This window comes from Anoplopoma fimbria, chromosome 1, assembly GCF_027596085.1.
Source record: "Anoplopoma fimbria isolate UVic2021 breed Golden Eagle Sablefish chromosome 1, Afim_UVic_2022, whole genome shotgun sequence".
NCBI lineage: Eukaryota > Metazoa > Chordata > Actinopteri > Perciformes > Anoplopomatidae > Anoplopoma > Anoplopoma fimbria.
In genome coordinates, this window is record NC_072449.1 from 25,658,858 (window position 1) to 25,780,914 (window position 122,057).

At 40.4% G+C, this 122,057-nt stretch overlaps 6 protein-coding genes across 7 annotated transcripts in view; 4 read left to right on the plus strand and 2 right to left on the minus strand.

Moving 5' to 3' along the window:
- The window catches only part of gbe1b (glucan (1,4-alpha-), branching enzyme 1b), a 75,700-nt gene extending 51,513 nt beyond the window's left edge, over nt 1–24,187 (plus strand). Inside the window, exons 13-16 of the mRNA XM_054598341.1 lie at nt 2,403–2,587; nt 6,411–6,541; nt 13,802–13,919; nt 22,744–24,187. Coding sequence (XP_054454316.1) covers nt 2,403–2,587; nt 6,411–6,541; nt 13,802–13,919; nt 22,744–22,806 — 497 coding nt within the window. The 3' untranslated portion in view covers nt 22,807–24,187. The remainder of the gene's footprint in view (nt 1–2,402; nt 2,588–6,410; nt 6,542–13,801; nt 13,920–22,743) is intronic.
- A 5,619-nt stretch (nt 24,188–29,806) lies between these two features.
- Nucleotides 29,807–41,588, plus strand: LOC129098119 (high affinity cationic amino acid transporter 1-like). 2 transcript variants are annotated; one of them, XM_054607129.1, is made up of 12 exons: nt 29,807–29,919; nt 34,815–35,222; nt 35,308–35,466; nt 35,575–35,746; nt 35,845–35,978; nt 36,060–36,282; nt 36,692–36,831; nt 37,557–37,659; nt 38,583–38,788; nt 38,896–39,047; nt 39,394–39,502; nt 39,609–41,588. In XM_054607129.1, the coding sequence occupies exons 2-12, from the start codon at nt 34,853–34,855 to the stop codon at nt 39,770–39,772; spliced, it is 1,932 nt and encodes a 643-aa protein (XP_054463104.1). In that variant the 5' UTR covers nt 29,807–29,919; nt 34,815–34,852; the 3' UTR covers nt 39,773–41,588. The 2 variants fall into 2 exon arrangements, with proteins under 2 accessions (XP_054463104.1, XP_054463175.1); XM_054607200.1 differs by lacking the exon at nt 29,807–29,919 and adding an exon at nt 32,001–32,066.
- Nucleotides 41,589–47,100: 5,512 nt separating this feature from the next.
- On the plus strand, nt 47,101–66,142 carry mtus2b (microtubule associated tumor suppressor candidate 2b). Its single transcript, XM_054606446.1, is given in 14 exon segments — nt 47,101–48,975; nt 49,041–49,266; nt 50,288–50,503; nt 55,415–55,561; nt 57,148–57,252; nt 58,368–58,564; nt 63,339–63,405; nt 63,808–64,022; nt 64,108–64,213; nt 64,300–64,373; nt 64,462–64,560; nt 64,686–64,805; nt 65,038–65,135; nt 65,935–66,142. Coding segments are annotated over 14 exon segments (3,753 nt in total).
- A 2,513-nt stretch (nt 66,143–68,655) lies between these two features.
- On the minus strand, nt 68,656–73,884 carry stoml3a (stomatin (EPB72)-like 3a). Its single transcript, XM_054606457.1, has 7 exons — nt 73,836–73,884; nt 73,071–73,174; nt 72,472–72,544; nt 69,769–69,851; nt 69,433–69,636; nt 68,939–69,073; nt 68,656–68,847 (listed from the first exon to the last, which is right to left on the minus strand). The coding sequence occupies exons 1-7, from the start codon at nt 73,882–73,884 to the stop codon at nt 68,656–68,658; spliced, it is 840 nt and encodes a 279-aa protein (XP_054462432.1).
- Nucleotides 73,885–74,666: 782 nt separating this feature from the next.
- On the minus strand, nt 74,667–81,101 carry slc25a15a (solute carrier family 25 member 15a). The gene is made up of 6 exons (XM_054600937.1): nt 80,807–81,101; nt 79,914–80,172; nt 78,099–78,239; nt 77,832–78,007; nt 77,568–77,726; nt 74,667–75,434 (listed from the first exon to the last, which is right to left on the minus strand). The coding sequence occupies exons 1-6, from the start codon at nt 80,859–80,861 to the stop codon at nt 75,313–75,315; spliced, it is 912 nt and encodes a 303-aa protein (XP_054456912.1). The 5' UTR covers nt 80,862–81,101; the 3' UTR covers nt 74,667–75,312.
- Nucleotides 81,102–82,317: 1,216 nt separating this feature from the next.
- On the plus strand, nt 82,318–107,632 carry foxo1a (forkhead box O1 a). Its single transcript, XM_054602292.1, has 3 exons — nt 82,318–83,158; nt 102,856–103,047; nt 103,391–107,632. Exons 1-3 carry the CDS (start codon nt 82,535–82,537, stop codon nt 104,576–104,578), a joined length of 2,004 nt encoding a protein of 667 aa, XP_054458267.1. The 5' UTR covers nt 82,318–82,534; the 3' UTR covers nt 104,579–107,632.
- The last annotated feature ends 14,425 nt before the right edge of the window (nt 107,633–122,057 follow it).

The window sequence follows — 122,057 nt, forward strand, 5'->3', positions numbered from 1 at the left end:
ACACAGTACACTATGCTGTATTTTCAGGAAAATAAGTTCTCACTTCAAGCCACAGCAATGTGCTGTTTCTTCAATGTGGTTTTCCTTGCTCAAAGGAATTTTTGTTATAACTTCCACTTCAAAAATGAATGGCCACAAATGTTATAATTCTGGTGATCCTTTGACCTTCTCTCTTGCGCTATGGTAAGGCCAACCTTTAAATGGTCAAGAAACTCAAAAACAAATTTTGTTTTTGCTGACCTTATGACCTATGCTGATGCACCATCATTACAGAACTTTTCATCCCACAGCCACACAGTTTGCTGTTCTTAAGAATTTTCTCAGGATTTCATTCAAACTTATTTGCAACCTCATATCTCGTTAAATTTAGATATGGTGTTATTGATTTATTAAGAAAAGTAGCATTCATGTTTAAAGGCACTGTGTTGATGTGGGGCCACCGTGATGATCGTGAGCTCAGTGTGATTAAAGAAAGAAAGAAAAAAGAACAAATGTTAAACTTTGTCAGTTGAAATTCGAGTTGATTATACAACAAATTAGCTCCAGTGACACAGTCTACAGTTTCACTTTGATTTGCTTAATGAATGCTGTATTGGCTATTAAAAGTAAAGATTTCACAGTTAAGCATATTTATAGTTACCAACTGTGACAGCCACGCAGGGCTTTTTTAGTAATGGCAATAAAGTTAAAATCGTGCAAGATGCGGTCAGGAAACTTTACAGATGTGTAGTTCACCTCAAAGTCAAGGTCAAGTTTGAAGACCTGCAAGGACACCGGAAGTAAGGGGGCAGGAACTGGGAAGGGGCCATTTGCCCTCCCACTTTATGCCCTTGGCTCAATTTGGAGTTGCAGCTGTTATGATCGCATCACAAGATGGTTGCCAGGGTTTTTTATATGTATGTTGTGTGTGTTTGTGTCTTTGTTTGCTTGATGAGGTTATTTGCATGTGAAATATCAATACAGGAATTTCAGATGCACCAAGAATCTGAGTTTACACATTCTTCTTGTTGGAGTGCAGGAAATAAAATCTTCCTTTGACTGCCAGTGTTATAAGTCTGAGATGTAATTTTCTCCTTTACATTTCAAGTTCAGATGTGTAGGAGGCTTGTTATTCATGCAGATGTCACAAGAAAAGGCTCTCTCTCTCTCTCTTTCTCTCTTTTTCTCTCTCTCTCTCTTTTTGTCCTTTCTCTCCTTCCCTCACTGTGTTTGTCTTTGCTGCCCTAATTCTTAGGCAAGTGCTGCAGTGGGCTTGTTCTGTTGGCAGTCCATGCCTTATTGTTTGCTACTTCTTTAACACCTACATAATGTATTTCATTAGAATCTGCTGTCAGCCCCTGTCTGTTCCACTTCATCCCATCACTCTGATTTTTATTTTTTCTTGAGGAGGTGGGGGCTCTTGGCACCACAAACAACTAGCCTGTATTCTTCTTCTACTTCTTCTTCTTCTTCTTCTTCTTCTTCTTCTTCTTGTCATGCATCTTACTCTGTCTCTTGTCTGTGCATTTCTTCCTTTGCCAGGAATTCAATTATCCTGGCTGTTGTTTTATGATGTTGTGCTGACATCTGATGACGGATTCATTATCTCATCTCCGGGCTTGACAGCATTGTAGCAACAAGAGCGCTGTTTCCTACACTTCGTCAGTATGTTCAGCTTTGCATCTGGACTGTGAGACTCTTCATGGATGCTGTTAGTCTGAAGTTTTTTATTCTAGACCTTGCTGGCTTTCCCTCTCAATTAAAAAGATGTTAAGGAAAATGAACAATCTTCCTGAGTAGTTAGATGAAAAGTGCAGTAGTTCTGGTTGTTGTGATGCTGCAGAATAATTCAGAAATTAAGTTAATGCTTTAATAAATGTGAATTAATCAACTGTGTGATGCAGCGAGATCTCCAGGAGAATTTCCTCTCTTTTTTTAAGCTTATTTGTGTCAGATAAATGAGAAGTTCTGCGTTATGGAGAAATAATACATAAATATATCCTGGTGAATTATTTTTGCATAAATTTGTTGAAGAAGTGAGACTCATGAAAGCTTTGGGATTTATTTGCAATGTTTTCACTTGTGTTGGCGTGTTTTTATTTTTATTTCAAGTTTTATTCATGAAAGGGCACGGCCCCGGGTGACAGGAAGGTTGGCACAGTGTAGATGGTGAAAACGTTGCAGGAGCATTGTGGTTCTGTTTTAATATGGAAAGTACTAACCTCTGCTGGGGTTATACGAAGGTCGCAGACTGTCGCTGACTCTGGTCGCTTTGATCTGTCTTCTTTTGTCTTGTTAAAAAATTGCACAAAACCTGAAAAAGAACCTCACATAGCGGCACGTTACAGTATGCTAATTCACAGAGACTCTGTGCCTTTTTCCTTCATTATGTTCGTTCTTTAATAATGCACTCTGTGTTGCAGGGAATGAGTTTGGCCATCCTGAGTGGCTGGATTTCCCTAGAGAGGGGAACAATCAGAGTTACCACTATGCCCGGCGGCAGTTTAACCTATTGGAGATGGATCAGCTGCGCTACTTTCAGCTCTACGCCTTTGACCGGGACATGAACCGTGCAGAAGACAAGTACGGCTGGCTGGCTGCCCCACCTGTAAGGACATCACACGCTCACTGTACAGTAGGCATTGTGCAGACACTCTCAATGACAAAATCACATGACAATATAATGTCACAGCACCATTCTTTAGTAACATACAGAATATTTATTAACATCCAGTGTACAAGCATATTGGGCATTAATGATTTAGCTGTTTAATCAAAGATGTGTTTCAAGAATGAATGTATTTCCAAAGCCACCCCCTTTAAACACCTTTACAGTTTTCTTCTTTACACATTGGAGTAGTCAGGCAGGTGGTGATAAATGCACCATAAGGAGAGTTCATTTTGAAGATGTCCTGTTTCTCTGACTGCTGTCAAGGTGAACAGAAATAGATTTCACTCTCATCCTGCAGCCTCTCTCTTTGCCTACATTTGAAGCCCACGAGAGAGTAAAAATTATGTTTTTCTCTTCGGGGGCCGGTAGCAAAGTAATGGGATAATGCAAATGGAGAGTGTGGCTAAATTGACAGGGATTAGAAGGGAGTCTGTGTAATTGATTCAAAAATACCCTCCCTCACATTCCCAGGAATCAGTCGTCAGATTAGAGCTACTTCACCTTGCTGCGTTACACTCTGGCCTGGGTATTTCTCCTTGACAGACAGACAGACAAATGCAGCAGAGGAGAACATGTATCAGAGGGCATAATTAGAGACATGTCTGGTTCACAAGTATAATTTCTGTATATTGGTCTATCAATCAGAAGTCTGTTTAAACTTGGTGGAACCTCTTACACCCTTTACAACCGGATGAAACGGAGCGTTGGAGGTGAGGCAAAGGAAAAGCAGAGCCTAGCTGATTTCTGAGCTCCTTTGTGGGGGGGAATGGGAGGGAATGCTGATCCCAAAGGATTCTACTGGCAGGGAGGATGCATACATTTGGCACCAGTGCTGACCTGCTACACATTGGTGCTGTTTTTCTTGGCTTTTCCTGTGCCTTCAATATGTGAAACCATGTAGTAGATGACAGCTCTACAATTATTATTCAAGACATCGTCTAATTTTGTTCTTTCTTTTGATTTATTACCTCAAATCATGTGTAAAAGTATTCTCTTAGATTATATAATAACAGCCTTAAGGTTGTCATTATGCGTAAAGCTCTGGGCAGCAGGGTAACAGGTGGACCATTCATAACCAGGACAATTCCTGAATATTGGGCTTTATTACAGATACATTGAACTTAATCTTTTAAAGTGTCCTTGAGCAAAACACCAAATTTCGGCAGAAGATGAATCTTATGAAAAGCCAGAGTGGATGTGCACGTAATTATATATCTTTTTTTTTTTTGCTTTTAACATGAAATAATGTTTTTGGTCACACGTGAGATAAAGTTCTGTTTTAATATTAAGCTGCAAAATGATTATTCTGTGATCATTAAAAAGTTTTTTACAGAATGTTATCAAGATTTTTAACAAAGATTTTTTTGCCTCTAAATTGAGAAAAAAAAATCGTAAAAGAAGAAAAAAATATTCAAAAGCTGTCACATCCACTGATTCTTTTTTTTTTTTTTTTCTTTTTACAATTTAAGAAATTTTGAACCAAATACTAGCATTGTATCTGCTGTTCAATGTACACAATTGGACTGGGGCCTTTAATTAAGTCCAAGTTAGTTCCAAGACCAGGTCTATGTGGAGTCAAGTCTGAATCAAGGCACATGGAGGCCTACTCCAAAACCTTTTAAAAGGGGTCAGCCCTGTATCTAATGATGAGCAGACACTACACAGACAGAGCATGACCCCTTAAATTGTCTGTGCGACTGGTGTTAAAAAGAGCGGAAGACTAAAAGTGACAAGAGGGAAGAGGTGGAGTCAAAGTAGACACATGAATCAAAATAGCCATTATGTAAAACCTAAACCAGACTGAAGCCATAGATAATAAATCAGTGTCTGTAGCTGACCCTGCGCTCCGGTCTCAGACAGTTCTCGGAAGCAGCGTAGACAAAAATGGCTTATTCAGGGATTGATGCAATATCACCAAAAGACTTTGTAGAACATCACTCACACATAATGGCAATAACTTCTCCGAGTTTCTGCTGTAATAACTAGATGAGACTGAATCCTCTGTACAGCTTTTCAATGACATTGCCAAGGTAATCATGCTTAGAGGGAATAGTCTATAGCTGGGTTCAATATATCTCTGTGGTGGGAGCTTCCAAGGGCGTTTTGTAGTTTAAATGAGAAGCAGAAGAGGATCTGCCAGCAACTCTTCCTGTTGTCCCAGGTGCAAGTGAACTGAGTGCAAAAAGGAAACATGCAGGGACTCTGTCTAAAAGTGTGATTTGTGCACTCCTCTTTGAAGAAGTGCAGCTGTGAGCTTCAAAAGGCCAAACTCTGGACATGAGCTGAAGCTCCAGTTAGCGCAGAGATAGCATCACTTGAGGTGATCCTCTGTGATGAAATGTAAATAAACCAGTACACACGAGCAAGCAGACGGTGGCATCCGGAGTAGTCTGTGTTCTACTTATTCCAGCATTACTTAACTGGGATTCAAATCATTACAGTTTTCCATAAGAAGATTTTAATTTACTGGTTATGCAACTTTAATCTATCTTATTTTGTCGTGGTAAAAGTAGGCTGTGTATCCCAACGTTCCGATTTTCGTTTGCATTTAAAAGATCATCTTCTAAATTAATGTCATTGGATATTACTCTATATTATTCGGTCACATAGCATTCCCTAGTACATAAAACATTATTCTTCACCTCATATTTAGCAGAGGGTGACGTCTTTATATGTATTTCCAATGTATCTTGTCTCCGCCGATACAAAACAAAGATTTGCCAAGGCTTAAACCAACGTTAAAATACAATTTACAAAAAAACAAACAATAACCTGCAGCTGGCTTTACTTATGTTCCAGTTGATAAAAGCAGCGATGAGGAGGGTCACAGTTTGTGGAAATTATGCATTTGAATGATAGTTTTATTGCTGACGTCACAAAGGGGTCTACTGCTCTCATTGTCTGGCTGAGTCTCTTTCAAAAGTGTTGATTCTGGTCAGATTGCTGCTGCTTGCAGAGACAGAAACAGAAACTTAACACACTCTTAGGCTTAATGTGGAAACTATGTAAGGGAGGTGTTTTTCTTGCCGCACACAAATTATAGGTTAGATAATAATTTGTATTTTTCCAACAACAGATTCTGAATATAATCACAATAATTTTATGATCACCGCCAAGTCTGTTGATTGCATTTATATTTATTTATTTATAAGTGAGAATAAGTCCACTGTACTTGTTCATCGGGTCGCAACGTGAACAATAAAGGTTATGTTTCTTTTCCTGCGTTAAAGCGGTTACAGGCAGCCAGAGAAGCTTGGCATTGCTCCAAATGTGTGGACTTCTCCCGTAGACTTAGTAAAAGACTTTCTCCTCACTCCTTAACCTCCATCCTCTCTGCCGGTCCAGTTGCAGGGGTGCTTATCTTCTTGTTCAGCCGTGAATATGCTGCCCTGAAAATTGGCTTGGCGACCAAGACACTAAAAATAGGGGCTTGGATGACATTGATAATCTCTGCTAATGACACATTAACAGTAGCTCGCTCCACAGGAGATTGGTGGCTTTATCATGTGCAGCTGTCTAATGCTGACAGCGTGTGCCTCGCACTATCCTGGGCCGATGCGTTCTGCTGATGAGTGCCACCTGAAATGTGATGTGGGAATGTTGCTCAGCCTATTTAGAAATGTGTAGTCCACTGATATAATGTGCCCCATTATAACTCTCTAAATCCAAGATGAGAAAGGTAATGACTATTCATGAGGAAATATTTTATTAGCTTTTTTTCCCTCTCTCACCCACTGTCTCTCTCCTTTTTCCCCTCCAGGCCTTTGTCAGCGCCAAGCATGAAGAGGACAAGGTCATTGTGTTTGACAGGGGACACGTGGTCTTTATCTTTAACTTCCACACAAGTAAGAGCTTCCAGGACTACAGGGTGGCTGCAGAAGCTCCAGGAAGGTATCCTTTAAGGTCTCATCTGTCACGTCAATGCATGTTCCTCTCAAATCTTTAGATATCGGCTTTCCTCTGTCGAGCCACAGTGCACACTCGCACTGCTTCTCAGAGTAATGATGTCATTGTTACCTACTTCTTTCAAACAACAACATGACTAATCTTTTGGGCTTCACAAAACCACTAAATGTAGATATTTCAGCAGAGGCAGTGCATGTTTGTTAAAAGGAGACATAAATGGAAAGATGAAAATGACATGATCCATGTGCACATTCACACTTTTTGGGAAGGCATATGTGGGTGCAGCACTTTGGGCCAGAGTGAGATAAGACTTTTGGTACATTCATGGTCCTCAGTGGATACATCTTATCAACTCTGGTTATCTTGTAACCTTTCATCTATCGCCACCAAGAAGTCCCAATTTCCGCTTGTCCGACACTTCATGACAGTATTGTCTAAAACGGTATCCACATTCTCATCAGATCAGCTGGACTTGCCAACAATACAGTGTCATTAGTATAGATTTAAAGCAATATTCTGTTTTTTTTTATATTTCTTATTCTTGTTCTAACAACAAACCCCATGAATAGACCAAAACAAATAGCTCATTAGTCCGTCTTTAAATACTTTCCTACTTTCACTGCCCATTTGTGTCGACTGAAAATATTAATCTTGAAAAACAGGCAATGAATATATAGTTGTTTGTTTTAAAGGATAAATTATTTTCTATAAAGGAATTTCCTCTTTAGTTTTTAACATATGTCGCATTGGTTGGGGACTATTTTCAGCTGCGGATCTGGAGCGCCAACCCTGTCACAGTAGCCATGTTCATGGAAAGTGGATCAGGGATCTAAACAGTGTCAGTCTTAAGTACATGTGATTTATAAAGACCTGTGATTTTAATGTCAGTATTCTCTGAGGCTAATACTTTTGTGATGTAATATTAGCAGTCGCTGTTGGGAGTAATATATATCAGTTGTTTATGGTGTTGTTGTTATGCTATTACAGAGAAATAAAAGCAGAGCCCAGTGATTCAGAAAGCGCTCTCTTTAGCAGTATTTGGCTGTCTGTCTTCCCAGCGAGCAGCACAGAGGAATTTAATGAGTTCCACAGTTGTGATTACAGCAGGCTTAATGATCAGGGATGTGAAGGGGGACTGTAAGCTGACAGATTTGTATTTATTATAACGGACATCACTCTCTTCTGGGGAAGCCACCGCCAACAGTTTGCCACACGGATACGAAGCCGTGTTGCTTTTTCAACTATGCCTTAAATAAGGTAATGGCGAGCCAAAACGCTGACAGAGTTTGTTAGTTTTCTCTGGATGCCTGCCGTTCAAATCACTGCACATGAGCAATTAAATCTTAAAATGATGATGATTCGATTGTTTGATGACAAGGCTGTTAAACAGCAGTTGTTCCTCTGATTTCTGCATTTGTTTTTTGTTTCTTTAAGATAGATACGGTGATGCATTAGAATAAAATAATACAACACTATCAAAATGTAATAAATTATATTATTAACAAGCAGTATGTCTTATTAAGCTTCAAATCTTTTAAAGGATTAAGGGAAAAGAATCTCATTGCATTTTGCCTGGTTATTACATTATCAGGCAATTATTATTTTATATACTGTTACACAGATATCTAAGTTATAATGTCATAGACAGCCTGTGTAGCATGATTTTAACACTGGATGAAAAACAATACAAGAATCTCTGTTGCAAGTGTTAATCAACAAGTTAAAAGATAAAGACAAAAAACATGAGCCAGAACAATAATCAAGTTTATTTGATTAGAAAACAACAAAAGTATCCCCTAATCCCTTAATGTCAAGCGTTAATTATTAGCTTGTTTGATGTGCAGTAATTGTCCTCTCTGCCTCGCGTGCTCGGCTCTGCCTTGATGGGGTGAATCTCGGGCACACCGCTAATAGCCGTACTGCACAGTGTCTGTAACACCGTTTTTGAGGGTTTATTTTCATTTAGATGGAACCACATCTTTTCCTCCTGGTGCTTCTTTTGATGTCTAAGGAGCGGCCTCAGACACCGGGTGGGTTGAGAGGAAATGCAAATAAATGTGAGGGCAAAGCTCTGGCTGTCATTATACAGCGAGGCAGTAAACACATAAAGGCAAATGTGCTGTGTGTGTGAGGAAGGTAAATGTGCCGCGCGTATGAGGAGATGCAGATCCTCCGATGGGAATGTGTGCAGAGGATCCAATTAGGAGAGAAGACAGATGAAAGTGCCACTCAGAGGCAGAGGAGGTAAACAAGACAAGCTCAAAGAGTCCAAAAGTGGTTTTTCATTACACTCAGCTGTCATATACTTAAACTTTCTTCTACCTGTGAGGGTCAGGGATGTCACAGAGGAGCCCCACACCATGCTGTATCTGGAAATGATGGCTGGATGCAGCTGACCAGTCTGTGAACCACTGAAAATGGATCCAATACAGGGGGTTATTTCAACCCAGTCTCACTCCCGACTCCTGACCAGCGCCCTTCTGCGTCTGATACCACCGCACGTGGCTTTCATCTAACGCCGGCGTAAACTCATCCAATTCATGATTAGACGGTCAGAGCAACTGCAAACTATAGAGAGGTGGGAGGGGAGGTGGAGGTGTCAAACAAATACCGGACCTTTGTCCAGGATACTGCTGTTTGTGTCTAATGCAAAACTAAAAGTAAACGTCGTCATTTTGTCACGTCAGTCGTGAGTCCCGTGACTGCCTGCTGGTCTTGATGGATCTCAAGCTGGTTTCTCTATTTGCTTGTTATATCTTTTTAATAGTTAATTTACTTCTACGAATGTTGCCTTGTTGCAGAAATGTTTGAAAATGTATCTAGTTCTGCATAATACTTCTGTATTAATTATACAGAAATAATAGTTGACAATATTATGATGAAAATAACTATTTATGCTTCGATGCAGTTCAGATGTGTTACAGCTAAATAGCTGCTGCTTTTAGTGTCTGCGGTACAATGTAAAACTGAGAGTCTGCTTCCTTAACTTTGAGATAAATAACAACTCAGCTGCAATATAGTCATCATCCCTGAGTACCGGGCCTTAGTTGGATTCACAGTGACTCTTTGGCCTCTTCATATTTTTAGACAAGCCTCTCTTTTGCTTCTCATTGTCCTCTTCTGAATGTGTTTTTATGTCTTTCCACAAGAAACGAGAGAGAAAGTGAAGCCCAAAATGTTGGCCATTAAAATGCAGTCAACGTGAGCTTTTCGACAGGCACTCAAACCATCAGTGTTTTTTTTTATTTTTATTATTTTCTCTCCACTCGTGGTGGACACATTCTTCAGGCACTGGGCTTTATCTGGCTGGTTAGAGTATTTGAAATCCCAGTTGGATCCCGTCATGAAAGCTGTACCTGTCAGGGCAGATTGGTCTTTGATTTACACTGTGCCAATAGGCAGTTGAGATTGTGTCAGGTCATCATTCTCTTTTTCTGTCTGAGCCGTTCCTTGAATGCCGTTTGGAATAATTCAACTACAGGTGCTGTGACACTAACAAACTAGAATAAAATACACCCAGTTGTGCACGGGTGACAATCATTTACTCTGATATTATCTAGAATGTTCCAGATAAGGTTTCTGAAAATGGAAAATATGCATCTTTTTTTTTTTTTTTTACCACAGCGTGCTGTAAGATACATCAAGATGGATTGCTTAAACAAAGTTGCATTACTTTTCTCTGCGGATAGATAGCATCCACAAACATCCTCATCAATCCGGAGGCTTAATCTGAAATCCAAATGTTGTCGTGTTCAAAGGCCGTAGACAAATAGAGGAGCTGCGTTTATTTCAGGCAGTACAGGGAAATTATAGTTTATCATAACTTGAATATTTTTTGTGTAGATTTGTATATGTATATTTTTCGAAAGTGTTCTTGCCACATCAACTAATATTATAGTTCAACAGTTCAGACAGACAAACACACAAAGGACTCCAGCTGGTTTTTAATCAGTTGTCAAAATGATTGGCACCCCCTCCAATCAATAAAATCCCTCACCTGAAACTAAATACAAAAAACACCCCTAATTTTACCAAAATGTTGGTAATCTACACGACAAGTGTGGTCGGTCAAAGTTCATCTAAGATATCGGTGTTTAAACTGTGATGGATGTTAACAACGGACTATTAATTCATCGTTTAACTTCTTTACACTTAGTTTTATCTTCCAAATAAATTGGACTAACCCAAAGGTTTATGTAAACATGTCTGATCAGTTATTGCTTGTGCTTCTTGCTTCGTTTGGCAATATTGTAATCATCCATTAGTTTGACCACAGACAGGTTTTATAGTAGAGTATGAAATACTTTACTTATTATGACACCTGAGCCATCTAGATGAATAATGTTTTTGGTTATTATTTTTCTGTAAAAATGCATTTAAGGATGCTCATCTCTTTTTATAAAATGCATGACAATGGTCGGTCTAGATCTCCAAAAACGTGTTTCATAACTAATCAACGCATAAGCAATAACATAACAAAGTTATGCTGAAGGCTGTTAAACAGCACTTTTAGGTGTCATCCTCTTTATGCAAAGTGACAGACATTTTCCACATTTTAAAATAGAAAATAGTCTTCAAGGGTTCTCACTTTACATCAGTTTATATAAGTTTCGGCCAAAGGCCGGGATAAGTCAAGTCTGAGGGGGCAAGACGTGACGTTTAGAGTGCTTGCCAGGTCATGCCACGTTCTTCAGATGTGCATAGACATTCCGCTCAGCTCTTGTTCACCCACACCAGGTTGCTATTACTTTCATAAAGCCAGAGAAAAACGACAAGCTGATGGAGAAACTAAGTGGTGGCTCGGTCTGCAATCATGGTCATGGCCAGATTGTTTTCAGGTCATCGATGGCTCTAATCATCAAGCTTTGCACTGCCATCTTTTCTTTCTGCTCATTGGGCAAAATTGATTGTGTTCTTAAATCATTCCCCTTTATTCACAAAGGCTTTATTGATTACAATACTTTACAGCTGCACTGCAAGCTGTTGTTGCCGCCATCTGTAGCCACTAACAAAGACGTAATCGCTCAAAGCTTCCAACTACCAATTTGTGCTGGTTCTCGCTTCTTTGCAGAGAAGTTTGCCAAGGAACTCTGAATTACTGTAACTATGCCTAATTTCCAGAGCGATCTGTGTCACTGACATGCACTCTCACAGTGCACATGCAATCCACATGACTGGAAATGTACAACAAGCTGTGTGAAGGAGCTCTTCGTTGTTACTTGCCCTCCAAATCAGTTATTGGAAAATATTTACAGTGCACAAATGTATCCAATGCACTGTTAGAATTGGTTAATGTCAATGTTTTTATTGTTTGTATTAGGAGGATTAACCTTTCAAATCACATACATGCTCAGTTTCCCAGTAGCCTTATAACCCCTGGGAGAATATTTCCATACGCGTCTGATATATATCGTACAGCCGTCGGAGCAGAATGAGTTTGTTCTGTCAATAAAACACCGGAGCCGTAGAGATGTGGAGGAGGGGGGTCTTCTCCTCGGGAGAAACAATGCACAGAGCAGCACTTCTTTTTGAATCATCACTATCAAAGCAGGCAGCAAAAGCGGAATTTTCCTTGCTCTGGGGCAGAATAAGGCAGTGTTTGAGGATCGCACTCGAGCTCCACAACATCGCCTATGGGGAGATTAGGTGATTATTCAGCCAGCCAATTAGGGAACTGTTTACATGTCTGCTCATCTCTCCTGGTGTTTGTTACAGTACCATTCCTTAGAGCTCCTGTCCCTTAGAGACAGGAGTAAATAATGCACTGGGCAGATGTTCATGGGTATTACATTATACATGGGCATAAGGGTGTACATGTGGGCTACTAAGAACTAGAGGAAAACTGCCTGGAGAGTAGTTTCAGTTAAGAATATATGTTTATGTACATACTTGTCAAAGTGCACTTGCATTTTAAATCGGGCTCTTAAAATGTCTTCCATATTGACTCTGACATTAATAACGACCTTGTAACTGACTCCGACATCCATCTTCTCCTTTTTTTGCCAAGGAACTGTGCTGATGTCAAGCAGTTTAAGAAAGGAGGAGGGTTTTTATTTGTTTCTTCAGAGAGACTTTTGGAGCTCTTTCCTAACAATTTAGATATCACACAAGTTGTCAATATTTTCTCCATTTCCTGCACTTTTGTGCAAAGGTGAATGTATGCTGAAGCCCTCACTGTAGCATATAGCAGGATTTACACTTTATGTTTCATGCAATGTCTTTCCATCTTGGTTTCTCCTCAAGAAAACACATATTTTATGAGACTGCTTTAACATTATTATGGAACCTGCCATCAGTCAGCTCTTCGGTGTCTGAGCATCCTTCTTTAGAACCATTGCGGATGGCAAGGAGAATTCGCTTGCCCTTATGCCCTTCACCCCACCCACTCCAACACACATACACACATTTTATGATACATAATCAAAGGCTGCTTACAGCCTTATTATTATATTGTTACTCAGTGCAGCGAATAACCACCACCCTCTCTGAAATGTTTAATTGTTTACAGCTTTGACTCACAGTGAATTCTTCAAGCTTTTTCTACAGTGTGTAAAGACATATACAGTATATTCCACATACAACTTATGGTATTTATATAGGAAAATAGGAGAGATTGTTGATGCAGTTTGTAGGTTCAGTATCAGACCTAAATGCAGAGATACCTTCTAAAACCACCTCCAAAAATATCAACCCCAACACTTTGTCTTTTACATGTTATTTTGTACTTGATTTAGGTCCACTTGTAGTGATTTGCTCTCAGTTTGACATGAATGAGTTATTTTTCTTAATCGGTGTCAAAAAAGCTTAATTATACCACCGTGATTCAAAAAAATTAAACATGAGAAAGTTCTAGATGAGTGGATAGTTTTTCGAGACTGTGTATTTGTTGTCAGTCATATGGATCACCTTTTTGATTAAATCATTATTTATGCAGTGAAGTGGATAAATTAGACAGGCAGGCAGGATGACTGAGCCATGGCTGAATCACTTTTGTATTTATGTTCATTTCAGGCAGCGTTCTCTTTGTCTGTTAGGGCTCCGCTCTGTCACTTTGTAGGGCTGCGAAGGGGAGATGAATGCTGATGGATGCGAGGATTTCAATGAATATAAACCAGCTGAGCACTGCTAAACCAAGTCTGAACACCAAAAGCACTGGTGATAAAACCTGCTCCTGTGCTTCTTACGTCTTAGATCTTATAATCTAGTTTCCCACTGCTATTGCGCCTTAACGTCAATCTTTGTCAGATACAAAATCAAGCTGGATTCAGATGAGGATCAGTATGGAGGTCACGGACGGCTGGACCACAACACGGAGTTCTTCACAGAGCCGCAGCCCTTCAACGGTCGCCCCAACTCCATGAAGGTAATTCTTTTTTGACTCAACAAAGGTCATCTTTTGTTGAACGTCAGCGAGTCCTAACTATGGAGGGTACTCCAATCATAAGTCCTGGGCCACTTTTACGCTGTATCACCATCCCACTCTGCATGCTAATTCTAAACATGGTTGGAGGATGTTGTGCATTCACATTGACAAAGTGACAAAATTAAGTGTGCTCAAAAATGTCAGTATGCATACTAAATGATTTTGGAGTGTGCTGTTGATGGACACCATTGTCCCGCAATGCAGTGCACATACGTAATGGAGGAGCAGCTCGCGGCTAAAAACATCAAAAGCAGCCGTGGGTGGTGATGAGACAGCTCCAGAAGTATCAAGGAAAATACAAAGTGTGGGGATTAAAACTTTAGACAAACTTTTTTCTTTCTTTTTTTTTAGCTTTGTTGTGTCCAAATGTATTTTGCCTGTAGCATTACCAAGACACATGTCATTACAAAATGTGCAAAAGCTGCATTAATTTCTTTGTGTACTAACTGCCTGAATACATATATTGTTTTTGCATACTGTTAAGATTTCTGGGAAAGCTTTGATCTTGCATACTTTTTTAAATTTCAGACATTTTGACTTGTCAGGTGTCACTAAAAAAAAAAAGATTGATGATTTCCTTTTGTCAGAACATATTTAGACTTAACGTAGCAGTGAAGGCACATGATGTGACCAATAGCCTTAGCGATGACTCCGTTTCATTAGAGTGCCAGATACACACCTCATTATAAAGGTGTGTATCTGGAGGAGTAATATTAATATCAACTAGTCAATTCACATTCAGATGAATCATTGAAATCACCACTGGTCAACACCAGAATATCATTTTTGAGGACTCCCACAATGTAAACATTAATAAACATGAGATGGTTACTCTGTGCTGACCTTCATATCCTGATATATGAAATGATAAATTGTATCTTGCAGACATGGCTTTAATTTCTGAGGCGTCATATAAACAACGCTCTGTTGAAACAGAGGCTTTACATTGTAGCCATAATGAGACTGTGAATGTATTCTTCCTATCAGTAAAGAAATCTCTAGTTAGTTCACATTATTATATTTTCTCTGCAGCACTAGTAACAACTGTTGGCACATGTTGCCATTTCCATTAATCAGCTGGATATTGATTGTTTTACAGCGGTTTAGTGTTTTCCTTTATGCAGGGAAAGAGGTGTACACTCAACCTGCTTGTAGCAATTACAAAGTATGATGAAATAGCTGTCAGCGTATTAATGTTTTGTTCTTTTATGTTTTGTGTTTGATTTCACGAATCAATTTAATTAGCTTGAAATGGAGTTTGTAGTGAGACGATCCTTTCGAGCCAATCTAATGAGGTTTAAGTGTTGTCATGAAAGAGGGCTGCCTGTTCTGGCAAAAAGCCACCATCTCCCTGGTCTGGGCCTCTCAGCTTAACCGCTTCTCTATAATTTAGTATCTTCCTCATTAATATGATTAGCTTTTAATGCAGAATCCAGAAAATGATCAAATATGCCTGCATCAGGCTCGATATGTCTATCAGGGGATGGTACCCATTGTTTGTGAATATCATATTGGGCTTGTATGCATTTTACTCATGCTGGCAGTATCCTGGAGTCATTGAGCGTTGTGTGAATCTGATATCTACTGCTCTTTCAGATTCCCCTGCAAACAATGTGCATTATTCATGGTGTTAGAACTTACCTCTCTATGTGCAGGCCTCTTAAACTCACACGGCATCACGGAGGGGAGAATAATATCTGGGAGAATGAACCACTGGGCTTCCATCATGGAGCCTGCTTTAGGCTAATAGCATGAAATAGGTCGGTCCTTGAAATATAGAAAGGAGCACTGCTATGCATTTTAAGCAGAGTGCTTCAGGATCTTCCTCATGTTTGCCTCCTTTTTCTTTTTTTTATTGATGTAATTTTTGCTCGATCAAAACGCTGAAAGGCAATAGAATGTTTATGAATAAGGTCAGGGATGGATTAGTGAGGATCAGCACTGATACCCCAACACTCCAACTGTAACTCGGCTGATTGCGCGTGTTATATCTTATGTTAATGAATGCAATTAATGCGTGAGTACAGTGATGTCTGTGAAGTGGTCTGCACAGTCATCATCTCGCTCTGTGCTTTTCCGTTTGTTTAGTCATATAATAAATATCTGGAGGCAGTGCACTTCAGCTGTTTCAGTGGCTACCAGAGTTGACATATCACCTGATAAGGTGTTTGTTTATCTGAACTCAACTTGAACCTCCTCAGATCAATACCGAGAGTGTTGCAGTTAATGGACGGAGGATATTGCTCCACATGTATATTAAGAGTTGGACGGAGCACTTTAATGCATCAAAAATGTGTTTGGAAAAACTCTCACTGCCATTTAGAGCATAATTTCAGCACTATTTAACCTTTAAAAGCCTCTTCCTCCCTCACACAGACAGTTATCCTCCGTCGTATTAGCTTAGGTTTCGTCAGATGAGGACTCAAATTCCAAATTCTCTTAAATCTCTTATTAATTCAAACACCACTGCTTCAGCCACGTCCCTCTTGGCCAAAATGTGAAGTTTAGTTAACAAGTCATCTGCTAATGTTGGCACCATCATGGATTAATGGGGAATGAAAGGGGAGTGAGAGGACCGGGGCCGTCAGGGAGTCGGCAGGGTGGGGACCCTTCTGCACACACTGTATCTCCCTTACGGGCTCCCTCGGAGAGATTGCACCGGGAGACTGTAGTCTTGCATAAGGATGCTACTTCTTCTCCTCCTCCTCCCCCTCACACCTACCTGGTTATGACGAGAATAATCAGATAAGAGCCTCTGCGGGGGCTGCGGAAAGGTGCCCACATCGTCCATGTTTTATTTAACAACTGTTGCTTTCAAAGTCTGCGCAAACTTCTCGTCTCCTGTCTTTTTAATGGGTCTGACAATTCTCCAGCTTTCTCGTTACTGAGCGATAATAAACTCTCATATCTCCTTAGTCCTCAGACTGAGGATGCACATAATTGGATGAAGCCAGCAGAGTCGAGAGCATCCCGGTGGCTCGGCGGCTGCGGCGAACATCATGTAACAGTAACGCCCTGTGTTTACAAATGCGGTCCTGGACTGTTGGTGTGTGACATCTCTTCAGCTCTTTCAGTCATCTCTTTCTCTCCATTATAAAATAAATCAATAAAGAGAAAGAAATCCTGCACTTCCTCAAAACAAACAAACAAACAAACAAAATGGAAGCTGTAAGAAGGGACAGAGATGGTTTACAGGTTCTACGGTGAAAACAGAGGAATGCTGCATATTGAAGTGTTGAAAGGCTATGTCAGTTTTTAGTTTTAAAAATAATATTTCACTGGAAATAAAATGTAATGTTTACATGACAGTATATGCTGTGTCTGATACATGGCTTGCTAAAATTAAAAATGTTTTATTCCCAGTTAAAAAGTATGAAAAAGGTTCACAAGTTGTAATAACGGCTTTATTGTGAGTGAATAAATCAATTAAGCTATTAGTTAGGACTTATACATTATTTGATAAAAGGTACTTGATAAGGAAGTGTTACCAAAAGATGTGATGATTAATAAGTGACAAATTATTCACATTTGACATTTATTTGCTCTTTGCTATTAATTGAGTGAGTGCTGTAAGTTGTTTAAAGTACCATCTATACCTAAAATGAATAAGAACTGAATCTGAGCGCACCAACAGAACTAAAATTAAACTCAACTCTTCAACACTCAACAGCTTTCATTTGGCTGCTTGTGGAAAACTGATATCCAGAAACTGTGATATCTTGCGTCCCCAACATCAATGTGATGTGAAAAAAGTAGGCGCCTGTCCATCAGATCTGTGGGTAATACTCTGGCATGAACAGCATGCTCACATGTTTCATTATAATAAACTTTGTTTGTCCTTGCACACCTGATATATAAGCTAATTTGCATTTAAAGTAAATATTTGTATATGTTTATATTCATGAATTAGATCCAACAGGCACTATGCAGATTCTGTCAATCTGCAGAGTGCCTGTTGGATCTTATTCTGAGTGACTGAGAAAGGTCCTATATTATTTAGGGGCTAATAATTGACAATAATGATATATGAAATGGCAATGAGAGAACAATTTGACAATGTGAAATAGGTCTCTTATGGAGATGGACCTACAGAGAACTATCACCCAAATCCTCGGCTTTACGGAGCTTTAGAAAGAGTTTAGGCTCATTAATGGGTCTGTGTCCTTCCAGTCACTGTTTTTACTCACTCTCACTGCTCTTTCACGCCATTGTTTTTTGTTTTTTTAAGTATAAGGTGTGTAAGTAGTTTTATTTCATATATATGGTTGTATGAATAGAGTGAATGTTTAAACAGCTTGCCATGAAGCTGAATAAAAAAGATGAAAAATATGCTCTTCTCTCTATGCAAATAAAAAAAATGTAGCTAAGCCTTCATCTGGGTGAACTGACAGCTTGATATACTCAGCAGGGCATTTCATGAGAATCTCACACATCAAGGACTACTGCTACTGCTATTACAGTTTATTCATTTAGCAAGACAAAAACTTAGTGTAGTCAGGGACAACAACTCTCCATGTGAGAAAATGGGTTTTTAGGTTTAACCTCTTCTGGTAATTGTCACATTTACAGTTTTGTTTGAGTGTTATAATGTCAAAAACATAACGCTAAGAAACACTGATGAATAATTAGGCGCTTTAGAACCTTTTGATAAACTTTGCATGCATCAAAGGGCTTGTCTCCTTTAGTTTCACAAAAAGGAAAGAAAAGGAAGGCGAGGGAAACGTAGCAGGCTTGTAGCAAATCATCAAAAGACGTACATTTCCATCAGAAACATCTAAGGCCTGGTGTTAAAGTGTGAACTTACAGAGTAAAACTGTGACAGGATGTTGAGGACCTGTACATACAAATATGCAGTACTACTAAATCCTCTTACACATACTGTTATACTGTATGAAACACGCACACATGCACTGTACACAGGTACTTTAATTTACAGTATGTAAAAAAGATCATGTCATCCTGACATTAGTTTTGATGTTTATCTATTTTGTGTCATTTTGTGTACTAAAAACACAATTTAAAAGTTTTTCCTGGAAACTGAAGACTTTTGCATGGTCAAACAAATAAGGAAAACTCTGCAAAGAAGCAAAATGGCGCCACCGCCCCGCCCTGGGTTCTTAATGGTAGCTTAATGTTGGGTGATTATTCCTATTAGTTGTGGTAGCGTAATATTAGATTAAATATTGATCAGTGAATGTGGTGATCCTTAATAAGTGAGTAATGGATCCAAACAGAGACATGTCTGGAGACTTTTAAGATCACAGATAGTAAGTCTGTGCTCTCTCCAGCAGCCCGGGTCAGGATACAGAGACCTGCTGGATGATATATTTCTGTGAAGCACCTCATGAATCCTTTATCAGCGTGTTTGAACATTGATCATATCGAGTATTAGCCCGAAGGCTGGACTCTGCTCTTGAAGTGAGAAGAAAATCCAAATTCTCACGAGTGTGATCCGAGATGACACGAGAACATCCGTAAGAAAAAAAAAAACAAGTTGGAAAAAAATGGACAAACAGCCTAGTCTAACTTTCTACTAATTCAGTACATGTATTTCAAAAACGGCTGTACTTCCTCTTTATCTTATTTTATTTTTTTACAACACTATTAACAGTTGGAACAAATTGTCAGATTTGCGAAGGTTCTGTTGTACAGTAATTGCTGATGTATCTGGCTGCTGTTAGTAACTGCTGTTGTTAGATCTGAAATGTGGTTTACGTGAGTCTGCGGGTGAAGTGATAAACACCTACTCCAAATGACTCATCAGAAAGCAGCAGAGGCTTTATGGAAATATTCAGACAAATGCAGTCAGATGCTTGAAGACCAGGGTTGCTTGTTGTGCATCACCTTCTAAAAACGTTGGCAGCAGAATGTGTGCTACACTGATGAGGATTGTGTCACATTAATATTGGGCGACTGGATGTGTGAGCTGAATAACATCATAACACTGTAGGTTAACCACTAATGTGAAGTCATTAGCGCTGAGAGCAACCGTGGGTCTCTAATATGAAAACACATCATAAATAACTGGTATTTGTAACTGAAAGTTGTCTTCACTTATGGATGAATTATGAGGCAGTGGGCCGTTGGTCATGTAAAGGGTCCCCCACCCCACCTCCATATAGGAGCAGAGAGACATCTACACAACTGTGTCATTCTGGAGTCATTCTCTTATCGTTTTGTGTCTCACAATGGTCATTGTGGGTCTCTTTGTGGTCGTTTTGCTTTCTTTATGGTCATTCTACATCACTTTGTGGTTGCTTTGTGTCTCTTGGTGGTAGTTTTGTGTGTGTTTTGTGGTCGTTTTTTGTCTCTTTGTGGTAGTTTTGTGTGTCGTTTTGGTGGTTTTATGTGTCTTTGTGTCCATTTTGTGTCTCTTTGTGGTTGTTTTACATCTCTTTGCTGTTGTTTTTCCCTTTGTGGTCATTTTACATCTCTTTGTGTTAGTTTTGTGTCACTTTGTGGTTGTTCTGTGTGAATTAGTAGTAATTTGTGTTTCTTTATGGTCCATTTGCTTCTCTTTGTAGTTATTTTTTGTGTTTTTTATATTTCTGAGTCTCTTTGTGGTCATTTTGTGTTTCTTTGTGGTCGTTTTGCTTCTCTTTGTGGTAAATTTTTGTTTCTTTGTGGTAGTTTTGTGTTTCTGTTGGGTCTATGCTGTACAGAAAAAGTTACAAAGGCTTGCTTAAAATCGCAATACTAGAAAATGATGATTTGACATCAAGAAAAAATGTAACAAACTTGATGTTCACTGTGATGGATGCACAGCTCAAACAAGTTTCAGGGTGCTGCAAACAGATTTTAATATTGTATGGAAATAAATGCAAACAAATTGAATTCTGGAGCAGAGAGAAAAATACAACAAAATGTCTAAGACACAGCAGAATAGTTTGCAAAATGGTTCGCTGAAGTATGAAGCCATATGATTGTAGCAAATGGGTAAAAAAATGACAAAACAACCAGTATAGCCATTTAACCATTAAACACAAAGAAGCTTTACTTAAATTTAATAATCTAGTATATTTTCATCTGTGGTCAGATCTGTCTCCTCGGCTTTATTCCCATAGTTTTGTTTTAGCTCAGCTCCATATAAGATGAGCTGATAAAAATGGTTCTGACTAAAATGTAGCATAATGGCAGATATTTGATCACTTTCTGAACTGTGTCTAGTCTAAATTACAAGTGTTAATGGGAAACAAGATGTAGTTTGTAACTAATTTATAACACCTTCATGTTTTGAGGAGTTACATGTTAATTAGAATTTCTTCTGCTAATTGCGTTGCTGACATCTGGAACTATCTGCTGCTCTTTGTTCACAGATTGATTTAGAATTTGTCACTATTGCTATCTATTTGGTGGAAATAAAAGCTGTTGACATATTCCAGGTTAGGCGCAGTGGTAGCTTTTGTCTAAACAGGTGCAATGATTTATTCTGCCTTCCCTTCTCTCTGCGGTGCTTCTGCATGGAGACTCTCCCACTGTGACTGTTTAATTAGTCACCAATGTCTGTGTCAGTGTTTCAGTGCCGAGCTGCTCGACTCCCTCGGTGACAAACTGTTGCCAAAGAAACACATCCGCAGCGAGCTCAGATCCACTGATGCCGAGGGGCGGCTTGAAGAGTTCAGGGGGTGATTGAATTGTTTACAGTTCTGCGCTCTTTTTCAGTTTTCTGTTGGGAGATATAGCATCATTTATGTCTGCTTGGCTTTTCCTTTGGCATAAATCTGAAATGACTAATGGTACACGGTGGTTCCTTGCCTCCAAACGGCACTGTGAATATCAAAAGGATTGATCAAAGACTTTATTAGCTACACCTCTCCAAAATAACACCCTTACAAAGATTTCTTTGTACTGTGTATATATAAGGAATCTGACATTTCCAGGCTCGGTTCCTTCTTTTTTTTCTTCACGGTGTGCTTAGTTTTTGCTGACATGTTTTTTCTTCAGTCCACCAAAACCCGGGAGATGCTCATAGCTCAGCTTATGCCCACTGGCAGATTGTATCTTCACAGGATTGCAAGTTTACAGTTGATGCACAGCCAACATATAGAGACGATGAAACAAAATCTAATAGCATTGATTGGAGAGTTCAAAATTAAAAAGTATGATTAGTTTTTTCTTTTTTGCCCCACACTTAATGCAAGATTGCTTGTTTGAGGATTGCTCACTAGAACGCACAAGCTTTGAGCGCGATGAAATGTTAATGAATTTGAGACAGATTAAATCACTGATCAAGAAATTTGAAGCACCAACTACGCCAGGATGCACATTCCCCATATCTCAAAGCTGAAAATGGAATTCTAGAGAACCAGCTCAGACACAACTTTAAGCTGCAGATCTACTGACTCCAGTGCCACCCAGAGGTCTGAATGTTGCTGCAACTCCGTCACACTTTGATTATACCTCTCTAACCTCGGCAATCCTCTTCAAACATGGCAGTGGTGTTGTCTACTGTCTGCTCTGAAGAGTTACTTTTCTGCTCAGATCTGAATATCCCTCTCAATACAAGCCCAATTCTCTTAACTGTTCCCCGAGTTTTTCTCTTCCCTTTCATGTGGCCGTCATGTCGACCTTTATTGTGAGAAGCAATCACGCCTGGTTATTAAGGCACCACCAAGTGCCTCTGTGTCTGACTTCTAAAAAAGGATAAACGTGGAGATTCAATAATTTCCCAAATTGGTGATCTTGTTAGCATCATTAATCTTCAATTGTCAACTCACTTTTCTCCCTACTTGCTTCCCTCCCTTTGTCTCTCTTTCTCTCTCAGGTCTACATCCCCTGCAGAACAGCTATTGTCCTGGCCAACGAGGAGATAGATTACTGTTATTAGAGGATGATTGTCTCCACAGAGACCAGGATTGAGAATGGATTCCAACCTCAAACTGAGTGTTAACAATCACCTTCATCTTAAAGTGTCAACCTTGTACACCACCCAAATCCACTTTTTGTGTTTGTGTTAGTCTTTTTTCTCAATAAGGAAAAAAAAAAGCATTGTGAGCCTTTGTGCTTTCAAAACTCCATCTGCAACCATAGATGCTGTGTAACCCCATTTACTACAGATTGGTCCATTTGAGAAGCGTCCAACCTAACCAGCAGCTACATGCTAAAACTTAAAACCCTGCCGAGTCCTTCCACAACTACCCAGCAGCCATTTGTAGGCTCTGTTGAATTTGGCGTGCCATCTGAAACACATGACCGGCGACGCTGACAAAGGGAAGTAATTCACCAAGCATTCAAACATGATGAAAGCTCAGAGAATAAAAAAAAAAATTTTGGAATGTTATGTATGTTGATATACAATTTACTTAGTTTGATTATTTTGGATCTAAATACAGATACAATTATGGCGTCAAAGACACAAGGAGAATTTGCAGTATTACCATTTACATTGAAATTCAAAACGTCCAGGTATTTAATCACAGGTGATCCATCTTTCTTAATTTGCATTTTGGGACCTTGTACGTATAAAAATATTGCAATTTGCACAAAGTAATAAGCTGCTTTGAATTATTATACCTTTAATGGGTATCTAAAACAGATGTGTTGTAATATTTGAATTTATACAGCTATTGGGAGCATTTATGTGGTTATTTATGGCCCTGTTATTAAGCCAGTAATTTGCAGCTAAAGCAAAGTGATAAGATCATCTAATTGAGATTGTTCACAGTGTGTTGCATAATGCACAAGTAAGGTTTTTAGCTGAATTACGCTGTTTTTTCTTCCACTTAACAAAAAGTAATGCATGGTTTTCCCCCACAGTAGATCCCATTAGAGTAGTTTATGCCGTGTATTTCACTAAATTCTTCGCAGTCTACTGAAATAAGTTTTTACTGACGATGAACAAATCATTTTGTGTGGGTTTTACTAGTGTGATTCACACACCCGACTACTTTAAGATACCATGATTCATGTGCACCATGTTCATTAGATGCTGCAGCACTCCTTTAGGATCATTGCAGAAAACACAGACCGAGCCTAAATTCACGCAGAACGACATGTGCCTCTCCCAATTAGCTCAGACGTTTGTGGCTTTTGTCTCGACACACTTATGATTGAACATCTCAAAGAACGGCTGCAACGCTCATCCTGTGTTCCCCAAAGCTGTTATGTGTGGAGGTTATCAATGAACTAAAACTGATTATAGGGGACTGTTTTTCTTTTTGGACTGCTGACATCAACCCACCATGTCATTAAAATGGTCTTTCATGCCAGAGGATTCATCTTTTGAAATTGTGTTTCGCAAACGACTGTGATAATTCATCTGTCTCCAGCCTTTATGTTCTCACGTTTTTTAAATCCCCTGTTGTAAATTTGAATGGATGTCTATTGGACAACTTTCAGCATTCACTGCACGTTTTATCAAAGCAATACTGTTATAAGTGAAACAAGAGCTGATTTTGAGCATCCCAGATAAAAGCTAACACTTTGATTTACTGCCATGGATACTGTAATGCTGTGATCCACACCTACTGCATTAGAACAGATTCTCAGCCATTTAAGCCGTGTATTGTAGCATATGGCAGGTTTTGATCTGCCTCCCCTGCAACTGAAGAAAACAAATTCATATTCAGGACCATCCTCCTGTGTTTAGCCAAAAGGATCATGAAGATGTCATTCCTTTTTGTGTAACACTCAAATATGCCTTTCTCTCCCCCCCCCCCCTAAAAGCACGGAGTGGATCACTGCATACATTTCAAGCAACGAGGTTGCGATTGATGTGGAGTGTTTAATCATCCCTCATCTGACCCAATGTCATTGTCGTTTTACCACCGCCAACATGAATTGTCTGCATTTGTTCTCAAAAGTAAAATTGATGTCTGATACACAGTAACTATTGCTGCATATTTCTTTCATTATTACTAATGATAATAAATCAGCGCTGTCGGGCCACAAGACAAATGTGGATGAACTAGATGTGCAATCTGACTACTGATTCTGTCCCATCACACACCTCTGTGCTTATTCGAGGAGGAGAGTACTGGACCAGACTTTAATAAGGAAAGCCCTGAAGTGTTTAGGACGACAAAAGTAAGACCCTACCTTGCACTCTGCACTCCAGAACACAAAGTTTCAGTTTCCATTTGGTGACCAGGGAAGCTGTGAAATGTTGTTATGGGACTATACAAAGCAACCGCCTCAGTGGTTCCCACAACATGATGTAAGGGGGATGAAAGACAACTCATCAGACCATAATACTTCCATTTCCTTGGCATCCTCACTTTGTGCGTCTTTGTTCACTGGCATCGATAAAAAGCAGCTTCTTAATAGCAGCTGCACCATGAAAAAACGTTTGGAAAGAGTTCCGTAGTCATTTTTGAGGCTGTTTTTTGTAATATTCTTGATTTTTTTCAATATTTTATGTTTTTCTTATTCTTGGTTTTTCTGTTTGACATGACATGTCTCATGCAACCTTTTAGTCTCTTCACTCTTCACTCAAGCACAATCTAGCACAATATAATGAAGTTCAAACCAATTACCATGCAGATTTGTTCACAGTAAAAATAACACAAAACGTGTCCTTGAGGGTTAAATCAACACCTTTCTGAAACGGATGCAGCAAACCGAACTGCCATCTTCACAGTATTAGATGTTGCGCTGGTTTTTACTGGGGTTGAGTGCAACTCCTGTAGATGGGACTGCCCTGAGATCTCCAGGCCATGTATGATGTACTATAGCCTACCTGAAGAGATTTTATAAGTAACCCTGAAAGCACAGAACGTATTCTGTGATGTAACAGTTTGTATTTCTTATGGGCTCACAAGCATAGAGATGCCCGAGGGGAAGATCCTGGAAAATGCAATATTGTCAAAGTCAGAATAGGTGCTCTGACATGCACAAAGAAGATGTTTTCAGAGTCTGACCCAGGAGAATGCACAAGTCAGGTAGGGATTTCACCATGCAGCCTGCTGCAGCTTTAATACAAAATGCCTGGGATAATATTCTATTGTCACTTGAGTTTTCCAGGTAAGTGCTGGCTGGACAAAGAGTTAAGAAATTAAAAATGTTGAAGGTTCTCTATGCGACATTCAGATCATTAATCTAGCAGCAAGCAACTATTTGATGTAATAGAGTAATGTAACTGAGGAGAGAATGTGCCTTCAAATGCATGTTAGTGAACTTAAGCGATATAGTACAGCTGATATCGCCATCACAGCCACGATATGGTCAGCTACGCGTAGCACCCACCCTCCTCAGGTAAACACTGTTAGCTCTGTCAGCACCATTGCCACTGTTTGTACTATTAGAGCTGTTAATACTGTTAGCAAATAGCTGCCAGCTTAACGGTTACCATTTGGTAAGAGCCATGGGGAGGCCCTAGATAACTACTGAATTTCTAATTGATCACCTTTAATGACATTAATAAGTGAACTGTTACTTTGGTCATGTAGCAGGTTATCTGCTGGTACATTAGGAAAACAACCAATAAATAATTCCGGGGAACACACCGCAGAGGAATATTTAGTGTTATAGTTTAAAGTCTAGTGTAAAGCAATAACATTCAACTGGCAAATGTCATTAAATACCATGATAAACATGGGTCTACGCTGTGTACGGTGTCTGATGTTTTTCCTTTCTTTCTGAGAGGAAACCAGTACCTGAAAAACCTTTTCAACAGCATGTACCTCAAGAGAATTTTTGCAAGGCAAGTAAGGTTTGAGCATAAATATTGGAGAGTTAAACTTTATTTAACCCTTAATGAGTCCATTTTACAATATATTATTAATGTTGAGAACTGTTACAAGATTTTTGCTCTCATTCATTTTAGCATATTTTAGGCTACTGTAGTGAAAGCTGCAAATGGGGACGGTTGCAACAAGGCTTATTCTCCCGATTAGAAACATGCTATAGTGATGACGCTAATACTGCACATGCTCAGTTAGACCCTATGAAAGTAATTTTATTCATAAGCTCTATTATTCGACAATAACAGTTTTTCAATAAATATGACTCAATAAATAATACTATAATATTGTATAAAGAAAAAATACAATAATATCATTGTAAAACACCATGCTTACACAATACTATGTTCATTGAGAAAAAAAAGCAAAGTTCATTGGTGAAACATATCTCTAACATGTTGCAGCCATCCCTGATTGTGTTGCAACATTCAACATCTGACTTCTTTCATCCAATCTCATATTGTGAAAAATATGTCCTATGTTATCATCATATGTAAATTTGATAAATAGGAATTTGGAGAACTGTCCCCAGTGTACCTAAAATTCAGATTAAACATAAAAGTGCTTATTCTTTTCTCTTGTGAATATGTGGAAACGCCAGGGAAAGAACATCTTCATCGTTGTGTATGAAGAGAGATAGTGGCTTCCAGGAACAATCATCTCCTGCAGGTTTGAATGCCTGGGGCACACAGTATGGAACCTGGTGCTTTTTAGAAGAGCTTGTTGTATTTTTGTAGGATGGTAAAACACTATCCTCCATAACTCTAGCTTCATGTATAATCAAAGGCTTCATTTCTTTGGTCGGTTCGTGAGACGTTTAGATTGGACAAATCGTAGGAGCCTTGAGAATCAGATCGTTGTAGTGTTAGTCCCATGTTAGGCACATGAAAAGGGTGCAATAAAAGTGCTTATGAGGTATGGGCTGCAACATTTTTCAAACATACATCACAACCCAGAGGATACAAGATGTAAATTTGTAAGTTTTGGGTTGACACATTTTGTTCCTTTAATGATTTACCATTATAATGGAGACAGAGAGCTAAGCATCCTTTTTACTAAAAAATAAAAGCAGGACGTCATTCAGTACTAACTACAAATCTGATAGTATTCACCTAATCCTCAAATATTCTTCTAACAATCAAGATTAAATGAAAAAGATGTGTAATTAAAAATGTTCCCAAGTTTTGACTGAATTTCCTATCCAGGTATCCAGAGAGAACATATCTCTGCCAATTTTATATGACACAAGAAAATGTGTTTCACAAGGTTCATACAAGCATGACATGAAACGTATTCATGAAAAGTGTTTTTTTGTTTAGAAACCTTAAAATCCAATCCATCCCAAGGTTGAAGAACATACAATGCCAGCATTTTTTTCTGGCGACTAGGTTGTTTTTTATCCAGATGGTAAGAAGAATTATTGAGGATTTATAATTCATTTTTCCTAAAAAAGGATGCTTAACTGTGACTCCAATGTAAATGTTATAGCCTACATCAGAGCCACAAACTAGGACTAGTTTAGGGGATTTTGTAGCGTCTGTTTTTCCTTTTGACTGATTGCTAAAAGCAAAACCAGATGTGTGACCAAGAAATCTCTTTATTGAAAGCATGACAATGAAATTGATATCAGTCTTATCATTGGAGTATTAGTATCAAACACTTTGGACGGAGGAATCATTTTCCCTCCTGGGTCAAGCTGATTCAATTCTTTGCTTTTATTGTGATTGATATGATTGTGAAGGTCACTGATGCCTTACTGGAGCACTCTGGCATCAAGGAGAGGAGTTGGGACTCTGCAGCGAGAAGAGTGTGCTGATATTCTCTCCGTCACTGCAGTCAGTATTTCATCTTTATGCAACACTGGCAGCGACTGGTTCCAATGGAGATCATTGGGACACAAAGTGCCATTTGTTTTCTATTGTAAAAGGTAATTAAATGCATTCTCCTTGTATCTCGTGTCTATTCAGTCCTCATTAAACAGCTTGAATGGAAACCATCAGTACTCGAGCTCCTGAGAACCAGAGCTGGGAAACACTAGCAGAAACTGCATTAATACAGAACCCTGAATTAAGTTCACGGGGTGGGGAAGGATTCACCAGAAAAGTACAGATACTGTATCTGAAAGGAGTATAAGGCAGCGATATCTGGTGAGGGGGTGCGTGCATGTATTTCTCATGAAGTACTTCCTTCTCTGAGTCCCAGTGGACCTGCATTACCTAGGAATCACCTTAGAGCACTGACTTCCATTTATCAAGGCCATCCACAATTGGTCCAAAGGGTGAGCGCCAGTCAACCATAAATCTAGAAATGTCAGATTAAGGCAACGTCTACAGCACTTCTCTCACCAATTACCTCTTAGTAAGCTTTGATGCATATAGTAGTTATCGTCAAAGCAAATAAGGGAATCATGAAGCAGCCAATATCTTACTGATCTGAACAACCTCTTCAGCTAGTTTCAGCAGGGCCTGAACCTTACTGATGTGGTTGGGAGGAACCTCTCCATCCCAGGCCGAATGGAGCTTAGTCATGACTGGGGTGGCCTCCTTTTTTGCAGTCGGAAAGGTTCCCCTTGCATTGATAATCCCAAATCCTGGTGTAGATTTTGGGGGCTTCGTATCAAGAATGGGGTTGAAATAAGAGGATCACGACATGGTGCCCGCTCCACAGCAACACAGCAGGAAACTCAAGAGAGCGGAGCGGAAAAGCTCTGTTTCCCCACTGAGAGTGTTTGCAACTTCACGAGCAATATCCATAATCATCCTGCGTTGATGCCACTGTTTGTGTGCAGCCATGAAAGGGAAGGAGGGCCAGCAGGGAAAGATGCCAACATATTCATACTGATATAGGGGCCAAATTTAAGATGAAGACAGGAATAAAAGGTATGTTGCCGTTTCTGATCACCATCCAGGGAGCCTCAGAGAGAACCACAGGAAGACCTGCTGGCATTCGCTTGTGAGGAGCGCTCTCTGGTGGATACCTTTGGTGCCTGCAAATGGGAACAATTGGCATCTCGTATTTGGTTTATGTTCGGGTGGAGCTTTGGTCAGCTGGGCGGACCTCCCAAAATCGGCGTGTGTGTGTGTGTATGTATGTATGTGTGTGTGTGTGTGTGTGTGTGTGTGTGTGCATGTGAGTCCTGACCAACAAACCAGCAGTCGGAAGTGTGTCCGGCTGATGAGAGCGTTTAGCGCCTCTTTTGTCCGGAGTTGAGTCGCCCAAACTGAAAGAGGCAGAAGCGGTTTGGCTACTTCTCAAAGAAGGTAGGACGTTTTTAAGACATGCACTTTTACACTTACTTTTTTAAGTAAAAGTAAAAGTTGCTGTCTTTCGAACAAGTGTCTCATTTATTCGGTTGCAATTGTATGTAAAAGGGAAAAAAAAAAGGACAAAAGCAAAAGCGTGGTTACTTCTCAGCAATGCATGTCCTGCAGGAATCCACACGGAAGCACATGGACATGGGCCGAGGAGAGGAGCAAAGAATCCGGCTGATGCAATACAAAGGACTCAGAGCAGCTCCTGCACTGTGCTGGTCTCTTCATATTGTACAAGCAGACTTGAAAGTGGCCAAGATATTTACTGGTGATACAAAGTATAGAAGAGAAGTAGTTTTGTGTGGATGTTTTTTTCTGAGGAGAAACATTGCCTTTTATAGTGAGTGTCACTTTCACCAGTAGTGTGGGTGAACCCCCCAGCACTGTAAATGAATGGAAATTAGTGCACATTTTCCATCAGTGTTCATCAAATTATCCATGGTCTAATAACAATTTTGACCTTTTTTTTTTTTTTTTTGAGAATATGTTGCTAGACCAGTTGTATAGCGGGTAGATAATTAGGACTTTGAGAATATGTTGCTAGACCAGTTGTATTTTTGGACTACAAAAATTGAGCATTAATCCTGCAGAGTTAAAAAACAAACTAAATCAAATGAATGCTCAGAATTCATTTGAATTCATTGTTGATTGTAATTGTTTTGGTTAACAGAACTGGCACATGTACAAGAGTTATGGCTGTAATCATTCCTCCTGTCCACACTGGCTGGAGAGAGCTCCCTTTCTAATGTGATGGAATGGAAGAGACTGAGACTAAATCTACTTCTGACATGGATGAATGCCTTTCAAAGTTCACCCAAAGCTGATAAAAGGCTTGAGAAATCTGAGTTTGTCATATCAAATTGGCATCTTTCATGATGTTCCCTCTTTTTGTTACTGTAGCTAAGCAATTAATCACTTTCTGTGGAAACAAAAATAGGAAATTCTTCAATAAAAAAAGCCAGTTTAATAATCCTTTGGGGGAAAAAAAAAATAAAGATGCTTAAACACAATCAATATTCTGTATTTCTTTCAACTTATTCTGTCTGGTCTCCTGTATTAGACTAAGAAACACAATTGAAAACATACAAATACTGTGATATCCACACAGCTGATATTTGAGTCTTTTATAAAATTTCACAAAAGTATCTCCATTACTGCATCCAGTCAGTCTGTCCATCCGTCAGTCTGAGTCTGGTTTTGTCTCTGCTGCACTTTCCTAAATAAAAAAAAACCCATATGGTATGAAATAGAGTAGGGACAGCATATATGACTGATACTGACTAGGTATGTGAAGCCTTAAGCAGCTGCCATCAAGCCAAATCATTTGTTTCTCTTCATTGTGGAGTTACAGTGTCCTGTCCAGTTTGGCTTTAAAACTCTTAAAGTATAAATAAATAAACATCTATTATGTTCCTTATTGTATGAAACGAGTCCGTGGGAAAGTTCTAGAAGAAATTTAAATACTGGTATTGTTCCTGACATGTCAGTCAATTAGTTCTATTGCTTTAAATATATTACAGTTTTATTTTAAATACACAGTGATCACCTGCTTAATAAATGTGAATTTATCATTTTTTTTTTAATTATTTGTGGCACAGTGCCAGCTAGTGGTCAGACACATATCTAAGATTGACAACTCTTCCTAGAAATCATGGGGCACCTTAACTATTAACTGAAATATAATCTGTAAAATACGAGTCGCACATGTTTTGGGTATGTAAGTTATTGCGTAGATTCTGTATTTGGTGTCACTGTGACATTTCTGCATAAAGTCACAAACCCACGTGCAGGGCGGGGACAGAATATAAACATTGAATCAGTGTGAAGTCTGCAAGGTCACGTCCGCTGAGCTCTAACGGGGGTGGGGGGGACGGACTATGATGTTGATGTGTGGTTTACTTTCAGGTATTTAACTGTTAAGCAATTGAGATCTTCAGGATTCAGTGATTATGTATCTGCTGTATCATGAAGGGGATACTTTTAGTTTTCAGTCAGTTTTTTCAGTTCATTTATTTTCTTCTGTTTTCTAACACAAGGTCAAGAACAAACGTCTCGTGTGTGCTCAAGACCCACTTTGAGTCTTCACGTCTGTGAAGGTATGAACATATCAGCAAAACTCAGAAACTAGTAAAAACCTGTTGTTCCTTTCCTCCTAATGGCTGGCTCTTGTTGTAACATTCTGTTTTTCGTTGCTTTAATGCTACAAGGTCAGTGTGGCCCCAGAGATGTCACTAAGGCCTAATTCCCTGGAAAGGAAAGTTTGTTTGGCTTGTGTAAGCGGTCTGTTTTATGATCGCTCTCACATGGCACTTTGTTTGCTCCATCCCCAGTTACACCACAAGGGCAGGTGGGCTTTTTGTAGTGCTGCTAAATCCACTTCACGTGCCAAGTGAGACATCAGCAGGCTCTAAATTGGCTCTGTGCTGCCGCCGTCTTTTAAGCTCACACAGGGAAAATTGTAATTAAAGACACTCAGCAGCTTTTATCAAATTCATGTTAGGAAAAATGTCAGGTTGCACACTCAAATCCTTAGATAATGTTTATTTCCCAAATGCAGGTGGTTCTGCAGGTGTTTGTCTTACAAGTGTACAGGTCCAGTATAAGTGCCTGACTGAAAACAAATTAACTCTATTCTAAGAATGTACTGCTATCTAAAACATTCATTTAAATGCAGAAAATCAATGGAAAATTTATAATACTATATTTCCAAAAATCTTTGCGTGTAAACAATGTCACAGCTAACAAAAGACATTTGAAGGAGCTAAAGTATTCAGCCTCAAGTCAAATAGTGACGAGCATGTGACTGCCTGCTATTCCAAATTCACCCCCGGGCCCCTGAGCATCACACGCAGGTATTGAGCCGACGATTGGCTGAGAAGAGGGCAGGGTTGTGCCCTGCCCACCCTCCCTTTTTTTAGCCCAGCCACTGCATGTCATATCTTGTGCATGCCACAGTACGCCTCTGCAGTGAGTTCTGAACCACCGGCCATTCCCGCCTCCTTTAGCCCACGCTGCGATGTCACAAATGTTCTTTCATGTCCTACACATTGTCGTAAGAAGTACACAGTTTAGAGATGCACCTTTGTCCTTTGGGTTTCCTTTCTGGCTTCAGTTTTATGTACATTCACCAGGGTTGTTTCTGCCTCATGTTGGTCTAATCAAAGTGTTAGGAATGTCAGGCTCAAACTGTTCATGTCATCATAACCTAGACAGACAAAACAAACCTGTTCCACAGCCGCTATTATCACAATTAGTCATTTTTGTTTCCTTTCGGACAAATTTTCTGCTTACTCCCATATGTAGTGGAAATACCTTTGTGTGTGTCTGCATATTCACAGAGCTAGTGATTGATATGATCTTATTTGATTGAATTTCCTTTCCTTCCTTTCTTAAACAGATATTTATTTGGTGAAAAATTACTGTTTTTCTGTTGAAAGAAGTTAAGAGTATTTATTGTGTTCATGACTTCACTGTAGAGCCTGACAGAGACTGTCGGCCTTGCACAAGGGGGGGGTGGCAGGCATCACAGCTGGTGTCTTTAGCTCGGGGGCAATGTGAAGTGAGTCCTGTTCTATTTGTAAACTGGACACCTGAATGGTTTGTGCACTAAGAGGCGTGCCACGTGTCACGTGTCACACCAGCTCTTGTTAACGTCTCTCTCAGCTCTGTTCAACCTCAGCTGACTGGAAATTAAGTCTACAGCTACACTTACTATAGTGAGTGGTTGAGTGGATTTATAAGCTGAAAGAAGAAAAACTGTAGCAGTGAAGACAGCAGATCCTGTTTTGTGTTGCGTGGGAAAGTGAGTACTTGTGTGCATTGTTAGTCAGATCTGTCTCTGAAGCGCTGTTTTAGAAGAGGCTTTGAAATTGGATCTCAGATTGTCAGGATTATGCCCTGCACAATATTTAAAATATATTGTGCACATTGTAATTGTTCGGCAGATAATGTTGTTACGAAACATCTGGCCTTATTCTGTTTTGTCATTATATAATGAACGGTGAGATTAAAGATATCCATTACTATTGTCTTTGTCACTTTGATATTGTATTATTTTATACTCGCGTCATTTTTAAAGCAGTATGAAGGACAACAAAATAAGAATGAGCAGCACTTGGGATCTTAGTATTTTTAAGCAATTTGACAGTTTATTAAACAACAATTTTATTTTTGAAATGTAGTACTTTAATAGTATGCTTAGTACAAGCTTTTAGTATGTACTGTTCTGTACTTTGATTTTGTTTGGTGCATTGTGTTGTTGTGAATGACAGGTGAATGTGTTGTAGTCATTGGTATGATGGACTCAAACTCAGCTGTGTGTGAAAGTACATTTCCTGTGTATCCTGATGCAGGTTTTTCAAACAGCTTGTAGTATAATGTGTGACTCATGTTGACATGAATGAAGGGCCTGAAGTCACATTTTTGCTGCAAGGACTGCAAGCTTAGATTGGATTGATGCCCATCACCATGCAAACTACTGTAAACCAATAGTAATGCTCTATTTATATTGTGACTCTGTTCAAATCCTCACTGCGTATATTCTCCATTCCTGAACAGAAAATGCAAGTAGATTGAGCAGAGGGATTGGAATGTGTCTTTACTGAAAAAGAAAATGCACAAAAAAGCTTTTGATCCCAAAACAAAATAAATTCAGATGTATTTATCAATTCTTTGTTATCATTAGTTTAATCAACTAAGCTTTTATTTCTTAAACATCAAATCAAAGTTAGAAGCAAAAGGAGCAGTTGAGATCTGGGGTTGGAAAAGGCCTTTTTTTCCCTTTGTCTGATTAAATGCATAGTAATCTCAATGCTCAAGTCATTCCTGTCTTGTTTTGTCGACAGCTACATTATTTCCTGTAGAGCTTTGGGTGCCAGCCAGGATGATTCTGGCAAGATTAAAGTGCATTGGGAAGCAGCTCCTGCGGGTGAAGGTTGTCGACTGTAATGCTGAGGACTCCCGCTTGTCTCGATGCCTCAACACATTTGACCTGGTGGCCCTGGGCGTCGGCAGTACGCTGGGTGCCGGAGTCTACGTCCTCGCCGGCGCCGTAGCGCGGGACAGCGCTGGACCTGCCATCGTCCTCTCCTTCCTCATAGCCGCCTTCGCCTCGGTCCTGGCTGGTCTGTGCTATGCCGAGTTCGGAGCCCGCGTCCCCAAAACTGGCTCGGCTTACCTCTACAGCTATGTGACAGTTGGGGAACTGTGGGCCTTTATCACAGGCTGGAACCTCATCCTCTCTTATGTCATTGGTGAGACACTGTGAATAAGGAAGGAAAACATTTGGCTGCTACACCCCATATTGTTCAGTTTACATGAACACTTTCCTCCACACAGGAACTTCAAGTGTGGCCCGAGCATGGAGCGCAACCTTCGATGAGCTGATCGGAAGACACATTGAGGAATTCTGCAGACGTCACATGACCATGAATGCCCCGGGCATCCTGGCAGAGTATCCAGACATATTTGCCGTCTTCATAATAATCGCTCTGACAGGTGAGGAGCAACACTGATGTATGTCTGTAAAAAAATGTTATCTCATTTTTCCTTTTGCCATCATAGGCTTTCTTCTATTACATTGTCTTTTCTTTTCACTGCTTGCAGGACTGCTTATATTTGGAGTGAAGGAGTCAGCCTTTGTGAATAAAGTGTTCACCTGCGTCAATGTGCTGGTGCTGGTGTTCATGATCATCTCTGGCTTGGTCAAAGGAAACCTAAAAAACTGGAAATTGAACCCACAGGAAATCCTCAATGCCAGCAGCAACTATAGCCTCAAGTGGGTGATATGAACAGCTTACTACCTAAAACACAAAGTGGCTAATGATAAACCTGTGTATTGTGCTTGAAATAAGCCTTTTTTTGTTTTACTTCCAGTATGTCTTATTCCCCACCCTCAGAAGAAAGACTTGGTGAAGGCGGCTTCATGCCTTTTGGCATGAGTGGAGTCCTCTCTGGCGCCGCCACCTGTTTTTATGCATTTATAGGCTTTGACTGCATTGCCACCACAGGTGAGAGGGAATACATTACATTTATAAGCACCACTCTTTGACCCCTATCCTCTCACATCTCCAGCTATGTTTCCTCCACAGGAGAAGAAGTGAAGAATCCTCAGAGGGCCATTCCCATGGGGATTGTTGCCTCGCTCCTCATTTGCTTAGTGGCGTACTTCGGTGTGTCCGCGGCCCTCACTTTGATGATGCCTTACTACATGCTGGATAAGAACAGCCCTCTGCCAGTGGCCTTCACGTATGTGGGCTGGCAGGGAGCCACTTATGCAGTGGCCATTGGATCTCTATGTGCCTTGTCGACCAGGTAAGAAGATTTCCTACTGCCTCTTTGCATGAGAGGTTGTATAGGACTTACAAATGTTTACATGCTTATTTAGGATTTAATAATTCATTTCCAGTGCCCTAAATATGGAATTTAATATATTCTAGTTTATTTTATTCAGTACTTGAGGGGAAACTTGTTGTAATATTATTTTATTTATTTGGAGCTGATCCATTGAGAGTGAATTTTGTGATTATTTCTTTAACTGACATTAGTTTACTCGTCCTTGATGCATCTTGGGTTGTTTTCATGGTTGGTTTAGTCCCAGTTATGGGAAATCCTAATGCTACAGCAAACAACATTTTAGACAGGGGAGTGCTTCCCATGTTACATTTTCTAACTGTGTGCATTCACTTGCACGGCATGCTTTTTTCTCTCTCTCCCTCACTAGTTTACTAGGCTCCATGTTCCCAATGCCAAGAGTAATCTGGGCCATGGCAGAAGATGGCCTGCTCTTCAAATGCTTGGCCAAAATCAGCCCACGAACCAAAACCCCTCTAATAGCTACAGTAACATCAGGTGTTGTGGCAGGTGAGGTCATGACCTAAACCTACTAACTGGGTGGGGGTCCCTATCACCCTATAACCCTAAAAGACGCGCTTGGCACACGAGGCCTCAACACAAACGCCTCGGCCAAAAGCCAAGATGGCGCTTCAGCACAAATGTCCTGCAAATGTAATATTTCTTCTTCAATTATTGCCACGTGCAAAGCTGGCACAGTTCATCCTAAGTAAAGCATCCTGTGCTATTTATCAGGATGTCTGGCTGAGAATGGCTGCAGTTGAGGCCTTGTGTGAAACCAGACTTCCTAAACGTAAACTTTAAGTTAAAAAATGTCTGCCTCCTTCTTCCTTCATCCTTGACTTAGTCTCCTCGGCTCCATGTTTCCACTCCCACGCATTATCTTTGCTATGGCTCGCGATGGTCTGCTCTTCTCGTTTCTGGCGCGTGTCAGTGAGAGGAAGACGCCGACCATCTCCACCTTGTTTGCAGGGCTTATGTCTGGTAGGTAGCTGACATAAGGCCCAAAGCAACAGTGACATATTGAGGAAGGAGGATGTTGGCCATTATCAGTTTATTATTAGTTTATAATTGAATGGAGCTCTACAGTAATAGTTTGAAAATGTGTATGAATTCTGTAAAAATACAATATCTGCATTATATTGTGGTCGATGTGCATTTTTTTCACTGTTGGGATTAGTTTGAAGAATCTATCATGTTGACGTTGTGTGTTTTTTCTCCTGTGTGTCCTGCAGCTGTGATGGCTTTCCTGTTTGACTTGAAGGACCTGGTTGACCTCATGTCCATTGGCACTCTGCTGGCCTATACTCTGGTGGCTGCCTGTGTGCTGGTCCTCAGGTAGTCCTCATCTCTCAGTTTACATATCCAGTCTAAACTAGTCGGAAAGCTAGAGGATTACCAGGCTGAATCACTCCATATTTGTACGTCCTCTCACTGATAACGGAATCCCCTGTCAGAGGCTCAGTCAGAGCAGATGTGTGTAGAAATGTTCAAAGGTGCAAGATACGAGCATTTCTATAGCCTCTCAGAGGCTGCAAACATGGCGACAGCTGAGCTTGTGGCTGGAAGCTAACGGTGCTAACAGTGCAAACTATGGCAACGGTGTTGAACTGGGAGGTGGGCGCTGTTATCAGCTGGAACCGCCGTATGAGCGCAGTGCAGAGCGGCGGTCGTGAGCTAGCCATTGAGGCACACTCACATGCGCTAACATGCACTAAAAGCACTCCCAGCCATCATGCTATTTTAACAAAGCAAAGAGAAGCTTGGATAATGACACAAACCGAAGAGGGTGCCACTTCATTATCTGCTTAGGTGTACATAACAAATAGCGGTTAGCTGCCACATTAATGCTCTGAATCCCGTATATAATGCACCTTTTAAAGATGCTCACATTTTCCGTTTCCCTTGGATACTGGAAGACTCTCCTAAGCTGCCTCGTAATGTAAAACATGTTGTCTTCAAATATTAATTCAATTTTAAACAATTTGCAGACGCCTACCTTGCTAAAGCTGACCTTTCAGCTATACTGTATTGTACGCATTTCATGTATTTAAGCCTATTGTATTACAGTCATGAATAATCCTTTGTAGCATATTCATTAGAGGGAAATATCAGCTAAACCCCTCATAATGAAGGTGATGCTGTATGTTTTTATACTTTGTTAGGATTTTCTAAATTGTCCTCAGCCTTAGTGAACAGCAGTTTTGTGAGTCCCTTAGTTTTCTTAGCCTGGTTTTGACCGTCTGTTTTGCCATCTGAAGGTACCAGCCTGAACAGCCGAGTGTGGCCTATGAGATGGCCAACACTCAGGATGAACCTGAAATGGCTGAGTCTTATAACGAGGGGAGCATCGACATCCTACCACAACCAGAGGATCGCTTCACCGTCAGGAATCTACTTTTCCCTTCTAACACAGAGCCGTCCGCTCTCTCTGGGTTTGCCGTCAACATCTGCACCAGCATAATCGGTGAGACGCACACACAAAGCCAAGGAAAAACCGGAAGAAAGTGGGGGGAATAATTCACCTGGTTACTGATACAGCACATCATCTTACCGTTTTATATTCCCCTCCAGGTGTTTTGGTGTGCGTCTTCAGTATTGTTGCTGTCCATGGACGTCTGGCAACCTGGTCAATCGCTGTCCTCGTTATTCTCCTGGTGGCCTGTTTGATCGTCATCTTCATTGTGGGGAGACAGCCGCAGAGCAAGACCAAGCTTGCCTTCAAGGTAGACTGTGTTCTTTCACCAGTTTTCTCACACCATTTCATAGTGACATTGTAGGTTGTGTATAATACTCTGCTTTTATTGTTTGTTTTATTGCTTTGTGTTTATTTCTCTCTTATTCTTGTTCAGCACGTCGGTCAACTGTGGATGTTTTTAAATGTTCTATACAAATATAGTTGGACAAATACAGTTTGACACGCCAATCTCAAAAAAAAATCCTACTGTTTACTAGAAGATTTAATTTGTAAAGCCTTGTTTAAAAGCAAGCTGTTACATACAGTGGACAAAGCAAGCATCACCAAGGAAACAAAAGGTTGTGAAGTTAAACGCGCACACTTTCTTCTCCCAGGTTCCCCTGCTGCCCTTTGTCCCAGTCATCAGTATGTTCATCAACGTCTATCTGATGATGCAGCTCGACAAAGGAACATGGATGCGCTTTGCCATCTGGATGCTTATAGGTATTTAGGAATTTTGGCCGTACAATGCCAAATATGATCTGTTGCTGTGCTTGTGTTTTGAAAATGACTTCATGTGTTTGCCACAATGTTTCTACACCATTTGCAGGTTTCTTTATCTACTTCGGCTATGGTATTCGCAACAGTGCCGAGGCAGCGTTGAACAGATCAAACACCCACACGCCAGCCTGCACAATAAATGGAGAGCCCATGGCCACAGAGAAGGAAGCCTTTCTACACAACACACAAAGCGCCACAGGAGACGACGACTAAGATTCCTGAGGAAACTTGAGGTTCACTACTAGTTATTTTCTTCTTCCAGACAAATGTTTTTTTATCAAAGTGAAAAAGCTAATAAGATGTGAAGACTAAGTAAAACATCTGAATTTTTCTGTAATAACACATTCGAAACTTGCCTTTTTGAGGGTTCAGCATTTGTTACTACTAGCTTGAAATCAACATCTTCATGTTCTATTTACAGAAAAGCCATTATGAATTACAAAAGCTTTCTAATGAAAATGAATGAGGCTTATCTTTTTTCTTTTTTTTAAAGAAAAAGTCCCCACAGGGACCCCACAGGGACCGCCAAAAATAACACAAAATGAAAGTTCCTTGTAGGAACCTAAATTGAGAATCAGCAAATAATTATTTTTAAACTTGGCTGAGAATTTCACTGTATCTTGAGTGCTTTTTTTTGTGTTGCAAGTTCAATAGTAAAACTTGTACGTCGGAATTTTAACTCCAGAGAAAATGTGCTGTACAAAAGCGCAACTCTGTTGGCCTACCTGGGTTTTTCATTAACGATATAACTCATCGTGGTGCTCTGAATAATCTGGTACAGTACGTTTTGATCAGTATATCTCAGTGTGACAGTGTTTTCCTTCTACAGTTGAATAATGTTTTCCTCATTGCAAACATTAAGATCAAATACAACAGTGTTGTCTCCATCAGGGAACTTTTTTTTAACTAGCCAAAGAAGAGTAAAGCTGCTAATGTGGAATGATTAATTAATCACGACAGAGGATGTATTTAAAGTGCCTATTTGCCAAGTGAATGTAACCCCTTTGAGAGGTCTGATATGGTCCTATCAACAACTAGAATTGTGAAATATAAATGAATTGTCTGTATATAACGTACACTTTGGAGTTTGAAAAGCGTATATTTATGATGTATAAGAGAAAATTCTACCTTAGCGGAGCATTTTCACTTTTTAGTTCACATACACCTGAACGGGCTGAAGTACAATCAGTTGGTGATATTGAACACCGTCCGGTTTCCATAGTGATATTCATACTGTAAATTCTGAATCAAACTGCACCAACAGTTATGTTTACCTCAAGCAGTAATATATCTGAGAGTGCCTTTGTCATTCAGATGATATTTAATGATTATGGAAATGAAAGCTGGTTGTAAGTGAGAACGCAGCATTTTTGTTTGTTAACTAAAGACTGGAAATGCAACAAGGTGAAAAATGTCCCTTTTTTAAATGAGCACTATGATGAAATGTTTTCCTTTTTTTGCTATTTATGGTCCATTGAGAGAAACTATTGTTGCCAGAATTTCACAATTTATTTTGATTGTGGGTCAAAAACAATGTTGCAATTCATTGACAGAGTTGCTTTAGATTCTTTAACCATAGCAATGAAATAGCGTGCAAGTTTAATATATATATATATCACAAACTTCCCTTGTCCGTCCGCCATAGCTTTAATCTGTCTTTTGTTGCAGGCATAATGTAAGAGAATAACTGTTACAAACTGTGCCATTGTGGCTGTTCACAATAAATAGATGTAATATATTTGTTTAAAAGCACAACGACTTCAGCAATCATTCATTAGGTCAGGATCATCTCCCTTTTGAGTTGGATGTAACAGTTTCACTTGAGGCCTCATCTAAACAAATCACAAAAAGTGCATTGAACTGTCCTTGACACTGTTTGTTATAAACATTTGCATGCTGCACTATTTTAGAACGTTATGAAGCTTGAAAGAGAGATTGAGATTGTATAGTACTGCTAAGTTATAAAGGTGTTTACAGTGTATCAGAGTGGTGAAGGTCAGCTGTTCAGCATGTGTTGTCTTGATAGTGGTTGCGGTTTGTAAAGTTACTGCTGTAAATAAATGTAGCTGAAAGTTAAACACAGACTGTCTCTATTTTTCTTTAGCTAATTGTGGTAAGGTTTTTTTCTGTTTCTTTACACTCTTTATGCATTCTGAATTTTGTATTAATACAGTACCAGTCAAAGGTTTGGACACACCTTCTCATTCAACTACTTTGAAGAATCTAAAATATAAAACATATTCTGGTTTGTTGAGCATTTGTTTGTTTACCACATAATTCCATATGTGTTCCTTCATAGTTTGGATGTCTTCAATATTAATCTACAATGTAGAAAAAAATAAGAAACAAAGAAAAACCATTGAATGAGAAGGGTGTGTCCAAACGTTTGACTGGTACTGTAGATTTCGTTTGGATTGATTAAAAATATTAGATAATTTAGTAGCCGACTATTCGTTTGATTATGTGTAAATAATTAATAATTTAATATGAATTAATAATGTAAATAATTAACGATAAATTAAATAAATTTAACACATGTCCTGTTAATTTAATTAATCGTTGTTATTATTATGGACTTTTTTATTTAAAGTCTTGCACTTGCAAAAATATAATCCACTTTGTAATAATGATGATACAAAGAAAGCTCTTATCTATAAACGAGTTAAACTTGGAAACATTGGAACACTATACTTTATTAATGTTTTGCTTACACTGCCTGATTATCCTGCAAGTTTCTATATGCAGCTTTAAATATTTGATGATGGGGAGGAGTAAATGGATGCTCTGACCTGCAGGGGGCGATGAGAGCCTGCGTTGTCATGGGCGATGAGTCTCCTCTCCTCCCTGTTTCCCTGCCATGGTGCAGACTGTGTCCTGGACGCGTCCCTCCGGCTTCTTCTTCTCTTCACTGTCGAGCTCCTCTCCAGCGGATGACCTGCATCTAAACGGTAAACTCACCGTTTCGGCGGCTGTTTTTTCTGTCTCTCTCCCTCTCGATCTCAATCTCAACCTCAGATCAGCTGCAGTGATAATAGGATTTATTGACACTGCTGCATCTGCTGGAGAGACTGCGGATGATCCTGTTGGTGGAGGTGTTTGTAGCAGCGGTATGTTCATCTCATTACTCGATCGTGACCAGGAGCGCAATTATAATAGCTGTTGCATACATTTAAGATGGAAAAAGGTAACCTGGCCTTAGGGAGGGCTCACCTTAATCTATGTGTGTGCATGTTCGTGTGTTTAGATTATTCTTTCACCTTTATCTCATTTATGTTTTGTGTCTGTCCTAAAAGCACCAAATCCTCCTCCTGCCTTCCTGTTTGCATATCGTGTGTGTGTGTAGAATTTATATTTGAAAGCTGTGAAATGAGGATAAAGGCAGCATGTGCTGAATAAATAAACATAAGTCATGACATCAGTGAAGTGACAGATGTCTGCTGGTGTGGTTTGAGGGACCACAGTTATCCAGAATACCAGATTATTTTTGTTTCATTATGTAAGATGTGACCGAGGCCTCAAACTCACTATATTGGTGATTATGTTTAACATGAACGGTGTTGATGTTACTGTACATATCTGTCCATTTATTCAGAAATAATTGACATTTATTTGCATGTCACATTAATGCTTTTCCGGCATGTATGTTGCTTCGGCACCTAGTATGTCCTCACTTGGCACACACTTTTTTTTTTACTGTGTCAATGTGCTTAAGTCACAGCAACAGAAGATCTTATTTAAGCGTTGGTTGGTTACACAAAGAAATCAGGGCCACTGAAGCGTTAAAATGGGAGGGAGACTGGTGTCAATATTTCATGAGGATTCCGGTTTAAACATCAAGTTCAAGTCTGGTGGACCAATGCAGGCCTCGATCTGTGCCCTGCTTCAGAGATGTAAGTGCTAACACTGAAGGAGCACCTGTTTTACTGAGAAAATGAAGTGGTTTGAGCGTACACTATCACTAGCACTCGCCCAAGGATGCACTGATTTCATAAGAGGCCCCCGGTGAAGGTCTCGCCATCATGCTGCATATTAGGAGGAAGGTGGCGACGGGGTGAGTTGCTGAACAATTGGGGGATGGGGGAAACATGCTCAGGGAAGCATGTTGTTGGTACGAGCATAAAATTACTCAATTGCTGTCCCCGTTGCAGCCGTGAGCGGAAAACAAGGAAGGAGCCTTAGAGCCTAACACAGTGACAGCCTGCATATACAGTATAGCAGTATGGGCTATGTATGTGGAAATGGAATATGGGGGTAAAGGGAGTGGAGAATATCAATTCAGTCAGCAAGTCTAGCAGCATCGCACTCTTTCTGTAACGCTCAGCTCCCCAGAGAGTTTTGAAGGGAAAGAGGTTGAAATGAATTAAAAGGTTTAATTATCTCTGTAATGCTTTAATTTCAACCAGCACAGGAGACTGTGAAGCAGAAAATTATGAAATCCACAGTATGAAAAATGTGAACATAACTAGGGCAGGCAAGGTACAAAAAAAACCCCCAACTGATTCCTTAAAGTGAGCAAGAATGTATTTTTGGGTTCTGGGAGGTGTTAATGTTACATGTTTGCATTAGTCATTGAGTGAGCCATATCCATCATGTCGCCCCTGTTCTGATGAGTGTCATATAATGTACAGTACTGTTATGTCTGCACTGCGTTGAGTTGTCGTTGGAAATCAATTAAAGGAAACTGACTGCAGCAGAAACAATCCTGTTACTGCAGCTTTTCTCTTCAAACAACACTTCATCTATCCAATTTGTCAGTTCTTGTCAGGCAACATGCTACATGTGACAATCTTAACCACAGCTTCACTGGTTGTTTGGTTACCCAGAGGGAGTTTGTGGCTTTTATGTGGTTGAATAGCAGTAAAGTAACAGTGTGGTACCGACCTGACAGGGAGGAGGGGGGAGAGGCAGGTATAAGGGAATCTGATTCATTGGTTTCTGCATTGCAGGTGCTGAGACGGCATTTAGTGTAGTGTGTTTGCCTGTACGTCAAACACTGCTGTCTGCAAGCCCTCTTACAGTTTTATTTTTAAGTGTCCTCCCAGAAATATAAAAGTTTGAAGAAAATTTAATATTTTGTCAACAATGGGTATTACGTTCCTTGTTCGAAACATGCAGCAAAGTCTATTATAAAACAACAGCTTTATTTTCATAAGAAGGGAAATGAGATGCTATTTCCTGCTGTGTACGTGAATTTGTTTGGACATTCAGTGAACAAAGAGACGAGGTGGAGCAGTGGTCAGTCAGGTTTCATGCTAACCTGCTGATGATTCTAACAAGGACAAACGGAAAACTCAGTTTAACTCTGCTTTAGCCCCCAAGGTGTGCGTTTCCATTTGCATTCATGACATCCCTTTTAGAGACAAAATATTTTTCATTCGGTCTGTGACTTGAAATGAGAAGCAAAACACAAAAACTATCAATTTTTAACAGTTATGACTACATAATGGAAAAACATGATAATAAAATGGTGTTTTATTAAAAAAACATTAACTGATGTAACCTAGCTGAGCTTGGCAATCAGAGATGAACAATGGCAAATTCAGGCGAGGTTTGAACTTAATGTGCAGGTGCTTTTTGAGAAAGATCACAGACATCCTTTATTATGTGCTTTTGGCTAAAGACATAAATTGAAACAGCAGAGATGGATCACCACTTGGTTTTTCCAATTTATAGTATAGTCCTAATTAGAGACTCAAAACTATCAAAACTAGTGAACACACCTGCTTGCTGCTTATAATCATTAGGGTTGTTATAGCAATTATTAGACACAGCTCTTATGATCAGTACTGACTGTGAGGAGCCACAATGTGGTATATATTATCATGGTAGGGCAAGTCATTCCCACATGGTACTGACGTATCTTTCCACACTTTGAGTTCCACATCAGTGTCATTTTGTGTGTGACAAGTTCCTCATGACCAAAGTGAGAAGTCACATAATCACCAGTGGCACCAGTTCAGACATGACCTGTCACATATATTCTTCCATGTAAACACTGTAAATGTGTAGCCTTTCATAGCTAATGTGGGAGCAAACAGACTTACCTGCTACCTGTTCGCCCCACAGCACAGCATGCTGTCATTAGGCAACAACCACACAGCTCCTCTGCAAGAGAAAACAAAAAAATGCTTCTTTTCTTGTCAAGCAGTGACATGTTGTTGTTGGATGTTTACTACATGTTCTGGGATTTGTAACATTTCAGGTATTTACAGAAGTTTTTCAGCAGAAAAGGGAACAATAAGCAACAACTGATGCAGGAGGAAAATGCTTTAGGGATTGTAGAAAATAACAGTTGACGGATATAGTAAATTATCTTAACACAGTTGCTTGAGACAATTCACAGTTTTAAGAAGACAATCTCAAAAAACTACACTGAAAGGCTGATTGATGAGCTGAAGCATGACACATCATGTCTGTTAGTAACAGACACAGGTAGGGACAGCAGTAGTGTCCACTTATGCTCATTTTTTTTCCAATAGAAGCTGTTCAATGCAGTTCAGTGGTGCTGCAAAGATAATTAGTCAAATATAATTAGCTTAGTTAATTCTAGTTAGAATCAATGCAGTAGTTATAATGTCATAATGTAAGTAGAATTTCTTTTTTTACCTCAGAGGTCGACGGTCTCCTGTTGGAAATCTTTTCTCCTCTCTGGCCCTTTTTAATAAATTATGTTGTTCTTAAAATACCAACCTTCCTGGTATTATCCGTCAATCACAATATTAATGAACGCCACAGAAGGATTCACAAATAAATTGAAATTCTCTCTCCACAAATTGTTTTCAAAGCACACAAAGATAGTTATTGTTGTATATAAAAGTAAAAACAATTCCACATACTGTATAACATAATAAACTTTACAGTTCACACAAAAACATCCTGTTTTAAATAAATATATTAGAAATCCACCATAATCCAATATATGTCCTTACAAGTATTTGCAATTTTCATCAAAAATATTTAGATGTTGTTACATTTATATACAAACTGTTAAACCTGCCTTTACAAACTTCATTGCATATGTTTGTGTTTTTTTTTTTTAAAGAATCCAATCAACATTGACACTGCACGCCAAGGCACTGATTCCTTATGACAGCTTTAGCTAATGTCAAATATGCTCTGTGCCAATTAAAACCCGGCATGTTGCTAAAGGAGAGGTTAAATCCAAATGCACATCTTTGTTTTGATAATTTTTTCTTTACAGATGTATCACTCCTAAGTCAAATGTTTGGACCACTTCGCTAAATCTATCTGTCTGACTAGTTTCTGGGAGATTCCTTTCTATGTCATCTCTTGTTTGTTGATATTCTAATTTGTCATCTTTTTTTAATACAGGATAAGGACCCCAGATGTCATGAAGATTCATCCTCCTAATTAGACATGATATTAGACATTCTGATTAGTGGCATACTTGAAAGGAATGTGAAAAATAAATTCTAGGCTCCTGCTGTGCCACTAGAGACTTTGACGGGTAGAAAGACTTTTTTGTAATTGATGCCATGGGTGATTGAGGGTGCTCAAGAAAACTCAGAGCTATTTCCAAAATGAGTGAGCAAGGAGAGCCTTTTGGTGACGGGGAATCAAGGAATAACAACCAGCAAGGTGGCGTGGTAGCTGACGGGGATGCCAACGCCAATGAAATCCAGACAGAGGATGGCGGGATGGCGGGCGATACTGGCACTCTGGCTGGGCTCACGACTGAAACGGCACAACAGGACAAAGTCATCATCTGGGGTACAGACTCCCAGTGTGACGACCCCGATCTGGCTGAGTTTGAGATGCTGGAGTGTCAGGAGCTGGAGGCGTACCTGGTTGAGGATGGAGAGGACTTTGTGGGGCTTGCAGACCGGAAAGTGCATCCAGAACGGCTTTCATCATGCAGCAAAGCTACAGTAGAACAAGTAAAGGATAATAAGAGCAGGAAAGAGAGAAAGGCTCTTCTTCATGGCGCCAGTGAGCAGGAATCCACTGTCTCTCATGTCTCTGAGGGCAGGGAGCCGTCCAGGACTGAGTTAAGCTCAGAAACCGATGTCTTTGTAACCTGTCTGTCCACCTTTTCAAACATGGACACTTCTATGGACACTGCTTGCAGGACGCAGACTACAGAATCCTGGCACATGGCCTCTGGTCCTTACTCAACCATCTCAGAAGACTTGACTCTCATCTCCCAGAATGGCAACACCATGACTGAGACAGGCAACGCCTCTGATAGAGCTGATCATCCTTCCCTGTCCTCTGGAAAAAGCACAATACACAGGGAAGATGTGGACATGAATTTGAATTCGACAGTGCACTCAGAGGATGTGGTTGCACAAGTGGACAATGGAGTTTATTCGTGTGAGGGTGTCATTGATGAGCACAGGAAGAACAAAAACCAGATAAATAAAGCAGGGAATACCAATACAGAGGAGGAATGTTATCGAAGGAGAAGTACAGAGCACAAAGGTTTCCACGCTACAAAAACATCACATGAAGAAAGCACAAAAATGGATAAAAGCACACAAGCTTACGAGGCCCCTAATGTGAACTATAGCCCGACCAAAGCGGGTACAAAGGGGACTCAGTCATCAGTTGAATCCAAAGCCACAAAGAAACAAGGATCATTTGATAACTCGCTGAAAAAACAGGACTCCTTTGACAAGAGTTTCAAAAAGCAGCCATCGTTTGAGAATACTTTCAAGAAGCAGCTTTCCTTTGATAACACCTTAAAAAAGCAGGGCTCCTTTGACAACACCGTCACCATCAGCTCTTCAAGTCTGGAGAGGAGGAAGCCATGGGGAAGCCCCAGTCGACCAGCCACTCCTACGTCCCCTAAAACAACCTCCTGCTCCCCCAAGAGACGACCGCCTGGTTCTCCAGCCAAGGTCCAGAGCATCAGGGCCCTGAGCTTGGAGCGCAGCAACTCCCCTCAGAGGGGTATAAGTCAAACAGTCAGACCACCAAGCAGGACAAATTTGAGCAGTTGCATCCCCAAACCTGTTACTTCTCAACAGAAAGAGCCTGAACCCAGGAGGACTTCTCCTCCCCAGAAGCCTAAAAATGTCCGACCAAAAATCATCACCTATGTTCGTAAGAATCCTCAAGCAAAACCACAAGCGACAGATGCCCCACTCGAAGTCTCTGCACTCCCATTGAGAATGTCTTCTTACTCCAACCCACCGGCTCATAAAGATCCAAAGGTGGGTCCTCAGCCTAAATCCACACCGGTGCTATGTTCCTCCAACCTGCTGTTTGACAAATATAGACAGGAGATTCAGAAGGGGGGGTACTATCCTCCGGGCATGGCTGGAACTGGGGCGAAACCTCCAAGCAGCACCATCCCTCAGAGGCTGGGTGGGAAGTCGGGCAGTTTTCATGAGGAAATGTCTGAGAAATATCTCGAAGAGGTGAACAATGGTCTTTTGAATCAATATAATCTAGTTTATCAACACATGCCATAAATATATACATCATCTTATTGCCAGTTGTGAAATATTTGAGGAAGGTGATTTAATCTTTTTGTAATGTTCCTCCCCAGCATGTTTCCCAAGAAGGAGGCAGTGTCTACCGCTCACCCAGAGCCCTGAGGCCTCAGCTGGGGTTGGGGGCAGTCACCAGGCAGCCTGCAGCCAAGACAAGAGTTCAGCAGACAGGTCAAAGGTCAGCTCCGGTCCCAGGCCAGTCTGCTCAGGCAGTCGGAGCGTCCACCCATGGCTACCCGGACCCTGCAGGTGAGGCGCTTATCTGCTGGCATTATCGGTTCAAAGGGAAAAAATACATTGGGTGTATTTTATGCTATGTATTTTATCTTTTTTTTTAGGACAAAGAATGTTAAATAACACAAGAGCATATTTAACACGCTGCATACTCACGTGCTTGTGTTGCTAAACAAATAGTGGTTTTAAAACATTTAGACCATTGTGGGAATATAATTTTATGAGAGCTTTCCCATCTCCATACTTTGCTATTCTGTGCACATCCACTCCTCTCCTTGTCGGGTTGCAGAATGAATTCCCTCATTTTTTTCCAGGTCATGCTTCATTTTTGAGGCTTAGCTTTTGGCACCTAAACTCTTTGAAGTGTGAAGCATTTGATTGCAATGTATCTCACACATCCTAGCCTCCTTTACACTTCAAATTTCTACATGCTCACATTATAATTCCGAATCTAGCCAGTTTACGCATATGGTGCACTCTTATTTATGAGTAATTTCATCACTGAATTTCCATGTTTGTCGTATTTATAGCTGCCTGGAATTAGCTGAAGTGATATGAATCCTTTTTTTACTGCTCATAGCAGATGTGAATTGTGTATCAGTGGTGGAATTGGCGGTTTATTTCCTGAATATCTCCTCCCAATAAATCTTGTTCCATTATTTATATTAAAGGTAATAATTATTTTAGTTTTAGATTCAAACATTACATTACAGTCATTTAGCAGACGCTTTTATCCAAAGCGACTTACAATCAGTAGTATATTACATATCATTCACCCATTCACACACTGATGACAGGCTACCATGCAAGGTGCCACCATCAGACTCTAACTAACATTCATGCAACATCCAGTCCACACCGATGGCAAGCCTTCGGGAGCAACTTGGGGTTAAGTGTCTTGCCCAAGGACACATCGACTGCCGAACCCGGGTATCGAACCACCGACCCTCTGATTGGAGAACTACCTTGCTCTCCACTACGCCACAGCCGCAAACAATGCTTCTGTCTTATTGCATATTTTCCCATCTACCTCCAGGAGAGCAAAAGAGGTCAGGAGAGAGAGGTCCAGAAACCGGCCCCAAGGGTGTCCTGCACAAATCAGGCCAGTCTGGGCTCCGTCCTCCAGGCTTCTCCGCCCTGCCAGCTGCCCGTCTGTCCACCTTCGGCTTCAGCCGGACCTCCAGCGTCTCCTCTGTGTCCAGCAACCAGTCAAGCGAAAGCAGTCCCAGTGATCCCAGCCGGGCCTCTCAGCGTGAGTCACGCCCTCTGCATACGTTCCCTTTGAATTGGTTTATAAAGTTTTTACTACTTTAGCTTAAAATGTGAGAGACTCAGACACAAATATTTCAGACGACAGACAGCGCTCTCTCTCATATGTCTGCCTTATATTACACATTTACCTTATATTGCATCTACATCTCCATGTTAGTCATCCAGCAGTCCTGGCTGCCCCTGCTATCCTCAGTTACTATAGTAACAGCCGCTCACTTCCTTTCATTTTTCATGCATTTATCACAAGTAGGCACTGAAAGCTGCTGCACCACAGAGGTTTCCACGTTTTTAAGTCACTCTGTCCGCCCTCCGCTGCCTCTGCTCAGCCTGCGTACTGCAGCATTTAATCTGGATCAGATCCTGGTGCTCCATCTAAAGCTTCCTGATGTCTTCATTTAGAGAAATCAATGCTGGTAAAATTCACTTGACAAGCTTATTATCTCTGAGTGTAAGAGAGATATAGGAAATATGTCATAACAAGCTGAGAAGTTGCCTGTTTATAACACAGTGTGTGTGTGTGTGTGTGTGTGTGTGTGTGTGTGTGTGTGTGTGTGTGTGTGTGTGTGTGTGTGTGTGTGTGTGTGTGTGTGTGTGTGTGTGTGTGTGTGTGTGTGTGTGTTTGTTCCGACGTGGAGCTACTGCAGATTAATTTGTTCATAGTGCTGACTCAAACCAACCATTGTCTGAAAAATGCTAGACATACTGTGAAAAAACTTTTTTTTCCCCTCCTGCTTTTTCACATTCATCCCATGATCCTAAAACAGCTGTACAGAATCTTTACTTATGGTAGTTTTGACCACAAATACAGATTTACCTAAATTGAATATAATTCAAACTAAATGTCCAGATAAGCCTTAGATTGGTCTTTTGCACAGTGTCCCTGTGGCATCTGCATTGACTGTGTTGTCCTCGCTCAAGTGTCACCACATTTGTTCCAGCCTTAAACAGCTGACAACTCATCACTTTTACTGTCTTATTCTGACCTGCTGAATTCAGACACTGCCTAAAGCCTCTGGAGCAGGCAGGGTCCTCCGATTGGGTGGGAAAAAAGAAAACAGCTGTTGCTGCATGCAGGGTGCGCCCCCCCCAGCCTTCACTGCAGAAACTACTTCACATGTCAGCAGCAGTCTCTTCTTCCCTATTTCTATCCTCTGAAATGAAAAAGTGGTGCCGGCTGCGCTGTGTGTCGGAAAGAGAGAGTCAGGGTGTGGTATGAGAGGATCATCTGTGAAGCTGTGGTGACTCCGACACCTCCGACCAACCTCTTTCTTGCCTGTGGATCTCCTCCTCAAACTTTCACCACAGTCAAGTCAGATAATGGTCTTTATTTCCGCTTCAGCATCCCTCCTAGGAGTCTCCAATGTACACTTTACTGGGTTATTTTGTACCATTTTTCAAAAGACAACGACAACTCAAGATGATAACCTGCAGTTGTGTAAGTGTGACCTTCTCTGTCTTTAATCGCCATCTTTGTTAGTTTCTCTGTGGAGCTGTTGTTGAATTTGTAATTGAATGACACATTTCCTGTGTTCCTTTCTGCTGCCTTAATGAATAGATGGATGTCTACCAGATAGTAAAACGCTTGGGAGTAGCTCAGACAGCATCGACATGACTGGCAGCTTGCATGGCAGTGTTTGCCTTCAGGCTGTTGGCTCGTACAGCGCTGCTCTATTAGTATGCCACCGTAGGCCTTGAATGCAGCCACATTCACGGAGCATACACTTCGGCAAAAAAGTTGTGACTGGGAGTGAGTAAATCATTAGGATGCTGGTGACTTATTGAACACATCTGTCCAGTTAGCTCTGCTGGAGTCTGTTATGAGCACACAGTATGCTCATGTGTCTGTTGTAATTTGTGGATCAGTACTTCGATGGAAAACACAAGTGTGTTTGGAGCTCCAGTGTGTTTACCAGTTGCACTCACAGTGGTTAGATGTTAACTGAATGTGAACCTGATGATTGCAACGTTTCCAGGGCCATTCACATCTTTATTCTCTGTAGTTTACTTGGTTTTTACACAAGACAGCAGAAATAACTGACTCTGCGGACAACGCCACATGAGTATTATTTACCATGAGTTAGTTGCCGATAGAAAATGAAAACATTGATTTGGGGAAACCGTATGGTTATATCGGACGACACTATTTTAACAATTGTTCTAATAGAACTTCACGTACATGGTCCCATAATTTAGTAAATGTTACACTGTTTGTTACAACGTTGCCCTGCAATGGATTTCAAGGCTACAACATGAGATGCTACTTCATTAAAAAAAGCAGATTATCGAGTTTGTCTGATGTGGAGAAGGTGTGGCTATAATGTCCTCTACACTTCCCGATCGCATCCAGTTTAAGACTTCGGTAAAAAGAAAGTTGGATAAGAGTGTGATGAGCCCTGGTAGTCTTCATAAAAAAAAAAGCAGATTATCGAGTTTGTCTGATGCGTGGAGAGGTCTGTGTGGTTATAATGTAGCAGCCTGGTGTTTTTAATCTATTTAATAAAGATAAACACAGTGAACGGCCGTGCGTAACGGCACTGAGCTCTGACGCGGGGCTTCTCTGATTCAGATTTTTTTAAATATCCTTCCTCCATAAAGTCTGTTTTACATTTGATCGTGTGGTCGGTTATAGTTGACTATGTATGTAAAGTTTCACCTTCGAAACGAGCCACAATCTGACCATGCTCACGCGTCATAGGTGTGTTCTGGTACTTAGACCAAAAGCATTACATTTAATATGTACATATTGGAACTTGGTACAGCTACTGGTGACTTTTACTTTTTAATCCAACTTTGTACCAAGCGTACCAGTTCCAAGTGAGACTTCAAAGCAGTTGAAGCAGCACAAATCTCTGTGGCATGTTGTGAATAATAAGCCTCTTTTCTTGTGGATTAGTCCCTCAACCCTGTCATGTCCTGCAGGAAAAAAAAGACCACCAGACACAATTCTCCTTAAAGTCTGTACCCGGACTGTTTTCAAGAGGAGATCTGATAAAATCTGTGAGGTGGAACACTCCAGAGTAATTCCAATTGCACTATATGGTACTCTGGCTTTATTACAAAAAGTTTAAGAGACATACACCATCACAGAATTCACATTGGTGTGCTGCTGCAGTCTTATATTGCATCACATGTTTATTGCTGTCACTTCCGATTGGATATTAAAAAATAATTGTATTAAAGTAATCTGACACAAAGAAAAAAAATCTACATGTGACTTTATATATTTTCACGATATCTGTCTGAAATTGTGTATTTTCAATATTTGCATTAAAGAGGCCATTCATCTTAACTGAATAAGTTAATCCTTATTTAAATAAGGAAGTATTATTGAGAAACAAAATATCTGCGAATTGTTCATCCAGTAGACATGATAAAGATGAACGTTATTGCAAAAACAATGCAAAATTGCTTGTTTTTATTATTCTCAACCTGTTTCTCACATGGATTAGTCACCAGCAGAGTACAATCCTTCTTGCTGGTGTAACACTGATAAGTCGATTCTTACAGCAGGGGATGGATTTGTACTGTACATGCACGTTAGAAACAAGCATTCAGCAGTGCGAGTCAGCCTCCAACCGACTGCTTCAACCAATCTGCCTCTTGGCTCAGACTTTCAGTAAGACGCCTTTGGAAAAAAAGCATCTGCTGACTCTCCCAGGTGAATCTGTTGCAGTGAGGAGGGTTACTGTAATCCCACTGGAGGATGCACTCAGGCAATGTGTATTCAATTATATTTTCCTACAACAGCTTGTTGTTTCATCTGTGATTTCAGGCTCCTTGAACCACCTTCTGTTTTATTCTTTCTCAGATCAGAATAATTATATTTTACTTCAAGGACACAAACCTGTCCTCCTTTCCTCTCTGAGAGTGCTGATGCATCTATAGGTGCAGCACATGCCAGCAGAGTTATTGACATTGAGGAACTGATTATTTCATGATAAGTAATTGGAGTTATCTGGTTTCACTTGCACCGACAAAGTAAACCTAAATGCTGCATTTTCTGTAGTGCTGGTATCCAGAGACAGTTAAGAGTTTATTCTGATGAAAGAAAACCACAATGTGTAACAACAGTGAAGATCTCCCTGTTCGTATGGTGGGGGTGTTTGTTCTCAGGGATGATTCTCTGTTGGACTACTTCCTGCTTCAGCCTCAGTTTGTCTATAAATCGAAGCCTTTCATATCCACAGAAAGCTAGAGGGGTAATAACAGCTGTGATGAATAATTAAGATGTTTGCAGCATTCTGCTTTTTGCTACTCTTAGTGAATTTTTGCAATTTAGAAAATAAACTACTCTCCAAGGAAAGTTAGTGATCTGCTGATACGTGATCCAATAAATACAAAAGCAATGCTACATGGAAAGGATGAGAGATGATTTGGACATAATATACGCAAATTATAAAAAAGGTATTGCATTGACTAATTAAATCTACAATGCTCCCATCCCACAGCGTTAATTTTTAATGAACTTAGACTTAACTAAATTATAGCTTTGTTCATAAGAAACAAGACTCAATGTGAAAATTCAATCAAAAGAGCAATATATTAAGCAAACTTGCACTTATTTTTGTAGTATATTGTCAGGAATAGTTTAGAAGGATCAAATGACTGGAGTTTGTGCAGCCCAGTATTGATTAATACGTCTCGATTCACAGTAAATTACTGAGATGAACAACATTTCTACCATTTTATTCTCACGCAACAAACAAAAAAAGAAGTGGAAACACGGAGTGACTGAAAGCAGATGCCTGTGTTTTATCCATACATCCATCCCTGCTCATTCCTTTTCAGCGTCACAAGGTTCATAGATCCATGTGAATGGTAAATTAAAAAGATTTGGACACTTTCACAGACTACCTTTTTCTCTGCTCTAACATCCTTCCCTGCTCTGCAGATCCCGGCAGTGGCAGCGATGACACACATCTCCACAACACCACAGCGCCCCCCAGTGAAGCCTCCCATCTTCAGAGTCGGCCTCATCCTCCCAACGCCCCCAGTCTCCAGCGCCGCAGTCTCCCGCCGCAGTGCTGCTCCCCGCTTGGTACGTAACCCGTGGAAACACACACCCACTACTCCATTTGAATGTGTATTTGGTGTTGGAGCTATCTCCAGAGGTAATAATCATTGTGCTGCTGTTTCCACAACCCCCAGATCAAGGTCAGTGGGTCCTGTGATCACTCGACCCTTGAGATTGGATGGATGAGCGAGTGCTAGAGGGTGGTGGCAGCTTAGCATTGGAATGTAGTATACGGGTAGCTTATGACAGATGAACTGTAGCCCTCAAATCACATGTTGGTATTCATTCCTAAGTAAGAGTCAGGGGAAACTCCCAGCACTGTAATGACAACACTGTTTCACCTTCAGACTTGCATTCTATATTGGGCTTGTTGTACTCAGTTAAAAATAACACTTAACCTTAACGCTGGTGGCCAGGCAGAACCAGGGGAATTTCTGCTGTTTAGTGCCTTACCTGCGTCAGGCAACTCATAAACATATGAGACGCTTAGGTTTGCGTTCATTTCATTGGTTGACGTCTCACCGTTCTCAGCAGGGTGTAAAATGTAAATTCTATTTTCGAAACTGGAAAAAAGGCCACTTATCTGTATGTAATTTAATGTAAATATAAGATTGGGTACCATTAAATAAATGACTTACGTTCCAACATTTCAACCACAAGTTCTTTGTCAGGGCATTTGACCATTTTTGTTCTTGTCTGAGATGCAACATTATGGCCATCTGTGTTTTACTCAGTGGGATCGGATACAGGATGAACCTAAAAACTGAGTCCTGCTCTAATGTTTCTTAACTGTTGCTTAGCATTGCATCAGAGCAGTGATACAGTACCATACATGTACTCCCTCTCTGCTGATGTAGGCCTCTTTGTTGTTAGTTGGTGCGCCTTGTGGTATGTGTTGAATGTGAAGTATCACCACCATCCAGTGGCCACAGAATGTACTTCTTTGTGAGCCAGGAGCAGCATCAGATTCCTGCAACAAAACCTGTGTGAACAAGTGGAGCAGCAACTCCAGCTAGTGGCCACTGACTGTACTACACTGTCACTAAAATGTGCCCCCACTTGTGGTTTGCACCAGTAGTTCCCAACCTTTTTCTTTTGTAAAGGTATAAACCAAAGTTGGAGTTTTAATCTTAATTATTGTAATGTCCTTTTCTTTGGTTTTCCTAGTTGTGATACTAGAAGTTTTCATCTTGTTCAAAATGTTGTAGCTAGAATCTTTGAAAAAACAATTGGCATACAGGTGTCATATTTATTTTTTAATTTGTTAAACCTATATGTTTTGTATGTACGCAAACTGACTTGTTTACCTTAAATGTCATTTCAATTTAAGAGGAAAGAGTAAAAAATAATAATGTCCTGTGATAAAGCAGTGCAGTGCTTTAGAAGTTAAATGTTGTATAAAATAGAAATAGTTAGGTGAGGTATAAGTACCTCAAATGTAACTCTACACTACTATTAAACCATGATTATGTACTAATGTGTAATAATATATTGTATATATAATATATATATTTATGAAAACAATATTTATTAGAGAAAATAAAACATGTATGTATTACATTTCAAATGGATGCATCCTAAAACATGTAAAATTTCTCTTTACTATGCAGCCTCTAGGAGGGAGATACAGAGGGACGTAGAGGCTGCGGTGCCTCCAATGTCCTCTCCTAAACGATTTGCAGTTGTTTCACCCAAGCCACAGTCCCCCGGTGAGTGTTACACGTGTGTGTGTGTGTGTGTGTGTGTGTGTGTGTGTGTGTGTGTGTGTGTGTGTGTGTGTGTGTGTGTGTGTGTGTGTGTGTGTGTGTGTGTGTGTGTGTGTGTGTATGTGTGTGTGTATGCACATAAGTATGCACATACAGTACATATCTGATATTGTATGTTTGGTTTGTTCCAAAATGGTACAAAGGGGGAAGACAGCCGTCAATAGTGCAACACCATCATCTTCTACTGTACCTTTAAAATTTACAGTCACTCTTTCCATTCGTCTCTCTCTCTCACCCTCCCCACACTTTATTACCAGACCCATGGCAGCCTGCTGTTGTCATAGCAACAAGCTGCAGGAGCTGTAATGCTGCGATGGCTCCTTCAGTAGCAATCCTGCTGGGTCAGATTACCACAGCAAGTCAGCATTTTGTCCTTTTCTCAGGGAGCAGGCTGACATAATAACAGCTGGGTAGAGTTCTGGTACAGGTGATAAAAGGGTCGATACTGCAGACATGATGCACTAATATATTTCCCCACTATCAGTGTCTAGGGGTGAGAGAGTAAACTGCAGCTGATTGGTCTGAGCAGTGAGAAGACTTGAGTAACAGTGAGACCATTTGTTCATGATGGAGGATATAAACCACTGTGGTTCAGATCAGCCATTCATTTGTGTGTAAGCTGACAGTAACTAACTGCTGATATTATCTGTAGTGTAACTCAGCTATTTGGTATTGCTATTAGCTAATGACTATTGTTATTACCAATTAAGCTGTTGGTTAGTTCCCATTATTAATTTAATGTATGTCAAAAAATAATGAAGAGGAGAAAAATAGAAAATAAATAAGTCATCTTATCCAAAGTACAGTTTATGATATAAAACAGTGAAATGCACCTAAATTATTAGCAATTTGCATCTTCCTTTTTAGATTGTGCTTACTTCTCTGGTTCTCTTCTTGCCAATGCAAATATGTCGAAGGAGATGGTTGATTACTGCTTTTGAATATGATCTACTCATGAATGGCAGTTTATTTTCCTTAATTTAAAACATTTCATTAAGTCTTTAATTTACGAGTGAAAATATTTCAGTATACTTTGTTCATCATTCTGCTCTATGTTGCTTTAGTTCGTGGGCGGACAGCAGCAGTTCAAGGAGCTGTTCGGACTGAGAGGGCCCAGGAGTTGGACCGGGTTCTGATCCAGCAGCTGCGGGAACGCTGTGAGCAGCAGGACCTGCAGTTGCAGAGCCTTCAGGCCCAGTTAAAGAAGGCCTCCCTGTGCCTGGATGTTTTCAGCATCACTACCCAGCACTTCTGCCTCAAGGTAGGCTACAGCAGAGCTCTGGGACCTCAGCAGGGTTAACAGGCAAGCAAACTTGGTTTCACCTCCTCTTTGAGAAATTATCTCAGCCTAAACTGTAAAACACGGCTGCAGCACGTGTCACATCCCTTTTAGGAGGCTCTGACATCTTAGATTTGTGAGCATTGGATTCCCAAGGAAATGTATCAGATATGTCATGAAATCATTTTTTATTACATTAGAAAGTTGGATGTTCAGCAGGAAAACAGCCCTTGCTTGCAGCTGCATTATTGGGTAACAATAGCATCATTTGATGAAGTGAGTTTGACATTCATCATGATGGACAATAGCCCATATCAGGCAAATCTCTGCCAGTTGTTTTTTATTCCACATTGAAATAGAAAGAGTGGTTCACTAAAGTTGGGAAATAAATATAAAAGCTAAACAGAATGCTTTAGAAAATGGTTTGTATTTTATTTAACTTTCATTTTTTTAATAGGCAGTGGCATGTAAAACAAGCAGAATGTTGTTTGAATTTTTTTAGAGGTGTCATGCAAACAAATTACTGTAATGGTTATTGCATATTTAGCCTTAATTGAAGCTCACTGCATGGTTCATCTTGGGATCAATGCATTTTGCAGTCTTGTTCGAGGCTCATACACACAGGCCTGCTGTTCAAAATCTACAAAGGAAAAGCTGTTGCGAGCTTCAGAATGGAACTACAAAGGGTGACACTACTCACTAGCACAAATGACACCTGCACCATCTGGCTTTTGTTGTCAGCATTGCATTGTTCACAACGCTTTAAAACCTGATTGTTGTGGCTTTTTGAATATGTTGAGAGTAACTCTGAAGCAGCAGGATTTGTCAGTACAAGTTTAGATCAAGTTTGGGGAAATACTGAAGATTCCCAAAGAGTTTTCCAGTAGTCAAAGTAAATTATATGTGATTATCATTATATGTTTATAAATTGATATTTGTCCGTGTGGTATTTTATGTTGGGTCTGTCCTACAGCTGCTGGATGATTGACTCAATGGAATCTAAATGCATTTTGTATTTATTTCAAAAAGCTGGGTTTGATGTGTGTCACAAATATTTTCCTGTTGTTTAAGATAATCACTGACAACGGTGTCAGAATCACCATCATACACCTTTCGAAGGTAAAGCCTGTCTGCTTGCACACTGTGACTGAGTGAGTTCTGCTTCTCAAACCTGGATTAAGCGCTTTGTTTCTTGCCCCTTCCGTGGTCCTCTGTTTGCATCTCATCCATTTCCTAGCCCCACCCACGGGTTCTGCTGTACAGTGGGAGTAGATAGATGAGATTAGAGCTGCCTGCCTGGGTCCTGCTGTGCTCTTTGTAAGACTGGTTGTCCCTCGGCTGAGTACCCCGACTAAGGCCTGACGACTGGAAGACTTTGAAATATGTGCATCCGAGATATAACTGCAAACAGGGATTGGACCCCTCTTTAAAGATGTTCCTTTAATATTTAAAGTTGTTTTTAGTTTGCAGTCACAAATTATGATAAAATGTGCAGTGATTTACAGATGCAAACTACAGGTGAACTTGATAGCCAGCCTTATGTCTGGATTTGATTAGCAGGGATAGACTTCAGGGAGAAGTTCTGGGTTTTTTGTGGATAATGGCTAAGATATTGCTGTGAAAGCTGAAGCTAGATTTAGATCTTCCATCTATGAACCACCTCCCTCTACCCTGTTAGCCAGCACCACTGCTTTGTTTATTACTGGTCAAACTGTACGTGTCTCTGTTCTGAATTTTAAGACGTCTACAAACATGATGAGGATGTTTTAGAAGCCTTCATGTGTGTATGAGACTGATTGAAAAATAGACCAATGTTCTTTTGCAGCAACATACCAAGTGCTTTATATTGTAAATAAATTGAGTTTTATTTGGCAGTTAAACATTTTGCAGGAAACTTAGCATCCAAAGCTGCAGTTTGGTCATCATTGTTTCAGTCAGAGCTGTCTAGAAGAAATTATTTTCCATGAAGCGTATGTATGTGTTGAAATGCCTGCATGTAGCTATTTTCTCTGAGCTGAGTAACAGAGCAAATAATTGGCCGCTTATTGATCATCTCCCTCCCCCACCATCTCCTACTTCACTCTTTTAGTTTTTTCTCAAAGATGCAAAAGACTGCACATCATGTGTGTGTGTGTGTGTGTGTGTGTGTGTGTGTGTGTGTTGCTCGCTGCCATGCGTGTGAATGTGATACGGGGCGTGTTGGTGGGGGCGTAAGGGGAGGGCAGGCAGGCAGGCAGAGCCGGGGTGGGCTGGGCTGTCTTTGTTCCAGCAGGGATAAACGGTCGGTCGCAAAAACCAGGAAACGAGGTGAGTCTTTGGTTTTTCCATCTCTCCTCCCCTCTCCTCCTTTTGCCTGGTTCCCTCCCCCTCTGCCTCTCTTTCTGTATCTCCCTGGCACTCGCATCTATCACTGCTGCCTCCACAGTCGTCTCAGGGATGCTGCTGTCTGCTAGCCTAGTATGGGCCACTGCTGCTGTAGGCTCCATTTCCTCCCTCTGTGCTTTCTGGACCAAACGGTAAAGACAGTATCTCCTGAAAGCAGCAAGTGTGTTTCAGCTCTGAAGATTCGTGTCTGCATGTGTGGTTGTGCGCATGTGTGTTTAGGGGGGGGGGCTGAGTGTGTCTGTCTATAGGAGCTTTACATTCACTCCTTTCCTAGAGATAGAGCTGGTAGATAGTGTGTATAGCTGTGCATGATTATGCTGAGTCAAAGCAGGCTTGTCTGTCGCACTGTCCCTCTTTCTTTTCTCTCAGAGCTTTCAGGGACATTACATTACATGTTATTTATGCTCTGCTATATTCTGACAGTCTCTCTATTTTACACTGTACATTTTGTCCTTACTGTATGTATGCTGCTGTAAGTCATGATGATTACATGCCATTGATTGTATAGAAGAACTTTCGCTAACAATGAGTTAGTCTCTTCCATAATCAATGTTGCTGAGTTTTTTGATAAAATTCATGCCGTAGTTGCAGCTTTCTGTGAGTTGGAGTCTGAATAGCGTCAGGACTAAAAGTCCAAACAAAAAATCAGCTGCACATTGGATGGTTTTTATGCTCTGACTGAAACTGGATTGATTACATGGGTGCAGACTTTTGAGAGGTTAATTAACTCATTACAGTAGCTCACTGAGAATGAGCACCCTTACCATAGATAGCCATTATTTTCCAAAAAATAATAAAATGAACAGCACTGAAATTAATTGTCAGTTGACAGAATATGAGGAAAACATTGTTTTTGATAATCTGTTATCCTTTCTGATGTATCAAGGGAAAGTGCCAAACATAAGCTGTTTCCAGTCTCTCGAATATTAGTAGCAGAATCATTGGTGGCAGAATATCCTCGGGTTGTGGACTGTTAGTTGGACAAATCAATTTAGGTGACAAGCATCACAAAAATAATCAACAGCGTAATCAATAATGGAAACAACCATTGGTTGCAGCCTTATAATAGATTAAGTTGGGCTGAATGTCAGATGGGAAAATTAGAATGCATGTCACATAACTCCCTGGAGATCTAAGTGGGGGGGGTTTGGGCAAATGATGAGAAGGAGCAAAGGTGGAGCTGAGAAGAAAAAAGCTGCTGACCATCCTTCATCCCTCATGAGGTCACGTCAGTCCCTCCCTGATGACTGTATACTCCAAGTAAAACCTCTTAGAGGGTGACATCATTGTTGCCTAGGCATGCTGTATACTGTCTCATACATATTTCACCCACCGCTCTCTGACTCTCTCTCTCGTTGTTTCTCATAAGCACTGCTTTGTGATTTCTGATTTCTCTCCAAGCAACAGTGTGCTTACAGCTGGCTCTCTGCATATTTGGAGTAATGATCAATAGTCAATTAACTGTCTGGTGTGTCGTCCTCTGTGAGTAAGAGGTTCTCTGAGGGTGTCACACATTATGAGTCTCCATTGGATACCGGAGACGGTCTTTGCAGCTGTGTGTTTCACAAATGTTGTAGTTGACTCTTGAAGTACTGTACTTTGACGTAAGACCCTTTTCTATGATGATATATGGTGAAATTGATGAGACACTGATGTCAAATGGTGCTGCTGCAGTGAAAATGATGTGTACTTTTTGTCTATAATTGTTGTAAATCATCTAATATAATCAAAAGTGTCATGGACCAAGCTAATGTCATGTCATTGTGTCCTGGGAGATAGACAACAGGAGAAGTTGTTTTATTGATAGAACATTCTGGTGTTTGGTTTGGTAAAGATACGAAATGGTTTATAGGTATTGTGAATCACACCGTTAAAATGTGTTCTAACTGAGCTGTTATATGGCATACAAGGTATAATCATTAAACCAGGTGTGATGGATTAATATTTATGGAAATAGAAACAGCAAATAAAAACAAACATATGTAGTAGGGACGTCCTTTTGGTCGATAATCCTCTAATATACATGAACCTGAATGCTAGTATTTTAGGTTCAAAGTATTTTGTTTTTATTGAGCTGCAGCAGAGTGGCTTTGTGTCCTGCAGTGTCACCTTAGAGTTCCCGGGTTTGCAACCAGAGAGGTATTTCCCTCGCTGATATAAATGGGGTGGAAATAATATTAGAAACACCTCTCAGTATACGAGAATACAATTAAACAGAACCCCAAACCTCCAAAATAACATATAAGTCAGTTTTAAAAACTTGACGCACCTAATAACCTGTCTACTGGGTATATATCATTATAAAAAAAGTGGCAGTGGAGGTGTTTGTACAGTTCAGAGATGTTCACTACTGTATGTGTTTCTATTTCAGAGTGAGAGTGCCATTGTGAAGGAGAGGGAACTGTCCCTGGAGCTCGCCAGAATCAGGGATGAAGTGGGTAAGTGGAATACACAGATAGACATGGCACCACAGGGAAACCCTGCCTACTGCATATCATGTATTATACAGTATACCACCGTGGGATTTAGCCAGATCGAACTCCATTAACCCTGTTCTCATTGTTTCAAATCAAACTTTAGGACATCTTGGTCTGCTTTAGGATTTCTTATGTATTCTTAATTTAATCAATATTTTCCAATAAAGGGGCATAAAGAAAAAAATAAGAAATATCAAGGGTTAATCGTGCAGACATGTTAATGCCATGATAACAATATAAAGGATTTACTAAAGTGTTTTACTTTGTTGTATATTCCTGAAACAAAGTTGTTACTTTTGTAGTTCTTTCATCACCTGAATTTTGATCTAGTGAAAGAAACTAAAGCCCTACGTTGTTTTCCAGCTTTCAGTGTTGCACACTGGGAGCAACTGCAGCAGGAGAAGGAGGAACTGGAGCGTCGTTTTAAGGCCGAGCTGCAGGGATTGCGGGCTCAGCAGCAGAGGGAGCTGGGAGTGCTGGAGGAGCGGCTGAAGGCGCAGCACGTGGCCGAGGCCAAGAGCCTGCAGGCCCAACAACGAGCCGAGCTGGAGGAGCTTCGGGTCAAACACCAAGAGCAGGTGTGTGTGTTACGATGGAGACTGGTTAGAAGCCCGGCCTATTTAGTCTACATCTGATATGAGAAGTCTCGTTTACCTTCTCCAGATTGAGGAGATGAGTGAGACCCATGAGGCTTCCTTGATGGAGATGGAGACGGCTCACGATGACACACTGGCCACTCTGCAGGAGGAGCATGCCAGGACTGTGAAGAGTGAGTGCCATGTTTCAAACATGTTGCTCTCCTGTACTGACTCACTCTGCTGATGAGATAATGATGTGTTGTTTTTTTCGCGTCAGATCTGAAGATGGCCCATGAGCAGCAGACCAAGTCTCTGGAAGAAGATTTTCAAAAGATAAGACTGTCACTGCAGGTAAACATCTTGTTTTACATATTCATGGAATGATACATTTTGTTTTCAGAGACAGTAATTAACAAGTTGATATCTGTCTGGTTCCCAGGATCAGGTGGACACGCTAACGTTTCAGAATCGTAGCCTCAGGGATCGAGCCAAGCGCTTTGAAGAAGCTCTGCGCAGGAGCACAGATGAGCAGATTGTGGTAACTGCTGCACGATACAGTTCAGGACCATTATGTTGACTGCTTTGGTGACAGTACCTGGAAAGAACTTGTTAGTGTTTTAAAGACTGGTAGTGGTTTTCATTAATGTTATCGGCTCTTTCCAGGATGCTTTGGCACCGTACAAACACATTGACGAGGACCTGAAAAGTCTGAAAGAAGTTCTGGAGATGAAGAATCAACAAATTCATCAACAGGAACTGAAGATTTCAGAACTGGAGAAAATAGTAGGCTTAAAATTTCTGCTTTTCTTTGATTTACTTTCAAATTCCAATAACAACAAATATCTAGTGTAAGCTAATGACAGCCTCGAGTGACAAAAAAGAACCTATGCACCCCCAGTATTATAAAGTAGAACTGTCTCCTTTGTTAACCCATATCAGTCGTCATATTGCCTGTTTTACTTTTACGTTTGAAGAATTTAATGTTGTGCACTTTTTCTCCTGTGTTTTTGAGCAGGCTGAAAAGAATGTGTATCTGGAGGAGAGAGTACAGGTGTTACAGCAGCAGAACGAGGACCTGAAGGAGAGAATAGACAAGAACCTTGCTGTGTCCAGGTCAGATATGTTTGAATGCATACAAGTTTAAACAAGTGATCGGAATTCTAGCAGCATTTCAATATGGACCTGGCCCTGGACCTATGATGGCAGAGCCTTCTCCATAGCTGCCCCCTCCCTCTTGAGCTCACTCCCCAAACACTGCATAGACTGCCCCAACCTGGCCATGTTCATATTACAAATCAAAACTCAACTCTTAAACTGCTTTTATTGTGTAATCAGTAGTGTGTGTTATATTATGAACATTGTTGTATTTTTTTGGTGTGTTGTTTTATGATCATTTAACCTTTGAGTACTTTGAAAAACCCTCTATAAATGGGTTTTTATTATTATTAAGTAATAAGTAAGTAAGTAAGAAGGTTTAGAAGGTACATTCATTAAATGAAATATAAGATATGTACATTTTTAATTATACTGCCAGAATTCATAATATTACTATAAAAAACTGTTGTTTTTCTTGTCTTCCATACAACCTTGTAATCAGTATAATACAGTGCAGTACAGTATAGTATAGTATAGTATAGTATAGTATAGTATAGTACAGTATACTACAGTACAGTGCAGTGTTGTTTCAGTATAGCCATCTAGGGTTATACTGTCTATGCGCATCGAGAGAACTATTTTAAGCAAATACAGCAGAGGGCTAAACAGTTTTATGAACGCAGGGACACTGTAACGGACAGAGATTACGACTATGACCTTGCAGCTGGAAATTCCAGTATGATGCCTTTGAAAAGAATGCAGCAATAGTACATGGTGTTTATGTTTTGACTTTTCCCTCTTCCTCTTCGTATCTCAGGCAACTTTCCGAAGATAATGCCAACCTGCAAGTGAACGTGGAGAAGGAAAGCAACGAGAAGAAGCGGCTGAGTCGCAATAACGAGGAACTGCTGTGGCGTCTTCAGACAGGCGAGCTGAGTCCTCGTATGACCCCCAGCTCCTCCCCCCTCCATCGGCCCACCTCCGGACCAGGCTCTCCAGCCCGCCCACACTCCTACCATCAATGACACTCTCAATGGAAGCTCTTGTATCAAACGCTTCCTTTTATCTGGCATCGGAAGCCCTGATTTTTTAAAAACCATTTACTGAATATTATTGGGATTTTAAACCATGTAGATAGACGGAAACATTTCTTGGCAAATGCCGCTCACCAATGATGCGTTTCCAAAGTCAACCCCCCTGACCTGAAGAATTGTATTAATGATCATGCCTCTTATTGTTCTAAAAGGGAATTATCTGCCCTGCGCTTTCTCTATTCCAGCAGAATGCCCCACAAAACAGACATGCTTTCATACTGCAGTGGATGAAAGTCTTGCTCGTTGTAGACTTCAGAGAGCAGGATCAGAGTCATGGTGCCTCATTTCCATTTTTTCGCCTCACATCTACACCACTTTCTCATGCAGCGATCAGAATGAGAGACATAGCTGACATCAAAAGTGCAGCAATGAACAAAAGAAGCGCCTTTGCCATTCTCTCTCACCAGCAACGTCTATCAAGGACCAGGCAAGAGCTTGAGTAAAATCACAAAACTACCTACAAATTACTCTCAAAGTGTGGATTATTCTCTGGGGTATGTTAACCTTTTCATGCTGAAGTATTTCATATATCAGGAGTGTATGAATGACTAGCCATATGACCTCAATCATCGATCCGGAGTTCTCCTTAAACAGCTAGATATCAATGTTGACATGAAATGTATGATTACAACAGCATACTCATAAATCCATCGAACTGCCAACAAAGTATGATTATAGTAGTGATCATTTTGTAAAAACTGTACATGTATTGCTCTCTTTAAAGCATGTTCTGTCTTCCAGTAATGCATTTTATTTTAAGATTCCCTACAGTGTGACGTTATGGAGCAGAAAGGTGAGTTAAATACCTAACAAAACTGACCAGAATTTATTCAAGTGATACCAAGAAATAATTCATTATTAAAGCAAAGTATTAAACATTGCTGACTAATCTCACAGGTTTTTTAAGTGAGATGGTTGCCCTCACCTTCAGTCAGGATAAGAAAAGAAAATAATCTCATGCAGGATCTTTAGAAACCACCGAAGAGGAAAATATCACACACAGCAGTTCATCATGTACTGTAGCTGTCATATTTCTGGAGTTAAGCAATGCAGAATCGGCCATAAATTGTGGACAATGTAGTCCAAATGTATTGACCTGAACATTTGGTCATTATTTAATTTTTTTATGCATTTGTTAAGTTCTCTTTCTTTAAGTGTACCTAATCAACGCTCTTGCAGCTGAATCCAATTGTTGCAGTTTTTCTCTGTTGCTGGTGGTTTTCTGTATGTATTGTAATTCACAACAGAAACTCTCATGAGCAAATGTGATTGAAGAATCTTTTATGGCTTCCCAACCTTCATTCTCCATTTGAACCAAAATTCCTGTTGACAGCATCAATCCAAATTTTGTTAGAGAATTTAAAATGATTGAAACAAGCAAGAAAATCTGCAAGCTGTTACCTCATTTCTCATTGTAGAGAATAATCTCAGGTCTCAAGGAGAATTATGAGTCATCAAAGAGAAAGCAACTGCCATATCTTTTTTTGTTATTAATTGTATTTTTATTGAAGCTTTTATTCATGTTTACATTACCTCTCAGCTCATCTATCTGTTTTGCAATAGATCCTTAGTATAACATGATTTAGAGGTTCAGAATATGTATAAATATGTTAAGAGCAAAGTGCAGTCAGCAAATATATACAAACACATTGAATAAATGTTGCCTCATTATAATAATATTATAGAATTATCAGCTCTCCCAGATACATAAAATGTGGAAATCTGCTCAAACAAGGATTTGGTTGTAATTGAGATGCATTTACTGTTTGGATATTAATTTGATTATGTTTGACTTGTTGAGCTTTACCATGGGTTTAAATGATATTTCTCTCTATGAGGTACTCCGGTTGCACTGATTGCCTCTGTGTCCTGTGGACATGACCTTGTACTCATTTACTGAATGTTTGTCTGACACTAGAATAAGCGGGTTTTGTTTACAGTTTACACCCAATATCAAAGACGGTTGGTGTTTCACGTAGATGTCAGTTCTTCTGTTGACCGTTTACAGGACTTCTGATAGTATTTCAGAAGTTATGCTCTGGATAAGGTTTTTTGAAAGCATGTCTTAATAAGATTGTCGTGCATTTGACTTTGTTTTACTTTTCTTGTGTACTTCATTGATATATTTATTTATTTGTCCTTCTCCAGAACCGCAACTGTAGCTTAGCTGGTTAGATAATTGTGGTCAGTGATGAGACAAGAATGTCTAAACTGTATATGTTGCACTTTGTATTTAAGTATTAAATCACATTAAGAAAGTCCTTGTGCAAAGGTGAATTCTGGTGCCTTATAATTATTCTATTTTATAATATGCCAATCTTATACAGTGAAACTTTCCAAAAGAAGTGATAAGAAGTTCATTCTGCATTGCACACGCGAGGCCTCTTGGACCATAGAGTATCTGAAAGAGATACCACTAAAGCTTATAAGAGTAACAATTAATATCAGTCCCTCTTCATAAAATTCTGCAATATATCTATGGGCAGAGGAAAGATGATGGTGGAGTTCTTCTCTCCTGCAATGGTGTTGAGGGTCTGCAGGTATCGCAGTTGGAGACCAGAGGGTGACTCAGCAATTATCAGGGAGGCTTCTTTCAGAGCCCTGGCAGCGTTCATCTCTCCCTCTGCAGAAATGATCTGAAGCACAGACAGAAAATCTTTAGTTCTACAAATGTTCCCTCTTTGCATTAGGAGGAAATTAAATTAAATCTTCCAGCGCTGTATTTACCTTTGCTCTGGCCTCTCGACTAGCTTCTGCCTCTGCTGCCATGGCTCTCTGCAGCTGCTGAGGCAACTTCACATCCTTGATCTCCACACGCTCCACCTTAATACCCCATGGATCTGTGGCCTCATCCAGAGATGCCTGCACAGGAATATAAAATAACAAATTCTCCTGTCACATTGAACCACCGTTAGCTCCACTATTCAGTTATGTTGTAAACAAATAACTATGAAACATTAGCCAACTCCTCAGCAGCATGGTGATTTTTAGTCTTTATGAAATAATATTTGGGGTTTTGTGGTACATCAGTTCAGTCTCAGCGCAATTATTACCATTTTAGCAGAAGCAGTTTAATGGTTCTGAGAAACACACAGTACCAAACAACAGACAAAGTTAAAGGCGGCGAATGAAAAAGGACCAATTAAAAATAAATTGACATCCCACTTCTCTCGTGGCCTGCAGCTCATCATAAACTGTATTACCACACAGTTTATTCTCACCTGCATACTGAGTGATATGCCCTCTCTGTCAGATAGCAGTTCTGCAAGGTTTTTTGTACCAAGTACATTCCTCAGAGTGGTTTGAGCCAGCAGCCGTGTAGATAAGTGTGCATTGGACACATTAGCCACGGATGAGATAGGGCAGTTTATGCGGAAGTACACCACGCCGTCCACTGACACTGTCACTGAGTCTCTTGTTAGGATCTGCAAGGTAAAAATCAACACTTATTATGCTGCCACTTTATCACTGAGGATGAAGTTAGCCGTTTTTTTATGACAGAGACAAGCTGTGATAAAGGAGAGAAAATTTTTTATATTTAACAACACAAATTGTACCTCTTGAGGAGGGATGTCAAAGGACACAGTTCTCAGATCGACTTTCACAAAGGTATCAGTGCAGGGCAGAACAAAGAAAAGTCCTGAAAAGAAATAAGAACGCTGTTTAATTTTTAAAGATTGTGGATGGAGTCTTTTAAATGATAGACTTTTAAAGGCAGAAAACCACTTTATAAAAAAACATTTTCTCACAGTATATTGTACAGTGGTATACCATTAAAATGTCAGAAAATGTCATACTAGAGTATGTCATAAAATTTCAGATATAAAGTCATAAAAGTCAGTATGCTATGCCATAGTATAGTATGAAATAAATTTGTGAGAAAAACATCATTACATAATGCCATAAAAAAATATTATCGTGATTTGAAAGAAATAGTATAGTATGTGTAAAGAATTCATAAAAAGCCATTGTTAAGTTTGTTTAAACAACTTAATAAAAAGTTTCAGTATCGTATGCCAAAAAAAGGAAAAATAATCAGAGTATGTTATGTCGAAAAAAGTCATTGAATATTCTGTGAAAAAATTCCATAAAGAATGTCAAAGTAGGCTTCACGGGGGTGTAGTGGTTAGCACTGTCGCCTCACAGCAAGAGGGGCCCGGGTTCAATTCCCGGGCTAGATGGCCTTCTGTGTGGAGTTTGCATGTTCTCCCTGTGTCAGCGTGGATTCTCTCTGGGTTTTTTGTTGACTGTGGGCTTTCTCCCACAGTCCAAAGACATGCAGCTTAGGTTCATTGAAGACTCTAAATTGCCCGTAGGTGTGGATGTGAGTGTGAATGGTTGTCTGTCTCTATATGTCAGCCCTGCGACAGACTGGCGACCTGTCCAGGGTGTACCCTGCCTTCGCCCATTGACAGCTGAGATTGGCTCCAGCATCCCTGCGACCCTTAACTGGATAAGCAGGTTATGGAAAATGAATGAATGTCAAAGTATAGTATGTTAAGAAAAAAGTACATCATAGTATGTTAGAAAAAGCAATAAAAGATGTCATATTATACTATGTCAAAAAAATCATTAAAAAAGTAATAGTATAGTGTGTTAGAAAAATCATAAAAAGACATAGTATAGTGTGTTAGAAAAATCATAAAAATTCATAGTACACCATTCCGAAAAAAAAGTAATTAAAAGGTGAAAGTATAGTATGTGGAAAAAAGTAATAGGTAGTCATAGTATGTTTTGCTGAAAAAAATCATAATATAGTACAATGAAAAAAGTCATATAAAGTCATAGAATAATATATCGATAAAAAGGTGGTAAAAATAGTAATAAAAAGGTCATAGTATACTAATTTGAAAAAACGGCATAAACAAGTCATAGTATATTATGTTTTAAAAAAGTCATAGAAAAGTCATATTAAGGTATGTTAAAAAAGAGTCATAAAAAGTCATAATGTAGTATGTCTGAAATGTCAAAAAAAATAGAAAGTCCTAATATAGTATATCAAAAAAGTCATAGCATAAAAAGTCAAAGAGTCAAAGTATAGTATGTCGAAAAAGTTCTGTAAAAAAGCATAGTATAATATGTTGAAAAAAGTCACAGTATAGTATATTGAAAAAAATGCATAGAATAATATGTTCGAAATAAGTCATTCAAAAGTCATTACAAAGACATAGAATACCTTGTCGGAAAAAGAAGAAAAAAATCATAGTATAGTATGTTGAAAAAAAACTCATAAAAAAACTCAGAATAGTATGTCACAAATAGTTATAAAAAGTCAAAGTATAATGTGTTGAAAACATTAATGAAAAATACATAGTATAGTATGTCGGAAAGAGTAAAAAAAGTCAGGGTGTAGAATGTCCAAAAAAGTCAAAAAATCATTGTATACTGGAAATAGTATAGTATAGTATGTCGTTAAAAAGTCATAAAAAAGTAATTTTTTGGTCTGTAGAAAAAAGTCATAGTATAGTATGTTATACAAATGTCATATATAAAGTTATTGTACAGTAAACCATAATAAAAGTCAGGGTAAAGTATTGTAACAACTGGAAAACCCACAGGGAAAAACAGGACTCAAAAGGACCACTCAGAGAGCAGGACTGGATGCAGTTAGGCAGTCTTTACATGCCAAAACAGGTTTGGTACCAAGGAGATCCGTCAGCTAATCTGGCAAACAAAGAAGGCTAGGATAATGCAAAACCAAAGTCAGAAATAACAGGAAGAGATTAGAAAGAAACAGGAGAACTAACACTAGGAATTGCTGGAATGCTTGACTCAGGGAACAAAGACGAACTTGCACTGAGACAGTGGTCTACATTCATGACACAGACTACATACACAGGGGAGGTGATGGTAATCATACACAGGTGAAACCACAGGGGCTTGGAAGACAATCACAAGGCAGGAAAAACACAAAGGCAGGCAGGGAAGTATCTAAAACTAGGGGGGAGGTGAGTAATACAAAATAAAACAGGAAATAATGGGATGCTGGATGAAACACATTACCGGTACTTAAGGAGCAGGACGAGACATGACAGGTATGCCATAAAACATTCAAAAAAGTCATAGTATACAATGCCATAAAAAAATCATAGTATAGTATCCCATAAAAAGTGTCATACAAGGTCATGAAGTATGTCATAAAAATGTCATAGTGTATTATGTCATAAAGAAAGTCATAGGATAGTATGCCATTGAAATGTTTTTAAGAAAAGTCATAGTACAGTATGTAACACATACAATGAACCAATCAATCAACAAACCTGGCCCTTTAGGTTTCCTGTCTGTGATCCGGCCAAGCCTAAAAATGACGGCCCGCTCGTACTCCTTCACTATCTGGATGTTAGAAACATGGCCAGCCATACAGAGAACATAGGAAAGTCAAAATTAGAGTAAAATTGAACTCACTGTCTTCTATACCTCTTTTCTGACAATTCTTTAATTTGATTTAGAGATATCAACTTGTGACATAGTCCTACAATATACATTTTGCAGAATGGCAGTGAGGAGGCGACCAAGTGATCCTGTGATCAGTGTGTCACCTGTCATCTGCAGGTGACACACTGAAATACATTTCTGTATCCCAAATATGCTTTGCTCCAAAAGCTTTGAAACTTTTTGAAAGTTAGACTGATGGAATTTAATTGTCTTTTCTGACCTGCCCAACAATCAATGAGGGAAATTTTTGAAACTTGGTTGGAATTTAGAAAATGATCTTAGAATCGGTCTAATTCCAGAGCAGGAAATACTGACTGTAGCCTTAGCCAGTCCAATACGAAGACACACAATATTGATTTACACAGACAAGTACTGGCTTAATCCTATAATGCGGATAGTGTGCATCAATGAGAATATACTCTACCTTAACACACATAAATAATGTGACCGGGAAAGTCGCTGTTATGAAGAGGAGGGATATGAGGACCAACAGCCAGCCGAAACATCCCAGTCTCCCTGTGCTTTTATCTGTAGAGAAGGAAAAACACTTTATGAGCTTGTATTGGAAAGTTTGGATATGTGCACTATTTTGCATGTTTTCCATGGCATGTCCTCACTTGTGACCAATGATTGCTGTGGTCATTTTGTTCACTCAATTAAACAGTAAAATGATCCTGCGGGAAAGCTCCTTTATCAAAGATGACACAAAACATTTGTGCAATGGAGCAGGGAGATGAGGTGGATCCACACTTCTAATTTGTCACTAATGGTGTAATTAATCTCTGAGGGAAGTCACGTTACTCCACATCCACCTGAGTCACAAGGCGTTGTGTAAAGCAAGCTACTGAACTATTAATGTATACCTTAGACATTGACACTGTGATGTTATTCTCTCCTTCAGTTACATACCGTAGAGTAAAAACGCAAATGATCTAGTCAATCATTGACTAGATCATTTGCATTTTAAAGCCTCAAGATATACAAAAATTTATTATAAACATTTTAGGCAAAAACCTAAATTCCTTGAGACTTCAGAGAGTTTAAAAACTGAAGACTCAAACAATATCTATTGCCCCTGACCTGTTCATCCTGAATAATTCTGACTTTTGCCTCTCATTCTGCGTCCCTGTCGTCTAATGAGGGCCAAAGTTCAAGAATCAATTTTTAAAAGATCATAAAAAGTATTTACCTTCGATGTTCTCCTCTGCGTTGATCTGAAGTTTACCCTGTGTAACCATCTTGGCCGTGCTAGACGTTGTTGAGATCATTAGTGAACATGTATTTTGGTGTGTTGCTGTGATGGAGCAGGTGAAGCAGCGCTGCACTTGTTTACCTGTCTTTTCTCCCTGTGGGGTGTGGCCTGTCCCCCTCCCTCAGCACCTGACACACACACATAAGCTCCCACTCACACTTGGTGTGTGACTCTTGGACTCACCTGGTGGGTGCCAACAGGTAACATGAACCTCAGAGCCAAACCAGCCACTATGGGGCTTGTGTATTGGAAGCCTTAAAATGCAGCTCTTGTGTTTTTCCATTATACTCTCACATTGACTTACAGGAGTCTGACACCTGTTAGGTGGAGGTTATGAATAAACAATAGGTGGCATCCAAGTCGTGAAACATGAGAGCTGATGCAGGCACGAGGAGATGTGATCATGTGCATGTCTCTGCCTCATAATGGAAATTTACCCACATTTGAAAAAAACAATCCAAAATGTATTAGAATGTTTTCAAAACAGGAGAAGAGGAAATAAACAAAGTGTGAATAAAGTGTGAGAGAAAGAGGGAGATGGAGGAATGTGAAAGTAAACATTAAAGACAAATTTTTATTAATAGCAGTGTAGTGTTGAGCGACTGAGAGTAATGTAAATACATAATATAGGATGTAAAACAGTCGGACCACACAGTAAAACTAAGCACTGTACACAGTATGTGTGAGCTTTGGAGCCCTAACAACTGACATGTGAGCTGCTCGTTGCCATCATTGGTCACTGAGGTCCCTTTAATTGACAGTCACATGATACTTGGTATCATGACAGTCAGCTCACTGCAGTACATGATGAGTGCATGTAAATAACCCTATTACAGACCGCACCCTCGTTCAAGATTACTTTTTACTTGAATTCCAAGCTTCAAACTACAACTCTTGGGATATGATTTAAAATCAGCAAAATATACACCTTCTTTAACAGAATATGGATTACAAGTACTCCCGTGCATCAACACATTGTCTAATCTGCTGCGAGTGAACACAGTGGTTTAGTGTGAACAGGACCCTCTTGTGGTGAGGTAGGCAGCTAAGAATCTGCTTCAGCAAACAGAAAATGAAAAAGAAAACATCCGCAAAAAAAAGTTTTCAGTCTTAACATAACCATTTGCACTAGACATGCTTTTATAATAAAATTTTTGCAGCTTTACTTTGTTTTGTCCAATTTTCAGGAGTTTTAATTTAAATCTTTGACCATGATGAAATGTATTCACAGGGGTAGAGTCACACTTTGACTTATGGATGATAGGATTAAGACTTTATTTAAATTACTGTGGTCAGCAGTTAGAGAAACATGTGTCACATATAATCAAACATTAAGATGCAATAAAACATTTGGTCATCTCATTTAGGACTTCAGGCAGCACAATACTTTCTTTAAGTGTCAAGATACTCCACATCAGTTACCAACTTTCTCCATCATAAACTTGCGACTCAGCTCATAGGCCAGGAAGAGGGCTCCGTTGGCAGGGAAGGTCCGTATCATGGTGGGAGTCAGGCCCGAGTACAGAGCAGTGATCCCTGTGGGAGAGGAGAGAGTCAGGCAGATCCTCAGATCATTCCCCACGGATAAGTCAGGCCCTCTGCTTGGGCCAATTAGCAACATGATGCATCCAGCTCTGCGTCAGAGTTAGGCCAGCAGTGGGGCATTCAAAGCTTTTCAAAGTCTGAAAATTTCAGCTCCACTATTAACACACTCAGGACCTCTACTTAAGTTTACAGTACACAAGTTCACATTAATTCAGATATTCAGATATTTGATTTTAGTGTCCTCCCAGGCTTGTGATAGTTACGGATAGCTTCATGTCAACAAACATTTACAGTGTCAAGCTTTGTCAATTTTTAAATTATCATCTAATGTTAATGGTTATAAACGTACTTTTAAAAATAAATTCTACTGCATTAGACCTCATCCATACACTCTGAAGCCATGTTATTCCGTATATCTACCCATCGTGCCAACGGATGTTGCAGATGGTTGGACATGTGGCTATGACTCAGTGCATTAAGCATGCAGACAGAGATGAGATGTACATATTCAATTAAAATCGCAGAACAGGTCAGACTGTACATTTTTCTCTCTGTAATTTACAGAAATCAGGTGAATAAAAGTATCCCTTCAGAGGCTGCTCTGTTGAGTTTTTTGTTGGCACCCATTGGCTCAAATGTACCATCACCATGATTTAAACACCACAGCATACAAGAACAACACATTACTGATCAGCAGCAAAGACACTCACACATTCAATTGATGGTTTCATTTAGGTGGCATGACTCTAGAAGTACCAAATAGTAAATTAAAATCTGATCTAATATAAGATCTGAATAAAAAAAACACACACACACATAGGTGAATGTGTGTCTAATTTTTTAAATTTCTAAATATACCTACAGTAATTTTCATTACATGTGCATTCATGTCTTACTCTGCAATTGAAATTTCAATTACTCTCAGCGCTTACTGTTTAACGGAGACTTCTGCTTTCAGCGATTACACATCAGCTGACACTTTAATTATTTAAATTCATAAATTATGTTTATACTTCCCCATTCAGTGCTCACAAGTAAACTGAATCTTCAGCTACTTTCAGGATTTCCATTTCAACAAACATTTCAACTTATTGCATTTATTACACTTCGTATTACACTTAATCCACTCCTACTTCTTTCAGTATTTCAACTATTTTAAATGGTTTTAATGTAGCATACTTACAATCCCCTTCAGAAATGTTGCCTTTTGTAGTTGTCTTAATCATTAGTATTTTTTTGCATCTTGTTTCTTGCACAGCACATTCAAATCTGTGTCTCAGTATGTTTTGCTGTTGTTACTGTATGCTGGGCACCCTTTACACTTTACATATTTATATTAATAATTGACTTAACTGGTGTACTCATTGTTGTTAAGTTTAATAAGTCTGATCAGTGATAATCTTACTTTTTGCTAATCAATCAAGCATATCTACTTCAGGGCTTATTCTGCTAATTTGCATAATACTGAATCATGTTGTCTTATTATGCATATTGACTGGCACCTTGAGGCAGTATAACTATTAACAAATACAGTCTGTGTAAATCATCCGTTTTACTTCCTGATGCCTGATCAAACAACTGCCTGAGGGTTTTATTCTGTCACTACAGAAAGAAAGGTGAATACTGGATATCAGCCATGGTGGATGTAATACCACAATGTCTCACTGCATTTAAACTTCATGTGTAGTTTTTTTTGCAGATGTAAAAGAGAAGAGAAGAAAACATAAAATAACAAAACAAATATTATTTGAGAATCCCTATCTTCAGAATTGACTTAAGGTGAGAAGTGTGCATATGCAGAGTTTTTGGGGGATTTGAATGTCTAAACTGGTTATGAACAAAATGGGAGAGCCAAGTCTAGACAGTAAGTGTGTGTTTGAGTCAGCAATGTTCTCTACTGAACCATGGTTTTTCACAAAAAGCCTAATTATACAGTTGCTGTTCTTTAGACTATGATTATATGGTTGTGTGATGTAACCATGTCAGTTGTTTTCCTCTGTTGTCACAAAATGTTAGAGACATTTGAGAACACAACAACATGCAATATTTTGTGACAACTGTGCTGTTGAGAACCGTACACTTTCTTGGTGGATTTTAATTTTAAAATGTATTTTCAAACCTTACCCTCAGTACGTATAATACCCATGAAGGTCTTCATAAAGCCCTCCTGCCTCCCAGCTAAAGAGTACACCTGGATCCTGGACTTCACACAGTCTATGGGATAGACCGTCAACCACAGACAAGCTCCCCCGAATCCCCCGCTGAACATGAGTGGAAGAATACCTGCAAAGACCAAAATGATTTTGTGAGAGCAGATCACCGAAAGAAGTGCACATCATAAACTGCAAAAACACCTCATTAATAGTAAATGGAAAATAATACCCATACCTATACCATCCTTGTCCGTGCCCATGTATTGCGCAAATTTAGACCGACACAATTCATAGGCCCCAAAAAAGCAGAAGTATCCTGGTATCTCCCTGACCATGGTGGAGGTCAGTCCTTGGTAGAAACCCAGGGGGCCGTTTGTCTTCAACACTGTCTTCACTACTGTCCACACTGTGCTGAAGTCACATCACAAAAAAACATGGTCAAAACTGTGTGAACTGAGTAGATGTTCTGCTCATTCTAGTGTTTCTTTTTGGTCACACTGACCTTCTCTGTCCTCTTGCGATCTTGCCAGATGCTTCCATTTCGTGCATGGCCTGCAGGCGACATTTCACCAGCTCGGTTGGACATATCGCCAAAGAAGAGAAGATGGAGGCTAAAGACCCCGCAGACGCCTTCTGAATATCACTGATGAGCAATGAAAAGAAGTACAATAGAAGAAATAAACAATAAAAGGTATTTAGTGTGGGTACAGGAAAACGGCCTACCTCAGATTTTAGGATTACTTAGGAAAAAATAAGTAATTTTCTCTGTTGAAGTCTGCTGACACACAGATAGCATACTTTACTATGATATTTTTATACTTTGAATACTATACTATGACCTTTTTATGATTTTTGTATGACTAGTAAAATATAGTATAATAGTATAACATGTTTTATGGTTAACCATATTACTACATTTTTCAATGATTTTTTAATTCAATATTACAATATGACACATTTTTATGACACACCATACTATATTATTTCTTATGGCACACTACACTGCACATTTTGGATAAGACTCATTAGCTATCAAATACTTCACTAAAACAATATTCTGACTTTCTATGACGTGTTGTGTCATACTATACAATGACATTTTTCTGAGTCGTTTTTGACATATTATACTATGACGTGTGTATGGCATACTATAGTATGATATTTTTATGATTTTATTATGACATACTACACTTTGAAATTAATGACTAGTTTATGACATACTATACTATGACATTTAAGGTATAATATACGATGACTTTCGAAGGCATTTTATTAGATACAATACGAATTTGTTTTTATGGCAATGCTACAATTATCTGGTCATTTTTCTGACTTAATTAAAAAATATTATCCTATAAGAGATTTTGACTCTTTTTTGTATTTTTTAACATATATTTTAAGACTTACTATACTGTTATATTTTTTATAAGATACTTTACTGTGAACATTTGAATTACTTTGTGTGATACTATACAATTCATTTTATATGATTCACATCACATCTTTTATGGCATAATATACGATGACATTTTTATGACACACTATGCAATGACATTTTGATTTCTATTGATGACATAATTTACAGTGACATTTCTTGGGGCTTTTTATGGCACTTTTATTTTTATGATGATATACTCTACTGTGATTTTTTATGACATAGTATACTATAACAGTTCTTATTACATTTTTTAGGCATACCATACTATACTATTTCTTTCTGAGTTTTAGATTGGCAATTTTTATGGCATACTATACGATTTCATTAGTTTATGAAAGTATTTATGACATACTGTACAATGACATTTGTATTTATCTGTTTTATGACATTGTTTTTTGTCAAGGCAGACTAGACTGTGATGTTTTTATGACTTTTCACTACACACTATACTATGACATGCGTATGATTTTTAATGTTTAATGGCATACTTTACTCCGGCATTTTTTAATGACAGTTTTATGACATTGTACTCTATGAAATGTTGTATTTTTAATGTAATTTGTTATGACACTATATTACTACTTGCGTTCTAACTATTTTTTATGACATACTATACAATGACATTTCTTATGACTTTTTTATGACATACTATACTATGAATTTATATTTATTTCTTAATGACATGATATACTTAGGACTTTTATTATTTTTCTACAGTAGAATATACCTGGACTTTTTTCTATGCCTTTGTTATGGTATACCATACTATGATATTTTTTCAGAAAGTTTTTTCTGATATAATATAGTATGACATTTCATGAAATACTATACTATAGACGTTGGTTTTTTTTTACATACTAATTAATGTCAGTGTCAAACCTGAGATCAGCCCCTTTATCCATCTTGGACACAAAGCGGATAGCATCCTGGCAGAGACCATAACTCAAGAAGAGCACAGCGTTCTCACTGATGTTGGCTATGAGGGCCGGGGTCGTTCCTTTGTAGAGACCACTTAGTCCCACCTGCCTGAAGGTCGATGTGAAGCAGTGGATGAAGCCGCGGTACATGGTGGGGAATGTCTGCATCTTTACCTTTGTGGTGTCAAACGGCTGACCGCTCAGTACACAAGCTGTACCACCTGAGGAAGGATTTTAATATTCAATAAGAGAGATGCAACTGATATCAGAGCAAAAGTGTCCAAAGCAGAGTCCAGGGAGCAGTTGGAGCACTTATTATTATTGTCATGTTTACCCAAATAAATACACATATAGTACACTGTGGGTCAGATTTTGACTTCAGAATAACAGTAAGACAAGATATAGATATATGTCATCCATTATCAATTTATCAAGAAAGACTTTACTCTCATAATAATTATAAATGACAATTAAATCGGAGATAAAACACTGCAGCTTTTCTTTGAAAATAATTTGAACAAAAAGATTATATACAGTGGGTACGGAAAGTATTCAGACCCCTTTAAATTTTTCACTCTTTGTTTCACTGCAGCCATTTGCTAAAATCGAAAAAGTTCATTTTTTTCGCATTAATGTACACTCAGCAACCCATCTTGACAGAAAAAACCAGAAATGTAGAAATATTTGCAAATTTATTAAAAAAGAAAAACTGAAATATCACATGGTCATAAGTATTCAGACCCTTTGCTGTAAAACCTGTTTAGCTTGTCAGTCAGTCAGACAAAAGACAGACAAATTAGAAAGACAGAAATGAGAATAGATCAGTATCTGAATAGATTAATACTATTAATTTACCTATCGCTCCAGCTGAGAAGTCGATGATTGCCTGGATTATGGGATGTGGAGGCATGATGATTCATAAAATGCTCAGATCCACATTTCAGTGCTCACCTGCACTCTCCGGTCTTTTAATGTTTGTTTGACTCCCTCACAAACTCTGAAAACTTTGAATGCACCACAGGCTGTCTGTGCGTTTCTCCATGTGGGCAGAAGATGATTGAGAGCAGATTGTCAGGAACGCAGGACAATGTTGAATCAAATTATGCCAAGTTTATTTGTTCGACTAAACTTCCGCTTTCTTAGCAAAGTCTTGTCCGGTGACGGGTTGCAACAAGTCGCTCACAATGAGTTGCGTCACGCTATTCAGAGAAAGCCACAATAATACAGGAAACTATTTCTCCAACCCTGAAATGAATGTGTTATAATGTGTCCTATCATGAAACAGTTAATTCATTTTATTACTTTGAAACTAAAAACTAAAGTACATGTTCTATTTGTTTTACTCAGACTGGCTTGACACTCAACAGTTGTCTGGTTTGGGGGAAAAAATAAGCTTATTTTATATATTTACATTTTATTTGATAGCTAATATGTTCCAGAGCAGAGTAGCTGGTAAATCAAACAAAAAAGCGCACTGGTGCAAAAAAAAAAAAATATATATATATATATATATATATATATATATATAACGTGTCTTTTGTTGTGGTGTAAACCTGTGTCACACTGACTAAATATAAAGGCAAATGCGGAAGAGATTAGATGCTGGCGGTTTGATGGTGATACTTAACAATTGCCACAAGATGTCAATAAAGTCCATAGTGGGCTGAAGACTCCCAAACAGCTTCTGGTTCAACAAACCACCTAGTAGTAGTAGACATACATCTGAGGACGGAAACTGTTTGTTGCACACACACTTTCAATGAAAATATTCTTAAATCTTTTATTAAAACAACTCTGTGTTTTTATTAGGCAATGCAGAGTTGGTAGTATTAGTATTATTATTTTTTAACATGCAGCCCATTTTATATCTGCAGTACCCCTAGTTTTGATATTTGGTATGTGATTGTAGGTTTTGTAAATACTTCCATCAAAAAGCAGAGATGTATAGAAAAGTAGGTCTTAGAGATATGATCACTCTGGACTTAAAGTGTAAAATCATTGTCTGAAGTTAATTACCGGTGGGGTGATGGAGAGAGGAATATTATTTTTCTTTTTCTTTTTTTGGAGGGGGGGCAGATTAGATGTTTACTAGACGAAAGAATGAAAACAAGGACCTTTTTTTCCCCCATACTACTCCTTCGATGGCATTCATTGGCGCTCTTCTGGTGTCAATCAAATATGGGCGGTGTCAGCTGACAAACGATACTTCCAGTAAGTCCTCACATGCTGTACAACACAGAGAGTCAACAGGCGGTGCAGGGCGCACACGGAACACCACTACTACAACAACAACAAAGCTTCAACACACTGTGGACACTCAGACAACTTTTGTTTTTCCACAGGTAAAGGATTTTTTTTTTTTTTTTTTTTTTTTTTAGAAACATACTTTTTCTTTACTGTTAACACAGATTTTTTTTGTCTTACCGGCTTGGGATGTGACTTTTCGGTGTAGACTTTGCGCCCAGGCGGAGCACAGCATTCATCTTATTCGCACATATTAAAAGGCGAAGTTGAGACTTTTGCAGGACAGTTTCGTCACTCTTACATGACATAGTAACACTTGGCTCCCGTCACCTCTCGACCATGGCGGAAGCGGCCCAGCAGCCACACCTGGTGGAAATCGACCCGGATTTCGAGCCCCTATCGCGGCCCCGGTCATGCACTTGGCCTTTGCCCCGACCGGAGTTCATCAACCCGGGCGACTCCAACACATCCTCCCCGGTGCCGTCCGTGAAGCAGGAGCCCGCCGGCAACGAGTTCATCAACAACCTCAGCCTGCTGGAGGAGACTGAGGACTTCGTGGAGCAGAAGCCCGGCATCCTGTGTGCTGACTTCCAGTGCCAGGAGAACTGCGTCCACCAGCAGCCTCCACAGCAGCAACATCAGCATCAGCAGCAACATCAGCATCACCCGAACCCACAACTCCCGCATCAGCAGCAGCAGCAGCAGCAGGTGTCTCTGCTCTCCTCCCCGGTGGGCTCGTCCTCCTCCTCCTCGGCCGCAGCTGCCGCCGCCGCTGCCCAGAGGAAGAGCAGCTCCTCCCGGCGAAACGCATGGGGGAATATGTCATATGCTGACCTCATAACCAAAGCTATCGAAAGTTCTCCCGAGAACCGACTAACTCTGTCTCAGATTTACGACTGGATGGTGAAGAGTGTGCCTTATTTCAAGGACAAAGGTGACAGCAACAGCTCTGCAGGCTGGAAGGTACGTTTGTTTCTATTTTTTTTTTTCCTCTTTTTGGTGCACTTCTATCCAGGAGAAACAGTGTGAGCAACTGTGTGTGGAGTTTACAGCCTGAATGCCTTACGACTACTGCTTAAACCCAACAAAGCTGTTTTAGTAGCTTATAAAGTTTTCCAGTTCTGGCTGTGGCACTAAACAGTGCGTTCACACAGGGACTGAATTGTGCTTTATGCTATGTTTTATCTCCTGTGGTATCACTGTAATATCCCTCCAGGGATGTCTTGCTTGTCTGCAGCGTTTAATAGTCACTTTATTGTGACTAGGCTATAATGTTTTTTGATCAGAGTTGTTTATCTCCATCATGTATGGTTGTCACTGATAAGTCTCCTGCAGGGAATGTTGTTAATAGTTGCATGGGGTATTTTTATTTTATTATTTTTTTCCCACAAATGTTTCTGCATTGACAAAAAGTAATGCATCACGATTTTGAGTGTCTGTTACATTGTTTAGAACTTGCTTCTAGCCATGGTCTTGTCTTGTGAAGCAATCCCTCCTCCTCCTCTCATTATGACCCATCCAGTTCATGACAATTCAGTAAACTGGGCAATTGCTACCATGACCTTCGACAGTCATCTGACTTCTCCCTGCAGTATGTGATTTACATGAGTCTGCTGACTCAACAGGGTTTATTTTTTTTCTCCCTCTCTCTGCCTTATTGCTTCCCTCAATGTGCTTTTCACTAAATGCTGTGAGTTCTGGCTTGGTGTGTTTGAGACAGCTCCTCTCCTCTCTCTCTGCTGTTACTTTGAAAAGTATGATAGATTTTATGTGTAAATCAAAGTTTTTTTTCCTACATATTAGAGTGTGTGCCTTGAATGAAGTTGTGTTTGGACGTATATGTCATAAGGAAGTACCAGAAGCATTCGTGTGTCCTGGAAGCTATCCAGATCATTACACAAGAGGGGACTTAAAAGTTCTGATGTGGTGTGACAGGCCCTCCCACTGAACACTATTGAAGGGCGTAAACCTCCCTTCGGAGACACATAGTTCCAGTGGTGTCTGACAATAAATTGATGTCAGTCTACTCTCCCAGCGGGAAATCATATTGAGCCTGTAGTCACACATTGAGAGATTTATTACGGCTTCCCTCTGTTAAAGGCTGTCTGGGTTGCCAATGAAATATGAAGCAGTTGTGGACTTTTTTTTTTTGTCTTCCTTTGTCACAGCAGGTTCCCATGTGTGAGTCATGTGCTGAGAGATGACACATTCATGTCAGGCACAAATGCCTGCATTTATTTTTTTATTTTTTACTGAATCACATAGATAGACAAAAAAATCACAGCAAAAATTCAGTCACAACTTTCAGATTTTGCCATACAAGTTGGTAAATCCCCAAATGGAGTTTTCAGCAACGCCCTGCTCCATATTCATCCATTTCACCGCAGTGTTTAGTCACCAAATTCAAGTTGAGCTGTCAAACGTAGTCCTGTCAGTCAAATTATATGGGAGTGCAAAAACCCCTTCAGTGCGGTGAAACACGCACGGGCTAGTAAACAAAGCAGGTACTTGGCAGATGATATTGTGCAAGTAGGAAGAGCAACATTTCCCTCCACTTACTCATCACATACATTACTTTGGTACTTTAAAATGTTCAGCAGCTCTGCTATGCTATGGCTGTGTGTGTGTGTGTGTGTGTGTGTGTGTGTGTGTGTGTGTGTGTGTGTGTGTGTGTGTGTGTGTGTGTGTGTGTGTGTGTGTGCCCCTTTCATGAACATCAATACAGAGTCGCTTATATTAAAGATAGCTCTCCGTTTTGCTAGAGAAGAGCAAAGATGTCATTGAGAAGTGAATAACGCTCATCCTAAATACTATATGAAGATGGATGCATTAATGTGGGGATACATCCATGAGGACCAGTGGATACGTATCAGTCAGTTTGTGGAGGCTAGCATGGATCTGAATAAAGAATCCATAGGCAGTATGTGGTAAGGTAGCACCATAATACACAAACACACAGGTTGGCATGTAATTAGGATGTTCTAGCAGAGTGCAGTTAAGACACGGGAGTCCAGCATCATTACATCCAATAGTAGATCATTTACATTTTGCAAAGCATGCAGCAGAGTCCCAGTGAGAAAGACTCATTAATGTACCTAAATAAACAGAAGTCTCTCAGAGCCCTTCGCTCCATTTAACAGTTATTGTGCGATTGGCGGCTTGGAGAGGGGCGCTCAGCCACCGCCTGGGCTCGCTGCTTATCCTGCCATGTTGGGGGTGTAGACTGAGTAATACTGTGGGAAAGCAAAGTGCCATTCACTGCTGCGAGGGGAGTTATTCACGGAGCTCCCCTCGGTTCCACACAGGGGGGCTATCACACATTGTCCTTTCAGAGCGAGCTTACTTATGAGCCGGGGCCAGAGAGGAGCTGAGGAAAGATGACAATGTAAAATGGTTATTTTGTGGTCTGACATGTGATTTGTGTTGCGTTGTACCTTCCCCAATGGCCTTCTGATGTAAATATGAGTTCCCAAACAGTTAGATTCATTAGTCAGCATTTAACTCCTTGATCCTCTCCATTTAATTTGGCTATATATAGTCGAGTGAGGCACCATGACTGATTTCAAACACGGAAATATGTAAATTGCGTGGCAGACCTTTGATTTGAACTTTGTGAACCACCAGGAGAGAATAAAACAAGCAGAATGAGAACTATACATGTTCTGTGGTTAGTGGAAATATTAGGCGGATGCATTGGTTCAGTGTTAAGTCATACGTTTGTGGTGGCTTCTTTTGTGCTCTCACAACCCAAATACTTTGTTTCTCTTGGCACCAATGGCTGTTCAACGCCCTCAAACATTGATTTGAAATCACTTTAGGTTCAGTCTGTGTGAAGTTAACCAGAGATCATGTCTCCATGTGACTGATCTCTCTGAAAAGATATGGCTCCCCTGAAGGGAATGGGCCGAAGCACACAAAGTTTTCATTAATCTATGATTAAGGCTGTCTGCTCTGTAATTGTTTGAGGCCGAGCTTGTTTCTCGGCGCTGCTGATCCTCCACAGTCGGTCGTGTCTGAACTGAGTCATGGCAGCCTCCACACTTCTCGGGCCGTCTGCGACAGTGTGAATTTGGAGGACAGTTGTGCCAGGTGGGACCAGCTTGGAGAAGCTCTGCGAGTGGACTGGACACTGGGCCTGGCACATGATGCCATCCAACAGGAAGAAGAACAGATGGCACAAATTATGCATCACCAAACCTCTCTGTAGAGCTGGTTATTTATTTTTTAATAATGTCCTGTTCAAGCTTTTTATTTATTTCACTCCATAAAATGTATGTAGTTCAAGTATTACAAATATTGTTCCAGGCTGCAGCATACACACATACACACACACATGCACACACACACACACAATGCACACAAGCATTATTACAGTACAGTATATGCAGTACGCACACATCCTTGCATACATGCCAAAAATCTCTTCTTTCCTGTATTTCGCTACTATGCGTACGTCACCGCGGGATAAATATTTGGGTTCAGCCAGTTGCGCTGGGTGGTTTGGGTGCTCTTTGATGTCGGTATCGAGATCAATTCGGTCATAGGTTTCCTCTGTACACGGCGCTCTCTTGACATGAAATTCCTTAACCTACGCTGGTAAACACTCCCACGGATCTCCAAACAAACTGTGCCGGAGCAGACAAACACCGAGGTACAAGCAGATCATACAGCAAGTGACACCAGGGTCATTACCATGACCCATCGACTCCAATCCCTCTCAGTCCAACAGTAAACACTGGAGGCATCACCACAAGGCTCAGATAGGTTATGTAGTAGGTCGGGATACAAGTGTGTGTGTGGAATACTGGGATTTGACTTTATGACACATGGATCCCAGCAACGTGACTGGTTATTGATACTCAGAATGAAAGTTGTGTTTATTGATCTTTGAGTTTTAAAAAATCTGCTAACGCTATATCTACTGTTAATCATTTTTTCAACGTAAACACATAACAAAAGCAAACAATATTGATACTGATCTCTTAGATTTGTTGATATGTATATATATATATCTAACAGGAAGTTTTACAGTGTAAAAAGGAACCTGTCACTGCTCACTGGTTGATAAACTATTTGTGGCGATACTGTTTCTAATTTACCCCCAAACCTAGTTTTCTGTACTGTGAAATTCTTGTTACTTAACAGCTGACAGATATACCAATAACATCCTAATGTTGTGCCACCTTACAGTGAGTTTGGATGGTTAATTACCAGATATGTTTCCAGAGACAATCAATCAATCTGGCCATTGGAAAATAAATGGAATAGAAAATACTGTAGAAAAGTGTAGCTTACGTTATGCAACAATGTTTCAGCTAAGATTATGCAGGCTTGAACTATAACACTATTTCAAATATAGATAAGGGATAACGGATGAAATCTTCTATTATGACTTGGGAGTGCTAAATTGGTATCAGTGGTGTAGCACAATTTCTAGATATTTCTGTTGTCTTGCGGAATATATTGCCCAGCCCTGCTTATTGTAAACATCACATTGAAGATCATTCTAACCGCTTTAATCAAATTTAATCTAATTAATTGATTACTTTGTGTCACACTGTACCTGTTTTGTTTCATTACTTTTAATTGGAGAGGGTTTAACTTTCCCGACAGTTCATGCAGAGGTGTATGTAATTGCTGTGTTTAATCTTCATTTTTTTTTTCTTCCCATGAACCCTAGGTATACAGTATGGCTCAAAGAAACACAGAAGCTAAGAATTAGATTAAGCATGCTAATCTTGAGTGAGCACAAAGCCGGTTCTACTTCATCACTGATCACAGACTGCGTGTTTCTCTGGGTCTGTATGTGTATTAGTAGGACAGGGAGGTGGATAGAACAGCAGTCCTCCTGTTTCTACTGGTTCAACACAACACACACACACACACACACACACACACACACACACACACACACACACACACACACACACACACACACACACACACACACACACACCTCTTACCCCCCTGAGGCGGTAGGGGAGTCCAACCTTGGCATTGCCCCAAGACATGAGGGGCAGCTGTGTTTCTCAGGCAAAGAGCTGGAGGAGCTCTCCTCACCCTCCTCCCCATTTCCTGCCTGCGCCGCCTGCCTCTCCATTCCTGGTTTTCTGCCTCCGCACAAAAGCAGGGCACACTTAATGTTGTGAAGGGTTACTGCCCCCTCCCTCCCCCATGGTCCAACCCTGAAGGAGCAAACCGCTTACTGTCTTCAGAGGAAAATTAAGAGATAAAGAGAAAGAAGGAGAGGGAGCAGCAGAGAACCAGAATGCTCTAAGTTCAGACTGGGTGACACTTGTTAGGAGTTGCATAACAAGACATTTACTGGAATCAGGGAGCCGCAGGCCAAAGTCTGGTGCCACTGGTTAGTCAGCGGAACTGTGAGGCACTGTGTTAGAGATATGTGGGACGCTAGTCTCCTGTGTGTGTGTGTGTGTGTGTGTGTGTGTGTGTGTGTGTGTGTGTGTGTGTGTGTGTGTGTGTGTGTGTGTGTGTGTGTGTGTGTGTGTGTGTGTGTGTGTGTGTGTGTGTGTAACCTGGGCCTCATAATTAAAGCCCTGCTGCTGGCAGATGCACAGACACGATGGCAGACAGACAGACAGGCCGACACAGGGAACATTCCTGCACAGGCTTTTATATCTTCTTTTATTGTGGCGTGATATTCTGACTTTCCTTCTCTCCCCAGCTGATTTTAATCCAGTATATCCTTCCGATGGCTCTATTTCCCCATTTTTGCTTTTCATATCACTATGTGCTGAATCACCATAGCTGGCACACCACGGGTGTTAAAAAGCAGCTGTGAGTATTGATGAATCCTACCTGTTATTCTTTAATACGAGGAGTGCAATAATGATTATTTCCAGTATCAGTTAACGTATTGGTTATGTATGCCTTAAATTTATGAATTGTTGAATCCATCATACAATGTCAAAATAACTTTGGAAATGCCCATCACAAGTTCCAAAAAGGGAAAGTGACCTTTAAAGTTCAAAACCCAAAGACTATTTCATTTCTACATGTCTCATGTTTGTCTACTTTTTTTTAATGAATGACTTAATGTTCATAATTTCCTGCTGATTAAGTAACAGTTTAACTGACTAATTGGTTCAGCATGAGTAGATCCACCTGTGTTAGGTGTTTTTGGCTCAGCATGGTTTGACAATGTGAAGACGATGAGTGGAAAAAACTGTCATGTTCAAAGTGATGTAACTGTGCCCAACCGCAATGATTGGATTGGGCAACAGTGTGAAACTATAGTAGCCCCGCAGATTATTTCCCAACTTCATGTTGTCCTTCTGTCCTGCTCCACATTTGATTACCTGTCAGCCCCGGCTTCAGTACCCCCTGTTGTTTTCTGTCCCTCATTTCCTCTACCAAGAAACATGTTAGGATATTAATGACTTAAAACTCAACAGACCGGAATAAAAGAAAGATGTGAATAAGCAGGTCAGTGCGGCGCAGGAGGAATATCAAATGGTGTTTATGTCTGCAAGGGTACACATTTGTTTATTGATGGATCTAGCCGTTCTGTAGCTATAAAGTTGCATCACTGCAACACGTATTGACAATTGTTTCCATAAAGAAAGAAGCTGTGAGAAACACATACCACACACAGTGGATCATGTCTGTCTGGTGGTCTGTCTGAGACCAGGAGGCTTCACAAGTTCAGATTCAGTTGGGTCATTGCTCTGCCTGGCAGACTGTATTGCAAAGACAAAGATTTTCTCCACTTAAATGTCCCCAAAACATGCAGAACTTATGTAAGATGCAAATTAGTTTTACTTTGAAAAAGCAATAATTAAGATTTTGTTGCTCGAGATAAAAGAACAACCACATCTGCATGGGTTTGATTTCCTTCTTGATGTTCCAGATGGTCTGCCAAACAGTCAAGCTCTTATGTGGCTTAAGAAACTTTTTGGCTGAACCAATCTGAGCTAAAAACAAGATATTTTAAACTAGCTGAAACATAACCGTCTTCACAATAAAATTGTTACAAAAGTTGGGTGATATGCTCCCGTGCTTTTCAATGCAATATAGAAAATTTGGTCTTAGTATACAGCTGTTGAATCCCTTGTTATAGTTCACTGAAAGGGACGTTTTTATAGTTTGATATCTTATTTTCTATTTATCTCTACCATTACTATTTTAATTTTACATTGTGTTTTGATTGGAACTGATTCTCTCAAACAGATGACGTACTTAATTTGAGCATGCCTGTATGTTTACTGAGCAGAGGAGTAATAGCTTACGATGTTATAATTGATATTTTCAACCTGAGTTAGTGACACAGCTGGTGCTACCACTGGTAACTTCACACTTATACAGCCTTTATCTCATTGGAAATGACCTAGGAAAATCCCAGCAAAGTGCCCCTTTCATTGAAACAAATCATGTGTAAACGGTGTTTCCACCCACCTCAGACACTGGCATCACACAAACCCGCAGCAACCCTGCCAGAGTTTTGTTTTGTCAGTTCTTTTTCTGGCTGTGGACCAGAGGACAGATCATCCAGTGAGTGCGGAGTCCAATAACTGCACAGAGTATAAGTGATATACACAAAGATAGCAGCAGAGCGTAGAGCCTCATTCAACAGGACGGAGGAAAGGTGCCCACGCATGCTGCTTTACTCTGGAGTAAAAAAAAAAAAAAAGAGTTGACATCCAGCAGCGTGGTCAGGTAAACAGTCATCTAGGATGAGTCAGATTGTTTTGTTTTTCTCCGTGTGGGTTCGGTAGTAGCAGGCCGAGAGCACGTGATCGTCTGTTTTGGCAGAGGGTTTGCCCAGGCATGGCAGTTAGTTCCAGAGAGTATGCTGTTGCTCAGTCTGCCACCACAACTTCTCATCGGTCAAAACATTTGGAAAACTTTCCTGTGGGGTCAGCAGGAAGACCTCAGCAGTGTTTTACAATGTGGGATGAGGAACTGTGGATTTTGGATAATTTCACCATTCAAACGAGAAGTGAAAGCCTCTCGACACTTCTTCACTCATGAAAAATGTGGTGCCCTATCAGTTTCTCATAGCTGATGTGTTTATGTGAACCAGCTGCAGACCCGCCGGGAGTGAGCAGAGCAACACTTTTTACGGGACCGCTCACTGCTGAGGGCCCCAAACCACAGGCATTACCCAGACCCACATTGTTGTGCAATTCCCGCCCTAAGGCGATTACGCACGGTGCCTGTCAGACTGGCCGGGCATTATCACACAATCACACATGCATTCAGGCATGTGTGATTGTGTTCACATACATGGACGCTCACAGGAGCTCTGTGGCTGACTGGCATGGGTAGAGATTTATACGCACACTTTAATCAAAAGAGCTGTTATGATTGTGCGTCAGACAGCAGGTTCCCCGCTTTTGTTGTCACAGTGAGTAATCGTTTGTTTCAAGGTCAAAGTGCGTAACAGTGTAACCGCCCTCAGGAGTGTTCACTTTAGGTTTGCATTGGTGTAGCAACAATGCTGCACTGTTGTCTGTGTTGTATAGCGAGGCTCTTGTAATGACGTAGTGTTTATAAAAGAAACACCTTACGGGGAGCGGACAGGTTACCAGCAGTAAGGTTTCACTTGACATTGGCTTCTATTTGCATAGACTAAAAAATCACGTCTAAGATTGATTTCAGTAAGCTATTTCCAAAGCAATAAGAGGATGTCCTTATTTTATCACAGTGACAAATGGCAGAGATAGAAAAAGGTGTAGTTTTCCACAGAGTATTTATGTATTCCGGGGTAATGTGAGATATAAAATATACTGTACGGATGTGGGTGGCATCTTTAGTTTCCATTAAGAGTTCCTGTGTTGGATACAACGAAATGCAGCAGCGCCAGTCAGGCAGATTAGACATGTTACCACACGTGGACTCATTTTTTCTCTCAATGAATCATTCATCTCTTGTTTGAAGTCATTGACAAGAGAGAAAGAAGGAGTCTTGATCCGTTGACGACACTGGGTTTTGTGTCGTTGTGAATCATTATTCTCATTGTTTCGAAGATACTGTCATTTGGAATTTTACTCAGATTTATCTTGACGTGTCATCATTATTCAATGACTTTTAGCAAAAGGTTAGAAATATCCCCTCTAACGCAACTCACCATTTATTTAATCTCTCTTGAGAGAAAAACAATCTGAATCCTATGATTATGGGGATATGATGAAGTTAATGTGGCTTATGGTGAATGTGATAAACATTACATTACATTACATTACAGTCATTTAGCAGACGCTAAACAGGTGATCCTTTGCCATTACTGTTGTAAACATTATCTGTTCATATTACAGTTTCTACGTCAGCACATGTAGTTGTTACTTCTCTCTTCCTCCACCTCTTCCTCTCCCGCTTACGAGATGCAAATTTCTGCCCCTGACTGACAGGAAGTGGCTGCTTGAAAGCAGCGCATCGAATGCAGTACCAGGGCCGTGATGTCATGAGTAGAGGAAGCAACACTGAGCGTGACGCCAGATTGTGTGGTTTCTTCCTCTTCCAGGGTTTCCTTTGTTTTGTTGTCCATTCTTCCGCTTAGCGCTACTCAGAGCTGGGAAATAAAATGAATCAGTGTTATTGCTTATCGTTCCTCTAAATCATCGCTTTAAAAAAATACTGTATGGACATCTGTTCAATAAGAAGTAAATGCTGGAATGAGGCTTTGGCTTGCTCATGTATGAATCCTGTCTTGACCTGTACTGGTTCCAGCTTGATAAAGGCCCCTCTGACAGGTCTCAGTGCCCTGGTTTAATGTCGCACTTACTATCTACAAAAATGTGAGCCCTCACCACGAACGATAAGGTATTTTCAAATATTCATTAGATGAGGTTTTGAATGTTGGGCAGTATTTCTGTAGTCATATATCGCAATCTACGAGTTCAAATATAAACAATAGCAACATCTAAGTCATCATGTTTTTTCTATGTCTACCAAGGACTTCTTTTAACCACAACATGAACACATAGCACAATCCAGCTGTTCCCATCAGACTTTAATTCATGTGTTGAATGTGTTGTCATCGAATGGCGCTGGTGTAATAGCAACAAGGCCAAGGACGCTGATGATAATTTAAAAGAAAGCAACTGTACAGTGGGTACGGAAAGTATTCAGACCCCTTTAAATTTTTCACCCTTTGTTTCATTGCAGCCATTTGAATGGCAGAGGATCCCCAAATCCAGGTGTGAGAAACTTGTTGCATCATTCCCAAGAAGACTCATGGCTGTACTAGCTCAAAAGGGTGCTTCTACTCAATACTGAGCAAAGGGTCTGAATACTTATGACCATGTGATATTTCAGTTTTTCTTTTTTAATAAATTTGCAAATATTTCTACATTTCTGTTTTTTTCTGTCAAGATGGGTTGCTGAGTGTACATTAATGCGAAAAAAAATGAACTTTTTCGATTTTAGCAAATGGCTGTTTTAAAGGGGTCTGAATACTTTCCGTACCCACTGTACATAAGCATTAAACAAAGCAATGTGTTTATGTTAAACAAACTTTGTTGTGCATTGCAAAAAAACACAAAGATAAAAAAAAATAAGATAACCGTGAAAAAAAGGAGAGACGTCTCAATCTAGTTGTTAGTTTCTGATACAGAAACACTAGTTGAATAAAGCAACTCTTCTGTGAGCTTCATATATATATTTTTTTTTTGTGTTCTGTCACCGTTATTTCCTTTTCATAATGAGCCTGTGAAAAAAACATAATGTCTTTGTGATAAAAAGACTATAATGGCTCTACTACATCTCATAAGGTTTCTCTTTAAGGTTCTTTTTTTCTCTCTGAAAACTGTTATTTGGGGCAGAGCATGAGTCATGCTAGTTTTACAGGTAAGTGCATTACAGCCCAACTTGTAGACTGCATCATGGATGTATCAGTAGAAGAGTTAAATGTAAAAGAAAGAAAGCTAAGAAAGAAGCCTATTTGTAAATGGTTAATTGTGACTTCAGACTTAGTATCAGGGAAACATTTTTTAACAATAATGTGCCCTCATTTACACTTTTCAAGTGCTAACCAAGTTGCAAGTGAAGTTTTGTTTAAAATTGGTGACATTTTGCTGTTCAAGAGGTGACGTTTAAGAACTGCACTTCTTAGAAAACAGTCCATATTCAAACGGTGTGGGTGGTCGTTTTCTTTTATTTCACTACTTTAACTCATGACAAATATTGTTGACATACTGCCTTTTTTTCCATGTAAACAGTTTAGAAGTGCACTTATTTATATCAGCGCCAACAGAGTCATAAAACAACACAGAAAGGCTCAACTCTGTAACCCGTTGCAGATTTATTGTTGGACTCAACATCCAGCCATAAAAACAGCTTGGGGATATCCCCGTGTTTGCCAGGTTGAACTGGGGTAACAGGCTTATAAATATAACCCCTCAACCCCCCCTCCCTCCATCCCTCCCTCCCGTGGTGGGTCAGGCCTATGGATGCAGGCCGCCACACAGGCACCCAGCAGTGGTCCACACACTGCATCTTTATCCAGGCGGAGCAGGCAGCGGCCCAGCCCAGCCGCTCTGCTGATCAGAGGCGGAAAATATCCCCGCTCCACAGACACTGCTCTGTGCATTTACAGACTCACATTGTGTTGCACATAGCAACACATGCGCATATTTCAGCATGGTAAGCTTGGCCAGCACAACCCGGTCCCTGTCCGTACACATGAGCTGTGTGCAGCTTGTTCTGAGTCAGTAAAGCAGCGAGCACAAGGGAGAGCTCAGCATGTTAACACCCATTGCCTTTAACACGCTGCGGGGACATTATTTGAAAAGTATGTGCTGCAGTTATCATAAACACCTTTATGAATAGTCTGAAGAAAACACAAAATGTGATGATAATATTTCAATCTGTCACTCTGTTTCCTATTGAGACAACATTTATGGAGCTTGTAGGTGACATAAGGACAGTGAATTATCACTAAAACAATATAAACACATTGTTTTTCTTATAGCATTGGATTCAATGCAATATAGACTTTTCTGAGAGATGACAACATGATATGATCAAATTGAATGGTCAATAGGTGATGATATGGAATTATCACTAAGCAATTGGTAAGATGGGAGGCAATAAAAAAAAGTACATGGTTGTCATTTCTGGAAATAAAGTACCTTAAGCTGCTACATGCACATTTAAATTGACAACTTGGACTTTGTTACGACATAAGAATATATTTGATTTCTGTTATAAACCTAGAATTTAGCAAACATGAATTAGATATAATTATTGTACCTGCATCAGTCTTATAATTGGTTGTTTGCATCTTCACCTCCTTAAATCTGGGAAGAGCAAAGAACAGATTGGATTTAAGGTTTTTACAGCCAACAAACACAAAACCTTTGGCTTTTTTTCCTCAGTCAACAACTGTTCTGATTGTTACACTTGTTGATTGTGTAGTTTAAAGTTTTAGATATATGATTTACTTACTCACTGAATCAGCCAAGGTTTCTTTCGGAGCCATTTGTCCACATGTCAGACGTCGGCCAAACCAGAGTAAATGGCAAATGATTTATTATTCTCTCACCAAGTTCTGTTTAGATTCATAATGGGTGCAAGTCATAAGTGGGGAAGTGTTTCTAAGATGTACAGTAAGAGCTTAATCCTCCATTTTAATCCTGCTGGAAAAGCCTACCTGGACAAGGGCCCCCTCTTTCCTTTTTCCTCTTGTTCTGCCCAGTCAGACTAAAGAGTTTTGATTAGGAAGTAGTGGCTCTTGAACCCAGTGTTTAGCTTAAGCTTGTCCCTTGCATTGCACCAACCAGGGCCTCATTCTGCAGCGTTTTGCATAGAAACCAGAGGCATCAATGGGATCAGTATCAGGACTGGCCAGCTCTTCCTGTGCGGATACAATGCAGCAGGAAGTTCGCTAATAGCCCCTCAACTGCGCCACTCGTCTCACACGATCAGACGACGATGAAAGATCCTGGATTGTCAGTGGCTACACTGCTTCTCACCTTCTGTACAGAACCACTCACTGCCTATTTATCATTTGTCTACAGCGTCTGTGAGACCGATCAATCTTAGGCTTAACAAATCATCATCCGCTCAAGCTTCCAAGTTCAGCTGAATGTGTGTGTGTGTGTGTGTGTGTGTGTGTGTGTGTGTGTGTGTGTGTGTGTGTGTGTGTGTGTGTGTGTGTGTGTGTGTGTGTGTGTGTGTGTGTGTGTGTGTGGGGGGGGGAGGGTGGTTGGTTGCACTCAGATTCCTTACAGAGGATTGTGAAAAGGAGATCTGGCCAAGAGTCCGTCAGTAAATACATTTGCAGACAGATTTGCTTCTGCATGAGTCGTGTTTTCTGTCTTTCCATCTGTGCTATATGATGGTATTATAACTCAGCATCTCACGATGACCATTTTGAAGAGTTACTTTCCTAGAAGTCATAGACTGCTGTTTGGGCTCGTAACTAGAAGTTAATTTAAAGAGATTCACACTGAGCGCTCTGTGTCCGGGCCTCCACTCTGCCCTCTCTTTGCCAAATTGAATAATTGGAAGTTGACGTCAGCGAGTGAGAAGGGACCCTTTTTGCTGCAACATGAGTGCGAGATCAGCTGTGGCCAGTGGTGTACGTGCATGATGTCCCAGAGGAGCACGTGAAAAAGGACAAGGGAGGAATAGAAGACGGGGAAGGGGGCGGAATGGAGGCCGGGGGCAGAGATGATCTATTTCTGGTTCGAACCATGTCCTAGGGTCAGTTTCTATTTTTAATCGAGGACTGCTTTTAAAAACAGAAATTGTGGCCAAACAGACTTATTTTTACATCAGTGCGAACAGTGACACATTTATGTGTTCCCAGCCAGTCAAACCCGAGGTGCCATGCTGTGTTGCTCGCTGCTACGCAACATTAATGACAACAGTCATTTCCTTTTCTACGGACTGTTTAATGAAACCGAAGGTCCAAATATTAATAAAAAGGCCAGGGCTTTACATTTCCTGTGCTCTGCTTTTTTATTTCCACTGCCTTTTATGATCATTGATGTATTGACTTTAGTAAATAGGTCAGTGATTATCACTGGCCAGTTCAATATTGGTGCTGATGATAACTTATCAAACTGCAAACACATGAAGTCATCGCAGTCTATTCGGATTGCTTTGTGAATTTGGTTATGTGAAGGTGTATTGCTTTATTTTCCCTGTGTGTGTATGTGTGTGATAGAGAAAGAGACAGCCATGTTTCTTGTGTGTATTTGATTATGTGTGAAGATCAGTACTCCCAGGCTGTAACAGTCTCCTTTTATTTTCATTGAAACGACACTAAAATGGCTGTAGATAAATACTGTAAAGCTCCACCAGCTTAGAATATTTCCCCAGTGACTACATATACTATGACTCAGCAGATTGAGGTGACATTTAGGCACAGACACTTATAAATCAAGTCATTAGAGGACTCCGCACTCACAGCAGAGATGACAGACGACGCTTGCAAATTTCCCCGCTGCGGGACTAATAAAGGATTATCTTATTTTATCTTATCTTATATCTTGTCTTTATTGACCATTGTAATAAATCAGAAGAATTTTGGTCTAGAAAGATTTAAAACTTTTAAAACAGCTCTCCAAAAAAGTCGGATCAACTCATAGTATCTTTAGCCAAGAAGAACTGACTCTATGAAAATAACTATTACCTCTTGCTCATGTGCTGATCAGTCTTTAGCCAGTTCACCACAATGCGCCACATTTAGCGCACCTGATTTCATAATCTATTGGAATCCGTTGTAATGGATGACAGAATACTAGGTGTATCTGCCATGAAGGGAAAAACCTGCCATGAGTGTATCTTTTGATGACTTTGTGTTTCCAGTGAGTGGTAGTTTCCCCGTCACTTGTCGCCTCACCATCTCACCTGGAGCTGTGGTCTCAGCCCCATGCTGCTGTTAAGCGGGCAGTCTGCTGAGCTGGTGTTAGGCTAATAACGGGTTTACGTGTTTTCTCTCTCAACCACATTGCTCAAACTCAGCACAAAGCTCCAGACATGACCAAGCTACAGCTTTAGGGATACTTACTTTGGCGGTTAGAAGTGGTGCGCTACACACTCTATAGGTTGCCCTCTTCAGATCTGCAGACATTACACAGAAAATAGCTAGTTACAGTGCAGGAACACGCCTACTGATAAGTCTGAAACATGGGTAACAGAGGCTGAGAAAGCCTGTTCAGGACAGCACCGTTTCTCTAATGAGTTCAGTGGAAATAGTGCAGGGAAACCACATCTTTTTTTCACTTTCACCGGTTCCATATCTCTGGTACATGTATATGAAACCTCTCAGAGAACTGCTGGCGTGTGAGCGTGTATCTGCTGCTCGCTTTTAGTCAGTGAGGAGGGTGCATTGCTGCAGATGCTTTATACTTGTAGCTGTATGGGCTTTGCAGCTGAGGTTTCACTTGTGGCTTCACTTGATTCAAAGCAGCCCTGCAAGTAGGAGGTGTTCGCTCTTCTGGGGGATTTTTTCAATCGACGAGTTGACATTTGAGCAGCTGTCAGAGCGTCAGCACCTCGGACAGTATGCCAGCGTCTGTGTTTTCCAGGTACTTTTTCGTCTGTCTGCTGCAGAACGTAGGAGAGGTCAGGGGAGGATTGGTGAAGGAAGGAAAATGGAGGAGAGGAGATGAGGTGAGATAAAAGGAAACAGGATGAGGAGAGGAGAAGACAAGGAAGGAAACAAGATAAGGAAATGTAGGAGATGGAAGGAGGTGACAGAAGACAAGGAAAGAAGATGAAGAGGGAGAAAGAGAAGGAAGGAAACAAAAATGATGAAAGGAGAGGAAAAAGGAGGGGAAAGGAGAGGAGATGAAAGGAGTAGGGGTGAGAGCAGACAAGGTGAGAGGTAGAGGAGATTAAAAGAAGCAAAGGAGACAGGGAATAAAGAGGAGGGGAGGCTGATGTACGAACACTGTGGCCTTTCAGTAGTGCTGCCAGTGAGGGAGTTTAAACCAGCACAGTGTGTTCTTTACTGATGCATGCTCACTCTGTCACACACAGCCCCTCTTTCTCTATTTCTTAAATAGCCTTCCCTCAAAACACATTCTCCTGCTCTCTCTCGCACACACGCACTCACACCACCCAGACGTCCTTACTGCAGCCACTGGTTGAGTCATGACATATCCAGTCATGTAATTCAGTTTCAGCAGTCACACGACAAAGTAACATTACTTTTCATATAGTGTGACATCAGGGATTAGTGCCTGTTGCTAAACATAAACTCTATGGCCGTGGGGGGTTCGAGGAGAGGGACCAAAGTTAAATTTGCGCTGTCCACTCGGCTCACAGCGCTGCGGCTTCGCATTCCATGCCTTTTTCTCCGCCTCATGAACGCCGCGTTTCCTGCGAGGCAGGAAGTCAGCTCTGTTTCCTGTCACAGTCCTCTTTCATGTGGTCACTTCCTCGTGTTTTGCCAGCTCCGCTCTGTTGACTCAGAGAACAGAGGTGGTGCTCCTTGCGGTGGGCTCAGACAGAACAGAGAGAAGTCTTTATATTATCTCTGGCTACATGAAGTAGCCTTCAGAGATGACGACAAATTACTACCTGTTTTTTCACATGATTAAATTCCTCAGCGCAACAAAAAGTTGTTTTTTTTCACATTACGATGTAATAATTGCAAGCAACATTATGTATTTATATTATTTTGCAGGCTACTTTGTCTTAAGGCAATCTTTTTGTTCTGTTCCAAAAACTGTTTACTTTTGAGACAGGAAGGTGTTATTGTCATATTTTTATACAACACAAGATAGGTCAGTCCTCGTGCGACGGTAACCAGAGTTCAGTTCTGTGAAATCGTGAGTTTTGTAACCTTGCTGAGGAATGTTGATTGTGATGGCTGCCTGGCTGGGAATCCTGCCTTTACTGTTTCCTAAGAGATACTAACAAGTTGGCTCTGATTACGATTGAACTTTGCACACAGTGATTAGCTGGAATGTTAAGATTCCTGTGTATTGTGGCCAGAGATAAATCAGTGTCACATACGGTCCCTGAATCCAAAAGAACTTAATATGTAAAAAAAAAAAAAAAACTAAAATTATCAAATGTAGCAAGCCATGTGTCATAACTTTTCCTTAATACATTAATATATGAATGTCCGTGCGTGTGTTCATCCCCAATCGTGTTTTTAAAACCACGTTAACACTGGCTGCAGTGGGGACAGCAGCAGAATTAAAGCCATACCACGCTGCTGTTTGTCGTAATGCCAGTGCACTAAAAACATGAGCTCTCTCTCTCACACACACGCACACACACACACACACATTGGGAGACAAGGCTTTTCCATTGGCCCCACCAGACACCGTGAGCCACACTCCCCACACTGCACTCCGAGTTCTGCCGAGTTCTGGTATTTACCATCCGAGCAGTTTTTATGACCCCTCACTTGTACTTCCTCAAACATCAAGACTTTTGAACTGGTTTTAAAATGTTCTCCAGAATCACAACACAGGGTACTGACTCTGACATAAGCCAAAATAGAAACCAGAGCCTCCGAAGTGTAGACTTTAGCTGTGAGTTTCTCCTTCCTATCATCAGGAAGATATAGGGCTGTAATAGGACATCGAGGCGTCTGCACTCACATTGCAGTCATTCCTTGTTGCAGCACAGCTGAAATTACCAGCACCCTCAGCGGTCATGGAAAGGAGAGGCTCATGACCAGACTTTACTCTTCGCGTTTTGTCAGCGACTTGCACGTGGAGGAGGGGGGAGAAAAGCATTTGTTAGGCTAATCAGGAAAGTGCTGTCACATTGCTCAGATCATGCAAACTGGCCCGAGACTATTGGCCAAGGCAGTCGGGTCATTTGATTCAGTATTGTGTTCATTTGTGAAGGGCCAGTGTTCATGCGGGGCCCCCATGTGCCCAAGCGCCTGAGGTTCTCCAGAGGAGGAGAGAAAAGAGGTGGAGAGAAGGAAAAGTAGGAGATGATTTTACAGAAATACGAGAGACAGGAAAATTAAAGAGGGTGTTGTGGCTGGTATGGAAGATAAAAGTATTTTATACAAAATAATTGATCTGTTGATTGTCTAAAAATAAAATAACAATTCTGTTCATTGATTAAAGGTAGAGTCAACCAATTTTACTCATGGAGGTCAGTTTACGTGGTCAGTTCACGAGGAGTCCTACTCAAACAGTTGTATAATGTCTTGGTTTTTGAAAATTAACCCTGTGATATCATACTGATGTCATCAGGGTAATCTCAGGTTGGGTTTGAGATTTACATTTCTAACTGAAAGATTTTGAGGTTGTGGTTGTGGTTACTGAAATATGTTGGCATTTATTAGTCAGGGAGGGTATTAGAAAATATGGCATCAAGTTGAATTATGGGAAATGCAGTGTTTTAAGAGCTTGATCCATATCAGGGTCTTAAAGGCAGGATATTGCACTCCTTTCTCTTTCAATGTATCTTCAAATTTGTCTCTTGCAAGTCTACTAACTTTATGGAAGTGTGACACTAAATGGCTGGAATACCCCTTTAATCTTTGAAGATATTTGCTCCTTGTCTCTGTTTTATATCATGGTAAAATGAATAGCTTTGTTGCTGAGGCTGTTGGACAAATCAAGCAATTTCAAGACATCTTTTGAGGCAATGGAGAACTGTGACACTTTTCCCGAATTTCAGAATAAACAAATCATTGAATACTTAGTCAAGAGTGAAAATACTTAGGTTGGAGTGGGACGAGATTTTGGAGATGGTGGAGATGAGGCGAAGCAGAGGTGAAGGCAGAGCAGAGGGCAGACTGTGAACCAGATGTGAAGCAGTGACTCACAGCAGGAACAGGCTTGATGACGTTAGCCACTATGCACGCTAAGCTCTACATGAGTGTGTGTGCGCCGGGAGTTCCAGCCTTTCTTCCAAAACAACAAGCTTTACACATGCACAGTAATGTCTGGCCAAGGCTCCTTACTTCATGTTGCGGCCCTGCAAAAAAAATTATACAGAGCCAAAGAGTGTAAATTATCCTCTGAGGGTTAAATGGTCACTTCAATAACAGTTTGGACGGATTAAGCGTTTGAAAATTAAAACAGGTCGAAAATCAAATGAAGTTTCCCAGTATAGCAGTGGTTCCAGTAAAGTAGGACAGAAATGGTGTGTCTATGTCTGTGGTTTGCTTAGAAGACGTTTGCCCAATATTTTCGCTCTTGTTTGCATTGTTTTATTACTGCTTCACTAGTTTCCTGCACAAAAATGAGTTTTTCCACTAGGGTGTCACTAAGTAACGTTATATCGGTGTATCGGTTTCCTCCATTTGGTTCTGTGCTGATTCAGACACATAGTTGTGGAAGGTGAGTTTGTATTATAGGGTTTTACAATGGACCCCTCTGTTTTTGTGAAGGAAATAAAGACCAGCATGTACACTTTGCTTTAAGATAAGAGTGTCTGTAGATTAATCCTTGTTCTGGTCAGGATGTAATGCTCATGGAGTACACTTCACATGTGTGTGTGTTTGTGCACATGCGTGTGTTTGAATTGCACATGGCATTAGGTTGTTGAGTGACCTTAAAAAGCTCCCCTTTCTCCTCTGTAAATCAGCTGTCAAGCCAGGTGTGTTTTTTAAAAAGTGAACCACCTGTACGTGGATGGATTTGCACTTGTATGTCAAAGCGGATCTGAGGGGTTTTGAGAAAAGGGCAACCACAAATTTGTTGTGTACTTTCTGGTTTGTCTGCCTCTCACCCAGCCTCCCTCTTCCTCTCTCTCTCTTACAGAACTCCATTAGACACAACCTGTCGCTGCACAGCCGCTTTATTCGCGTCCAGAATGAGGGCACAGGGAAGAGCTCGTGGTGGATGCTAAACCCGGAGGGAGGGAAGAGCGGCAAGTCCCCGCGACGCAGGGCCGCCTCCATGGACAACAACAGCAAGTTCACCAAGAGCAGAGGAAGAGCAGCTAAGAAAAAGGTAGATAAATAAAGAATCCAGTTAACAAATACAATCATCTGGATTTATTAGCTAAGTAGAGTTAAAGGAAATTACTGAGAATTAATGATATCATATCCACAATTTTTTGTTTTATTGTTTTTTAAAGTCATCATGTGTGTAAAAAATTCTTGAAAAGCTATTCCCAACATATTATGACATTAATGATACTGTATTAAACGAGAATACTAATAGTACTCTATTATCTTTTTTTAATAACGTCCAACGATTTGTTTTATTGCTGATGGTTTCTGCCCAACACATATGTTCCACTGACTGTCTCTGGCACATACAACACACTGAGAGTCTCCTTGTCTCCCCACAGCTGTCCCTGCAGGGCGGCCCTGACGGAGGCGCAGACAGCCCAGGCTCCTACTCCAAGTGGCCTGGCAGCCCCAACTCCCACAGCAACGACGACTTTGATGCATGGAACAGCTTCAGGCCTCGGACCAGCTCCAACGCCAGCACTCTGAGCGGCCGCCTCTCACCCTTCATGCCCGAGGACGACCTCGGGGAGGCAGACGTGCATATGGGCTACCCGGGAGCCCCCGGGGCCAAGATGACAGCCACCCTGCCCAGTCTCACAGAGATGACGGGCTCTCTGGGACACAGTTCTGAGAATGTCATGGAAAACCTTCTGGACAACCTGAACCTTCTCTCGCCCAACAACTCTCAGGTTGGAGGAGGGGCGACGACCCCTGGCTCGTCCCAGTCCTCCCCCTCTCCGATGATGCAGCCCAGCCAAGGGTACCCCGCTTACAGCTCCCCCAGCATGGGGGCGCAGCCTCAGCAGGAGTACCGCAAGTGTGTGTATGGCCAAGCAGGAATGAACACCCTGTCGTCCATGTCTCTGCAGACACTGCCAGAGAGCAAGCCCAGCTTCGGGCCCAGTATGGGCCAGTACAGCTGCCCTGCGGGGCTTCTGAAGGAGCTGCTGACGTCAGATACAGACCAGCACGGTGACCTCATGCCGTCAGTGGACACTGTGGTGTCTCAGTCCAGCGGAGGCTGCATGCTGCCGCCGTACAGCAGCAACCAGCATGCAGCCAAACTCATGGGTGGAGGGAATGGTCACCCGCACGGTCTCGCTCACAATCACCCCCGCAATGTGCACAGCCAAGCCCCGGCCTCGTCACCGTCCATGAATGGCCGCTTGCTCATGTCTCTGAACCACAGTGGGGGCACCACGCGTTTGCCTGCAGCCAAGGGCCCTATGCAGATGCCTTATGGCCTCTCCAGCCACCTGAGTGTGGGAGGCATGCCTGGTGGCTTCTGCCCTCTCAACACCAACGGATACGGCCGACCAGGCCTGCCGCAGCCCTTGCACCCGGAGAAGCTGCCTAGCGACTTGGACGACATGTCCATCGAGAAGTTTGAGTTTGACATGGAGACGGTTCTCCACGACACTCTGATGGACGGTGACTCCCTGGACTTCAACTTTGAGCCAATGGTGACCCAACAAGGTTTCCCCCACGGAGTGAAGACCACCACACACAGCTGGGTGTCAGGGTAGAAACTGTAGTGCGGCACAATCGGAACTCATGTGTATCATCGTGTATCTTAGGATGTTGAATCCTCAACCCAACTTCACCGGCAGTCTCTGTACCATCAACATTTCTGTTTCAAAAATACTTTTCAGATCACTTCATCAGACTGAGGCTTGTCGTGAACAGCTGAGGACACATCTCCATTAGAGCCCCTGAACTGGTGGAGATGAAATCTGAATTATTTTTGAAATATCAAATAATTTGTACAAACGAAGTGCCAAGCAATTTGCCTTAACATAAGAGCCAAACTGAAACACACCTCTCTGGTTTACTCACCAAGGTTGCAGCGTCTGTGATTTTTGCAAGTGACACTGCCAACTACATCTCATCATCAGCAGCAGCAGAACAATCTGAAGTGCACAAACTGATACCAAGATGTTTACTGTGTGTCCACAATCAACCTTTTTGTATGTACAGTGTGGTGATAATTGATTACCACTATGGAAGAATTATGAAGGTAATCTGGCTCATGGGTTTGTTGACTGACATGATGTAAAGTGAGAGACTTCTCAAGGGATCCTCGGATGATGTTACATAATAACTCACTTTGTCATTGCCTGAATGTACATAGCGTCATCATACAGTTTGTAAAATCGGGCCTCTTAGTGTATTTCCTAAGGCTGTAAATAGTGTTTACAGAACGGAATCAAAAGTCGAGGCAGCAGAGGTGAGCCCACGTTGAAAACTGGATCAGATTATTTTAAACACACAGCGAGTGGACAGATCTGTGCTTGATGAATTCTTCTCAAATAGGCTGTAAAACGGTAACACACTTTCTGATTTCTTGTACATACATTAAGAATGTATATTAAGATGATGTAGTAGATGTTTACTGGATTTAGTATATATTTGAGACCTAAATTATTTGTGGTTAATATAGATTTATTCTAGTGCGTAACCTGCACTCAGATATCAGAATTGTTCTGAGTCATTCGTCACTCTGAACCTTAATACCACAGGGGCCTATTTATTGTGCCTAACAAAGTAGATGCAGGCCTGAAGGGTTTTATATTGTAAATGTCTGAGGTCCAGAAGATACTCAAATCCAGCAGTCTTGAAGAAAAGTACAGTGAATTCTTGAGTTTCAGTTCCCTGCTTTCACTTTTTTTTTAAGTAAAGAAGTAACGAGTGACTGTAGATTGTTGTTGTTAGGGTTTCATGAACGCTTCGCAGCTATGTTATTGTTAAGAGGTCAAGGCAGGTTGGTGGATAAAAGATATTCTCACTGCCGCTGTTGTTGTCACATCGGGGCTGAGTCGCCAGGGATGGTCATTAAAGACACTGTGAGTATTTAAGCAGCCTGTCCCCTGTATAGTTTCAGAACTTAAAAAAAAAGAATCTTCTTTGTTTCAAACTGTTAGTGTGACTGATTAAACTTAGTACAGTATGATACATTTTTGTCCAAAAAGAGCCGTCTGATGCTATCGGTAGGATCAGCTTTTCTGCTTTTAACGAGACTCCACATTCACTCTGCTCCTTCTACCTCTACCCGTCTCCGAGTCAGATATTCAATTACATAAAGTTAACATGTGAATATATAGCTCCAATGATCTTCTTAATAACAAGTCTATTTTAATTTGCCCCTGAAAAGCGCCACTAAGTGTTAAGTATTTTATCTAGCATGTATATTTGCAATTTCTGTCTTGCTTTTCCCACTTATCACTGTACTAACAATGAGCTTGTCGGCTTGTCAGTGACTTATAATGCAGAGTCACAAATAGTGTACAAGTTTGTTGTTACGTTTGTGAAGATGGTGTCTGTGAACACGACTGCTTCTAATGAAGGCGGCTGGTTCGGTGGCTGAAAGGCTGGGTGGTTTAGAGATAACAAACTAAACCTGCCAGTCTACCTTAATGTTGATTGCATTATTTATCCAGAATCCACATATATCAGCATGAGTCTGATCATGTGTTGTCAAGGGCTCTGAGTATGCAGGTTTTCATTTAAGTCCTACTGCTAATGAGTTCACTCTAACCAGAGGGGAAGGCTCTTTAAATTAGTTTGGGTGTTTGGTGGAAATGAAAACTTGCAAACTCCAGATCAGTAACGGCACATGATCTGACACCGCCCATGTTTTTTTGTTTTTTTAAAGCCATGTAGTGGGGCAGGTTTAAGAGGAGTACAATGACATTTTTAACATTTCAAAAGGCCGTTAAAGAAGCTGCTGTTTGGCTTTGGTGCCAGGTGTTGCCTTTTCTTACCCAAATATGCCATAGTGTACTATAGCCAAATTTGCCTTTTGAAGTAAAAGTGATATATTTAGCATTTTTATCATGTGATATGTTCAGAATAAAATATATTTGTGCCGGTCACTCAAGTCAGGATAAACTGTAATGAATCCATGTAGTCAGTGTCACAGGATTCACTCTAAACGTAAAAAGAGCTGTACTAAGTAAATTATATCTCTACATTTTTAAATGATTGAATCTATGCATTGTATTCCTTAATTTGATGTTGCTTTTTTTTTTCTTTTTCTTTGAACTTATGACAGAGATATTTTATTGTAACATAGCGCTGTGAGATATTATGGTGTTTGTTGTTGTCAAAACTCTATGTTCCAGATAGTTATATGGGATAAAAATGAAGTTTATTTAGAAAATAGATGATGCAGTGATTAATATGCTAAGCTTTTGTTAACTGACAATGTTGTGTTTCTTGTATTTAGCTACAGTTTTTAGAAAATAGCATCAAAAAGCAAATTACTGAAAAAAATGTAAAGATATATTGAATTTTTGAAATGGAAAACGAAATATTTAATCCGTCAGAGAAGTCAGATTCTGGACCAATTTTTGTAATTTTATGAGTAGAAAGATATTGCACTTTTACTTACATGTTATGACAAAGTGCTCCTCGCAACAAGAGGAAGAGTTTCCATTACATATTTTAAAATAAAATTCTGTTACATTGAATTTATATACAGGAATACATTTTAATTGTGCTGTGTGATTTGCAATCAATATGAATATGTAGCTTGTTCAATATTAATGTATTAAGATCTGAATAAATGTTTTTCTGTGTTAGAGATGTGTCAGATCTGTCATTCAACAACAACACAGATATTGCATGCAGGAGTTTAGGGTTTATACAAACATGAGCAAGAGGCACAATCTGTCAACATGTGCTGATGAGGTGGAAAGCTCATAAGTTGGCTATTGAGCTCACATTATTTTGTCACATAGAAGTATTTAGTAGTTTAATTTCAGAACAAAAGTAAGTAAGGTCGGAATCTTGAAAGGCAAAAACAACAGTTTGCAATACATCTATGGAAAAATTATGATTACTTTTACAATACATGTATTTATAACAATGACAATAATGTAAGTAGAGGAATAATAGGCTGAAATCAGATCAGTTCACAAGGTATGGCTGCTCTTTTTTAAAGCTAAAGCTACTAGCGAGTACTCTGGGCGTCATAACATCAGCTGCTACTACTACTACTACTACTACTACTACTACTACTACTACTACTGATTCCTGCCTCCAGAGCAGTCAGTCACTGATTCACTTGTATACCATTACTCTTCTTTAGCACTGAATATTGTAATATCTAAACTGGTGAGAGGCTTTGCAGGAGATGATTGTCTGAGGTTGTCCGGCCTGACGTCACATATCCATCCCAACTAATGAGCCAACTGACATTTCCAGGTCAAAGTGACTCATGTAGTGTAACAAGACCTACAGTACTTGACAAGATGTCTAGTAAAGTTGCAGAGGGTAATTAGCAAAGTGTTGTAGGATTTTGACATAATGTATGTTATGTTCAGTATAGAAAAAAAAGTCACTAACTCACAAGACTAATTGTCACAGGAGGATAAATAATCCTAGAACAGGATGTTAAAGCCATGCTCAGGGTCTTGTTTTATAAAGTAAATTCTCTACTTGTGTGCTGCACTCAAAGTCCTGGCGTCTCAATTCTTCCCTACAATGACTCCTCCTGGCTTTTCCTTACAGCCACATTCCGCACAATGCACCCCCTACCACTGAACCCAGTCACCCCAGACAGCACACTGCACAGCCTCCCTGGCCCCAGTGTCTTTGACTTTGAGTTGAGAGGAAAAGATAACCTTTAACTAGACAAGCCACTGGGGACTAGTCTCATAAAAAGCACCCTGGCTAAGAAGTATTCTTAAGAAGTTGCACACTAGACTGGTTCAATTGCTCCACTCTTTGTCTCACTTTAAAATATTTGTCCTCCTGCTCATTCCTGCAGGGCTGAATTTCACACTAAAGAAAGTTTCTGTGAAATGAGTGTAAGCGTCAAGGTGCTGTTGCTGAAATGAATCCAGTCCCAGAAACTGCACGCATAACAGTCAGTTTAGACACTAGCATGTAGAGGAGAGCCTGGAACGTTCAACTTAGTTAAAGAAGTGGTACTCTGTATGTTTCACCTCCCCCCGTGTTGAGGGAGGGGAAAAGTAGTGTTTGCATTTCTTTACAGTGCACAGCAATGTGGGCCAAAGTTTTGGTGTCAGAGCGAAGTGGGAGGGAGAGGGAGAGGGGGGCAGAGAGGACGCTTGTGAGCACATAGCTGAGGAATGTGGGTGTGGACTCCTGCCAACGGCATATGCGATCCTTATGTTCCCCTGGGTGCCAGAAGAAAAATGCGGTTAGACTGTTGGGGCCGTCTCAGGACACAGGCACAGTGAGGACACAGTAATATGCCATGGAGCTCACACTCTTTGCTGCATTTGAGTGTGAAAAGTATTTACAAAAGTGGTCCATGCTATAGCATAAGTGTTTTGAGGTAAATAAAACTTTTAATTAAATATAATTGATATGTAGTATTTACTGATAATCACAAAAACAACACGTGACATCTGCTAAGTGTGCAAGCATGTACATTTTTGTTCATCTGAATGGAAACTTGTTAAGGGCTAAGTGGTGTACATTGGTCAGTACAGTTGTGAGTAAAAAAAGAGTGGAGAAAATTAATAATTAGACTGTAACCAAAAAGTAATTCAAACAGAATGGACCAAAACCAATATTAGTTTAATAACACTACCATATTAGTCTGCAATTTACAGATCTTGCACAAAACATCCTTCAATTTTTAATCTGAATTCATTTGGACACTGACTGTGTTAATAGGCTGGAAAATAACATTTCCAAGGCGACACAACTGAAGCAGTTTAAAATGTAGATAGGAAAACACACAAAAACATTTGAGACTTACTGTATCTACGGTACTCAGCTATCGTGTATACCTGTTCTAGTGGGTGTGTGTGAGCGTTGGAGGTGTGTCTGCAGAGCTCTGTGGGTTGAACAAATAAGTCTCAGAGAGACTTTGGGCCCAAAAGACACCGAGCAATGGGGCCTGTAACTAGTGAAGTGTCGACTTGAATGGCAGACCCATGGGTGGACACCAGCATCTACTGAGCATGCATGATGCTCCTTGGGAATTGACCTAGCAGTTATTTAACATATGATTTCTATTTGGTTTTCAGTTCTTCTAGTATATATTTTCATATGTTAAACCTATATTCATAGTCTTGTTTGACCTGAAAGCCCTATGAACAGGAAAGTCATAACTGCAACATAGCAGAGAAAAATCTCTGCTATGCTATCGATCAGCTATCAAGACGCTGGACCAATGAGACAGAAAGTGACTAATATCCTATAACATTAAACACTGTAATATGCAAAGCTGCATCCACCTAAGTGTATTTTAAAAATAAAATAAAAAACAAAATAAACACATCTAATCTGGATATGTTCATGCGCTAACTGGACGGTTCCATACTTTTATTTCCAAATTCAAAGCCTGGGAGCCCAAAATGATTTATCAGTCAAACCACATGCCCTCTGGTTGCCAACATGGAACTCTGGTTGGTTCAATAACCCCCCTTGTTGACCAACTTGACCTTCTTGTTTGCCCCAATGTCCTTCTTGCTGGCCATGTGCCTCTCCAATTGGGCCCAGTGCCCCGTTGGTTGACCCAGGTGCTCTACCAACTGAAGTCCCATTTGGTCTGGTTTAGTGGTTGAGTTTACCTGATTAGCCCTTCTTTGTGGTAACCAGTGACCATGGGGATGGCCCAAGTGCCCCTTTAATTGACCTTAGTGCCCCTGTGGTAAGCCCTTGTAGTTGTCCCAAGTGCCTACATTTTTTCCACATGTCTCTCAAGTACCCTTTTGTTTTCTCCAAGTGCGCATAAGGTAAGCCCAAGTGACCCTTTGGTTGGCACGAGTGCCCTTTTGGTAAGTCCAAGTGCTTCTGTGGTTGGCACAAGTGCTAATCCTATGTGACCTTGGTGCTAAACAAACCATAAACTCAACCATAAGCCTGCCCTTGAGAACCATATAGGTACCACTTTGTTTTCCTCCCTGTCTCACAGAGAGCCTGTGCCTGCCACCATAGTTGTGCGCCATTGCACTGCACCACGTCATCCTGTACCGAAGCAACTCCACTTTTGGGCCAACAAACGTCACTGTGGAACAACACACTTCAGGAGTGGGAAGAGACAAGAGAGGGTGACGTAGAGAGAAAGAGAGAGTAAAAGAGAAACAGATGTAGCTCAACTGTTGTGTAAATTGAGAGGAGGCATACCAGCTGGGGGGGGGTTGTGTCCTGACTTGACCTCTCCAGCAGCACTGATAAGACATATAAGAGGGGGACACACATACACACAAGACTCTCTCTCTTCCTTTCTCTTTTTATCTTCACTGTTTCTGACTGTGCTGCTGACCATCACCGCTTTGTAATTTATGCATCACTGGAACCAATTAGCCCCATATGACTTCAGCTTCCAGGGTAGTTACATTCCACATCAGTCTTTGCTCCTTGCAGCCTTTGTACTGTCACACTTTCCTGTTCAAGGAGCCCTCCTGAACCACCTCTGACATTATTTAAGTATCTATCATGGCAGCACAATATATTTATCCCAGGGAGCTCCATTTATCACGTAATGCTAGTATTTTGTTGAAGACCAAAGTGTCAGAGCCTCTGGTTCCTGACATCTGAGGTGAGGTTCATTAACGGAGTTTTCTGTCATTCTGTCAAGCCCTGTGGTGCTGTGAGGGAAGACCGAATGAAAGTTAAGGGAATTTCAAGTTTTCAAAATAGATTCAAAGGTTCTATTCTGATGCATGGTGGATTGAACCTGACAGCCTCGTAATATCTCATGACTAACTAAGAAATGCACAGAAACAATAAGAGCCCTTTTACCCAGCTATACTTCAGGCGATGGTTACTACAGTCTGCCTTTGTGTTGCTCAAAGCTGTTACTACATGCAATGGGAGTCTATTTAAGGCTGTTCGCTGTTCACTCAGCCTGGCAATGGCTCGCTAACAGCCATTTTCCATGATTTATATGAAAAATGCCCTTCTCCACCCAGCTTGGGTTTGTGGTTAGCTGTGACTGGCACGCGACTTGTGGTATTTCCTCCAGAATGATAGTACGAGACACACACCGGCACTCCGAAGAATAAACAAGATCTTCTTGAGAGAGACACAGGATGTAAACATTGAAGTTTCTATGGTAAAGTTACAAGAGGACAAAGAGGGGAAGGAGAGAAAAGAGGGAACGATATGAACAAAGTGAAACGTCAACAGACAGAACAAAGCAAGAGTTAGGTGAGGCAGGTTTCTTTGTGTAGCATCTTTCGAGCATTGTGACTTGAGGTAATTGCTTTGCATTACTGATAAAATGTACTGAAACTGTTAAAAAGAGAGGACAGGAAAGAAAAAAACACAGTATTCAAGATGAAAAAACGGGCAGAAAGAGAAAGTAAGACATCACAAAGCAAATGTTATAGTACTTACAGTACAGTACTGTAAATGAGATGAATATTTCCTGTTTAACTTCTGTACATTATTCCACTTATTCACTGAAACGGAAGAACCCCAATCCTTATCTTTAACATTTTAATTTTGCTTTCTTTACAAATTCACATTTTCCCAAGAACTACAGTATAGTGTGTCTTACAAGAGAGACAAAGAAAAAAAATGCTCCATTTCATGTATATCAATCAAACACTGAATTCTTAATCTCTCTAAACAGATCGAAGCTTTACGCTTACACAGACTAAAAGAGACTAAACACAACAGGATGCTGAGACTGTACTTTACTGGGTTGTGGCTCGTGGCTCGTGGTAGAGTACATTTTCTGGTTTTGGAACAATAGCGCTCATTGGCATTTTTAAGTCCCAACTTAATACCCGCAAGCCACAGAGATTGTCTATTCTCTCTTGTGGACGGAGCTGCCCCAGGATGTTTTACAACTATGAGTAGTGGTTCTCTGGTTTTCCATTGAGAGAGCTGTTCATCATAACAAATGCTGAATTGGCCACTTTAGACCTCAAGAAAAAGACTTATTTGGGGTTTGTTGTTATCAAGATGTCATTTGTATTTAGTTAAAGGGCACACATTATTAGTATTCATTACGAGTTGGCCTTACCTTGCCATAAGTCATGGGTTTTAAAGTGTTACTCATCAATGGCAGGGAATGGGAAAAGATGCAACAGGGACTCATTCAACCGCTGATGAAATTATTCATAGGTGTAATAGATTCTGTTTCCCCTCTACTCACGCGTGTCATAAGCTGTTTCACGCTTGTTTACGTTTTCATCCAGGAACATATCGGTTACCTGAGCCCCGGCCTAATAATCTGCATCCAGGGCACATGGGAGCGAGAACCAATGTCCAACCAGCACAGGTAAACAACACCGTCAACAACACTGAGCGCGGCTGACAAACACTGATCGCTGATCCTAACAAAGCAGCATGTGTGTTTGTAAAAGTCTGGCAGGTGTTGCAGATAGAGGCAGATCGTCTCTGTGTTCCAACCACAGGATTCGTCCCATCTCTGTTGCAGTCAAAGATTTGTCTTGTGATAACAGAGTCAACAACAACATCATTGTCTGGTTTTTGGTTTGGGGATCCCTGTTTGGCCTCTGGGCTGTCCCTCACTACAGCACATTCACTCTACAGTGTTTTTGTGAATTTACATATGTGGAGTTTAGCTTATTGTTTTATCAATGCAAGTTTACACTAAGGGAAATGTTTCAACTTGTTGGGGTGTTTCCAGCAGCAAGGGCCACAGCTAGTTAGCTAATTGCTTCATCTGCACAGAGCTGAGAAGCATACATAACAGAAATGGGAAAAAATCAAACCAGTGATACACCCAGCAGAGAACAAAGCAAAGTTTTTTTTTTCGTCTTTTGAGCAACCAAAAGATTGTTTTTGTGCCGGAGCTTTGTTGTGGTGAACATTCTTGCATCTTATTTCAAGTTATCAATTATTTAAGCTAAAATGCTCCATCTGTAACCTCCCCTTGCTTCTTTCATCCTGAAATTTACTGTCTAAACTTTTGTTTTTGAAGGTTTTATATGAATAAGGAGGCTATAAAATGTGTTTATGTTTCGTACAGACAGAAACACTGAAACAAACTCAGTTTGGTCAAAAATGTTACTTTTACAACTCCAAAACATTTGATGTGCAGTTTAGAGTCATATTAGACCTGTTTGAACATTGGTTGGTCTTTGACTTCTTCATACATATTAGCCTATTTTATATTATTGCCCTCATCAGGATATTACTACTCAAATACTACTAATTGTTGCCTTATACGCTTTTCTTAATGCTTGAATGACCTTTGTTAACAGTCATGTGCCTTCTCTGTTATAGTACAGGTCTCAACAACTACTGTTGCTATGGTAATATCACATAGTCCTGTCTTTTTAAAGTGACTAAAAATAGCATCAACCTATGACTGTTAAAATGGACGATTCATATGTCTTGCCTGATGAATGTTCAAAAAGGAAATAATCGGAACCATCACTTCTTATCATCTGAGAAAACGAAAAATCTTTCGGTGGCTGAGGGATAATAATACCTAATTATAGGGTTAATAGAAGAGAAAAAGAAAAAGAAAACGTAACTCTTTGAAACCTTTCACTGTGAGCATGTCATAAAAAGTGTGCTTAAAAAGCCAAAGAGTCACAATGGATAAGATACAGTCTCTTTTTGTTTTCGGTCTGGACTTGGAAATGAACGAGAGACCCTCGCTCTGAAATCACACAGTGTAGCTCATGGAGGCTTAAACGGTTCAGTATTGGATAAACTCTTGATGTGTTTTTGGTATCGAGTGGTAGTCTCCTTTTGATAAGGGACTACAAATCCTGCTGATACTCTCCAAGCCCTTTAACTATTGCCCCTAATAATTACATTATGGACTTAGCACTCGAGGATGTGAATGGCCAAACGTGTGTGTTCTGAGCTACTCAGTTATTGACTTAGAGAGTTCAGGGAGGAGCTCATGTCAATAAGCTGGCCTGCCCCATGCTGGCTGCACCATACGGAGAGGTCTGGTTGTAATTCGTAGGACAGGCCAGGGCATACTGCCAGGGAATTAGAGAGGCAGGCGGCAGGAGACATTTTAATTTGTGCTGCCATGTGCAAAGGCATGCACCTCCAGCCTGGGTCGGTTCCTGTGATTAGGCTGGCCAGCGTATTCCTAGAAGAGGGGAGGAGCAGGAAAACATGGGGAAATAAAACAAGACCCAGGAAATGCTATTGATCTTCTACCTGTCTTAATATAATGATGTGACGTGAGCAAGACAGTCAACATATGGAGTACATTTCATCTCTATCATTATGAAATTCTAACCCTGTCTCCTACAAATGATGTTCTCATATGAATACATTGCATTGTCAATTAGGTTTTGAGGGAAGCTTAAGATATATATTATAAATCAACATACGGTCCTTAACACGTTAACGTTGTGAATTGAAACAAAACAGAGACTCAACAAAACTACAAGGTAAGTATGTTTGTTACACAACCCAAGTTAAGTATATGTAATGTTAAAAATGTATCAACTAGCTAATGAAAAAAGTGGAACATTAGCAGCCAATTTGTTTTACCTCAGAGGTAACTGGAGACCAAAACAGAGCTAAAAGGAGAGTGAATATTGGAATTGCATTGCTCTCATTCTTATTTTGTTGTAAATAGGGACACCTTTGTTAACATGTGGTTATTGCTTAAGCGTTTTGCACTTTTGCACCCTATGTAGTGCAGGTCCAGGTACAACGTGTAGAAAAAAAAGTTCTTAGTGCAACAATATTTAATCTGTCACTTACTGCTGCTTATTGCTCCACATCCTGCAGGAAAACATTTATCTTGCGACAAAGGCATCCTATCAAAGGTGTTTAATGGTGCCATTATTATTGAACGTTAGGCTATCAATTAGCAGAGGAGACCAAAATAATGGCCATTTATTTAAAATGCTTCACAGATTGACCTCAAAGACTTATTATATTTACCTTTTTTCCAGAAAATCTGCTTTTGTGGTTTAATGCCACTATGAAGTGTGTTTGAATGTGTTTTAAATTAGAAGCAGGTAAAGTGTAAGAGTGTCACGGATTAAGCTCCATGTCTCTGATTATCTCATCATGAAGAGTCAACTGGTGTAATTCTGAGGATGGATTTGGTCCTGTGGGATGTGTCTGCCGTCTCCCCTGATTCTGGTAGGGAGGGAGCACCTTCACATCTCCACGGTGACAGATTCCCATGAAAGGAGCAGAGCAGCACACTCAACAGCCACCGAAGATGAAGAGCTTTGTTCTAAAATGAGACAATCAGGATTTTAAAAAGAAAAGAAACAACTACTCTTTCTACTAAAACTGTAATCAAATTGTGAAACTGTTGTTACAAATGGTGGGTACAACATAAATCTGCCCTCAGAATAGAGAAATTGTGCCTTGAAAATATCCGTTCATACAAAAGACACATGGACTTGGGCTGCAAAGTGATGTTTGAGAGCCTTTTAGTTGGCCTGAGCAGTGATGTATGTTCAGTAATCCTGTGTGGTAACCGAGAGCTGGTCGAATACACTGGAGGCTTGTCAGGTGTAGAGCTTTAAGCATTCCTCTGTTTCCTAGACAATAAGATTATGGGATATAGACAGGGAGATATGTCCAAACCGCGGGGGCAGCCTGGGTATCGCTCTCATTAGCGAGCTGGGGAGAGGATGGCAATTACCAGTCTGAGCCCCACAGGAAGACAGAGGCAACTCTAAAGGGACTTGTTAGGTGTGTGTGATACACTGTGCATAAAGGTGTCACCTTTTTTCTACATGTGAGAGACTTGGATGTAAATCTTTTCTAGTAAAGAGCACTGCTAACTCTACTTTAATGAGAAGAATTGAAAATCTAACAGAACTTGAATTTAAGTCGTATGCAAATTGGTTAAACCACTCTATCATGCAGATCTATGACCTCTAATAAATAATGATTTGATAACTAATTTCTTCATTTGATTTACGCATTAAGTTAGGGACTAGTTCATACGTGTTACATTTAGGATTTCAAGACTGGTCCTGGACCAGATAGGACTTTGTTTTATAAAACTTGCAGTTTTACAGATGGATCCCATTTATTTAACTCACTGTGGTATAATTGATCAAATATGTCGCAGTTAATCAATAGTTTTACAACGGAGTGCATAGGGCAACAAGAAAAGCCGTCAAACAAGTCTGAAACAAGTCCAAAATACCAAAATAAGTAAACGTCTTTGGAAGTTACAACCACAATAACAACATAAACTCTAAAGTTTTACAACCAATTGTCAATGTTGACCTACTATACTTATCATATCTGTGTGTGCATGATATTTTACAATACAGAATACCCTTGTTTTTTTTAATTTGCAAAGAACTTTGGCAATCCAACATTGTTCCAAAAAAGGGTTTTCCTTTTTATGTAATGCTCACTAACATGTAACAACACACAGTGAGAACGTACTACAAACACAAGGAAGCCAATATTCTTTTTTATCATAATTTTTATTTAAGCCTTTCAAAAGATTCTTTATCTTGAGCAACATTTAAGCCGTTTCTATTAGATTTAGTTCAATTTTAAACTGATTTAGCTTGGTTTTTGACAAAAAGCAACAAAAACAATTATCAATTGAACATCTCATAATGACAATTCAGCAGATACTGAAGCAGTATACTAGTGCCTTTCTCAAGGGAACATCAAACATGAACGAAATGGCATTTTTACAAAGTGTTCACTGTATTAGTCATTACAGTAGTGTTAGTGTTACTCAGGAAGTAAAGGTTGTGCCTATGTGGATGTTCGTGAGAGAGAGAAAGGCAGTGTGCGTTAGTGTGTGTGTTGGGGGAGAGACGATTCAGTGTTGCTAATGACTGCCTTCCCATGAGCTTAATCAAAGATTTGTACATTTAATTGCTGTCAAGTCAGCGCTCACCACCTGCCACGTCTTGCCACACATGTGCTCACCCCCTCTCTGGGAGCGTTTCCAGCTCCATCCATCATCCCTGGCTGAAGGCTGAGACAACACAGCCTGCTGGGCAACCTGCACTCGGCCGTCCAGCCGGGCCCAGCCAGGACTGCGCAGCATGGACCCAGAGAGCCTGCTCAGCGCCTCGGGAGGCCTGTCAGCACCTGGGCCTTACAGTGCCAAGCCATTCCTCATGCTATTAAAAACAGACGGGCCCTAAAAACTGACACTGACTTAAGCCAGTGAGATGTATGTTTTTTGTTTTCTTCTCTCACTGAGGCGTTCACATGACGCGTAACCTGGCCGTGACATGAGATACATATCAAAGCGGAGGAGCTCTGTGAAAAGCAGCCCACCGTGCGCCTCTGCAGGGCCTCACCTTTTCTCCCACGCTAATCGCTATCGCCGTGTGTGAGAATTGGTGGTCTGCTTTGTCCCTCAGCACAGCCCAGGATGGAATGTGGGCCCGATCTGTTATCAGTCTCAGCTTGTTTTCCCAGCTGATGCCCACAAGGCCCGGTGTAACGCAACCACACTCTTTCACTAGCTGTGTGAAGATCTGTCAGGACTGCTCGCTGTTGCCTCTCACCTTTGGATTTGCAGGGTCGCTACAGTATGCATGACAGATATGATTAGTCCCCAAAGGCCTGAGGCTTCCAGGGAGCTACAGTGCAACACGGTATAGCAGCATCAAGTGGATTTTTAATTTTGGAAGGACTTCCAGAGTGGACTCTGCCAGACAGGTCTGACTATGGAGCTGTTTCATGGGCAGTTGGTCATAAGTGGTGTTTCAATGAGCACCTCGAATAGGCGGATGCAGTATCATACATCTCTTTAAAGTGTATCTGCAACTCAGTTTTGAAGGCCAAACTCCATTAACAACTGAATTTAGAACTGCTGACTTGGTAAATTATTAAAAAGGTTAATTTATTTCAAGTCGTTAGATATGTTATTATGTCATTTAATAAGGACATAGCTATCCATATTTATGTCTATAGAGCCTCAAAAAATGACCTAATAATCCTAAATAAAGCCATGGACGACAGGTCATAAACCCTCTTTAAATTGTGGTTGTATGTGTGGTTTTATTTTGGAAAGTTGTGAGATTTGAACTCAAGTAACACCAGTATGTTTTAAACCACACGGAGGCAGTCTAAGCATTTTTCCTAAAACAAGTTTTGATTATTTATTTTCAAAGACCATCTTAAGTGATATTAATCTTCACTCTACATCTGTTTTAACTCCAATTTACAGTTACACAAATTGTTAAATAGACATGTACAGTATAAAGAAATCTAATAGAAAATAAAAGTTTCATTTTGGCTCTGGAAGACGATGTCAGACAAGTTTCACACACAGCCGACCTTTCCCCTAAGACCACATACATATGGTGGTGGCTCAGGTGTTACAGTTAATCCAGTGTTATACTCAACCCTGAAAGTTTACTAATTATCCCATACACGGCTCCAGGCTACACGGAAGAAAACAGGTCTGACCTGTACGGTGGGAGTCGTTGTGACTGTAAGCTGGCAAGTCTGGACAGGGCCCTCTGTAGCCTGGCATCTCCTGGGGCCATAGCACTGCCTGCAAGGTGTGATCCAGACCTGCTCCCACGGGTGCCTGAGCCAGGGAGCAGGTGGAAGGCTACAGCTGCCTGTTTGACTCCCTGAGCTCATCAGTGGCCCAGCCTTTTCACTGTCTAAAAGGAAAGAGGACAGTTGACTTGCCTCTATAGTCCTTCCAGCGGGAAACCAAGAGATTTCTTTGATGGACATTTGATACTAAAGAATTGTCAATGTCTGACAGAAGAAAGTTCTAAAACTAATAGTCACCTTTGAACCCACTTTGAAGACACTTTTGCTCTTGATATATACTGACTATAAGGGATAATCATATATATATTTTTAAACAATTTTAGATTAACCCATTCTCTTGTATTTGATTTCTGATTGCTGGATTCATCTCTGTTTTTATCCTTTTATTTTTTTCCCATTGAATTCAATTGCCGCTTTTTTATCATCTTGTGCGGCTGTGGCGTAGTGGAGAGCAAGGTAGTTCTCCAATCAGAGGATCGATGGTTCGATACCCGGCTTCGGCAGTCGATGTGTCCTTGGGCAAGACACTTAACCCCAAGTTGCTCCTGAAGGCTTGCCATCGGTGTGGACTGGATGTTGCATGAATGTTAGTTAGAGTCTGATGGTGGCACCTTGCATGGTAGCCTGTCATCAGTGTGTGAATGGGTGAATGATATGTAATATACTACTGATTGTAAGTCGCTTTGGATAAAAGCGTCTGCTAAATGACTGTAATGTACTTGCAGTTTGCGATTTTTGTAAATTCGGTTATTGGCTTTTAGTCGAGGGTTAGATGAAAGCTTCAAATGTCTGTGAAGGTGTACCTGCTGTGCTTAACTCAGCCTCACGTCCAACTCCGTCTGCTCGTCATAACAGGTGAGGCTTAAATTAGTTAAATCAGAAGCCTTCACTGGGATCCACCTGCTCAGCCTCTTTGATAGAGCATTTTAATTATTAGAGTATACTGATGCAACCAATGCAAACCCTTTAGTATGGCAGCAAAACATACCTATTGTTCCGTCATATTTCATCACCGACATATTCCTGCTCCTGAATCATATGACATTAGTGTTTTTCTTTACCTGTAATCCGGGGGGAAAAAAGGGGGACCAGACATCCCAGTTTGAGGACTGCACCAGTAGAAAGGAGGCCTGCCCATATGGCTGCTCTCTTCAGGGAATAAAAAATAAATAGAGTTCACGATCCCTCTCATATCGTGACAGCAGATGCAATCCGAATGGTCTATTTCGCTGACTCACATGTTGGGCCACCCACGCATGAGAGCGCCAAGCTAAAATCACACTGTTTCCACGACAACCATAATTTATACCTTCAAAACAATTTTTTCTTTCATCTCATACACACACACACACACACACACAAATGTAATTAGAAACTAGCTTCTGGACTGTCATAAATACCGCATTTTTGGAAAGTTTAAGCAAAATAGGAGATCATGTAGACTTTGCATAACAGGTAAGCTAAACTACAAAAATAAGAGTTGAGAGACAAGCAGATCTTTTTGATAGTTTAGCATGTTGCCTTTACGGATGTCGAACCAAGGCAAGGGCAAAAACAAATCCCCATAAATCATTGTGCATGATAAAGTGGAAAAGTGTTTTGTGAAAGCCTGATCCTCCATTCTTGAAATTTATCTTACTTCCTACTGCGATTTCCTCGTTCAGGTCAAACGCAGCTTCCTACTTCTTGATCAATCCGGAGCATTTCATACGGCCTAGCCAAGATTTCACTTAAGAGAAAGTCAAGACCTTTCGGAGTATGAATGGGAGGAAATGGCTGAAGAGTTTACCCACCATGCCAGTCATTCAATAATAACACTCGGTCTTTGCTGCTGTGCACTCAGGTTAAATACCAGAGCTTGTTTTCTCTGCATGGATCTGATTTGCCACCATGATTTGAAACTGAACATTTAAAAAACATTGTGTGGAAAGTTTTCAGATCCCTCCCCCTCCTCTCCCCCCCTCCTCAGTGAAAACAGGGCCTGATCTGGCCCCGGCCCCCGGATTGTTGGGACAGCTGCTCAGATGATCTGGGCTCTCTGCAGGTTCCGTGATTCATTTTTCTGAGTCAACACCACCAACTCCAGATTCAACCTCAAAGCAGTCGTGATTCATGAGCAGATTTGTAAATTTAAGCGATAACTCAATTTGATGTGTACAGCATAAAGACATAGTGTGTATGTCACATGGAGGCTGTGTTAGCAAAGGCAATAAACAAGAAACTTAACAATGACAGTATGAACGTGTTAAAAAATATACAAATTCTGCCATTTTCCCTAACAACAATGCTGCACAGCTTTGATAAACAACAACAAAAGCTGTTTCTCCTTTCCAAGTTGCTCACAAGACATATGTTTGCTTCTTCTTTGTTGTCACAAGATTTGAGTTTTGGAAAAATTATTTTGGGATCACAAGGATTTATGGCAGTGTTTGGAGGATAACTGTTATTTTCTTGTGACAAGAGAAGAGCAGCTGAATCAGTGCTACAGCTGACAGTCATGCATGTGAGTTCTATTACCTAGAAACCGTCAATTTGTTTTCATCAGTTTTTTTCAGTACTGCTGGCATATTAGAAGAACTGCTGCTGTGGGGTTTTTGAACTTCACAT

Coding starts and splice junctions, on each gene's coding strand:
- LOC129098119 (XM_054607129.1), top strand. CDS start 34,853: ATGATTCTGGCAAGATTAAAGTGCATTGGGAAGCAGCTCCTGCGGGTG. Junction 36,283..36,691: donor CTATGTGCCTTGTCGACCAG/GTAAGAAGATTT, acceptor CTCCCTCACTAG/TTTACTAGGCTCCATGTTCC. Junction 36,832..37,556: donor AACATCAGGTGTTGTGGCAG/GTGAGGTCATGA, acceptor TGTGTCCTGCAG/CTGTGATGGCTTTCCTGTTT.
- stoml3a (XM_054606457.1), bottom strand. CDS start 73,884: ATGGTTACACAGGGTAAACTTCAGATCAACGCAGAGGAGAACATCGAA. Junction 73,175..73,835: donor CGCAGAGGAGAACATCGAAG/GTAAATACTTTT, acceptor CCTTCTCTACAG/ATAAAAGCACAGGGAGACTG. Junction 72,545..73,070: donor CATTATTTATGTGTGTTAAG/GTAGAGTATATT, acceptor TCTAACATCCAG/ATAGTGAAGGAGTACGAGCG.
- slc25a15a (XM_054600937.1), bottom strand. CDS start 80,861: ATGCCTCCACATCCCATAATCCAGGCAATCATCGACTTCTCAGCTGGA. Junction 78,240..79,913: donor GATAAAGGGGCTGATCTCAG/GTTTGACACTGA, acceptor ATTGCTCATCAG/TGATATTCAGAAGGCGTCTG. Junction 77,727..77,831: donor CACGGACAAGGATGGTATAG/GTATGGGTATTA, acceptor TGGTCTTTGCAG/GTATTCTTCCACTCATGTTC.
- foxo1a (XM_054602292.1), top strand. CDS start 82,535: ATGGCGGAAGCGGCCCAGCAGCCACACCTGGTGGAAATCGACCCGGAT. Junction 83,159..102,855: donor ACAGCTCTGCAGGCTGGAAG/GTACGTTTGTTT, acceptor TCTCTCTTACAG/AACTCCATTAGACACAACCT. Junction 103,048..103,390: donor GAAGAGCAGCTAAGAAAAAG/GTAGATAAATAA, acceptor GTCTCCCCACAG/CTGTCCCTGCAGGGCGGCCC.